Source organism: Taudactylus pleione, unplaced genomic scaffold, assembly GCF_031769625.1.
Source record: "Taudactylus pleione unplaced genomic scaffold, aTauple2 ptg000447l, whole genome shotgun sequence".
NCBI lineage: Eukaryota > Metazoa > Chordata > Amphibia > Anura > Myobatrachidae > Taudactylus > Taudactylus pleione.
In genome coordinates, this window is record NW_028284849.1 from 3,309,782 (window position 1) to 3,453,960 (window position 144,179).

Genomic DNA, 144,179 nt, shown 5'->3' on the forward strand with positions numbered 1-144,179 from the left:
GACATCTCATCGGTAGTGCTTCCTGCTTCACCTCGGACATCTCATCGGTATTGCTGCCTGCTTCACCTCGGACATCTCATCGGTAGTGCTTCCTGCTTCACCTCGGACATCTCATCGGTATTGCTGCCTGCTTCACCTCGGACATCTCATCGGTAGTGCTTCCTGCTTCACCTCGGACATCTCATCGGTAGTGCTTCCTGCTTCACCTCGGACATCTCATCGGTAGTGCTGCCTGCTTCACCTCGGACATTTCATCGGTATTGCTGCCTGCTTCACCTCGGTAAATAGGCGAAGCAGAAAGAGTTATAGCATAAAAATATGCCGCTATAATACATTTACCCCACAGTTCTTTAAGGGGCTATTATTTATTTCCATTTTAATGTATAATTATAATCCTGTTTCTACCACATCCCACCAAATTTACATTTTAGTGTCACATAACCAATTGTATTATTATTTTTTAAATGATTACTATAATTATTTTCTTATATCTGCATCCTCCCTATTCTGCCAGATTCTCCTGCCTATTGCCAGTGGCAGGGGCATTTCTAGAGAGGGGGGGGTCCATGTGCAGTCTCCGACATGGGCCCCCTCCTCTCTGTCTGGCGGCCAGCAGCGCACTCAGCTGTGCGCGGCCAGCGCCGGAGTTATAGACTCTGGGCACTAGAGTGCGCCCAGAGTCTATAGAGTGTGCGCAGTTAACCGGGAAAATGGCCGCGGCGGCCATTTTCCAGTCGTTTTTACAGCGCCGGACCCCCGCACTGACGTGGGACTCCGGAGAGGTAAGTAATACTATGGGTGCAGGGTGTGCGGTGCGGGGCCCCCCTGGACCCAGGGGCCCGTGTGCTCCGCACACCCTGCACCCGTTATAGATACGCCCCTGGCCAGTGGCTTCTACATGCCAATAAGGCTGACAAAAGATCGGCCAGGCATTTAAGGCCTCTTACTGGTTTTATTTTTTTTATATACAATTAACTAGATTTATTATTAGATGTTTTAAAGAGAGAAAAGTAGTTTTATGAGGGCATGCAGGTAATGATCCATAGTATAGTAAAAGGCTAAATTCATATCTGCTTCTGGTTCTACACAATTTATTGTTGATTTAATGATTCGCAGTGACCTTTGCCCTGTAACCTCGTCACTAAGATTAGTGCTGCAGAAATCAGCGCGGGCTGTGTAACGTGCGCCCCAGACAGATGCTGTTACTGTACCAGATCAATATTGAATTGGAAGCTGCTGCTGGATTTTATGATCTGAAAAACTGTGTCTGACATTTCCCAGATTTTTCAATAGGTTTCTGGTAATATCAGGCAAATTTCCTGACGTCACCAGTGATATCTCTGCAACAATGTGGCGAGGGCAGGTACCAGTCAGGAGCATGATGTGGTCCCAGTTCATGCACAACGTGAGGGCAGCCATTTTGTAGCAATGTTCAGTAGGCTGCAGCCTCTGAACTCACTAAAGCCTGTAAAATCACTAAGGCAAGTAGGGGAGCGGCCATATTGTGGTTGCCACCCAATATTTATGAGAAGGCCGACTATTAATAAATTAGGAATTAGTGCCTCATGAATATACCACATGCGCATGGTGTCCATTTAGTGCAGAGGAAGGCTGGGGGACCAGCAGCTGCCAGAGTGTGGGGTTCGCCCCCAGTGTAACAGAAAATTGGGGCTTGACCCCTACACTTTGTACACCAAAGTCGTATCCTAAGGGTGACAAGGTCACAACCTCTTTTGCACGTGCACACAGCTTCCATGTGTGTACAACATCTCGCTACAGCATAATGAAATGTTGGGATGTATGGTCTCAATTATATCACTGGTTCCTAGTGAAGGAATAGCTGCATTCTATGTGATGTCACTGGTTCCAAGTGTATGGATAGGCTGCATTCTCAGTGATGTCACTGGTTCCTAGTGACTGGTTAGCTGCATTCTCAGTGATGTCACTGGTCCCTATTGTATGGATAGGCTGCATTCTCAGTGATGTCAATGGCTCCTAGTGACTGGTTAGGCTGCATTCTCAGTGATGTCACTGGCTCCTAGTGACTGGATAGGCTGCATTCTCAGTGATGTCTGGTTCCTAGTGACTGGATAGGCTGCATTCTCAGTGATGTCAATGGCTCCTAGTGACTGGTAAGGCTGCATTCTCAGTGATGTCACTGGTCCCTATTGTATGGATAGGCTGCATTCTCTATCCCGGCAGCACAAATCCCAACACTAAAAGCCCGACATGGGACTAAAAATAGCGTCGAAATCCTGACGCCTATCATTAACCCCACGACCAAATCCCGACACCCGGCATACCGAACGAAGGTAAGTCGGGTGTCTTAGGTTCTATCCGTGGGGGGTGGTTTAGCTTTAGGAACCCCTAGGGGGACTTAGGGTTAGGCACCCCCTCCGGAAGGGTTAGGCTAGGGGAAGGGGGGAATAGGGTTAGGCACCCCCTCTGGGAGGGTTAGAGTTAGGCTAGGAGAAAGGGGGTTAGGGTTAGGCACCCTCGGAGGGAGGATAGGGTTAGGCACCCCCCCCAGGAGGGTTAGGTTTACGGTGCGGGGAGGGGGGGTTAGGTTTAGGCACCAATGAGGGCAGGTTAGGGTTAGGCACTAAGGGGGAGGTTAGGGTAAGGTACCACTAAGGGAGGGTTAGGGTAGCGTTAGGGTACTTACCACCCCCCGTCGGGATTTCGAACCGTCGGTCTTCCGCTGTCGGTATTTGATCTGGCATTACATACCTTTTCCGATGTAACTGGCTCCGAATGAATGGATAGGGTGCATCTCAGTGATGTCACTGGCTCCTAGTGTATGGATAGGCTGCATTTCTCAGTAATGTCACTGGCTCCTAGTGAATGGATATGCTGCACTATGACTGATGTCACTGTCTCCTAGTGACTGGATAGGCTGCATTTCTCAGTGATGTCACTGGCTCCTAGTGAATGGATAGGCTGCACTATGACTGATGTCACTGGCTCCTAGTGTATGGATAGGCTGCATTTCTCAGTGATGTCACTGGCTCCTAGTGAATGGATAGGCTGCATTTCTCAGTGATGTCACTGGCTCCTAGTGAATGGATAGGCTGGGCTGCATTCTCTGTGATGTCACTGGCTCCTAGTGTATGGATAGGCTGCATTTCTCAGTGATGTCACTGTCTCCTAGTGTATGGATAGGCTGCATTTCTCAGTGATGTCACTGGCTCATAGTGAATGGATAGGCTGCATTTCTCAGTGATGTCACTGTCTCCTAGTGAATGGATAGGCTGCACTCTGACTGATGTCACTGACTCCTAGTGTATGGATAGGCTGCACTATGAGACTGATGTCACTGGCTCCTAGTGTATGGATAGGCTGCATTTCTCAGTGATGTCACTGTCTCCTAGTGAATGGATAGGCTGCACTCTGACTGATGTCACTGGCTCCTAGTGTATGGATATGCTGCATTTCTCAGTGATGTCACTGGCTCCTAGTGAATGGATAGGCTGCATTTCTCAGTGATGTCACTGTCTCCTAGTGAATGGATAGGCTGCACTCTGACTGATGTCACTGACTCCTAGTGTATGGATAGGGCTGCACTATGAGACTGATGTCACTGGCTCCTAGTGTATGGATAGGCTGCATTTCTCAGTGATGTCACTGTCTCCTAGTGAATGGATAGGCTGCACTCTGACTGATGTCACTGGCTCCTAGTGTATGGATAGGCTGCACTATGACTGATGTCACTGGCTCCTAGTGTATGGATAGGCTGCACTCTGACTGATGTCACTGGCTCCTAGTGTATGGATAGGCTGCATTTCTCAGTGATGTCACTGGCTCCTAGTGTATGGATATGCTGCATTTCTCAGTGATGTCACTGGCTCCTAGTGAATGGATAGGCTGCATTTCTCAGTGATGTCACTGTCTCCTAGTGTATGGATAGGCTGCACTCTGACTGATGTCACTGACTCATAGTGTATGGATAGGCTGCACTATGACTGATGTCACTGGCTCCTAGTGTATGGATAGGCTGCACTCTGACTGATGTCACTGACTCCTAGTGTATGGATATGCTGCACTATGAGACTGATGTCACTGGCTCCTAGTGTATGGATAGGCTGCATTTCTCAGTGATGTCACTGTCTCCTAGTGAATGGATAGGCTGCACTATGATTGATGTCACTGGCTCCTAGTGTATGGATAGGCTGCATTTCTCAGTGACGTCACTGGCTTCTAATGTATGGACATGCTGCACTTCTCAGTGATGTCACTGGCTTCAAGTGTATGGATAGGTTGCATTTCTCAGTGATATCACTGACTCCTAAAGTATGGATAGGCTGCATTTCTCAGTGATGTCACTGACTCCTAAAGTATGGATAGGCTGCATCTTCATGGATTTTGGTTCAGCCCACACATTGACTGTCTCATTAGCAGAGCAAAGGTGCATTTTAACATTTATAATTTTGTAGTTTTTATTTCCTTTTATGGAGTGCACCCTTTTGCAGTTGGTTACTAATTAATTGCAGAATAATTGCAGAATAATAATGTGCTAACCTCTCTGGAGCTCTGCAGAACATCACTCTGTCCCAGCTACCCATACCAATTCATATTTTTAATATTGCAGAGCATCTAATACTTAGAAACCAGAAACTGACAAAAAAAAAAGAATATTTTTTGTTTGTACAGTTTAAAGAAATTCTAATATGTACAGAACATCTATTCCAGCCTGATATATTTATATACTGTGCTTAGAACTTGGAATAATATAAGTCACTCTAGTTATTCTTGCACAGTTAGCACGCTCAGTAATACAATAATTGCTACCGACAGGACCTGGCCATCAGCACAGGAGGACGGTGCGCTTTTGTACATAACACACAGGTAAGATGAAATATTCATACACATTTTAAATCTGCAATGCGCTGCAGGCCTCGCTGACTGATTCCGGAGCATGAGAAGAAGTGCATGTGTACATGGTAATGGGCTGTGGACAGTGCGCCAGGCGGCCACGGCGTAGGATAAAATGTCCACTTATTCCGGCTCAGGTTGGCAAAGAACACAACGGCAGATTTTTGCCTCGCTAATGATTTAGTCACTGCAGAACAGTGCTGCATATGCATTTGCTCTCTTAGGGGAATCTAGCACATAACCTGCTGGTGTTTATTACGCTGACATTTCCTTCTGAGGGAGGAGGGATGCTGTCTGCTAATAAGGAACTTGCAACTCTACAGCCATTGGCGAATGATTCGCAGCATTTCACAGGGTTTAGTCCCCCCCCCACCACCACCTTTGGCTGTAAACAAGCTCTGTCCATTACAGCAGCTGCATTTGGTTCTTCCCTGGCATTTGCTTTCTGCACCCGCACAGCTCCCCACCCTGAGGACGGTCTTTGCAGGTGGAGCTGTGCTAAGCAAGACAGAAACAAGGCTCGATGCTTAATAACAGGGTGGACCAGAGCCTCAGTGCTAGGAAGCTTTGCACACGCTCTCTATGCCATGAATCGTAGCCCCCAGATCAAGTACTGAGGAAGACACTGACCTGTGTACACCATCCCCCCCCCCCCATACCAAAATAATAAATGAATCACATGACCACAGAGGTAGGCTGGGTGCAGTCAGAGGCGTACTGTGCCTGCCTCTCCCCAGATACCAATATATTTCCAACTGGGGACCTAGAGGCAAATCTCATTACAGGCGCACACTGCAAAATAATACACTGTGACCGATATGCAAGATCTTCCACAGGTCCAGGGAAATCAGAATATGCATATATTGCATGCCAAGCACGGCTCACTTGTATCACATTGACTTCATTTCTATTTGCCTGGTCATCAAGGCAGGTGTGTGATAAAAAGCTTAGGGGAACACACAAAAAGAACATAGAGTTACAGTACATCACTGTGTCCCAAAGCACTTTAGGGAAGAGAAGGGTGGAGAAAAGCTATCTTGTTGACACTCCAGTGCATCCTCTTCCGTCACCTATGGCTGCAGTGTAAACCAATTATTCACATATGCTGTTTGATAATTGCTATGTTCTACTACTACTAATAATAATAATAATATATAACCCAATCCTAGACAAGTGCACCTAAGAACAACATAAGTAAGGCACAATGTGGACCGAACCAATATTAAGCCATCAGATGATTAGGAACTAATGACTTCATTGAGGTGCGAGGCACAATAGGCCTCATTAGCTCCTACTGTGTTGAAAGACTACACTCATGAGTATTACTGCAACTCACAAAATGACTGTGCATAGGTAATGGTACCCTTTTGTCATTTTCTCACTATACAGGACCATATGTCTAAAGTTGCCATACAAGCAGGTAAATTCATGGAGTCGACACTGCGAATGCGCCAACATCAGCACCAAAACCCCAAAGAGTTTGCCATACTCTTGAAGCAATTGGTATTTATTGAGTGTACAGTTATTGTTTGTATTAAAGTTACTGTTTGCACCAAACTCAGCACAAATACTACTTGATTCACTTCAATGATGGCTCAGAGAAGTGAAATATGGTAGAACACAGGAAGCTTTTCCAATGGCCTCTGGTTAAAAGTGCAAACGGACTGGCCTTGGCGGTATACATTAAACCAGATTTGCGCTCGTGTGCGCTGTGTAATACTGAAAGCTTTCCATTAAGCAGAGAGAGAGCGATTTAAGCTGATATATGACCAAGTTTAATACAACCCACACATGGCCTAGAATTTTTATATATATATATATGATCTTTGACGGATGTTAATTGTTTGAAGCTGCAGAATAATACACATCCTCCCTTGCAAAGAATTAGATGTAATTATAAATGGAATCACTGCTATTACAAACAGTGTGCAGAAATTGGCATTGCTGAGGAAAGAAGGTGCTTTATCACAATGAAAGTATCTCATGATAAAGCAACTTATTTGAGTATTCGTGGGGAGGGCTAGAGTACCATTACTATATGCTGTCATACTGATGCTACCATGTCAAAGTAGATTACAGCAAGGGGCATTGTGACATGCACAGCTTTTCAGGGATAAAGTGGCTTCTGCCGCTAACATATGCCAAAGTACGTAGTAGGGGGATGTACTGACACTCCTTATCGGTTCAAAAAAAGTTTTAGTCAAGCAGAAAAAAAATGAAACAAGTTGCTCACTGGCTGCTACCACATCTCTGTGAAAGCAGGCCCCTCACCCCAAGTCGCTGACTTAAATCAATAAATATAGACTGGCCCGAGTGCAGCAATGCATGTCACTGCAGGCTTTTCTCTTCCCTTTGAATGAATAACTATAACACAACAACAAAAAAGGTAATGATAGCAAATCATGCTGTTATTATACAATATTCTTTCATCGTGGTATATGCAGCATTGTGACACCCACTCTGGCAAATATCATCATGGCTGCCACCGGTCACCACAAAAACCGAGACTGTAGAATAATTTATGCCATTCGGTGTACAACATACGCGCAAATTAAGGGCTCTGACAAGTGGTTTTAAAATAAGGGTTTTTGTGTTTTGTGACTTTAATTGCCCCACACAGAATATTCACTTAAATCCATTCCAAGGCCAACAATCAAAAGGGATAAATAATAATTAAAACCATATTATCCCCTTCAGGGAAAATTAGACCTTAATTATTGAGGGTATCTGTTTCTGCAGCCTTGGTACAGGTGGTGCTGATCTCCCCTCCCCTACTAAATGCATATATATATATACCATCCAGGGTATCCATCAGCAATCCTTTTGAGGTCTGTGTGTTACCCAGGCCATTGCCCCCCATTACATCTCCAGCTATTACCCATTAACCTGCAGCCCACACATGTCAATACAACTCAGCCATGGCCTTACACTGGCAGTGCCAGCCTCAGGTGACAACCACCGATCCTGGCAGGACTGGCCAGGGAACCTGGTTACCACCCCAGGCCAGATCTTGGCCGCAGAGCTGACAATCGCTGGGACAGAGAAGGGTGGCTCTTACCTCCGTCTGAGTAGGTCTCCGTGCCGTAGCCATCCTGCAGCCCGTTCGTCCAGGTGCCCTCGTACTTGGCACCGTTGCCCGTGCACTCCCGGACCCCGTAGCGCCCCTTGAAGCCATTGGTCCACTCCCCCCGGTACAGCCACTTGCCCTTGCTCTCCACCCCGATGCCGTGCCGCTTGCCCTGCGCCCAGGTGCCCTGGTAGGTGTTGCCGCTGGGCCAGGTGTAGACCCCCAGCACCTCGAAGCCGTGTGACCAGGAGCCGGTGTACTCGCCCTGCCCCTTGGGACCCGTGCAGATGCCGTGCCCGTGAGCCTTGCCATCCTGCCAGCCGCCGCAGTAGGACCCCCCGTCATCAAAATTAAATCTTCCCCCACTGGACATGCATGTAACTCGGTGCGGGGGTCCGCTCAGCAGTGCGGGGAGGGGGCTGCGGCAGGGCCGGTGCTAAGGAGGAGGCTCCCCGGCGATCAGGTCACGCTCAGTGGCGGCTGCTGCATCCTGAGTGGCTGTGGGTCACAGGGAGAGAGAGAGACCACGGTCCCGCGTGGAGGTGCCCCTGCAGTGCTCAGCTTCCCGAGTGGGACCCCACGCACCCCAGCATATTTGGGGTGAGCGGAGGATGCTCTGCCTTAGGGTGGGTGTGGGGGCAAGAATGCAGCTGCTGCTTCTACCTGCCTCCTCTATGCCCCCTCTCCTCTGTGCCCCTGCCCCCACCACCTCCTCTATACCCCTGCCTCCTCTATGCCCCCTTTCCTCTATGCCAATGCCTCCTCCCCTCCCTGCATTGGCTGCAGCTTTAAGTCAATGTCTCCTTGGCTGATGGATGAGTCTGTCCCGGCCACCCGGATCTCCCCTAGGTGTGTGTGCTGCTGCCCGGCTCCCGGCCTCCTCTCATGCCCCTCTCCAATCTCTGCTGCTGCTGCTGCTGCTGGCTGCTGGCGTTAAAGGCGCAGGAACTGCGTAATGTTACACGGAGACACCCAGCACACAGCTTCCCAGCGGCTCCTTGGAGACAGGAGGCTAATCTCAGACAGCCAGGCCATAGGGTTAGCATTTAGTGCACAGGATTTCAGTGTCAGCACTGAGGCGGGGACTAGGACAGAGACAGGACACCAATCACTGTGTCTTTCTCTGCTGTGTGTGATAGTCCACTACATGATACCAACAAATAAATACTGTATATCACACTGTATAACTTATGCCAGGCACCATATAGTGCTACTGTATTATAGACCTGTGTGTGATACACACTATATAGAGCATATGTCACTCACCATATATCGCTACTGGATTATAGGTCTGTGTGATACACACTATATAGAGCATATGTCACTCACCATATATCGCTACTGGATTATATGTGTGATACACACTATATAGATCATATGTCACTCACCATATATCGCTACTGTATCATAGACCTGTGTGATACACACTATATAGATCATATGTCACTCACCATATATCACTACTGTATCATAAACCTGTGTGATACACACTATATAGATCATATGTCACTCACCATATATCGCTACTGGATTATATGTGTGATACACACTATATAGATCATATGTCACTCACCATATATCACTACTGTATCATAGACCTGTGTGATACACACTATATAGATCATATGTCACTCACCATATATCGCTACTGGATTATAGACCTGTGTGATACACACTATATAGATCATATGTCACTCACCATATATCGCTACTGGATTATATGTGTGATACACACTATATAGATCATATGTCACTCACCATATATCACTACTGTATCATAGACCTGTGTGATACACACTATATAGATCATATGTCACTCATCATATATCGCTACTGGATTATAGACCTGTGTGATACACACTATATAGATCATATGTCACTCACCATATATCGCTACTGGATTATAGACCTGTGTGATACACACTATATAGATCATATGTCATTCACTATATATCGCTACTGGATTATAGGTCTGTGTGATACACACTATATAAATCATACGTCACTCACAATATAGCGCTACTGTATTATAGGTCTGTGTGATACAAACTTTATAGATCATATGTCACTCACCATATATTGCTACTGTATTATAGGTCTGTGTGATACACACTATATAGAGCATATGTCACTCACCATATATCACTACTGTATCATAGACCTGTGTGATACACACTATATAGATCATATGTCACTCACCATATATCGCTACTGTATTATAGGTCTGTGTGATACACACTATATAGAGCATATGTCACTCACCATATATCGCTACTGTATTATAGGTCTGTGTGATACACACTATATAGATCATATGTCACTCACCATATATCGCTACTGGATTATATGTGTGATACACACTATATAGATCATATGTCACTCACCATATATCACTACTGTATCATAGACCTGTGTGATACACACTATATAGATCATATGTCACTCACCATATATCACTACTGTATCATAGACCTGTGTGATACACACTATATAGATCATATGTCACTCACCATATATCGCTACTGGATTATATGTGTGATACACACTATATAGATCATATGTCACTCACCATATATCACTACTGTATCATAGACCTGTGTGATACACACTATATAGATCATATGTCACTCACCATATATCGCTACTGGATTATAGACCTGTGTGATACACACTATATAGATCATAAGTCACTCACCATATATCGCTACTGGATTATAGACCTGTGTGATACACACTATATAGATCATATGTCATTCACTATATATCGCTACTGGATTATAGGTCTGTGTGATACACACTATATAAATCATACGTCACTCACAATATAGCGCTACTGTATTATAGGTCTGTGTGATACAAACTTTATAGATCATATGTCACTCACCATATATTGCTACTGTATTATAGGTCTGTGTGATACACACTATATAGAGCATATGTCACTCACCATATATCACTACTGTATCATAGACCTGTGTGATACACACTATATAGATCATATGTCACTCACCATATATCGCTACTGTATTATAGGTCTGTGTGATACACACTATATAGAGCATATGTCACTCACCATATATCGCTACTGTATTATAGGTCTGTGTGATACACACTATATAGATCATATGTCACTCACCATATATCGCTACTGGATTATATGTGTGATACACACTATATAGATCATATGTCACTCACCATATATCACTACTGTATCATAGACCTGTGTGATACACACTATATAGATCATATGTCACTCACCATATATCACTACTGTATCATAGACCTGTGTGATACACACTATATAGATCATATGTCACTCACCATATATCGCTACTGGATTATATGTGTGATACACACTATATAGATCATATGTCACTCACCATATATCACTACTGTATCATAGACCTGTGTGATACACACTATATAGATCATATGTCACTCACCATATATCGCTACTGGATTATAGACCTGTGTGATACACACTATATAGATCATATGTCACTCACCATATATCGCTACTGGATTATAGACCTGTGTGATACACACTATATAGATCATATGTCATTCACTATATATCGCTACTGGATTATAGGTCTGTGTGATACACACTATATAAATCATACGTCACTCACAATATAGCGCTACTGTATTATAGGTCTGTGTGATACAAACTTTATAGATCATATGTCACTCACCATATATTGCTACTGTATTATAGGTCTGTGTGATACACACTATATAGAGCATATGTCACTCACCATATATCACTACTGTATCATAGACCTGTGTGATACACACTATATAGATCATATGTCACTCACCATATATCGCTACTGGATTATAGGTCTGTGTGATACACACTATATAGAGCATATGTCACTCACCATATATCGCTACTGGATTATAGACCTGTGTGATACACACTATATAGATCATATGTCATTCACTATATATCGCTACTGGATTATAGGTCTGTGTGATACACACTATATAAATCATACGTCACTCACAATATAGCGCTACTGTATTATAGGTCTGTGTGATACAAACTTTATAGATCATATGTCACTCACCATATATTGCTACTGTATTATAGGTCTGTGTGATACACACTATATAGAGCATATGTCACTCACCATATATCACTACTGTATCATAGACCTGTGTGATACACACTATATAGATCATATGTCACTCACCATATATCGCTACTGTATTATAGGTCTGTGTGATACACACTATATAGAGCATATGTCACTCACCATATATCGCTACTGTATTATAGGTCTGTGTGATACACACTATATAGATCATATGTCACTCACCATATATCGCTACTGGATTATATGTGTGATACACACTATATAGATCATATGTCACTCACCATATATCACTACTGTATCATAGACCTGTGTGATACACACTATATAGATCATATGTCACTCACCATATATCACTACTGTATCATAGACCTGTGTGATACACACTATATAGATCATATGTCACTCACCATATATCGCTACTGGATTATATGTGTGATACACACTATATAGATCATATGTCACTCACCATATATCACTACTGTATCATAGACCTGTGTGATACACACTATATAGATCATATGTCACTCACCATATATCGCTACTGGATTATAGACCTGTGTGATACACACTATATAGATCATATGTCACTCACCATATATCGCTACTGGATTATAGGTCTGTGTGATACACACTATATAGAGCATATGTCACTCACCATATATCGCTACTGTATTATAGGTCTGTGTGATACACACTATGTAGATCATATGTCATTCACCATATATCGCTACTGTATCACAGACCTGTGTGATACACACTATATAGATCATATGTCACTCACCATATATCGCTACTGTATTATAGGTCTGTGTTATACACACTACATAGAGCATATGTCACTCACCATATATCGCTACTGTATCATAGGTCTGTGTGATACACACTACATAAAGCATATGTCACTCACCATATATCGCTACTGTATCCTAGGTCTGTGTGATACACACTATACATATCATATGTCACTCACCATATATCGCTACTGTATTATAGGTCTGTGTGATACACACTATATAGATCATATGTCACTCACCATATATCGCTACTGTATATTATAGGTCTGTGTGATACACACTATATAGATCATATGTCACTCACCATATATCGCTACTGTATTATAGGTCTGTGTGATACACACTATATACATACAGTCAGGTGCATAAATATTTGGACATTGACATAATTTTCATATTTTGGCCTCTATTCACCACCACAATGGCTTTGAAATGAAACAAACGAGATGTGCTTTACCTGCAGACTTTCAGATTTAATTTGAGGGTAATTACATCCAAATCAGGTGAATGGTGTAGGAATTACAACGGTTTCTATATGTGCTTCCCACTTTTTAAGGGGCCAAAAGTAATGGGACTATCAACTCAAAAGCTATTTCATGGACAGGTGTGGGCTATTCCCTCGTTATTTCATTATCAATTTTTTTGTCTATGGAATTTCATTGCCTTTTTAAAATGTATTAACTATCAGGGTTTGGAGGAGAAAGCCGGGCCACCTGCAGGGGAGAAGGACAACAAAATTATACACTAGCGCAGGTGGAAGAGGGGCCGGCACACAGGAGGTGGTTTGGGAAGTGCAGAGTGAGAGATGGCTGCGGGGGCGGGCTGTAGGTGTGTGGGATAGCGGCAGGGTGCCGAGCAGTGGCAGCAGCAGGGCAGTGCACAGGGCCATCAGTGGGCGACAGAGGGCTCACCAGTACTGGGCATGCACCTGAGAAAATAAAATCAATGTCACAGATGCATGGGTGCATTAGTGAGATCCATTGATGCACCTATGTTAAAAATTGAATGTGTAAAATCTAAAAAAGGTGCCCCCTCCCCCCCAAAGAATAACCAGCCCCGGACTTTTGACGGCCAGTCCTGGTTGTGAAAATACAGGGGGCAAAAAGCGTAGGGGTCTCCCGTATCGAGCACAACCAGCACCAGGCTAGTCAGAACCAGCCCTGGTTGCCAAAATATGGGGGACAAACGACGTAGGGGTCCCCTGTACTTTAAGCAACCAGCACTGGATTCTGTTCCGCTCCTGGTTCTGGAAATACAGGGGGAAAAAATTTGTAGGGTCCCCCTGTATTATACAGAACCACCACCAGAATTTTTCTAACAGGGGGGCTAATGTCACAGCCAGGGGAGCCCTTTCACTGGGCCCCCCAGCCGAAGCATTAACCCTGACCGCTAGTCAACCCAGGCCGGGGATCCCTGGGGAGCTGGGGACCCCCTCAATAAAGGGGTCCCATTCTCGAGGGCACCCCATGGCTAGGCTGATAGCCCGGGGCTATCCCCAGCACCCCTGGTCTGTGGGTGCTGGGTTGTGTGAAGTGACCCCCCCCTCATCCCCCTAAACCACAACCAGCCCCGGGCTTTTCACGGCCAGTCCTGGTTGTACTTAAATACGGGGGGACAAACGACATAGGGGTCCCCCGTACTTTGCTCAACCAGCACTGGGCTTTGATCCGGTCCTGGTTCTGGAAATACAGGGGAAAAAAATTTGTAGGGTACCCCTGTATTATTCATAACCAGCACTGGACCTTTTCTAGCGGGGAGCTAGTGCCACAGCCAGGGGAACCCTTTCACCGGGCCCCCCAGCCGAAGCATTAACCCTGACCGCTGGTCAGCCCAGGCTGGGGATCCCTGGGGAGGTGGGGACTCCCCCAAATAAACGGGTCCCCCTCTCCAGGGCACCCCAGGCCTAGGCTGATAGCCCAGGGGTATCCCCAGCACCCCTGGATGGTGGGTGCCAGGTTGATTATGTATAATGTAATGTTATTTTCCTTTGCAGGTGAACCACAAGTCCCAGCAAGCCTCCCCTACATGCTGGTACTTGGAGAACCACAAGTACCAGCATGCAGGGCATTAGGGCCCACTGGCACCTGTAGTCCACCTGTACAAAAAAAAAATATTAAAATAAACACAACACACTTTATTATGTTAAAATGTTATTTTACATGTCTTCACCTGGGGGACAGCGGCCTTTAAGCTCTTTTACGCGGCCGCCGCCACCACTCCAGGGCTTCGGTGTCCGCGCCTGGCAGGCGTCAACCCGCCAGGGCTTTGGCGTCTTCACCTAGTGGGCGGCAGCCTGTCAGCTCTTTTTCGTGGCCGCCGCCCACTAGGACTTCCGGCGTCTTCGCCTGGTGGACGCCAACCTGCCAGGTCTTCGGCGCCTTCACCTAGTGGGGACGGCAGCCTGTGTCAGCTCTTTTTCATGGCCGCCGCCCACTAGGGCCTCAGTCATCTTCACCTGGCGGGGGCGCCTACCTGCCAGGGCTTCGACGTCTTCGCCTGGTGGGCGCCAACCCGCCGGGGCTTCGGTGTCTTCGACCTAGTGGGTGGCAGCTTTTGTCAGCTCTTTTTCGTGGCTGCCGCCCACTAGGACTTCTGGCGTCTTCGCCTGGCGGGTGCCAACCTGCCAGGGCTTTGGCATCTTCACCTAGTGGGCGGCAGCCTGTCAGCTCTTTTTCGTGGCTGTCACCCACTAGGACTTCCGGCGTCTTCGCCTGGTGGACGCCAACCTTCCAGGTCTTCGGCGCCTTCACCTAGTGGGGGCGGCAGCCTGTGTCAGCTCTTTTCGTGGCTGCCGCCCACTAGGGCCTCTGGCGTCTTCACCTGGCGGGCGCCAACCTGCCAGGGCTTCGGGCGTCTTCGCCTGGTGGACGCCAACCCGCCAGGGCTTCGGTGTCTTCGACCTAGTGGGTGGCAGCCTTTGTCAGCTCTTTTTCGTGGCTGCCGCCCACTAGGACTTCTGGCATCTTCGCCTGGCCTGTGCCAACCACAAATACTTATGTCACACATACATTACACTTACCTTGTAGCAGCTGCGGGGATGGGACCTGGCAGGCTGGCACCATGTCATTAGGCTCCTCCCCCTAGAGGCAAAATACAGAGATTGGCGGGTCAATCAAGAGGGGGCGGAGCCAAATGAAGCGATTCTAATCGAATCATGTCAAATTGGCTTCACCTCCTCCTTATTAACCAATTAATTTAGCATTTTGCCATGTAGGGGGCGGGGCTTAATAACATGGTGTTTGCTCTCGAGGCTGTCAAGGGGGGTTTCTGGGTACTCAGAAACCCCCTTGCGTGCGCTACTGCTATGTGCAGAACCTCCATCAGAGTATGGCCTCCAATGTCAGCGATGAAGCTCCTGAGTTTGAAACCAGTTCAGCGACACTCCCATAACACGCCCATAAGACGGTATATCTCAGTGCACCTGCATAGCCACCTCCTAGCCACCATCCAGGAAAGTCCAATACATTTCACACACTGTGCATCTCAATCACTACTGCAACTCTGTGTGCAAACACAGTGTAACAGGGATTTTCACACACGCGCAATCGCAAAACAATGCAGAATCAGGCCATGTATATATCATGTGTGTGATATGCAGCGTACAATGTTACAGTACCATATGTCTAAGTGATACACACCATATACTGTTAGTGTATTTTCTATGCTGTGTGATATCTATATAGTAAAATTGATTGCTGATAAAAATTATGTAATCACATTGACATGTAATGACAGTTGATCTGACCCTTCCCACCTAAGCCACTTCAAGAGAGCTCTGCATACAGTAACACACATCTACAGTCTCCAAATACCTGTTATTTCCCAAACTTACTCATCACATGCCACCTCATGATGAAAACACAGACACTCATAATAAACACCCAATAACAGCATAATAATACCCGCATCAAAAAATGTATATAAATATAAAAGCAAGGAAAAAGGCACACTGAGATGCACAGTCCACATAAAGAAAGAAAAAAAAAACACTCTATACAGGAGAAAAAGGTGATAATTACCCAAAAATATGAGATATGTTTGTTATCTCTATTTCTACGAAGTCCATAGGGTTCCAAGGATACCTTGGGGTATAGGTGATGACATCAGGCATCGGGCACCATAGAGTTAAGTTTTCAGCCTCCCAGGATGCACTAGGGTCCCCCTCCTATACCCCGCCCCCGAGCCGAGGGAACCCAGTTACGTACCAAGCCATAGGCCGGAGGAGGAGAAGGAAGAGAGAAAAAAGATCTGGACACACACAAGAATCACATTCTCACCAGAGGGAGACGGAAAAACCGGTGACCAGAGCAAAGCCCATCTGCAGCACAGGTGCGTCAGGGCGGGAGTCCCGTGGAACCCTATGGACTTCGTAGAAATAGAGATAACAAAGGTAAGTTCTTACTATATCTCATATTTTCTACATCAGGGTCCATAGGGTATCCACAAGATACCTTGGGGAAGTCCCAAAGCAGTATCCTTTAAGGGTGGGGACGCTCCTGTGCTGAAAGGAGAATCCGCCGCCCGAAGGAAGCATCCTGAGAGGCAAAGGTGTCAAACGCGTAATACCTCACAAAGGTATGGACCGAGGACCATGTGGCAGCCTTGCAGATCTGGACTGCAGAGGCACCACGTCGAGCACCCACGAAGGACCCACAGACCTAGTGGAATGAGCCCTCACAGAGGAAGGAACCGGAAGGCCTTCATGAAGATAAGCTTCAGAAATGGCCATACGAATCCAGCCTGCCAAAGTTTGCTTTGAAGCAGGCCAACCCTTTTTACGGAAGCCATAGAAGACAAACAAGGCGTCCGACTTCCTAAACGAAGAAGTGCGGTCAACATAAATCCTTAAGGCCCGCACAACATCCAAAGTGGCCTCACCACTGAAAGATCAGGTGAGTTAAAAGCCGGCACAACAATTTCCTCGTTGATGTGAAAACTGGAAACAACTTTGGGAAGGAAACCAGGACGAGTGTGCAGCACCGCCCTGTTCCTATGAAAAATCAGAAAAGGGGGTCTACATGAGAGAGCCCCTAAGTCAGAAACACATCTGGCCGAAGCAATGGCCAGAAGGAAAATTGTTTTAGCTGTCAGCCATTTGAGGTGCACTGAGCCCAGTGGTTCAAACGGCGGTCCCTGGAGAGACCTCAGGACCACAGCTAAATCCCAAGGTGCCACCGGTGGAACAAAAGGTGGCTGAATTCTGAGAACACCTTGCATAAAGGTGCGCACATCAGGGATTGCAGCAATCCTACGATGGAAACAGACGGATAGGGCAGACACCTGCACCTTCAGAGACGCAAGGCAAAGCCCATAGTCCAGTCCCACCTGTAGGAAAGCTAACACTCTAGACAGACGGAACTCCCGAGGAGCATAACCTCTCGGCCGACACCACTGGAAGAACGTATGCCACACACAATGGTATATCCTTGCAGAGGATGGTTTCCGAGCCCTTAGCATTGTTTGCACTACAGAGCTGGAAAACCCCCTGGACCTTAACATGGCCGTCTCAACAGCCACGCCGTCAAAGACAGCCGAGTCAGGTCCGGGTGAAGACAAGGACTCTGTGACAGGAGGTCCGGGTGTAACGGCAACCGCAGAGGAATGTCCACGGACAGTCCCTGGAGGTCTGTGAACCAGTGCCTCCAGGGCCACGTGGGAGCTATCAACAGGAGCGTCCCTCCTTCCTGTTTGAATTTCCGGATTACCCGTGGAAGGGAAAGCGGAGGAAACAGATAAGCAAACCGGAACGTCCACCGGACGGACAGAGCATCCACCAGAGACGCCTTTTCGTCTCTTGTGCGAGACCCGTACACCGGCAACTTATTGTTGTGCCGTGACGCCATGAGGTCGATCTCTGAAAGACCCCACCTGTCCACCAGAAGTTGAAAGACGTCCTGGTGCAGAGACCATTTCCCCGGATGAACATCCTGGCGACTGAGAAAGTCCACCTCCCTGTTTAGGACTCCCGGGATGAATACTGCTGATATGTCCGGGAGATTGCGCTCCGCCCAAACAAGGATTCGGGACACCTCTACGAGAGCCGCCCGACTTTGGGTTCCTCCTTGCCAATTTATGTAGGCCACGGTGGTAGCGTTGTCCGACTGGACCTGCACTGGGTGACCTTGGAGAACCCGATGTGCCTGCTGGAGAGCATTGAAAACCGCACGGAGCTCCAAGATGTTTATTGGAAGCTCTGCTTCCGCCGGAGTCCACCTGCCCTGGAACAAGTGTGGACCCGTGACTGCTCCCCAGCCCCGAAGACTGGCGTCCGTTGTCAACAGGACCCAATTCGCCACCCAGAATGGACGACCCTTGTTGAGATGGGTCGTCTTCAACCACCAGGCTAGGGACAGGCGAACCTCCGAAGTGAGCACCATCATCTGGGATTTTAGACTCTGAGGCAGTCCATTCCATTTGGACAGGATCAATTGCTGCAGAGGGCTGGAGTGAAACTGGGCATATTCCACCATGTCGAATACTGACACCATGGAGCCCAGTAACCTCATCGCCGAGTGTAGAGATACACGGCGACTCTGCAGACAACTGCGCACCCTCAACTGCAAGGCAGAGATCTTTTCCCCCGTCACAAAGATCCTTTGCTGTCCGAAGTCCAATAAGGCTCCGAGGTGCAGAATCCTCTGAGACGGGATCAGGGTGGACTTCTGCCAGTTTATCAACCAGCCGTGCCATTGCAGTACCGCAATGGTCAGGTCCAAGTGGTGTAGAAGGAGCTCTGGAGATCCTGCCACCAAAAGAAGGTCGTCCAAGTACAGCAACATGCGGACTCCCTGCAGCCGCAGGGAAGCCGCCATGACCGCCATCACCTTGGTGAATACACGTGGTGCTGTCGCCAGCCCAAAAGGTAACGCCCGGAACTGAAAGTGGTCATGTGGATTGCAAACCTGAGGAACTGTTGATGGCGTAAAAGAATAGAGACATGCAGGTAAGCGTCCTGTATGTCCAACGACACCATGTAATCCCCAGGTTCCAGCGCCAGAATGATGGACCATAGGGTCTCCATCCGAAACCTCGGCACCCACAAAGACCTGTTGAGTGCTTTGAGGTTGAGGATCGGACGATGCGACCCATTGGGTTTCTGCACCAAAAACAGATTGGAACAGAAACCCTGGCCCCTCTGGGAGAATGGAACAGGCACTATAACTCCAGCCTGGAGCATAGTGTGCAAAACCTTCCGCAGTTCCAAGGCTTTGTTCCGGTCTGATGGAAGACCCGTGGTGAAGAATTGAGACGGGGGCCTGTGCCGAAAGGAGAGGGCGTACCCGTGAGAAACCACCTCGAGAACCCAAGTGTCTGTCGTGGTAACCGACCAACACTGGGCGGACTGCAGCAGGCGGCCTCCCACTTTGGGATCCCCCAAAGGGAGGCCCGGACCGTCAGGCTGCAGGCTTGTTATCTGGCTTAGGGGCCGGACGTCTGGTACTCCAGGCCTGTTTCCGGGGCTTGGCCGATTTTTTTGGGCCAACCTAATGGGGAAAAGACTGTGCTTTAGGCCTACCCTGGGCCCTGTAAGGCTGAAAGGATGACGTACCTGAACTGGAAGGAACTGCAGCAGACGGGAGACATGCAGATTTGGCTGCCGCCAGCGTGGCTACAATTTTGTCCAGATCCGGACCAAATGGGACTTCTCCATTAAAAGGCAAAGCTTCCAAGCCCTTTTTGGAATCAGCGTCCGCCTTCCAAGATCACAACCATAAGGTGCGACGAGCAGCTACAGCTGCCGAAGAAATCCGAGACACCAGGGTACTGATATCCAAAACCGCTTCATTGATATAAGTGTCCGAATCCCGGAGATTGCCTATCAACTCAGTCTGTTCAGCCGAACAGTCGGAATCGAAAGACGCCTCCAAACTATCAGCCCAGCGCTCCATAGCTCTGGCTACCCAACAAATGGCCATAGCCGGCCTAGCTGCCCCTCCCCCCAAGGGAATAAACGGACTTTAGGCAGATCTCCACCTTACGGACCGTAGCATCCTTCAAGGAAGACATGGAGGGCATGGGGAATGTGGCACTATGAACTAGGCGTGTCACATGAGAATCCACCTGTGGAGGGGATTCCCACTTAGAAAAATAATTATCCGCAAACGGATAAGCCACCGCCAAGCGTCTCTGAGGCTGCTACCGTTTGCCAGGATGTTTCCACGCCTCCTCTAAATGGTCCACTAACTGACCTGAAAGAGGAAACACTGTGGCGTCACCCTTAATATCCTTAAAAAATGCATATTTAGACTTGGACACCGGAGGATCTTCATCCTCAATCACTAAAGCTGTGCGGACTGCCCGAATAAGTCCAGGAATATACACCTTGGACCTAGCGTCCGATTCTTTAGTAGGGAGAGGTTCCTGGTCAGAAAGATCCAGAATCTCCCCATCATCAGACATCACGTCGTCATCCTCATAAGGAGCGGACAGAGATGCCATCAGCCGCTTATGTGGCCTCAACACAGACTCCCCTTGTAACACGTCCGACAAGTGCTGTACAGAACTTGTCAGTGAATTAACCCACACAGGCTCCTGAGAGACCGGGGGAGGGGAAATAGGGAGACTGTGGGGTACCATCAATTGTCTTGGGAAACCCTGCATGGGTGACGACACCACTGATTGCTGGGACAATCCCATCTGTGAGAACGCAGGCTGCGGAGCTAACTGGCCCACGAGGGTTGTAAGCGCTTTGGCGAAACAAGCCCAGGGCGGCTCCTGTACCGTAGCCGTGACAGTAATTGGCCGCGCCAATAAATAACACTGCCGACATAGCCCCTCTGCGTTACCCTCCCCCTCCACTATTGGTACCTTGCATGTAGTACACATAAGCTGGAGAGGAAAGTCACTCTCAGACATGATGATAAGTATGTGACCCCTCTCACTGATACTTGTTAGTACAGTGTGAGACCACCCTGCAATCACCGCACCGCAAGGGCTTTAGCAGAAAAAGATCAGGGACAGTGAAAAGGCTGACAGTAGAAAGTGAAAGTACAGGCAGCAGACGCTAGCAGCAGTCACATACAGTGCAAAGAAATCAATTCCTGCACTATCAGCGCTGATCCTCAACTACGCAGACACAGGGCCTGGTAGGACACAGCGCTGCATACACAGACCTTAATCCAACGGAGGAGAGGTATGCCGAGGGACCCAGACCGCGATGCCACTGATCTTCAGCATCCAACAGCGCTCACCATGCTTCCAGGAAAGATGGCCACCGAGGAGCAGAGAGGAGGCCAGCCTGGGGGAGGAGCGCTGCCACAGGGTCAGTCAGCAGAGCAGAGAGGGCTGTGTGCAGCACGGGAGGCGCCGGCTGTGAGACAGGAAAAGCGCGCTCCCCTGGCATGCAATTAACCCCTGGGACGCCGCAGCGCTTTCGCTCTGCCGCGGTCCGCTGTCCCAGGGGGGTAGTGGAAGCGCAGGTTAGGTACCTGGCTCCACGCTGCAGCCAGTCCCCAGGGAGCCCCCTGCCTGGGGACTCTGGACCTTGTGTCAGCAGGGTCCCACCGCGGGACCCCGCTGCTTACCTGCTGCCCCCTTGGATCCGGCCATGGTCCAAAAACATCTGGGGTCACCGCTAGCTGTGACCCCAGATGCTTACCAGCATCCCCGGATCAGTACTGGCGTTCTGGATCAGTACCGGTGTAGGGAAGACAGCATGGACATCAGTACTGACTGTCCATGCTGTACATCCAGATAAGCAGCCACAGCTGCTTTGAAGAAAACTTCAGGGGCTCTTCTTAGCCCATCTCTAACAGGTGCATCCGACTCCGGCCGGGCACCAAACGAAACTGAGATGCCTTGGCTCGGGGGCGGGGTATAGGAGGGGGACCCTAGTGCATCCTGGGATGCTGAAAACTTAACTCTATGGTGCCCGATGCCTGACGTCATCACCTATACCCCAAGGTATCCTGTGGATACCCTATGGACCCTGATGTAGAAAAGTACAATAGTAAAGATGAAAAGGAAAAAGGTAATGCTAAGAGTAATATCTATACTAAAATCAAGTGTAGATAAAAATTATGTTGTCACGTTGGTGTGCATGTGCACGTCGGGTGCCCACCACTGAATCTTATAAAAAAAAAATCAATGTACAATGAGAACTCCAAAACCCTGCTCCAGATCCAGTGGCGTAAGTAGGGTATTTAGAACCCAGGGCAAGATGAAAAATGGAGCCCCCCCTCACTATGTGCGTGCGCCGAAAAAGTGGACATAGCCACATGCCAGAAGGGGCATGGCCACTGAAAAATCCCTCCAGTAGTGCCCCTTATGCAGTACCCCTTATGTAGTGCCACCTATGCAGTGCCCCTTATGCACTGCCCCCAATAGTGTCCATTATACAGTACCCCCAGGAGTGCCCCTTATGCAGTGCTCCCCAGTAGTGCTCCTTATGCAGTGCCCCCAGTAGTGCCCCTTATACAGTGCCACCAGTAGTGCCTCTTATACAGTACCCCAGTAGTCCCTCTTATACAGTGCACCCACTAGTACCCCTTATGCCCAGTAGTCTCCCTTATGCAGTGCCCCTTATGCATTGCCCCAGTAGTGCCCCTTATGCAGTGCCCCAGTAGTGCTGCTTATGCAGTGCCCCTTATGCAGTGCCCCCAGTATTGCCTCTTATACAGTATCCCAGTAGTGCCTCATACAATGCCCCCACTAGTGCCCCTTATGCCCAGTAGTCTCCCTTATGCAGTGCCCCTTATGCATTGCCCATTATGCAGTGTCCCCAGTTGTGCCCCTTATATAGTGCCCCCAGTAGTGCCCCTTATACAGTGCCCCAAGTAGTGCCTCTTACACAGTGCCCCAGTAGTGCCCCTTATACAGTGCCCCTTATGCCCAGTAGTCTCCCTTATGAAGTGCCCCCTATGCAGTGTCCCCAGTAGTGCCCCTTATACAGTGCCACAAGTAGTGCCCCTTATGCAGTGCCCCAGTAGTGCCCTTTATACAGTGCCCCCAGTAGTGCCTCTTATGCAGTGTCCCCAGTAGTGCCCCTTATACTTTATATCATGTCTGTGTAATACACACCATATACTGCTAACATATACTTCAACTATATATCATGTCTGTGTAATACACACAATATACTGCTAACATACAGTATACTTCAACTATATATCATGTCTGTGTAATACACACAATATACTGCTAACATACTGTATACTTCAACTATATATCATGTCTGTGTAATACACACAATATACTGCTAACATACTGTATACTTCAACTATATATAATGTCTGTGTAATACACACAATATACTGCTACTGTATAATCTGCATGTGTAATACATACCATATACTTCTACTATACAGTATATTATGTCTGTGTAATACACACCATATATTGTTACTATATCATATGCATGTGTAATACACACCATATATTTCTATTATATATCATGCCTGTGTAAATCACACCATCTATTGCTAACATATATTTCAACTACATATAATATTTCTGTGTCATACATGCCATATACTGCTACTGTATCACATGTGTAATACACACCATATACTTCAACTATATATCATATGCATGTGTAATACACATCATATACTGCTACTATATATCATGTCTGTGTAATACACATCATATACTGCTACTATCATATACTGCTACTATATATGTCTGTGTAATACACATCATACACTGCTACTATACATATCTGTATAATACACATCATATACTGCTACTGCTAATATATATATCTGTGTAATACACATCATATATTGCTACTATATATGTCTGTGTAATACACATCATATACTGCTACTATATACTGTATGTCTGTGTAATACATATACTGCTACTGTATATGTCTGTGTAATACACATCATATACTGCTACTATATGTGTCTGTGTAATACACATCATATACTGCTACTATATGTGTCTGTGTAATACACATCATATACTGCTACTATATGTGTCTGTGTAATACACATCATATACTGCTACTGTATATGTCTGTGTTATACATATCAAGGGTGTAATTTTGCAAGAATGGGTTCCAGAATGCACAACAGTAACCAGCATTATTATAAGGAAGTTTTGAAAAAGTTGAGATAAAGAGTCAGAAAGAAACGGCCGCAACTGTGGAAAAATGGTTTCATCCTTCACCAGGACAATGCGCCTGCTCACACAGCACTTTCTGTGACCGACAATCACATTACTACACTTATACATCCTCCATACTCGCCCGATTTAGCACCTGGCGACTTTTATCTTTTCCCAAAAGTTAAATCAGTGCTTAGAGAGCCACATTTTGAATCAGTTGATGCTGTAAAGAAGAAAACGGCAGATATGTTGAAACAACTAACAGAAATTGATTTGCTCCATGACTTCCACCAGTGCAAAACAGGAATACAGCGATGTATTAGTGCAAATGGGGAGTATATTGAAGAGGACAAACATTACACTTGTAATACCAATAAATAAAGATGAGTTATTTAATCAGTCTCATTATTTAATAGACATACCTCGTATGCTGCTACTATATATGTCTGTGTATTACATATCATATGCTGCTACTATATACTGTATGTCTGTGTATTACATATCATATGCTGCTACTATATACTGTATGTCTGTGTATTACATATCAAATGCTGCTTATATATGTCTGTGTATTACATATCATATACTGCTTATATATGTCTGTGTATTACATATCATATACTGCTACTATATATGTCTGTGTATTACATATCATATGCTGCTACTATATACTGTATGTCTGTGTATTACATATCATATGCTGCCACTATATATGTCTGTGTATTACATATCATATACTGCTACTATAGATGTCTGTATATTACATATCATATGCTGCTACTATATACTGTATGTCTGTGTATTACATATCATATGCTGCTACTATATATGTCTGTGTATTACATATCATATGCTGCTACTATATACTGTATGTCTCTGTATTACATATCATATGCTGCTTATATATGTCTGTGTATTACATATCATATGCTGTTACTATATATGTCTGTGTATTACATATCAAATGCTGCTACTATATATGTCTGTGTATTACATATCATATGCTACTACTATATATGTCTGTGTATTACATATCATATGCTGCTACTATATATGTCTGTGTATTACATATCATATACTGCTACTATATACTGTATGTCTGTGTATTACATATCAAATGCTGCTTATATATGTCTGTGTATTACATATCATATACTGCTACTATATATGTCTGTGTATTACATATCATATGCTGCTACTATATACTGTATGTCTGTGTATTACATATCATATGCTACTACTATATATGTCTGTGTATTACATATCATATACTGCTACTATATATGTCTGTGTATTACATATCATATGCTGCTACTATATATGTCTGTGTATTACATATCATATGCTGCTACTATATATGTCTGTGTATTACATATCATATGCTGCTACTATATACTGTATGTCTGTGTATTACATATCAAATGCTGCTTATATATGTCTGTGTATTACATATCATATACTGCTACTATATATGTCTGTGTATTACATATCATATGCTGCTACTATATACTGTATGTCTGTGTATTACATATCATATGCTACTACTATATATGTCTGTGTATTACATATCATATACTGCTACTATATATGTCTGTGTATTACATATCATATGCTGCTACTATATATGTGTATTACATGTCATATGCTGCTACTGTATACTGTATGTCTGTGTATTACATATCATATGCTGCTACTATATATGTCTGTGTATTACATATCATATACTGCTACTATATATGTCTGTGTATTACATATCATATACTGCTACTATATATGTCTGTGTATTACATATCATATGCTGCTTATATATGTCTGTGTATTACATATCATATACTGCTACTATATATGTCTGTGTATTACATATCATATGCTGCTACTATATGTCTGTGTATTACATATATGCTGCTACTATATACTGTATGTCTGTGTATTACATATCATATGTTGCTACTATATATGTCTGTGTATTACATATCATATGCTGCTACTATATACTGTATGTCTGTGTATTACATATCATATGCTGCTACTATATGTCTGTGTATTACATATCATATGCTGCTACTATATACAGTATGTCTGTGTAACACATCATATACTTCTACTATATATCATGTCTGTGTAATACACATCATATATTGCTGCTATATATACTGTATGTCTGTGTAATACACATCATATACTGCTACTATATGTCTGTATCATACACATCATATACTTCAATTATATATCATATGTCTGTGTAATACACACCATATACTGTTACTGTATCATATGTCTGTGTAATACACCCCATATACTGCTACTGTATCATGTCTGTGTGATACACCCTATATACTACTACTACTGTATCTGTGTGATACAAACCATAAATCCCCATGCTTTTATTTGCTAGATACACATACATTTGCAGTGGTAGTGCCAACGACAAGTGTCTGTTTTGTATACATACAGTCAGGTGCATAAATATTGGGACATTGACAGAATTTTTATATTTTGGCCTCTATTCACCACCACAATGGCTTTGAAATGAAACAAACAAGACGTGCTTTACCTGCAGACTTTCAGATTTAATTTGAGGGTAATTACATCCAAATCAGGTGAACGGTGTAGGAATTACAATGGTTTCTATATGTGCCTCCCACTTTTTAAGGGGTCAAAAGTAACGGGACAAACTAAACAATCCTAAATCTAACTTTCACTTTTTCATACTTTGTTGCAAATCCTTTGCAGGCAATTACAGCCTGAAGTCTGGAACGCATAAACATCACCGGACGCTGGGTTTCATCCCTGGTGATGCTCTGCCAGGCCTCTACTGCAAATGTCTTCAGTTCCTGCTTGTTCTTGGGGCATTTTCCCTTCAGTTTTGTCTTCATCAAGTGAAATGCATGCTCAATCGGATTCAGGTCAGGGGATTGACTTGGCCATTGCGTAACATTCCACTTTTTAGCCTTAAAAAACTCTTTGGTTGCTTTTGCAGTATGCTTCGGGTCATTGTCCATCTGCACTGTGAAGCGCTGTCCAATGAGTTCTGAAGCATTTGACTGAATATGAGCATATAATATTGCCCGAAACACTTCAGAATTCATTCTGCTGCTTTTGTCAGCAGTCACATCATCAATAAATACAAGGGAACCAGTTCCATTGGCAGCCATACATGCCCACGCTATGACACTATCACCACCATGCTTCACTGATGAGGTGGTATGTTTTGGGTCATGAGCAGTTCCTTTCCTTCTCTTCTCTTCCCATCACTCTGGTACATGTTGATCTTTGTCTCATCTGTCCATAGGATGTTGTTCCAGAACTGTAATGGCTTTTTTAGATGTTGTTTGGCAAACTCTAATCTGGTCTTCCTGTTTTTGTGGCTCACCAATAGTTTGCATCTTGTGGTGAACCCTCTATATTCACTCTTGTGAAGTCTTCTCTTGATTGTTGACTTTGACACATATACATCTACCTCCTGGAGAGTGTTCTTGATTTGGCCAACTGTTGTGAAGGGGTTTTTCTTCACCAGGGAAATAATTCTTTTGTCATCCACCACAGTTGTTTTCCGTGGTCTTCCGGGTCTTTTGGTGTTGCTGAGCTCTCCGGTGCGTTCTTTCTTTTTAAGAATGTTCCAAACAGTTGCTTTGGCCACACCTAATGTTTTTGCTATCTCTCTGATGGGTTTGTTTTGATTTTTCAGCCTAATGATGGATTGCTTCACTGATAGTGACAGCTCTTTGGATCTCATATTGAGAGTTGACAGCAACTGATTCCAAATGCAAATGTCACACCTAGAATCAACTCCAGACCTTTTACCTGCTTAATTGATAATGAAATAACGAGGGAATAGCCCACACCTGTCCATGAAATAGCTTTTGAGTTGATAGTCCCATTACTTTTGGCCCCTTAAAAAGTGGGAGGCACATATTGAAACTGTTGTAATTCCTACACCGTTCACCCGATTTGGATGTAATTACCCTCAAATTAAATCTGAAAGTCTGTAGTTAAAGCACATCTTGTTTGTTTCATTTCAAAACCATTGTGGTGGTGAATAGAGGCCAAAATCTGAAAATTCTGTCAATGTCCCAATATTTATGGACCTGACTGTATATGGCTTTAATAGTGCCACATAGCTAATACCATATAGAATATGGCTAAAACAGATTGCGGGCATATTTCTCTTCTGTCTTTGCAAATTACCCCAGCTTTACCTTTTGCCCTGAGTTCCTGGCTCTGGGCTCCCTTACAGAGCCCCCATGATGTTGGGGCCCAATATCATGATGCTGCGACTCGGCTCAGTAGAAGTTTTAGTAGTTAAGTCCTAAGTCCTATATTTTGCCAGGGGTGCCCGCTCAAGCTGATGGTCTATTTTTGCTGACTGCTGTCTCCTTTCTGTCTGTTTCCTGAAGAGTAAGGTTGGCGTGACCGCTTACTTTGCCACCTGTGGTGTATAAGGGCAACCGCCTGTTACTGACTCCTATTGTGCCATAAGAAGTTAAGTTGCTGCCCCCACCAAGCTCCTGAACTGGCACCTAGAACAACTTACTTCTGGAATTGTGTGTGGTCACCATGCTGCAACACCTCCTGGCTCCCACAGACCGCTTACTCCAGATCATTTCTGCTTTGCTAGCAAGCTGTTAGAACCTGGAATAAGCACAGCCCCTCATAAATCTACTGAACAGGGCAATTCGACAATTCCCAGACGTCGGGATTGGCGCATTGGTGAAATCCAACATGTTGGATTTCACTGATTTGCCGATTATGATTAAAATATAATCGTAGGAGCCAGAGTACAGACTCAGGAGGAGGACACAGGAGGCAGGAGTCATAATACATAGTCAGGAGGAGGACACAGGAGGCAGGAGCCAGAGTACAGCAGACTCAGGAGGAGGACACAGGAGGCAGGAGCCAGAGTACAGACTCAGGAGGAAGACACAGGAGGCAGGAGCCAGAGTACAGACTCAGGAGAAGGACACAGGAGGCAGGAGCCAGAGTACAGACTCATGAGGAGGACATAGGAGGCAAGAGCCAGAGTACAGACTCAGGAGAAGGACACAGGAGGCAGGAGCCAGAGTACAGACTATGGAGGAGGACACAGGAGCCAGGAGCCAGAGTACAGACCCAGGAGGAGGACACAGGAGGCAGAACCCAGAGTACAGATTCAGGAGGAGGACACAGGAGGCAGAATACAGGCCCAGGAGGAGGACACAGGAGGCATAGAGTCAGGATTAGGGAGCTCCGTCGTGCGCATGCGCCAGACGCGACGAGCGAAGGAAAGTCCTTCGCTCGTTGTGTCTGATCAAAGGGGACGTGCTGTCGATGTTGATTGACAGCACGCCCCCTTTGGTAGGCGTGCCGGGGGCGTGCCTCCCTGACGGGGGCGTTCCCAAGGGAACGCCTACCGTCAGAAGCCGGCCCACTGACATCACTAGTGATGTCAGTGGGATTGATTTTGGCTCTGATAGAGCCAAAATCACTCCGGGCCTTGCGGTTGAAAACCTCAACCGCAGGCTCCGGCTCGCAGTTTCGAAGGTCACGACCATCGCGGCCATCAAACTGCACGCTCGTATAGGCTGTGGGTGGTGACCCACAGCTATACGAGCGTCCAGGAGGACGCTCCATTTTTATGGAGGGCGGCCCTCATTCAGAGCGTGCGCTCTGCTCAGAGCGTACGGCTCTGAATGAGGGCCAGAGAGTGAAGGTTCTCTGTAACTTATTCTTGTATCAAGGGCAATCCACAAAATATGGGTCCTAAGGGGAAAACAAACAAACATGCAGACCATAACCCTAAACTCCCCTCCTCCAATTACCTTTCTTCCACCCTCCAAAGTATTTCATCTGAAAAAGTTATGTACAGAAATCCTTATCTATCCAGAAGATAAAACAAATCACTATTCAACATATACCCTCAGAAAGAAAAGTCTTCCTAGTGTAATGTAACGAGAAGAGGACCGAACGCCAGGGTCAGTGTGGTGATTGGTGGCGGGATGAACCTACGAGGCACCGGGGTGATGATGGTCAGGAGGAATCTGCTACGCAGTGGGGGTGGGGGGTTTGGGACGGGTTCTCACTTTGGGCTTGATGCAAGGTTAGACGACCATTTGTGGACTGTATTGTGCCGCTTAAGTTGGATTGCGCATTATCCGAACATGGGCATACTCAAGTCATGGCAATTTCATTTGCATCTACACGTAATGGTCGGAACTGTGTTGTAATGACATGTTCTTATCTAGGCGTGTTCATGCAAGTGCAGCCTATACAGCGTTGGCGGTAAGAGAAAATACTCTGTAGGCGTATCTTTTGCGCCTAGTATAAGGTTATTTGAGGTGGAAAAGCACCTGCATTTAATGCACCAATTATTACATAAAAAGTTACTTTTATTGGTATAATAAAGAATAGTCTTTGAATATTATATCAATAAGTTAATAAACAGTGAAATCAATATATTAACGCTATAAGGTTTTTTACCGTGAGACCTATTTTGAAAGCTGATCGTAAAAATATGGTTGTGGTATTAAAATAAAGGTCTTACCATGTAGATGTGCCAGTTGAAGAGAAAAATGAGATTGTGCCAACGGTTCGGCTGTGGCGAAGCGGCAAAGTTTCCATGTGAAGTAGTGTGTTATAATGACAACATTCCCACTAGCATGATTAGGGGTCTATTTACTAAGCAGTGTTAGGAGACAGAGAGAAAAGTGATAAGAGAGTGATAAGGTGCCAGCCAATCAGCTCCCAACTGTCATCTCACTGGCTGTGTTTGAAAAATTACAGTTGGGAGCTGATTGGCTGGTACCTTATCACTTTATTATCACTTTTCACCCTGTCTCCTAACACTGCTTAGTAAATAGACCCCTTAGACACACTAGATCACATGACTGTGCATTATTTCCCAACAGCCGCACACTTTCCAGCGTAACCACTCACCTGAACTACTTCCAGTTGTCACATGACCATCTATAAACATCCAACTGTAAACAACAGCATCATTCATGCAGACACTACTCACAGGAAAGTCGCACATGCTGCCTCACTGACAGCAGCACATCCCTGCCTCACTGACAGCAGCACATCCCTGCCTCACTGACAGCGTCACATGACAGCAGCTCATCCCTGCCTCACTGACAGCGTCACATCCCTGCCTCACTGACAGCGTCACATCCCTGCCTCACTGACAGCGTCACATCCCTGCCTCACTGACAGCAGCACTTCCCTGCCTCACTGACAGCAGCACATCCCTGCCTCACTGACAGCAACACATCACTGCCTCACTGACAGCGGCACATCACTGCCTCACTGACAGCGGCACATCCCTGCCTCACTGACAGCGGCACATCCCTGCCTCACTGACAGCGGCACATCCCTGCCTCACTGACAGCGGCACATCCCTGCCTCACTGACAGCGGCACATCCCTGCCTCACTGACAGCGGCACATCCCTGCCTCACTGACAGCAGCACATCCCTGCCTCACTGACAGCAACACATCACTGCCTCACTGACAGCAGCACATCCCTGCCTCACTGACAGCAGCACATCCCTGCCTCACTGACAGCGTCACATCCCTGCCTCACTGACAGCGGCACATCCCTGCCTCACTGACAGCGGCACATCCCTGCCTCACTGACAGCGGCTCATCCCTGCCTCACTGACAGCGTCACATCTCTGCCTCACTGACAGCGGCTCATCCCTGCCTCACTGACAGCGTCACATCTCTGCCTCACTGACAGCGGCTCATCCCTGCCTCACTGACAGCAACACATCCCTGCCTCACTGACAGCAGCACATCACTGCCTCACTGACAGCAGCACATCCCTGCCTCACTGACAGCGTCACATCTCTGCCTCACTGACAGCGGCTCATCCCTGCCTCACTGACAGCAACACATCCCTGCCTCACTGACAGCGGCTCATCCCTGCCTCACTGACAGCAACACATCCCTGCCTCACTGACAGCAGCACATCCCAGCCTCACTGACAGTGGCACATCCCTGCCTCACTGACAGCGTCACATCACTGCCTCACTGACAGCAGCACATTCCAGCCTCACTGACAGCATCACATCCCTGCCTCACTGACAGCAGCACATCCCTGCCTCACTGACAGCGGCACATCCCTGCCTCACTGACAGCAGCACATCCCTGCCTCACTGACAGCAGCACATCCCTGCCTCACTGACAGCAGCACATCCCAGCCTCACTGATAAACACAAAATTCATTGGTCTATTTGTATGTTTCTTTGTCTGGTTATGCATTCAGACACCCCTGCACTGATTGGGATGAAACCAACGCGAGGTGGTCCAGTTGGATCGTGACCAGGTTTTAGGGGGCTTAAGGACCTCCCATTGGTGTACGCTGAGCAGAACTTTGACCCGCAGAGCCTATTTTGAGCCTTCCACTGGATGGATTCTGGCGAAAACTTCACACTTTGGTACTAGGGGGTTGGGGTCCCATCCGGCCCTCACGATGGAGTGTTCCGGGAAACTAATCTCCCCCCCCTAGTGCCTAACCCTCCCCCTAGTGCCTAACCCTAACCCCTCCCCCTAGTGCCTAACCCTTACCCTCCCCCTAGTGCCTAACCCTAACCCTCCCCCTAGTGCCTAACCCTAACCCTCCCCTTAGTGCCTAACCCTCCCCCATAATGTCTAACCCTAACCCTCCCCCTAGTGCCTAACCCTAGTCCTCCCCATAGTGTCTAACCCTAGTCCTCCCCATAGTGTCTAACCCTAACCCTCCCCCTACTGCCTAACCATAACCCTCCCCCATAGTGTCTAACCCTAACCCTCCCCATTAGTGCCTAACCCTCCCCTTAGTGCCTAACCCTCCCCCATAATGTCTAACCCTAGTCCTCCCCATAGTGTCTAACCCTAACCCTCCCCCTAGTGTCTAACCCTAACCCTTCTCCTAGTGCTTAACCGTAACCCTCCCCCTAGTGCCTAACCCTTCCCCTAGTGTCTAACCCTAACCCCTCCCTAGTGCCAAACCCCCCTAGTGCTTAACCCTAATCCTTCCCCTAGTGCCTAACCCTAATCCTTCCCCTAGTGTCTAACCCTAACCCTGTCAATGGTGCCTAACCCTAATTCTCCCCCTAGTGCCTAACCCTAATTCTCACCCTAGTCCTCCCCCTCGTGCCTAACCCTCTCCTAGTGTCTAACCCTAACCCTCCCACTAACTCCAGTACTTACCGTCGGGATGTCGGTGTTTGGATTCTGGTACCTGCATTCTAAGCGTCAGCATCCCGACTGTTGGTATTTTGACAGCATCCCGTATTTTCACCCCTTGCATTGCAACATGGTTTGTCCATTATCTAAAGGCCCCCAAACACCAGGCGACAGATTGCCGGATCCTACGATCGGATCAGAAACGCAGATCCACCGGTCGGAAATGTCTACTGGCGGACATCGGCGTTCCGCGATTCAGAGGATTGGTGAATTTATATATGTTAAATTTCACCGATTTGCAAATCACGATCGTGATCTGCAAATCAGTAAAATCCAACATGTTGGATTTCACCGATCCTCCAACCCGGCATCTCAGGAACGCAGCATCGTGACAATCCATCGCTAATGTATGGGGGCCATTACTCTATTCCCAAATCTGAATCAGGCCCTGGGTGGCCAGTTGTTAGAAATCTGAAACATTAGTGTAGAAAATAACTACATAGTATTAATTATAGCAGCACACCAAATGTATGTACTTTTATAGATGCCAGTGGCAGGGGCGTAACTAGGTAACTACGGAGGCGCCCGCTGATTAGCTGGCGGCTCCTGCAATGACTGGGCACACGTGAGTCCCAGTCATTTGCGCGGAGGAAGGGTATGTCCGCCCTGGTATCAGGATTTCTCAGTTGTTTTTTTTTAACCCCCTGGATGCCTACATGGACTGAAGAGGACATGATCAATGCATAGGAGAGGTGAGTATGGATTTTCTTTTTTTTCAGGTACCTGTGGATGTTACTTGGAGAAGGGGGGACGTGATAGTGAGGCTGAGTGTGCATTTATGTTTAAATAAAATTGTACTTTCACAGTGTGTGTGTCTTGTCGTTTATTTTAATATTTCTTTTGCAGTAGAACTACAGGTACCAGCGGGCCTGTAATGCCCCGAATGCTGGTACTTGTGGTTCTCCAAGTACCAGCATATGGGGGAGGCTTGCTGGGACATGCAGTTCTATTACAAAAACAATATATACACTTCTATCTTATACACCACATATTTACACTATCAACCCGGCACCCACCGGCCAGGGATGCTGGGGATAGCCCAGGGCTATCAGTCCAGGCCTGCGGTGCCCTGGAGAGAGGGACCCCTTTATTGGGGGGGCCCACCTCCCCAGGGATCCCCGGCCTGGGCTGACTAGCGGTCAGGGGTACTGCTTTGGCCTGGGTCCCGGTGAAAGGGTTTCCCTGGCTGTCTCATTACCACTCTAGAAAAAGTTTGGTGCTGGTTATGGAAATTACAGGGGTACTAATTTTATCCCCTGTATTTCCACAACCAGGACCGGATCAGAAAAGCCCTGTGCTGGTATTTAATATACAGGGGCCCCCTACGCATTTTAAAAACCAGGCTGTACACAGCCCGGGGCTGGTTTTACTCATTGGGAGGGGGTGCACGTCATTTGTGTTTTTAACACACAGAAGCCTTCATGGATCTCACTGATCTGTGAAGGCTTCTGTATAACTCGCACCTTTTAATGCTAGTCGCATTAGAAGGTGTTAGTTTACATAGGAAATCCTCGCACAGATTTGCACAGTGTAGCAGCCTCGAGTTCAATAGTTTGCAGGCTATTACATTTGCGAGTCCTGGCACCAACTCGCACCTTAAAAAAATGTGAGAATGTGCGAGTTGGATTTTAACTAAAGCTCGAACCCTATTACACTTGGCCCCAGATGTTAGACAGTCAATACGTCGACTGGGACAAAAGGTCGACAGGCACAAAAGGTTGACATGTAAGAAGGTCGACATGTACAAATGGCCGGCAGAATAAAAAGGTCGTCATGAAAATAGGCCACACAAAAAAAAAAGGGTCGACACGTGATTTTTTTTTTTTTTTAGGGTTAAGGCACTTACTGGAGGGTTAGGGTTAGGCACTTACCCCGATGGTTAGGGTTAGGCACCAGGAGGGAGGGTTAAGGTTAGGCATTAAGGGGAGGGTTAGGATGAAGATTTGGGACAAAAACAAACAAACAAAAAAATAAAGTGTCGACCTTTGGACCATGTCGACCATTTGTACATGTCGGCCTTCTTACATGTCAACCTGTAGTGTGTCTACCCTTTGTCCCTGTCGACCTTTTGTACCAGTCGACATCTGTCTCTGGCCGCAGGTCCCAGCCGGCCTGTGCAGCACGTGTACGGGCGGGCGGCTGACTGCCCGTACACGCAGCACGATGAGCAGATATACCTGCCATAAAGTTCGGCTGCACAGCCGACGCGATGTCGTCTGTACACACTGGCCGACGTGCACATAACATATCGCCATCCAACTAAAGGGCTGATATAACGCCCAGCGTGTACCCAGCATAAACTCGCAGGAGTAGCCCAGTGTTTCCACCAATTCTGTATCAAGCTGAACGAGCACACGTGAGGAGAGACGGTAACGCACAGCCGAAACGCAGGCGCATGGTTCGCTGTAACACTCAAGGCCAGAGGCGCTTTACGAGAGGAGGGGGGCCGGCGTGCAGGATCCGATCGGGCCCCCTCCTCTCCGGCGGTGCAGTAGACTCTGGCAGCTCTCCAGGAACATAGTGCCTTCGCCGCATTCTCTGGACATCGATACTGCGCATGTGCAAATCACCGGGAAAAGAGCCGAGGTGGCCATTTTCCAGGTGATTTCTGTAGCTCTGCAGCTAGCGGGCGGCCTGACAGAGGGGTAAGTATATTTCAAATGGGGGCAGGGTGTTTGCGGAGTGTGGGCCCCCCTGGACCCAGCGGCCCCCCTGCACCACACACCTTGCACCCTTTGTGATTACGCCCCTGGTCAAGGCTCACCTGAGCCAGAGATCAAGACCAATCAGTATTTGCCACTTTGCCGCTATAGGTTTAGCTTGAACTGTCTGACATGTCACCCTCTAATGAATTAAAGACTGTGTATATAATAAGTTTTTATTGTGAAAATTTAATTATTTAAATACATTTAGCAACAGTAAGATTACAATTTCTGATGGTGTATCATACTATATAGGGGCAACCGTATATAAATCAATTAGTGTATATGATAAAGAATTAAATCAATGTGATCATGCTCCTCCTGTATTCCATGAATAAAATGTTGTTAATAATTTTTTAGGTACATAATGTCCACCATAACCCAACCTAACTAAGTGTAATATTTTACCAGTTGATTTTATAATAAAATAAGCATTTGCATTGGCCGGGAATCGAACCCGGGCCTCCCGCGTGGCAGGCGAGAATTCTACCACTGAACCACCAATGCTCCAGCTGTCAGCAGAACTGGGAGCAGCTGTGACATTCCTGAGCACAGATGTCTCTCTCTCTCTCTGCAGTACAAGGCAAAGTACGGAGAATTTGTGGTGTCTCAGCGGTTGTTGTTCTACATACTAGCACCACCCCTACCCGCATTTTTCTTATAGAGCACAATCAGAGCTATAAACACACCTCAGTACACAGACAAGAGGAAAAACAACATAGATCAATAATATAAATCAACATGTAATATATATATGTATCGGTCAGGGGGTAGATGGAACAGAGCAATATCCTGCAGATCTCTAGAGAGGTAATTAATGTAAAAAGCTGCAGAATATAACATTATGGAACTATCAGGGGGCAGATGGGACAGAGCAATGTTCTGCATACACTAGAGAGGTCAGTAATGTAATAATCTGCAGATATATCACTATGTATCAGTCAGGGAGTAGAGGGAGCAGAGCAATGTTCTGCATACACTAGAGAGGTCAGTAATGTAATAATCTGCAGATATATCACTATGTATCAGTCAGGGAGTAGAGGGAGCAGAGCAATGTTCTGCAGATTACTAAAGTGTTCAGTAATGTAATAATCTGCAGAATATCTTACTATGTATCAGGGGGTAGAGGGAGCAGAGTAATGTTCTGCAGATTACTAGAGAGGTCAGTAATGTAATAATCTGCAGAATATATCACTGTATCTGTCAGGGGGTAGAGGGAGCAGAGCAATGTTCTGCAGATCACTAGAGAGGTCAGTAATGTAATAATCTGCAGAATATATCACTATGTATCTGTCAGGGGGTAGATAGAGCAGAGCAATGTTCTGCAGATCACTAGAGAGGTTAGTAATGTAATAATCTGCAGAATAGATCACTATGTGTCTGTCAGGGGTAGAGGGAGCAGAGCAATGTTCTGCAGATCACTAGAGAGGTCAGTAATGTAATGATCTGCAGAATATCTTACTATGTATCTGTCAGGGTTAGAAGGAGCAGAGTAATGTTCTGCAATTGCTGTAACGCAAGGCAGTTACTTTTCGATAAAACATTAATTTAGATGCACAAATCTTCTAAGGGGCATAAAACAGCCCCCGCTTCCAATGTTATTAATAGGACAGAAAGAATGGAGATGGGAAGGGCAGGTTCTGTCTTCACAGGGGAGGAATCAGTAGTATCAGGGTGTTATGTGAATTTATGGATGGCTCTGGAAGGTAACCCTGGATTATATCACATAGAAAGTGTGCCACCAAGTGGACACTGACAAGTATTGCACTGCTAGAGTTCCATATCAGTCTTTCAATCAGCTGGTTTTTTACATATGATCTGCTCATAAATACCGACATAGGAGTGTAAGGTGCTGTTAAGGAAAGCCCCGCACATGTGACTTTGGAGGGTAGTCTGGCATTTCATAGCCCCTCTCACCGCTATGCTCCGTAGAGGGTCAGTCATTTTCTGCCACTTGTTTTGGCCTCTCAAGTGCAGATACTGGGGTATAGACCACTTCCAAATGTTGTTATTGGGCCAAATAATTGATAATGACACAGTTAGTGACAGCTATAGCATGTATCTGTTACAGGGAAAGAGGTAGTCCCTAGTAGTCCCTTCCTGGACTGGTTAAAGACATATCATGAAATTCTGTGCAATACAAGGAAATCACTCATTCCTGATTCGCTCTTTGCAACCAAACCCCCTCCGAATACATGAATAAAGTATGGATTGATGGACTCCACATACTCTGTAATATATATTCAGCGCAGGATGGACATGATTGACAGACGATCAGAAGAAAACCCTTCGCCAGAGACTACAAATGATCAGAGGAGCTTTATAACCGACAGATTCTCTGGAAACCTCTAATCATAATAGAATTATTGTCCGTTTTGCCAATCAGCGAGATTGCATCAGTCTTTTCTCATAAAAGTGGACCTCAATTGTGGCATCAAATGTCATCGCTCTCACACATAATTAATGTGCCATCCAGCACCAGATAATCCTGACACAGACGTAATAGCAGCGAATCAAAGCTTTTAGCATAGAATTTATAGAGGATACAATAAGGAAAAACTAATGCTGGGTACACACACAACGGATTGGTCAGCAGACCGATACGCGTTCCAAGTGGCCAATCGGTAAGCTGTACACACTTAGCCGCACAATATGTCTGGTCTGACATCATAACTGGGCGGCCATTTAAATTTGCCCACTTGAGATGTCAGTGTGGGCGGTCCTGCAGCCAGTGTACGGGCGGTCAGCGGGTCAGCAAGTCGCCCGTACACACACACAGTAATATATCGGCATCGACTGTGCTGCAGGGCCCGCCTGATATGTCTGTGAGCGATGTCGTTCACTGATATATCGAGTGACACACCCACCGATGCACTAGTGATATATCGTTCGTCAATCGCACTAATGATATCTCAACAAGTGTGTACCCTCCATAGTGTTTATATATGTTTGTCGTTAACTAGCATTAGCGACTTTGAAATTTGTGATACAGTTATTACCCATGTGGGGGAAATGTGACAGAGCGTAGCTAGAGTTAGGGAAATAGCTTTGCTTCTGTGTAGAGCCGGCATTGCAGAGTAATAACTACGGTGCAATGAGCTTGGTGTTGTGGTGAAATATCTGTTTTTCTGTATTGTAAGCTGTTTACTAAGATGATTACTGTATTGTTTATTAAATGGTCTCTATATTGTCGAAGTCAAATAATTGGATATGATCGCTTGCAATTATTATCTGATGATCTAGTCGTCTATGGTCTGATGACAAATTGCTTGGACGCTACTCTGCGTCAGCACAATTCCGATACACACAAATATATATTTATATCACTACAGGGTTTGGTCAGAGTGTGGAAGACAGGTTTAATGTGTATGTCTGTGGGTGTTTGCATATGTTTTGAGAGACTCCGCATACTGATACAGTATGCCTGTAACAAATAATTAAAAATATAACACAATCTAAATGCAAGGTTGGGAATCATTGTCGGGAACCTGCAGATCGTTAACAATTGAACACCTTTTTGTTCGGTGCTGTTTTGGTTCATAACTGACACCTATACTCTAAGTAAGCGGAGAGGGGCCTGTCACAAGCTACCAAAGAGGCAACAGCAAACAGCTGGGGGTCTCCCCCTGCTTAGAAATAAACCTTTACTTACAACTTAGAATTTGGTTCAGGCAATGTCTAAATATTAAAATAATGCCAGTCAATAGATAAAGCTAGGGATATATATATATATATATATATATATATATATATAAAAAACCATCACAAATACACTGAATTACATAGCACACACATCTCGTATGTGTAACTATATGCACGCACCTTTGAATGTGCACGCACCCACATATACACACAATGCATACTAGCGAATTTACCAAATTATCTTACACTCACATATGAACGTACTTATAAAAAGGTTCCTTCACAGTAAACGTGATATTAGACTTTTTATTAGTGAATAATTATGTTGTGAAATGTATGTATATATTTAAGGTACAGAACTATTAGACATGTCAGGTTTGGTACCATTCTAAATCTCGGTTTATTTGCAGATCATTTATTCTATGGGCAAGGAAATCGCAGCATACGTTCGCAAGATATGAATTATAGGTTAGAAGAATGTATCTCTGTATGTAGTGTATTTTTTATTAGTTCTTCGGAGGGAAACCTACACAAAGAAGCAGTTGGAAAGCTGATCCATAACTCTGATGACACCATATGAACTAACCAATGAACGGAGTGACCTGAAGCAAGAACCAATGAGCATCTGTTATTCTGTGCAATTGTTGTCTCTGAAACCTGTACCGAATATAGGCTTGTGAGCTGGGGCAGTAGGCAGTAATTTTCTCCATATCCTTGGGTGACGGTGACCGCAGATTCAGGATTGAAATACTGCATACTGGGCCAGTGCACACACGTATGTATCGGTTTGTACCTTTGTATTTACTTGCTTTTTGCGCTAATTGTGCTAGATGAAACCGTGTAACTTTCTTTTATTGCAATATAACTTTTTGTGCATTGGAACCACAATTGGATTGGAAAGCAATTATTTCTTATACAACTTGTATTGCTAAACTGCGACATTTAGGGTGTATAGATTTAGGGGTATTCATAATATTGTACATAGAACATTCTCTATATTGTGAACTAGCAGATGCAGATGTACTGTTTCACCTGGGTAGACATTAGATGGAATGTAGTCAGTATCACGGCTTACGGGATACTGACGGTCTAATTACCGGCACTGGAAACCTGTCGGGTTAAGTTCAGCAGGGAGGGGGAGGTTAGGATTAGGCACTGGGGGAGGTTAGAGTTAGGCCCCGGGGAGGGAGGTTTAGGGGTATGGGTTAGTAGTAGAGAATGTACCTTGTAGTGTTGGTATTCTGACAGCTGGCATCCTATACCCACCTCCATTAGATATTTACTGTTTCCATTTCCATCTCACCACTCCAACAACACATTAATCCTTCAACTCTATCAGGTGTGTACACACATAACGATTTTTCAAACGATTTAACTATAACGACGTCGTTATCGTTCAATCGTTGAAAAAAATCGTTCAGTTTCTGAGTTATAACGATGAACGATTATCGTTCATGTGCGCTCCCGTTTGTAGTTCATTCTGACTGAACAACTGAACGATTTTCATTAAGGGAAGTTACAAAAATTGTTTGTAGTTCAAAAAATCGTTCTTTACACTTTAAAAAATCTGACATAAAATCCTTCATAAAATCGTTGGTAACAATATCGTTGTGTGTGTATGCAGCTATAGTAATGCATCACTGCTGTAGTAAGACATTACCCTCCCTCATCTGTGTACTAACATATTCCACTCCCTCACTAATGTGTACCGAGCTTAAGATGGTCTTTGTATTGTTTATTGTTAAATAGAATGCCCTGAATTTTGTATAGAGGTATTTAGAATGTTCTCTGTATTATACAGAAGTTATTAAAATCTTCTCTGCATTGTATACCGTTCAGTAGAATGCTCTCTGTATCATACAGAGGGCACCAAATGTTCTCTGCATTGTACATCGAGCATTGGAAAGCTTCATATATTGTAAAGACTTTAGAATGCTCTTTGTATTGTTTAGTGGATACTACAATGCTCTTGTTACTGTACAGAGCTCTCTAGAATGCTCTCTGCCTTGTATATTGGTCACTAGAAAGCTCTCTGCATTGTATATTGATCACTAGAATGCTCTCTGCATTAGGAAGGGCTCATTAGAATGCTCCCTGTATTGAATACTAGTCAGATCTGCCCAATTTCATTGGCTATATAAAACCATGCCCCCTTTAGACAAACCACACCCACATCACACCCATGTTTCCACTGCAGCTCACTGTTAGCAGAGCCTGGACCACTAGACCACTGGCTTGTATTTGCCTCACAGGATAAAAGTTTACTGTGCCTTCTGTCTATTACTTACTGGAGACCTCATAATACATTCAAGGTTTTATCCCAACATCTTTGGTATTACCCATTTGTATGCAGAGATAATGCAGGTCACAGCTGACCCTCTATCCTCCCTTCTAAACGCTAACAGGGACAAATACATTCGTAGCGATGTTATCAATGACCCTTTGGAACGGTATGGGAATGCTCGTAGTGGTGCTTTATTACAGCAGCAACATCACTCATCTCACAACCCCATAGGGGTGCGCAGTAAAATATGTCAGGTTGGACTACCATTTGCGTCAGCACATTGTAAGAAAATTAATTGCCCCCCAAGTTGTCAATGCAATACAGGGGCGCTGCGTACAGCCAGCATTGAACTATAAAAAACAGAGAACAATTAGAATAATTTTACTTCCTAATGCTACAGCTCAGGCCAAATGTACATGTAAGTAATACCCCATTCAGTTTGCAAATGGCGGGTCACACCTGGGATTTGTGCACAAGTCCATCCCGCCTGAGACCCCTTTCAGACTGGCGGCCTGACACGGCAATAATCCCGGGTCGATGACGTCACTGCCATCACTTGGAGATCACCTCATCTCCAAGCTTCGGCTCACCCTATGCAGTGAACAGGACCTGGGTCACCTCGACCAGGGTTACCCGTTCACACCGCACCATGAGCCGGGTTGAACTCGAGTTCAACCCTGCTTGTTACCAAGGCCCTTTCACACTGCGCAGTGACCCGGGTTACCTGATGGCAGTGTGAAAGGGGCATCTGTTTATGTGGATTTATTCTGGCCCTTGTACAGCAGTTTCTGGCGTTAAAGCATCTTTTACAACTTTCTCTGAATAATTGCACAATCGACTTAACAAAGTAATACTCACAGCGCGCCAGAGAATGCGGGCCAGATAGGGGTCCTAAACAAGGCAGAATACAGGCGGAGAATCTTACCTCCTCACTAGGGATAAATGCACCAAATTACTACTAATCTCACAAAAGAACAGCAAAATCTACTTAAATCCCTTCTATCATCTGGATTAGAGTTCAGCATACTCAGAGGGACGGTAATATAGTAATATAGGATCTCACTGCTTTACTCTTAAGTATTCTTAATATCATCTGAGAGGAGAAACAAAACGCTTTGCTCTTACACTAAGGGGCTCATTTGACATTTTGGATCCTTTATCATCTACATATTAATACTAACAAAAACTTTGCAAATGAAATATGTAATAAAAAATAGTGGAAAAAGCAGCGTAGTTATGAAATAGATATTTATCCGGAGCGGGTCAGGCAGCTGCACAATAATGTCCAGTATACGGGAGCTGAGGAAGTGGCTGGAAACGCTGGGGGTCAGATTTCAGCCTGGAGATCGCATCCATTATTGGCCTAATGGTCAGAGACAGATTAGTCATTCTGGAAATAGTCACAGACTGTGCTACTTCTGCTTACTAATGAGGGGATCAGTGATTCTAGTTATTGATCCATAAACCTTGTGCTGGTCACATATACACTCCCGGGTACATGCAGGTGGTCTGCAGGATCTTTGCTCACATTATATTTCTAGCTGGGGTTCCTCCACTCCGGTCTCTGACAACAGACACTTACCCTATTTCATAATATACAGGCAGACTTCATAATATACAGGGGTATGTCATAATATACGGACACTCCTTCCCCATGTCATAATATACAGACATTCCTTCCTCGTGTCATACTATACAGACACCCCTTCCCCATGTCATAATATACAGGCGTACGTCATAATATGCAGACACTCCTTCCCTATGTCCTAATATACAGACACCCCTTCCCCATGTCATAATATACAGACACCCCTTCCCCATGTCATAATATACAGGCAGACATCATAATATACAGGCGTACGTCATAATATACAGACATTCCTTCCCTATGTCCTAATATACAGACACCCCTTCCCCATGTCATAATATACAGACACTCCATCCCTATGTCATAATATACAGGCGTACGTCATAATATACAGACACCCCTTCCCCGTGTCATAATATACAGACACCCCTTCCCCGTGTCATAATATACAGACACCCCTTCCCCGTGTCATAATATACGGACACCCCTTCCCCGTGTCATAATATACGGACACCCCTTCCCCGTGTCATAATATACGGACACCCCTTCCCCGTGTCATAATATACAGACACCCCTTCCCCATGTCATAATATACAGGCAGACATCATAATATACAGGCGTACGTCATAATATACAGACATTCCTTCCCTATGTCCTAATATACAGACACCCCTTCCCCATGTCATAATATACAGACACTCCATCCCTATGTCATAATATACAGGCGTACGTCATAATATACAGACACCCCTTCCCCGTGTCATAATATACAGACACCCCTTCCCCGTGTCATAATATACAGACACCCCTTCCCCGTGTCATAATATACGGACACCCCTTCCCCGTGTCATAATATACGGACACCCCTTCCCCGTGTCATAATATACGGACACCCCTTCCCCGTGTCATAATATACGGACACCCCTTCCCCGTGTCATAATATACGGACACCCCTTCCCCGTGTCATAATATACGGACACCCCTTCCCCTTGTCATACTATACGGACACTCCTTCCCCGCGTCATACTATACGGACACTCCTTTCCCGCGTCATACTATACGGACACTCCTTCCCCGCGTCATACTATACGGACACTCCTTCCCCGCGTCATACTATACGGACACTCCTTCCCCGCGTCATACTATACGGACACTCCTTCCCCGTGTCATACTATACGGACACTCCTTCACCGCGTCATACTATACGGGCACTCCTTCACCGCGTCATACTATACGGGCACTCCTTCCCCGCGTCATAATATACGGGCACTCCTTCCCCGCGTCATAATATACGGGCACTCCTTCCCCGCGTCATACTATACGGGCACTCCTTCCCCGCGTCATACTATACGGACACTCCTTCCCCGCGTCATACTATACGGACACTCCTTCCCCGCGTCATAATATACGGACACTCCTTCCCCGCGTCATAATATACGGACACTCCTTCCCCGCGTCCTAATATACGGACACTCCTTCCCCGCGTTATACTATACGGACACTCCTGCCCCGCGTCATACTATACGGACACTCCTTCCCCGTGTCATACTATACGGGCACTCCTTCCCCGCGTCATACTATACGGGCACTCCTTCCCCGCGTCATACTATACGGGCACTCCTTCCCCGCGTCATACTATACGGACACTCCTTCCCCGCGTCCTAATATACGGACACTCCTTCCCCGCGTCATACTATACGGGCACTCCTTCCCCGCGTCATACTATACGGACACTCCTTCCCCGCGTCATACTATACGGGCACTCCTTCCCCGCGTCATACTATACGGGCACTCCTTCCCCGCGTCATACTATACGGGCACTCCTTCCCCGCGTCATACTATACGGGCACTCCTTCCCCGCGTCATACTATACGGACACTCCTTCCCCGCGTCATACTATACGGACACTCCTTCCCCGCGTCATACTATACGGACACTCCTTCCCCGCGTCATACTATACGGACACTCCTTCCCCGCGTCATAATATACGGACACTCCTTCCCCGCGTCATAATATACGGACACTCCTTCCCCGCGTCCTAATATACGGACACTCCTTCCCCGCGTCATACTATACGGACACTCCTTCCCCGCGTCATACTATACGGACACTCCTTCCCCGTGTCATACTATACGGACACTCCTTCCCCGTGTCCTAATATACGGACACTCCTTCCCTGTGTCCTAATATACAGACACTCCTTCCCCTCGTCATACTATACGGACACTCCTTCCCCGTGTCATACTATACGGACACTCCTTCCCCGTGTCATACTATACAGACACTCTTTCCCTATTCCCCATGTTATAATATATGAACGCTTGTTCCATAGATCAAAGTAAATAAACACAGCTTCCATATGTTATAATCCGACTGTATATTTTTTGTCCCCTAAGAGAAAAATATAGATTATTGCAATTATTTGATAACTATCACTGTGTGATATAGTGTTAATGCTGCTTGGAGCCCAGTACTCTTTTCCTATCAGTTCTGGATAAGTGGCACCATACTGTGTCTGGTACCAATCACGATGGATGGTGGGTGCACATACAATGGTTGGGGCAGCCCCACCAGCAGAGTACTGAGCGCCAGCCCGGCGGAGTACGCTGCAGTATCTGGTGGATCAGGATTGCAGGCAGCTACTGTAACTCAGTGAACATGGGATTGTAGGAAATCCTCATTCAGTCTAATCCTTTGATTTGTGAACATGTTTTGTGCTGATCTGGCTACTATGGATTATAGACACATAGGGGCGGGTGCAGGGGCTGTTTCGGAAAAGCGTGCACATTGGAATACATATATGCACTAAGGGGCTAATTCAGCAGAGGACAGAACTGCAACGCTGCACGCAAGCACCTATGTAATTCCATCCTTGCTAATAAACAGATGCAGTAGGAAGTGTAGGCCATCCCCGGCTGCATCTGCGATCCCAGCACTGCAACCAAGGTCGCAGACTGAGATAACCATTGTGACCATTGGTCAGGATGATGGACAGAGCCGGACAGCTGAGTAAACCTCAGCTTACACAGGCTGGTCAGCATGCGAGGCAAGGAAACTGCGTCCGTGGACGCAGCCCCTGGCCTTGTCACTCCCGGAAAATGGGTCTGGCACGCCCCCGTTTTCAGGAACGCCTGTCAATCAGGCAGGGGCATAGCAGGGTCTGCGTGCGATCACGCAGGACCTGTTCTGCACACTCAGATAATGGGGAATCTACGTTCCGCATTACACTTACGTGCAACGCTGAATTAACCCCTAAGGCGCATGTATCTAATTCATGTCTGCAATATGTTTTGTCACTATTTGACCGGAATGTGACTTAAGATGCTAATTTTTCTGTCACACCATAAACGCGCATCAAATAGTTGAGGCCAAAGCGTCTCCACTTACTTTACCAGGAAAATTAAGGTGTATTAAACTGCACGGAACAGGTCATGTGTCTTCCCAAGAACAACGCAGGGCGGTGGTAAGGATTAGGAGCGCATGTGCGTGTACCGCCCAACGCTTTGTCTGAGGAAGTTAGAGGTAAGTTTGCTGAGAGCATATGATAAATACAAAGCAATGAACCCTCAGTCACACGTTAAATATACCCATAAAACAGGTTTGATTGGAGACTCTGGTACACGCCCAGCAGACATTGTGCCTGTGTTCACACTGATAGTGAACCCTCGTACAGTCACCGTGCACCACTGCTGCTCACCAGCTCCATTAGGCAGTCCCGTGCAGGCCAGCTCCATTAGGCAGTCCCGTGCAGGCCAGCTCCATTAGGCAGTCCCGTGCAGGCCAGCTCCATTAGGCAGTCCCGTGCAGGCCAGCTCCATTAGGCAGTCCCGTGCAGGCCAGCTCCATTAGGCAGTCCCGTGCAGGCCAGCTCCATTAGGCAGTCCCGTACAGGCCTGCAGTTTCCGTCTCTGCACTGTCAGTATGCTAACAACTACATTCACTGATTCACTGCAGCTACAGCACCCAGTCTCCGTAATGTCTCTACGCATTAAACAATTACATGTAGCACCTTTCAAAATGATGACTTCCTCAGATATACTATTTACCACTCCTCCCAAACTGGGCAGATGCTGGCCAAATATACATCCAGTGTCGTTCCTCTCAGGCGTCTAACCACAAAGGTTTCTTTAATACAGGGGTCTTCAACTACAGTCCTCAAGTAACCTCAACAGGTCATGTTTTCCGGATTCCTGTATTTGGAAACAGTCAGGCTAATTACTGACCCAGCACAATAGATTAAATCATCTGTGCATTTGTACAGGATTTCTAAAAACATGTCTTGTTGTTTAAAACCCCGGCTTTAATACATTTAAATATCTTCTCAAAATTCCCACACGACCCTTCACCTACCATCGTTGCCCAATACCACTGTCACACAGTATACACACTGGACCTTATTCAGAGTCGGTCGCGAGCGCTGAGCGCTCCGACAATAGGACGGAATCATGCCCTGCTCTGGATATACTGTATAGCAATAGATTAACACTGCTGGCAGATGTTTCTAGAGAGACATGGTGGAGGCCTTATGTCTGGGTACCACTAACTGTATGGCAGGAACGTTATACTGTATATGGGTGCCGCCCACTATGGGATGGGAGAATGCCGTCTAATTATGTGATTATTTATTAATATTTAATCATAGTGCCACCTTACACAGTAGCACTGCACAAGTGGGGGCAAGGACAGTAATCATTTATTAACAGACAAATAAGGGGCCTATCCATTAGCAGATAAAATGAACGATATATCGTTCAATCGTTCATTATATCTGCTAATGGATAGGCCCTGAACGGTGACGGCTGATAAATCGCATCTATCATCTCTCCAACATGTTGGTCAATTATCGCATATAGCGATATATATAGTTTATATGCGGTAAACGACGAAAGATATTTTTTAGAAAGCCACTCCCAGGACGCTCCGAATTTCTTCTTTAATGGATATTCAATCATTTAAAAAAATCCAATCCCTTAATGATGTCATGCAATGTCGTTCATCGTTTGCAAAATCGGTCATGTACATGACCAATATCGTTCAGGGCAGCCACCGGAATTTTCAAGGGATATATTTTGTCTTTTATCGCTCAGAAATACATCTGCTAATGGATAGGCCTCTTAAGATGTAAGAGTGCTGCTCGCAAGATATACTCTGGTTATAGGGAATAGAATTCTGGCCTCAATTGTCATCAACAGATTGGTTTAATGGAACCGGATTGATATCTTTTAGCTGTTGGCAAGTACGGATGACGGAGGAGAGGGAGAGCACCGATAGGTCATTACTTCTCTGCTTGTCACCTCTTCCTGGCCAGTCTGGGATATCACAGCTGATGATATTTGCATGATTGAAATGAAAGTAATTGCAATTTTATAACATACACAAATGGGAATTTCTGAGCCATGCATACACAAACAGAGGGGGCAATTTGTGTACAAGGTGAATGTAGTTTGCACATTAACACGCAAACCCCACGCAAAAATGATTTCTTATAAACCTCATATCCCTAAAGCTGCATACACACACAACGATTTTGTTACCAACGATTTTATGAACGATTTTCTGTCAGATTTTTTAAAGTGTAATGAACGATTTTTTTGAACTACAAACGATTTTTGCATATTAACTTAATGAAAATCGTTGAGTTGACAAGTCTGACTGAAACACAAACTACAAACGTGAACACGCATGAACGATAATCGTTCATCGTTTCACTCAGACAGTGAACGATTTTTTCAAACGATATCGTTTAATGATAATCGTTCAAAAAAAATCGTTGTGTGTGTATGCAGCTTTACTATGTACTTGTGAGCTGGAAATGACATCTGACATGTATTCAGTGGCAGATCCAGAAGTAAAAATTGTCAGACAGGACACCATAATACAAATCCTGTCCTCTACCTGCTCTGCTGCTGACAACCTGTTGTAGCTGGTGCCCTAAGCACTGTTGCTGCTTGTCTGGTTCCTGGAATGTTGTAGCCCTGTTTGGAAAAGAGATGGTTAATAAACAACGCTAGAACCACAGCCCTGACAGTAAGAAAATTAATAGCATTCACAATAGAGAAATAAGGCTCTATGTACCCCACATTCCAATCCCTCGGAAGATATCTTGCACTTGCTTCTGTCATCTCTTCTTACACTGGGCCTGGGGCCTGATTCAGAGCCGGACGCTATTTGCGCTCGCTTGTTCAGAAAAAGGGGCCGGCTATTTAAATTGAGCGCTCGCTCTTTGCGGTCTGTTGACGCCTCTATGTCTGAGCGAGCGAACGAAACATGCGCTCGCTATTTTGTAAAGATGCCCCCTGGCCGCTCGCATCCTACGTCATCTCCGCTATTTATTAGATTAATCGAGTACATCGAAAGGCGTCTGAACTGCTTGCAGTGCTTGTGGTTGGATTTTCCTACCGCAATCATGCGAACAGTTCAGGCTAAGAGACAACCAAGTGACGTGGTCGATGACGCTGCTTCGTTAATTATGCACACCTTTAAAATGCCCGTTTTGACCGTTTGGCACGCCTATGTTCGGATCACCACTCCACGTTTTCAAGCACCTTCCCCTGTTACCACCCACAAACGCCTCATCCTGCCACTCAAATTAGCAGGCACTCGCTATTTTGCGAGCGCTCGATTTCCGACCGCAATGACTGGTTGGCACATGCGCATTACGACCCATACGCATGCGCAGTTGTGCGAACATCGCTCGGAGCGAATGAGCAGCCGCTTACGAGCGGCTCTGAATCAGGCCCCTGATTCAGAGATGTCTGCAATACTGATGTGTTCTGCAATTGGGCGATTATGACTGGTCTCCAACTGCGTCAAGTTACAGTACTGTAGGATTTGGCCGCAGTGTGATTAACAGTCAGGGAGCATTTGGGGGAGGTGACGGGGAGTGGTGGCTCAAACGCAGGTGTGTCTGGATTATTTTGGGGGCGTGTTGCAGACTATGATTGAGATCCCGTACGCAGTGGAAGTTGCTAATGGCCATGGACCATCAATAGTTAGCAATCATCGATGGTTAAGTGTCAATGGACAATGTTTCTTTGCCATCGATGGACAAGTTTGATCCTATAGTAGATGGTAACCATCGATGGCCATCCCTAGTAGAAGTGGCTGCAGTGTCTCAGTTCTGGCGCCCATAGGGTTATTCATAAATTCAATAATCAACTGACCTGCAACCGAGGCTGCATCTCTGCACGCAATTGCTTGCCTAACCTAACACCGGGGGTGCCTATCCCTAACCACCTCTTGCCGCTCTCCAAACCTAATCCTGCTGGGGGGTGTCTGACCCTAATCTCTCCCTGGGGGTGACTAACCCTAACCCTCCCCCCTAGGGGTGCCTAATTCTAATCCCCCCCACCCCAAGTCTAACCCCGCTAGACTCCCTAATCCTAACTCTCCCCTCCATTGCTAATGCTAAGAGCGCCCCGGACATGCCTACGTTAAATCCCTTTCCAGGATTCCGCTGTAGAGATTGAGACCGGCAGCCACCGGTCTCATCACTACATCCTCTTGTATCATACCTCCCAACGGGGGGATTCGCGACTCCACACAAGAAAGGACTTGGCCACACGTCACGCCCCCGATGTACGTCAGATTGGGGGCCTGATCATAGGACATGCCCATGTTTTGCGTCATCTGAGAGCCTTTTCACAGAAGACACGAGCGACGATTTAGCCCAAATTCCAGGGTTATAAATATGGGGGAATTAGATTTTAATTCTAAATCGGAAAGCGTCAAAATCTTAATTTACTAATTTTATGTATTTACAGTACACACGTTAAAGGGCTCTTTAGGCTAAAATTGGGTTTTATAAGTATGCAAGAAGTGCATGTGGATTATGTAGAGTAAATGAATAACAGCATTTCACTAATAGACAAAATGATGAATACAAAGTGGCTAAAATAAGAGAAAATATAAAGTGTCATGTGGAGGTTAGGGTTAGGCTGCGGGATGGGCTGGTTAGGCTGCACGATGGGGAGGATCGGGTTAGGCTGCGGGATGGAGAGGCTAGGGTTAAGCTGCAGGATGGAGGGTTAGGCTGCGGGATGGGGAGGTTAGGGTTAGGCTGTGGGATGGAGAGGTTAGGGTTAGGCTACGGGATGGAAGGTTAGGGTTAGCCTGCGGGATGGGGAGGATAGGGTTAGGCTGCGGGATGGAGAGGTTACGGTTAGGCTGCGGGATGGAGAGGTTATGGTTAGGCTGCGGGATGGAGAGGTTACGGTTAGGCTGCAGGATGGAGAGGTTAGGGTTAGGCTGCGGGATGGAGAGGTTACGGTTAGGCTGCGGGATGGAGAGGTTACGGTTAGGCTGCGGGATGGGGAGGTTACGGTTAGGCTGCGGGATGGGGAAGTTAGGGTTAGGCTGCGGGATGGAGAGGTTAGGGATAGGCTGCAGGATGGGGAGGTTCGGCTGCGGGATGGGGAGGTTAGGGTTAGGCTGCGGGATGGAGAGGTTAGGGTTAGGTTGCAGGTTAGGGATAGTCTGCGGGATGGGGAGGTTAGGCTGCGGGATGGGGAGGTTAGGGTTAGGCTGCGGGATGGGGAGGTTAGGCTGCGGGATGGAGAGGTTAGGGTTAGGCTGCGGGATGGAGAGGTTAGGCTTAGGCTGCGGGATGGAGAGGTTAGGCTGCGGGATGGAGAGGTTAGGGTTAGGCTGCGGGATGGGGAGGTTAGGCTGCGGGATGGGGAGGTTAGGCTGCGGGATGGAGAGGGAAGGGTTAGGCTGCGGGATGGAGAGGTTAGGGTTAGGCTGCGGGATGGAGAGGTTAGGGTTAGGCTGCGGGATGGGGAGGTTAGGGTTAGGCTTTGGGATGGAGAGGTTAGGCTGCGAGATGGAGAGGTTAGGGTTAGGCTGCGGGAATGGGAGGTTAGGATTAGGCTGCGGGATGGGGAGGTTAGGGTTAGGCTGCGAGATGGAGTGGTTAGGGTTAGGCTGCAGGATGGGGAGGTTAGAGTTAGGGTGCGGGATGGAGAGGTTAGGCTGCGGGATGGAGAGGTAAGATCATGCACAGATTTCCAAACATCAGAGTTGTACGTAAACCTACGGTTATGGCAGACCACTGCAAAAAACACCATCCCCCTCACACATCTTAGGAGAGTGGTCTGCCATTGCCGGGCCCCCCTTAACTCCTCGTAGCTTCCACACTCTGACACGGAGGTACCCCAGGGGTACACATACCACAGGTTAGAGATGGCCATCGTAAAGCTGATGGTTGGTAGTCATCGATGTTCACAATTCCATAGAAATTCATTTTTAATTTCATGCAGGGATTGTGAGGGGTTCTGCCATTGCATGCTTGTTTCTGACGGCAGAACACGTCCATTCAGCTGGGGGTGCCCGTAAGCGGTGCCTGGAGCACAGCTCATTTCAACATGAGAACATTTTTGGGTTCTAAACAATCATTGAATGGTTGTCTTGCAATGGTGGCAATGCCACCACTATTCGGTGGGCAGCCTGGGATCTTCACATAGTAGAGGGCTGGAGGCAATTTATGGGTTGAAGCAATATCCATGTACAGTATGCAGCCTGTGACCGGGCGCCTTTCGCCTAGGCCGTCCCTGGTCACGGGTTAGCGCTTTTGGACTCCCACTCACCGTCAGTGACCGCCTTTCACTGACTCCGCCCACTGCGCCGTGGGCGTGTAATGATGCTGCCAACACCAAACTCTACCATCGGCGTTTGGAACCGCTTCTGCTGCGTATGCGTTTGACTAACTGCGGACACACCTCCTGTTTGGTGTCGGCTGTTCCCACCTGATCCCTCGCAATGGACCAGGTCTGCATGGTAGCTTGGCAGAGGGCTTGAACTTGGAGACACGGAGCTCTTACCCAGAACAGCAGGAGAACGGAATAGCGTTTTGCGCAATTCTGTTGGTCGCAGGATACAGATGTAGTACAATTTAAAGGCAAAGGTGTTTATTGCTCTCAGTCTTAAAAAAGACCCTCCCTTCTGTCTGAATGGGAATATCACACAGAAATCAAACAGCAATTCTCCACAAAGGATTTCCAAAGATGTACCACATACAGGAATCTCATCAGCAGCTCTTCTCCTCAAAGAAGTTACAGGGTTGTACACATACAGGGCTCACAGTCCCTCTTTTTATGTCATTCTTACACACAACATCACAGGGGGGCAAATCCACCCTGTGTTCCTTCTAGCCAATCAGGCTATCTCAGAAAACATAAATAAATACGTCTTACATTTCACAGAAATTAAATCAATTTCCTTGATACCACCCAAAAACATTTGGTTTCCTCAGCACAAACTGCTTGTCTTTTACAACTTTGGTTGGTATCGTAGACAGACACACAGGTGTCTCCCTAGCCCGCATTACATAGGAAAGGCTTCTTCAGTCACCACCTAACCCTCCACTGCCAGGCTAGGGTAATTACCATATCCATCCCCACTGCCAGGCTAGGGTAATTACCATATCCATCCCTAGGTGAGGCTGCCAGGCTAGGGTAATTACCATATCCATCCCTAGGTGAGGCTGCCAGGCTATAGGGTAATTACCATATCCATCCCTAGGTGAGGCTGCCAGGCTAGGGTAATTACCATATCCATCCCTAGGTGAGGCTGCCAGGCTAGGGTAATTACCATATCCATCCCTAGGTGAGGCTGCCAGGCTAGGGTAATTACCATATCCATCCCTAGGTGAGGCTGCCAGGCTATAGGGTAATTACCATATCCATCCCTAGGTGAGGATGTCTAACCAGCAGTTGTCTCCAAAGGTCAGGACATGTTACATTTCTATAAGTGCATTTAAACTAGGGATGTGCAGGCTCGGTTCGACTCGGTTCCGTCGTTTTTTTTTCCCGAATCTTATTGGGTTTCAGCTGTCACGAGTTTTGGATAGCCAATAAGATTCGGTAAAAAAAACCGAACGCAACAGAGTAGAACCGAGCCTGCACATCCCTAATTTAAACCCAGTTTACATTTAAAATCATACATTTTAAATACATGTCCTGGCTCAGTGCTGCACATACCATCTTGAATATGTTTTTATGTATAAACAGGGGGTTAACCCTTTCAGCGCCGTGGCAAACATTTTAAACACGTGTGGTCCGGCCACACAGCCTCTTACAAGGAACTAGGGATATCACTGGGGCATGAGGCACTGATCTGGTCTGGGTTGTTCTGGTGCAGTTGATGTAGACTGTGATCTGGAAACTTGACTCGGAGCAATGCCGTCAGCAAACGTGGTAATGATTCCACCACCAAGGTCATTCCCCAGGACCACATCGGTTGGAAGCCCATCTATGACAGCAACATCCCTCAACTCTGGGCCAGCTCCCCAGTCCAGATAGACTCTCGCCACAGGTACCTCACCCTCCATTCCGCCTGCCACGGTCACTTTGGCAGTGCGACCTGGTAGTACTGCAGCAGGATCAATAAGTTGGGAGCTCACGACAGTGATTGAGGCCCCAGAGTCTCTTAATCCTCGTCCCTGCAGGGGCCCCACTTGGACCGTCTGCAGGTGCTGCCACATATTTTGGGGTGGCCCCTTGGCCATGCAGGTGACTCTCTCCGTAGAGTTCACCTGATTCTCCCCACACTCCATTGGACTGTCTGGAGTAGGAACAGTCTCTTTGGGCTCACCTCCCTGGGTCAGGCAAGCAAGCCGGGCTCCAGCACTCGGATTTGGGGCACGATTCTGGGGTGCTTGGGGTGTGGGACAGTTCATCCTCAGATGTCCGATTTTCCCACAGCCATAACACTTCTTGTCCAGTCGGGGCCCCGGTTGTCTCTGATGATTTGCAGGGGCGGGGCGATTGCTGGCCAAGAGCACCCGGGTTGGAGGATGCCCGCTTTGGGGGGTGATGAGCAGGAGAGGGGTGTTCCCCTGGCTGTACAGTCCATTGGGGTCGGCTACTAGTCGGGCGCTTCTGCCCTTGTGGCCGAATTGCCACATACTTGTCCGCTAACTGGGCCGCCATCTTCAAGCTGGGTGGCTCCCGGTCTAGCACCCACTCCTTCACCTCTGGGGCGCACCTGCGATAGAACTGCTCTTGACATAGCAGATCAATCAGTGCGTACCAGGTAGTGGCACCAGATCCCTTCACCCACTTCACCACGTACTGCCTCAGCTGGGTGGCAAACTGCTCATGGGTGCTGGTAGGGTTCTTGGGTAAGTCCTGGAACTCTTTCCTGTAGGACTCAGGAGTGACAAAGAGGGCCCTTACGACTTAATCATAGTCACTGCAGTCCTCGGTGGCCACTCCTCGATAGGCCTCCAGGGCCTCTCCGTGCAGTGTGGGCACCAGGTGTCTGACCCACTCCTGCTTGGGTAAATCATGTAATTTACTAGTCCTTTCAAATACTTGCAAATGTCCATCAATGTCCCCATTGCTGTCTGCAAACTTGGCAAACTCGATATGATCTGATCCCGGTACAGCAGTCTGCAACGGTGCTTGGGGTACCACGGCCCGTGGTGCTCGCTCGTCATGCCACATCCGAACGATGAGCATACGTTCTTGTTCCGTTGCCTTTTCTTCCAATTCCGCTAGCCGATCCGCTAGGGTATCCATTCGGTGGGATCCCTGCCATGCTGGGGAATGCTGAGAAACATAACTGCTGCGAGAGGGGGCGGGACTTGTTGCTCTCACCACGTTCTGAGAGGCGTCCATTGTTACGCTGGCCGCACTTTCCACCTCCGTCTGATGCAACTCCATTCCGCTGTTATCAGTCATCCTGCGCGTTCTCCTGAACTGCAGTTACTCCTCTCCTAAGTAACTCGGCTTCTCTCGTCGGGTGACCGAAAAGCCGCCTGGGATTATCCCACCGCTATGCCACCAGATGTGACCGGGCGCCTTTCGCCTAGGCCGTCCCTGGTCACGGGTTAGCGCTTTTGGACTCCCACTCACCGTCAGTGACCGCCTGTCACTGACTCCGCCCACTGCGCCGTGGGCGTGTAATGATGCTGCCACCACCAAACTCTACCATCGGCGTTTGGAACCGCTTCTGCTGCGTATGCGTTTGACTAACTGCGACAAACCTCCTGTTTGGTGTCGGCTGTTCCCACCTGATCCCTCTCAATGGACCAGGTCTGCACGGTAGCTTGGCAGAGGGCTTGAACTTGGAGACACGGGGCTCTTACCCAGAACAGCAGGAGAACGGAATAGCGTTTTGCGCAATTCTGTTGGTCGCAGGATACAGATGTAGTACAATTTAAAGGCAAAGGTGTTTATTGCTCTCAGTCTTAAAAAAGACCCTCCCTTCCGCCTGAAGGGGAATATCACACAGAAATCAAACAGCAATTTTCCACAAAGGATTTCCAAAGATGTACCACATACAGGAATCTTATCAGCAGCTCTTCTCCTCATAGAAGTTACAGGGTTGTACACATACAGGGCTCACAGTCCCTTTTTTATGTCATTCTTACACACATCATCACAGGGGGGCAAATCCACCCTGTGGGCCTGATTCAGAGCCGAACGCTCTGACCAGAGCGCTCGCTCTGAATCAGGGCCCTCCTCCATGAAAATGGAGCGTCCTCCTGGACGCTCGCATAGCTGTGGGTGACCACCCACAGCTTATGCAAGCGTCCATGATGATGGTCGCGATGGTCAAGACCATCGGGCTTGCGACGGAGACCCTGCGGTAGGGTCTCGCTGCCGCAAGCCCTGGAGTGATTTTGGCTCTATCAGAGCCAAAATCACTTCCACTGACATCACTAGTGATGTCAGTGGGGCCGGCTTCAGACGGTAGGCGTTCCCATGGTAGGCGTTCAACATTGACAGCACGCCCCCTTTGGTGCGAGACCCAAAGCGACGGAGAGCCCGTCGCTATCCGGGTCTCGCGCATGCGCACAATGGAGCTCCCTCCGTTGTACGCATGCGCAGTGGGGCAACATCGACCCACTTGCGAGCGTCCTGCGCTCGCGAGCGGGTCTGAATGACCCCCTGTGTTCCTTCTAGCCAATCAGGCTATATCTGAAAACATAAATAAATACATCTTACATTTCACAGAAATGAAATCAATTTCTGTGATACCACCCAAAAACATTTGGTTTCCTCAGCACAAACTGCTTGTCTTTTACAACTTTGCTTGGTATCGTATACAGACACACAGGAGTCTCCCTAGCCCGCATTACATAGGAAAGGCTTCTTCAGTCACCACCTAACCCTCCACTGCCAGGCTAGGGTAATTACCATATCCATCCCCACTGCCAGGCTATAGGGTAATTACCATATCCCTTCCCACTGCCAGGCTATAGGGTCATTACCATATCCCTCCCCACTGCCAGGCTATAGGGTCATTACCATATCCATCCCCACTGCCAGGCTATAGGGTCATTACCATATCCATCCCCACTGCCAGGCTATAGGGTAATTACCATATCCATCCCCACTGCCAGGCTATAGGGTCATTACCATATCCCTCCCCACTGCCAGGCTATAGGGTCATTACCATATCCCTCCCCACTGCCAGGCTATAGGGTCATTACCATATCCATCCCTAGGTGAGGCTGCCAGGCTATAGGGTCATTACCATATCCCTCCCTAGGTGAGGCTGCCAGGCTATAGGGTCATTACCATATCCCTCCCTAGGTGAGGCTGCCAGGCTATAGGGTCATTACCATATCCCTCCCTAGGTGAGGCTGCCAGGCTATAGGGTCATTACCATATCCCTCCCTAGGTGAGGCTGCCAGGCTATAGGGTCATTACCATATCCCTCCCTAGGTGAGGCTGCCAGGCTATAGGGTCATTACCATATCCCTCCCTAGGTGAGGCTGCCAGGCTATAGGGTCATTACCATATCCCTCCCTAGGTGAGGCTGCCAGGCTATAGGGTCATTACCATATCCCTCCCTAGGTGAGGCTGCCAGGCTATAGGGTCATTACCATATCCCTCCCTAGGTGAGGCTGCCAGGCTATAGGGTCATTACCATATCCCTCCCTAGGTGAGGCTGCCAGGCTATAGGGTCATTACCATATCCCTCCCTAGGTGAGGCTGCCAGGCTATAGGGTCATTACCATATCCCTCCCTAGGTGAGGATGTCTAACCAGCAGTTTGTCTCCAAAGGTCAAGCAAGACATGTTACATTTCTATAAGTGCATTGAAACCCAGTTTACATTTAAAATCATACATTTTAAATACATGTCCTGGCTCAGTGCTGCACATACCATCTTGAATACGTTTTTATGTATAAACACTTGGCGCCTAGCGCCGGTAATACATTTAAACATGGCACCAAGCGCTCTTTGTCTCTTCAAATATGATGCCGCAGCACAGGGGGTTAACCCTTTCAGCGCCGTGGCAAACATTTTAAACACGTGTGGTCAGCCTCCGGCCACACAGCCTCTCACAAGGAACTAGGGATATCACTGGGGCATGAGGCACTGAGATAGAGAATACATTGAGGCACTAAGTATACAGTGAGGTATGAGGCACTAAAATAGTATACATTGCAGGGGCTAGTGTTGGAAACCATAGCTACAGGTCTTCAGAGACATTAGACTGTCACTGGTATACTCATTGCTAATACTTTAGATCACTCCCGAGTCCCGCCCGGCTCTGCTGTGAGCGGCGTCCTAACTGACCAATGAACAACTCAAAGGTTTATATGACGTCACTGGGTGGGCGAAAACCATACGCTGATTGACAGTTGCCCACGGCCATCCACGAAGGCGCTTTCTCCTCTGGCCGTAGTTTACAGAGATCCTGAGATTGACTTCCAGGCTGCCAATCAGGTGCGTCTTCGCCACGGTGTGGGCGGTGCTAGCTCACAAGCTGCCCAATGGCGTGTCTCGGCGCAGCGCGTGGAGGGCGGGGCCGTCAATTGTAACGGTTCTCTCCTGCGCGAGGGGAACGTAACTAACCTCCGAGACCGCGAGCACCGGGGAGACCGGAGGCGGCCGGCAGCCAGGACGACGGTTCCCCGGGAACCACTCGCCTCACTCGGGGTTTGTTGTTGTGTATGTGCCTCGCCCTGATTGTGTGTGAGTGGGAACCGGCCGGGAGGAGCGGGGCTGTGACACCGTGCTCTGGGCGGAGGCCTCTCACCTGGGGTAGACAGGGATTGAAGTCAGAGTAGTTACCAACGCCCGGCTGGAGGCGGAGATTATTGTGACAGGCATTGTATACTAAGCCCCGCCCCCGGGCTGGTATCTGCCCTGCACGTGACACACCCCGGGTGAGAGGATGAAGGCTCATACACACAGATAGTAATGTGTAATAGTTACATAGGGTGAGAGGGGCACCGGGGACAGCCGTGTCCACTATACAGCATATGGGGTGCGTGGGCAGCCGTGTCCACCTCCCAGGGCATGGGGCGCGGGGGCAGCCGTGTCCTCAGAGGGCATGGGGTATCGGGGGCAGCCGTGTCCTCCTCACAGGGCATGGGGTATCGGGGGTAGCCGTGTCCTCCTCACAGGGCATGGGGTATCGGGGGCAGCCGTGTCCTCACATGGCATGGGGTATCGGGGGCAGCCGTGTCCACCTCACAGAGTATGGGTGTGGGGGCAGCCGTGTCCACCTCCCAGGATATGGGGCGCGGGGGCAGCCGTGTCCACCTCCCAGGATATGGGGCGCGGGGGCAGCCGTGTCCACCTCCCAGGATATGGGGCGCGGGGGCAGCCGTGTCCACCTCCCAGGATATGGGACGCGGGGATAGCCGTGTCCACCTCACGGGGTGCCGGGGGCAGCCGTCTGCACCTCACAGGGTACGGGGTGCCGGGGGCAGCCATCTGCACCTCACAGGGTACGGGATGCCGGGGGCAGCCGTCTGCACCTCACAGGGTACGGGTGCCGGGGGCAGCCGTCTGCACCTCACAGGGTATGGGGCAGCCATCTGCACCTCACAGGGTATGGGGCGCCGGGGGCAGCCGTCTGCACCTCACAGGGTACGGGGTGCCGGGGGCAGCCGTCTGCACCTCACAGGGTATGGGGCAGCCATCTGCACCTCACAGGGTACGGGGTGCCGGGGGCAGCCGTCTGCACCTCACAGGGTATGGGGCAGCCGTCTGCACCTCACAGGGTATGGGGCAGCCGTCTGCACCTCACAGGGTATGGGGCGCCGGGGGCAGCCGTCTGCACCTCGCAGGGTATGGGGCGCCGGGGGCAGCCGTGTCCACCTCACAGGGTATGGTGCGTGGGAGGCAGCCGTGTCCACCTCTCAGGGTATGGGGCACGGGGGCAGCCATCTCCCAAGCACAGCGTAAAGGGTGTCCACAGCGAATGGGACGCTGGGGGCAGTCATGTCCACTGTACAGCGTACGGGGTGACGGGCAGCCGAGTCTAGAGTAAAGCATGGGGGGTTCCAAGGGCAGGTGTGTATACAGTACAGCATGGGGATACCAGGGGCAGGTGCGACTAAAGTCCAGCGTGAGGGGCACCCGGGGCAACCGTGTCTGCTGTAAAACTATTTTGTTTCCGTGGGCATCTGTGTCTACTATGCAGAGAGCAAATAGCCATGTCTACTTAATGCATGCAGGGTGCTGCGGGTAGCATTATCTACAGTAGAGCGGGCAGGGTGCTGCGGGTAGCATTATCTACAGTAGAGCGGGCAGGGTGCTGCGGGTAGCATTATCTACAGTAGAGCGGGCAGGGTGCTGCGGGTAGCATTATCTACAGTAGAGCGGGCAGGGTGCTGCGGGTAGCATTATCTACAGTAGAGCGGGCAGGGTGCTGCGGGTAGCATTATCTACAGTAGAGCGGGCAGGGTGCTGCGGGTAGCATTATCTACAGTAGAGCGGGCAGGGTGCTGCGGGTAGCATTATCTACAGTAGAGCGGGCAGGGTGCTGCGGGTAGCATTATCTACAGTAGAGCGGGCAGGGCTCCAGGACTGGACAAATCCAAGGTACACATCTCACGGGGAGCCTTGTGGGCATCAGGACATATCTTGTGTGAAGGAGACGGCTTGGTAATAAAGGATGGGAGTGATATGATGCAGAATGTGGAGGCTATACAGATAAGTGAATCATTGGGGTTAATGATGACTGGATGAGGGGGGTTACTTAAAATATAATTTTAAATGGAAGAGTGATGAGAGGGACGTGCTTAGAGGAGGTGATTGAGCGGGTAGTGTTGATAGGAGGGTAAATGGGTTTGAGGAGTGAGGGAACCATTGTGGGGGATGGGACGGGTTATGATGTGGGTGAAGTTGGTGTCATGTCTATAAGAGGGATAAGCTGTGTGTAAAGGGGGTTGGGGCTTTGTGAATGGGCTGCTAGTTACTAGCTCCATCGGTTAGTGTTGGTTTTAAACCATCGGGCAGAAACCCAACCATACCACTGGGGCAGGGACTGATGTAAAATGACCAAATGTTCTCTGAAAAGCGCTGTGGAATATGCGCTATATAAATAAATGTTACTATGTGACACATTATAGAGGGCGGTCAATATAAACTGATATTTATAGTACAGTCATCCTAGACCAGGTATTACAGAAAGTATTACACAGACATACGAGTACACGCACCTGAGTTATGACATTCTAAACATGGCAATACATAATGAGAATGGCATATGATAGACCAGAAGTGTACACTGATAATTATGGCCCCGATTCAGAGATCTATGCCAACCCGATGGTTTGCGTACATTTCCGATGTCGGGGAGATTGCATAGTGCCCCCAAAGCAGCAGCCTGATTCACGTGCTGTGGCTGTTTGGGGGTGAGGAGGGGGCGGCAATGGGAGCCGTTTCACAAATCGGGGCTGTGCCGCCCCATTTTGTAGGCGTGCCAGGGTCTGCTGATTTTCGTGCCCCGGCTGAGCAGTTTTGTTGCGTATTCTGAGTAAGCTTACTCAGATGGTAGATGACTGCGATGGCATCTTCGGACGCACATTCAGGTCTGCGATGTCATCATACGCCTCCTGCTGCATTAGAATATGTTATCGCTGCTACGTCCAAGGGGAGCTGAATAGGCCCCATAATAGAGTGTAGTGGCTATTGTGCTGTATTATTCTATACATATACTACTGTATGTGTGCTAATTCCGTTATCTAATGTGCAATGTATCTAGTGTACTGTAAACTAAATTCTAATGTACCATGGTGAACTACTAGCCCTGCACTGGGGGAACCATTTCTGACTCCAGGTGGTTCCTGCACTGAATTCAATCGTGTTTTGGGCACAAAAAACTGAATGGCGCCCACTGGAGCAGTTCAATATTTCATGAGTAAGAGCGCGAGCGCTACGTGTTCAGGCCCAGAAGCATCGGGTTTAGCCGCGCAGAGTGGCTAAACCCGTCTAAAGTACTGCTTTGGGTGCCCAAAGTGCCGACTTATCGCACACATCTGCTCACCAGCTCGGGAGGCTGCGAGCAGGAATGTGTGCAGCCGCGGCTATTCACATCCAAACAGAGCAACAATTGAATTGCTCCGTAAGACGCCCAAAAGAAATAGCCGCATTTAAAACAACTGTTTTGAAACTAAAGCTGGGTACACACTGGAGCGATGTTGTGCCGTTACGTAACGACATATCGCCTACATTGCTCATTGTGTATGCATGTCTGTGCGGTATACGTTCAGGAAGCCGGCCGTCGCAATGCCGACAGGAGGCTTCCCAACTACTTAATCCTGGCGAGGGTTAAATGACAGGTGTCTACATCTTGGGGAGGGGGGGGGGGTTAGGGGCTCCCGGGAAGGACTTAGGGTTATGCACCCCCCTTGGGAAGTTAGGGTTAGGCTAGATGGAGGGAGAGTTAGGGTTAGGCAGCCTCAGGGGTAGGTTAGGGTTAGGCACCCCACTGGGGGATTTAGGTTTAGGCGGCGGTGAAGGGGGGGTTAGGCACAGGCAGGGAGGATAGGGTTAGGCACCCTAAAGGAGGGTTAGGGTGTAGAATTATATTAGTTTATACTTTTAGGACAATCAGGATTTCATCCTCTGTTGGGCTGACGTTGCCAGGACCTGAACCGCGGGCTGCATAATCATACCAAATGCGTCTGTGCTTTAGCAACGATCGCCAGGTTTAATGTGCTGCACATCAAGCCTAGCGATATCTCTAGCCAGTGCATTGTTAATGAATGACGTAACGATGAGCGTTACGTTGTTCATTTAAGTCGTCCAGTGTGGACGCACAATCACTGTTGACGGGCATTCGTTCCGATGTCTGAACAAATGCCCGTCGCTCCAGTGTGCACCTAGCTTAAGGATTCCATTGTGTTGGTGTTTATTTCTTATAGTAAGTAGAAATGCATTTCAAGAAAGTGATTTTATTCTTGGATTGTTTGCTTTGCTCTTGTGCATAGTGAGTATACTGTACTGACCGTATTCGCTGGTTCTTTCCGTGATTCACCCACCGCAGTGGGCATTCTGCTCTCCTAATTCTGACATTGTTCTTTGCAAGATTGTGCGTGATTACTAGTTTGTGATATGTCCTAAATGTCACACGATACCGTTCTAGTACCTTAAGATGATGGCTAAGTTTAGGAACGGCGCCCAGGAATTGTGTGACAGCTGTAGGCTGTATGTGTGTCAGCTATATTTAATAAGCACGTACTTGATCATATGTATTAATGATGTGTAAATGTAGAATTGTGCTGAATTTTTCATGTACATGTATAAATAAATGGATTGTCCTTTAATGATTAGAAATGTCTTTGCACTCCTTTTTAGGAGAGCTATGTACACAAATGTGGCATACCTAATCTGCAGCCACATGGAAACACATGCACAGGATTAGTGCCTTCCTATACTCCTGGAAGTCCCAGGTTCCAATGCAAACTCCTGGGGAAGCCTATCTAGAAAGTACAGTTACAAATAGTTTTTAAGGAGCAGACACCACTACATGTTATTTGCATTATATAATCGGGCAATCAGACGTAGCCAGCATGGTACACAAGATATGTATGTGCATTTTCTGGAAACCACAACAGAGCGTTATTACATGATATTCAGTGTGTGCATAAGACGAGAGTAATGCTGTAATAACCTACTGTATAATATAATATATATATGTATAATATACAGCGTAATATAGTTATAGATTTCTATGCAAAATAACGTTATACTTATGAACTATACACAGGATGTATCAGCGTTCCTGTAGATACTGTCCGTATAGATGTCCGCTGTCATAGCTTATCATCAATTGTCTGCATCTGGAACAGTTGTGCATTATAAAGAATAATGTAAATTTGCAGTAATAATATTAGTCACCATTGAGTTTCATAACTGATCTAAAAGTATTTGGCCTTAAGACTCGTCGTTTAGGGATCATGTTACTCTGCGTTCACCTTCTAGTGGATGCAGCACTATGTCAGCGCTTGTCAGAATATTGATTTATTTATCATTATAGCAAGTTCTGCAAGTAGATCCACAGCAACTATTATTTACAGTATACACAAAAAAGTGTCTTGGCGGGAATATATGCAGCAGGCTCCAGTCATGTCTGCACTCGCCATAGTGACCAATAACTGCATTCTCCTTCTGGTATATACACCACTGCCTGTAGTCCCGACCGCCGGCTTTCCGACTATCTAATCCCAGCAAGTGTCTAATGACAGGTGTCGAGATCCCGACGCCTGTCATTAGACCTACGCCAGGAGCCCGATACCCGTCTTATCGATCGAAGGTAAGCCGAGCGCGGACAGCTGCGGGGAGGGGGCGGGGGGAGGGTTAGGTTAAGGCCTCCTGGGGAGGGGGGGACTTAGGGTTAGGCACACCTGCGGAAGGTTAAGCTGGCCACACATCTGAAGATTATCTGTCCAACCAGCCAACTAGTTGATTGGTTGGAATGAAAATCTGGTAACGTATGGGAGTAACTGATGATCAGCAATTTGCTCCTAAATACCAGAAAACAGATGAAAATGGCGTCAGACAAGTTTGTTAATCAGCAATTTGCTCCCAAATCAAACATTTATTTACTTTCATAACTTACCAGGTTTTCATTCCAATCAATCAACTAGCGTTCCCGCTAGGCTGTTTTAGCGGGGCGCGGCGCCCTGCCCTCCTTCTGGAGGGCAAAAAGCGCCCTGCCCTCCTTCTGGAGGGCAAAAAGCGCCCTGCCCTAACAGCCTGCGGGAGCCGTTCTCACCCGCGGGACGCAGTGTCCCGCGGGTGGACAAACATGCGGTGACCCGGTCACCGCCGGAGAATAGACGTCGGGCGCATGCGCCCAGCATCTATTCTCCCTTTCTGCAGCGCTTGGGGGCTGCCCGGCATGTCCGTAAGCGCCAGGCACGCCCCCAAGTATGACGAAAAGGGGACGCGTCTTATAGACACGCCCCCTTTTCATAACCACGCCCCCTTTCGGGCGCGCGCACAAGATTGCCCTCTCTAGCTCCGGCGCCCTGCCTGCCGCCGGAGCTAGAGGGAACACTAATCAACTGGTTGGATGTAAGTTGGTCTAGTGTGTGGCCAGCTTCAGGGGTAGGTTTAGGGGAAGTGGGGGGGGTTAGGGTTCGGCAGCCCTAAGGGAGGGTTAGGGGGTAGAATAGGGTTAGGCAATACTTACCTTTAGACGATCAGGATTTTCACTCCTGCCGGGCCTCGGCTGTCAGGGATTTAAACGATAAATCATACTGATTCCCTGTAGTCATACCCTTATGTGGGCAGGGAAATTTATCTCATGCCCCTTTCACACTACAAGCAGTAACCTAGGTTATTGCACGTGAACGCGCAGCGATCCGCGTTACCGTGCAGTGTTAAAGGGCCATGTCAACCTGGCTTGCGATGCAACGTGAACTGGTAACCCCCCCGGGAGACTTAGGGGTAGGCTGAGGGGAAGGGGGGGTTTAGGCACTTGGGGGGGGGGGGGGGGGGAGGTCAGCGCCCCTCCCTTCCCCTTAATACATCACGGAAGCAAAATGGATTTATTTGTGAGTTCACTGATCAACACAAAATCTCTGTTACTGTAAATAAAAACCTGGTGGTAATGGATTATGTACACATGTATAGTCCTGCAATAGGATGAAGAAACAATGGCAAAGGGGTGAGTATGAAACCGCCATCACGTACATGTCACACATGAGTGTACAGGGCAGATAGTTTAGAAAAATGATGCCACTCCTGCCCACTGGTAGAAACAAGGGTGGCATCTGTGAGTGCTGGAGTACCCCTCCTATATATGTGCTGCTGCCACACACTACATCTCTCCCATTGGTACATCATTTGTAGGAATTGGCTCTCATGGGAGTAGGTATAGATGTATGGAGCCCATACAGTAGGGTTTTAATGGGACTGAGATGTGCAAGCAGCTGCCACCTGGGAGCTTGTCAGCCGGTGATATTGGGTGACCTGGGAGCTTGTCCGCCGGTGATATTGGGTGACCTGGGAGCTTGTCAGCGGGTGATATTGGGTGACCTGGGAGCTTGTCAGCGGGTGACATTGGGTGACCTGGGAGCTTGTCAGCCGGTGATATTGGGTGACCTGGGAGCTTGTCAGCCGGTGATATTGGGTGACCTGGGAGCTTGTCAGCGGGTGATATTGGGTGACCTGGGAGTTGACCAGTGGGGGGACACAGGGTAGTCAGCCAGGGGGTGATAGGGGGTGTGTGCAGGTGACAGGTTTGTTTGGGTGAGAGTGACACCTTGGGATTGGGCGGCAGGTGTGTGTGCGGGTGATAGTGACACCTTGGAGCCGGGCGCTGTGTCACTGTGCCCCGCTCCCGGTGCTCTGGGTTTCTGTGCCCCTCTCTGCGATCCCGGGCGCTGGGTGACTGTGCGGGTGTATGTGCCCCTCTCTTCGCCCCCTGGGCGCTGTGCGGGTGTATGTGCCCCTCTCTTCGCCCCCTGGGCGCTGTGCGGGTGTATGTGCCCCTCTCTTCGCCCCCTGGGCGCTGTGCGGGTGTATGTGCCCCTCTCTTCGCCCCCTGGGCGCTGTGCGGGTGTATGTGCCCCTCTCTTCGCCCCCTGGGCGCTGTGCGGGTGTATGTGCCCCTCTCTTCGCCCCCTGGGCGCTGTGCGGTTGTATGTGCCCCTCTCTCCGCTCCCGGGCGCTCTGTGTGACCGCTTCTTCTCTCTTTTTCCCAGGTGGCAGCTGGGCGGCCCGGAGGATGCTGCAGCAGGCGGCTCGGTGTGCCCGGTCCGGGCCTTGCTGAGATCCCCCCGGAGGGAGGGAGGAGTGGAGGAGGCGGGCAGAGCCAGGCCGGGAGGCGGCGTCTACGTGTATCCCAGCAGCAGGCAGCGGGGATCTGCCGGGTGTGTCCCGTTATCTCCCCCCGGGGCACCATGGTGGAGAAGCAGCGCTGCCCCCTGCAGAGGGACAGCGTGTACCGCTGGTTCTCCGAGCTCACCTCCTCCCGGCGCATCGAGTTCCTGTGCGGCCTGCTGGACCTGTGCATCCCGCTGGAGCTGCGCTTCCTGGGCTCCTGCCTGGAGGACCTGGCCCGCAAGGACTACCACTCGCTGCGGGACTCCGAGATCAAGGCCAACAACCCGGCCGACCTGGCCAGCCTCACCAACCTGACGGACGAGGTGGTGCGGAGCAAGCTGCTGCTGTCCCTGGCCCTGCTGGCCTCCGACAACCGGGAGGCGGCGGGTGTCCTGTGCCGGACCCTCACCCACATCGACTCCATCATCAACAACCTTGGCCTGCAGCTGAACGACGGCCGCACCGGGGACGAGTTCCTGCTGCTCTTCACCATGGCCACCATCCACCCGGCATTCAGCTTCCACCAGAAGCAGCTGCTGAGGAAGGAGCTGTCCCACATCCAGGGCCGGCACCCCAGCAGCAGCCCCCCTAAGGTACCGGCGTCCTCCCTGAGAATACAATGTATCACAGCTGCTCTCCAGGTGTGGGGGAGATGCATCAAACCTTCTATAGAGTGGGGAAGTGGACATGTATGCACTTAATAAATGCTAGATAGAAGCTGATTGGTTGCTATGTGCAACTTCTACACTGGTCCTCTTCACTCTCTTTAGTAGGTTTGATACATCTCCCCCCATTGTCACATGACTCCTGCCTGGCTAACTGTATCCCCCAGCTTTCTCATACACTGTTCCTCATTAGGGGGTGCTGGTGATAAGGTAATAGCTCCTATAGTTACAGCAGGCCTGATTCTGAGGGGGCCGATTCTCACAATGCGTCGCACCATGCATACGCAGCTTCACGGTGAATATGGGAGTGTGAGCGGTCTGCTCTGCCAGTTAAATCGGCAGTTAACACATGACCTGAACAGATGCACATTGCAGGCGCCGTGCCTGACTTCTGTGCCCTCTTGACCTGGGTGGGCATAGGTTGGAGGCGACTGTTTTTAGACTGATCTTTTGCACCCAGCATGGCACGGTGGATGCAGATGCTGGTACTAATGATTGCTGCGGGCAGAGCGATGCATGAAGACACCGGATAGTTGCATTTTAGCATAAGGTAGTAAATCCATCAGCCGCGGACTTGCGCATATACCGGCACTTCGTATCAGAATCAGGTCCAGAAGGTCTATTGCTAGCGGAGGTGTTTTTAATATGACTTAAGTCAGGATGGCGTATTTACACCCACATGTCTTCAAACAGAGGCTGCAGTAATTAATAAATTAATATATTGTCCCCAATTTCATCTGACCCCACGTACAGCGGAGGCAGCCGTAATGTGTGCTGGCCGATATTGGCTCTGTAGGGACTAAAGTCCTCACATCACATCAGCCACCTCCACTGTGTGTAGATAAGTCTCACTAACTCTTACACCGGTCTGTGCATTTCCCTCCTTCCACTTTTATCAATTGGAGACTACTTTAAATGAACCCTCCAGCTTTCTTATCCCTGCCCTGCAATGCGATTGCCAAGCTCTGCCCCCAGCCCCGTGGCCCACGTGACCTTGGTGAAAGAAGAGGTTGTAATGAAAGCAGTACCCTGCTGGAGGTCTGTAAGGAAAATGCCACTGGTTTGGCAGTCAGGCTTTCCCTACTATACATAGCATTGGAGAGTGTGCTACAGGTATGAGTGAAAGCATGTACTCTCTTGTCCTGGTATGTAGAACATCTGCTCCTACTCCCAAGTGACAGCTCCGTCATTTACAGAGTACACAGCACCTATTGCCATTGCAGTAATAGTAGTAAGATCTCACTGATCAAATAGACATATCAGCCTGCGATTCTATGAGGCCCTGTGTCTAATGAGCATTAATGCTTTTTATCTAAAAAGTTATGAGTACTGTCATGCAGTATATAACATTTAAATGTCCCTTCATGCTTATACACATTAACCTTAAGCTGATTCCGCCACTGGATATCATTGTGTGGCCTTGTGCATAGATAGAATAAATGTGTACTCTTAGAGCAATGCCGGCCAGTTAGGGAGATTCGGCTCAGCGCGGGCTCCTGCGATGTGCAGCTGCGCCAAATTCCGGGTACTGCCCTTAGTAATACATTGCTTACTTTCCCAGCAAAAATATAGGGTGTACCTGTTAGTTCCTGCCAGGATCCTGGGGATTACCCGGAGCAGGTGGTCTCTCTGTGATGGAGTTTTATACTGTAATGGCTTCAAAGCACCCTCTTATCATAGATTATGTCCACTTAAGGGGAAGTAGTAATTTCATCGACTGTATGTGCACGGGAGAATGCCGACACTGTTGTAATGTTAGTTAAAGCATTTTAACCATTTCGGCATTATTACTTTAAAGTTATAAATGCTTTAACTAACATTACAACCGTCTGCAATACATTTTGCAACATCACAAATGGCTGCACCTGTGAAACTGTCATATTTAGCGTTTTATTTCCACAAACGACACATACACTTAATATCCTTCTTTTAACCTTCCCTGCTCAAGTCATACAGTGATTGGCAGGACGATGAACATTAATTCATTACCATGTTTACAGCGAAGCAAAGTTGTTTTATTCTGCAAGTTGGCATATTTAGATGGTCATATTGTGTATCTACTCTGTGTCACAGCTGACGCCAAGAACGGAGACCCCCATAAGCAGCGTCGGTAACAGCTTAGCAAATGCACTACACATATCAGCACATTCCATAGAAGATTCGTTACCCAAGCGGCCTTCAGGAAAGCACTCCAAAGGTGAGGAAATCTTCTTTTTCCACCATGTACCCTTTGTACATAGAGATTATCCTGTCTGTTTTCTATGTTCTCAGCACACACCGCACATCAAGGCAGCTCCCAGTCACCAGATGATGAGATTCAGATGTCCACATACTGTATCAGTACGCTGCTTTATAAGTGGTGTCTGACTTTTGTACTTGGTAATCTTAAATTAAACATAATCTGAATTGTATATTGCAGTGACTAACTACTATATCCCAGGGACTATAGAAGAGTTTATGGAGTATTTAAACTCATTGCATTTTGTGTCTGGAAAGTTCCGATCATTTTGACCTGCAAAATGGACAGTAAAAGAGAAGTATTTCATATAATATTAATGTGCCGTTTGTAGACACTACTGTAAATCCCAGTATCCTTTTTTTATCAAAACTTTACAAAATGCAGCTATTGGGGTAAGATGGACCTGCAGAGACATCAGTGTGTTGTGCAGTGATTGTCACAGTAAACTACAACTCTCATCTTCCTGTGGATGCAGCACTAAATCGTATTAGACCTGGTTCTGTGACCAAACTAAAAAGCTGCCTGTAATAAGCTGGCTGCTACAGCCGGTGCCTGGACCCTGCACAGAACTGATAAAGCTAGGTACACACTATGCAATTATCGGGCCGGTTTGGCATTAATCAGATATCGGGACCTTCCAGTTGCAGAAACGTGCCATATGTCGGGTCTACCAAACAAACTCATAGGGCCTGATTCAGACCCGCTCGCAAGCGGGTCGATTGTGGCCCAGTGCGCATGTGCACGACGGAGCTGGCTCCGTCGTGCGCATGCGCGAGACCCGCATAGTGACGGGCAATCCGTCGCTCCGGGTCTCGTACCGAAGGGGGCGTGCAGTCGATGTTGAGTGACAGCACGGGCGGGCCGGGGGTATGGCTGCCCAGACGGAGGCTTTCCCATGGGAACGCCTACCGTCTGGGGCCGGCCCCACTGACATCACAAGTGATGTCAGTGGGAGTGCTCTCGGCTCTGTTAGAGCCGAAAGCACTCTGGGGCTTGCGGCAACGAGACCCTACCACAAGACCATCGCGACCATCTTCCTGGCCGCTCGCTATAGCTGTGGGTGGTCACCCACAGCTATGCGAGCGGCAAGGAGGCCGCTCTGAAAAACAAGAAGGACGGCCCTTATTCAGAGCGAACGTTCTGTCATAGCGTCCGGCTCTGAATCAGGGCCATAGTGTGTAGCTAAGAGAAGGTAACAGACTGGCTGCACAGTATTACCTGCTGCCTTAGAGCAAGCAGGCTGATCAGTGTTACTACACTGGGGGGCCAGGCATTACTAAAAGATAAAGGGGCCTATTTATCATTAAATATTTGTGGCATATTCCCCTGAAACAATCCTCAAATATTTAGTATCACCCCAATGTATGAAGGAGGGACCACAGTATATATATCTCATAAATCTGCTGCGGTACCTCCATTTCCGACAGTACCCTCATAAGCCCCCCCCCCCCATATGTTTCTATGGGGGATGTGATGCTGTCAGAATTCAGCATTTGGCTCACGCAGCTAACACCTTCTGACGATGGCGCTGTGCTGCTGTAGACCATGGGCTACACTTTGTAACGTTAACCCTCCCAGCAATGTCCGCCGTGCATGCATGTCGGCACAGGAGTGAAGAGACGGCTGACTCTGTGCACATCTCAGGGGTCCCTGTCCCTGCGTGTGCTATTAAGTACATCTGGGCAGTATAATGGCATCCTGCAATGCGGTTTCGGACACAATTATTGCACCTTGTTCTCATTGCAGATGCGATTGTTGATAAATGGGTCCCAAAATCACTAGTAAGGAATTCATTGGGTGTTTGCCCGCTTTCAAGAAGCCAACGTATGTGATGGTTTTGAGACCATTTGGTGTAAATACTTTTATGTCTGTCAAAATATCCGTCTAAAACCAATGTCATTTTAAGTAGAGTGCAAAGAGATAAAATGATGCCTGAAGTTTTACTTCCGTCATGACCCCCCGCAGATCCATCTAATGGAGCATAACCGGTGTCCCCTGGTGCACTCTCCTCTCTACGCTCTCCCTGTGCAATGGTAGCAGAGCGAGAGTCACAGCCCCTCCCGGTGTTTAATCAGGTCATCACCACCTGCTCAGGGCCCTGGGTGGACTGGAGTGTGGTGTGGGCCCCCTGCACCCCAGGAATCATTGAATGGGGGGTAGCAGGTAAATACAGGTTCAGGTTTTATTTTGTCACCCAAATCAAATCTTTTAAGTTGGAGTTCTCCTCCTTTATCTGCTCATGGCCCACGTGAAGCCTGTGTTACTCCATGTAAGCAGATTCCAGAGATTAGCTTTACTGGCGGCTTAATTCCACTGTTCCTTTTATTCACCGTGCGCTCACTATTTGTCATGTATGATGGTGTGTAAAGATGCTGACCTTATCCACAGCATACGTAAAATCACATGCCAGCTGTGTAATCTTGGCGTGCTGTGTAGGTACCTGTCAGTGTAGGCATTCATTCCTTCTCATGCCTCCAGTGCCTGGTTAGATTTCCACAGCTGCTCTTTAATTGCCTAGATGATTACACCCTCCTTATCTTTGTTGAACTTTGCATGGCAGAGATTGCCGCTATATCTAGCTTACCATCTACATGTTACAGCACTTTGTGCGACAAGGTTTCACAGTATCTTCTGTGTCACAGCAACCTCAGTGTCTGATAATGTAATAATGACCGGATCAGACCATTCTGGGCTTGATATTGAATGGTTGGAAGATGATGGCTATCTGCCTGCGGTGCAGTAGTCATTTGGCCACTCTTCTCCAGTTGCCTGGTGTGGTTGGACCGGTTTGATGGTGCCATCTCCTGGGCAGTCTGTCACCTGCCAGCGGTTTGTCGCTCGTTTCTGTGCCCCTTAGAACGTGAACACGATATGAATGATTAGATATTTCTGGGTTCATTACTTTGGGCCTGACTCAAAGTTGTACCCAATGGTGATGTTTTTGCTAATCAAGTGGATTTATTTGATTCATTTTTCTGCCATTGCGAATGCGTGAAGGCACATTTTCGTAGTCGCACACTGAGAATCTTATTCGCAGTGTGATTGACATACAGGGAGTGTCTGCTAAAGACGTAGGTGTATCTTGACCGTTTCGGGGGCGTGTCCCATCCTGCTTCTGCGATCCCGTATACTGGAAACATGGCTCTGTCGTCTGTTACGGCAGCCATTCTGAGAGACCATATATCACTCAAGAAGGCAGTGTTTGCATGATCTGTGGCCAATGCTGTGTGTGTGCGCACAGTTGCGGACAGCTGTGGTGGCTCAGGTGGGCGTCTCATTACAAGTCCTGCCCACGGTTGTATTAGCATATTTTCGCACATCCGCAGCTGGGAACATTAGCGCACAGCTCTGAATTGGGCTCTCTGTGCAGGTTTAACAAACTGCAGCAAAGCTTGAGTTATTGCAAGTTACCATGCACTCGAGCAAATAAATTCCCGGGGTCTGAGCCGATGATCGCGCCATTAGATGTAGTATCTCCCGTATGTAACGTGAGTACTTGTGTGGCAATCTCGTGGTTGAATTCCAGGAATAAGACTTTGGTGACTACAGCATATTCTTTGGGGGATCAACAAGATTAACATTCCTCTCAATTTTCCTTCAAATCCACAATATCCCCTCCTAACTGCTTCTTTTTGGGGGGTTCTGCCCCCTCTGGGCTGTTTCTTCTCTCCGAGATGGCAATATGTTTTATTTTTTTCATAATTAAGATGAAATAAGTTGTCTGAGAATTAGCCTATATCTTTAAACCCCTTTGTATCTTCGTGACGGGGACTTCTGCTTTGAGTATAAGGACGGTAAATATGTGTAATGTGTCGGATTGCAGAGTTAAAGCTCCATGTAGCCGCTGTATGCAGGAATTGTTCCCGGTGCCCCTACAGGACCCTCAGGCTGCGAGTGACAGCTGGAAACTGATGACCTCATCTTACAGTGCATCACCTGCATATATGACAATCCTGAACATCCCATTGCAGAAGGGGGCAATGAGAGCAAAGTTTCCCTAAACTACTTGGCTTCAAGAGTCTCCCCGGTACGGTCTATAGTGTAGAATCCTTTTCTCAATCTTCCTTAAAGTTTATCACACATTTAAGTGCCCTATCTACTGTGTATTACACTACCAGTCCTGTTATCTGATCTCCATACTGTGATATGCTATCAGAGATTACATTTCCAGGCTAAGGCACGCTGTCCCAACAGCTGCTTATATCCGGGCTCTCTTAATCTGCTGCATGGATGTGTTAACACTTTCACTGTCGGAGAAGAGAGTGAACTGATAGATGATTTTTGAAGCCCATTTCAAAGCAGAGCAGACAATTTTGGGAATTTCATGTATTTATTTAGTGCCACCAAGTTGTATATAATCGTCTAAGGTCTGTCCCCTCTCCGATATGCGCAGTGGTAGTCGGGGTGCGTAATACCCCCTTCCCTCCAAATGACTCTCACTACAGACCAGCCGGTGAGGACGGAGAGAGCCTGGAGAGGGCAGGACGGGAGCATTGAGCGGAATAAGGTGACTCTGTATTCATTTACTAGTATAGAATATTTATCATTACTACCAGTCCCTCCCCCATTGGCGATTATAACCTAGATTCCAAAAATCCGCACACTCTATAGGGTTTTTATAGTCACCAGCCAATTATCTCCTGTTATATCGGGTACTAGGCTGAACATCCAGTCTGTGCAGTGAAAAGCTGAATAGCGATTGGCCACTTGGTAAAGAAAAATAAAATAAATAAAAATCAACATTTGGTGCCCAAGCCCATAGACCTGCGTCTTGTATTAGATGAGTGCTCGATGATAGACTGATTTCTATTGTACTGTATTTGAACACATCCTTTCCTACCCCGAGTAATACGCACACAGCTTAGTTTGCCAGAAGCCCATTTACCTGCCAATATGTTTTTGGAGTGTGGAAGAACAGCGGATGGGAGGCCCAAGCAAACACTGGGAGATCATATAAACTTCATTTTCCAACGGCACTAATAGGCTTACGTCAATTCATATGTTTTCCCTCCCAAAGCATCGCCCCGCTGGAAACACAGGTGACGATCATAGTGTATACCGTTTACGACATTTTTTTTTATCACTGTAGTGTAGTCTTACCTACAGCCTGCAGTGTTATCAGATAGCAGAGCATGCTGGGATTTGTAGTTCAACAACCTCTGGAGAGCCACAGGTTGTCCAGGGCTGGTTTAGAGAGTGGGCAGATTAAATCGGTAATATGTGGGACCACTCATTCCTGTATACATGTAGAAGTTCTGAGGGCTTATTAATTGTTACACCCCCATAATATCATAGGACTGGCTAAGTGAGCAGTAAACCTCTATGATTTATCGCCATATTGGGAGATGCTACATGGGACCTGTGAAAGCCTAAAATACCAATACCCGAGGACAATACAGAATATTGATGTATAGAAGACAGTATATTTTCCATTCTCTCAATGGAACATACACCGCTGTTACATTAGGCTCTTTTGTGTTGAATGAGTTTATATGGCTCTTGTTGTCCTTCATCACTTGACCTTTTTTTTCTCATACATTACATAAACGGTGTCCGTACAATGCATATAGATTATCTATGTAATGGGTGTATGTGTATTCTGTAGCACTGTGTAAACCTGGCTGCACACAGGCCAATGCTGCACCGAATGACTGGGCAATTGTACAATTGGTCCACACATGTTGATGGCAGAATTGGACAGTCTAGACTCTACCTTGGAGCAAGCGGTCACTTTTGTATCACTGAGGCATATTAGTGCTGTCAGAAGGTGATTGCACATATTAGTCCATAGCTGTCACCTTCCAGCCCCATTTACCTCCATCTCTGATCCGATCAATTTCCATTTGATGATTATTTTACCCTTGTGGTAGATTTTAGGCCAGGGTTGTCTTAACAGCAGTGTGGGCCCTGGGCAAAGCAATGCACTGGGGCCCCTACCCACCCAATTCTATTCTAGCCTGGTGGTATTTATTGCACTTTTTTTTTTTTTTAGTGGGAGTGGAGAATGTAACATCCATTCCCCCTTAGAAAAAAAATAAAACACATCGGCCCCGACAAGAAAAAAGATTGGCCCCCATGGGGAAAAAAAACACACAACAGCCCCCAAAGCGCACACATTGTCCTACACAGCAGAAAATAAGACATTGATTCAATGATTGCCCTCACAGGGAAAACAATAAACAGCACAAACATTGATTCCCTCCAGGCCCTCAGCACCACCCTAAGCCCCTGTAAACTCATAACCATCCTCAGCACCATCCTCTCCCCCTCAGCACCATCCTCTCCCCCTCAGCACCATGCTCTCCCCCTCAGCACCATGCTCTCCCCCTCAGCACCATGCTCTCCCCCTCAGCACCATGCTCTCCCCCTCAGCACCATGCTCTCCCCCTCAGCACCATGCTCTCCCCCTCAGCACCATGCTCTCCCCCTCAGCACCATCCTCTCCCCCTCAGCACCATCCTCTCCCCCTCAGCACCATCCTCTCCCCCTCAGCACCATCCTCTCCCCCTCAGCACCATCCTCTCCCCCTCAGCACCATCCTCAGCCCCTCAGCACCATCCTCAGCCCCTCAGCACCATCCTCAGCCCCTCAGCACCATCCTCAGCCCCTCAGCACCATCCTCAGCACCATCCTCAGCCCCTCAGCACCATCCTCAGCCCCTCAGCACCATCCTCAGCCCCTCAGCACCATCCTCAGCCCCTCAGCACCATCCTCAGCCCCTCAGCACCATCCTCAGCCCCTCAGCACCATCCTCAGCCCCTCAGCACCATCCTCAGCCCCTCAGCACCATCCTCAGCCCCTCAGCACCATCCTCAGCCCCTCAGCACCATCCTCAGCCCCTCAGCACCATCCTCAGCCCCTCAGCACCATCCTCAGCCCCTCAGCACCATCCTCAGCCCCTCAGCACCATCCTCAGCCCCTCAGCACCATCCTCAGCCCCTCAGCACCATCCTCAGCCCCTCAGCACCATCCTCAGCCCCTCAGCACCATCCTCAGCCCCTCAGCACCATCCTCAGCCCCTCAGCACCATCCTCAGCCCCTCAGCACCATCCTCAGCCCCTCAGCACCATCCTCAGCCCCTCAGCACCATCCTCAGCCCCTCAGCACCATCCTCAGCCCCTCAGCACCATCCTCAGCCCCTCAGCACCATCCTCAGCCCCTCAGCACCATCCTCTCCCCCTCAGCACCATCCTCTCCCCCTCAGCACCATCCTCAGCCCCTCAGCACCATCCTCAGCCCCATCCTCACCACCATCCTCAGCCCCTCACCACCATCCTCAGCCCCTCACCACCATCCTCAACCCCTCACCACCATCCTCAGCCCCTCACCACCTTCCACAGCCCCATGTCTCTTAGCCTCTCCATACCTCATCCTCACCATTCCCCAGATTTCCCTAGCCCCCTGTGTATCCAACCCGCCCCCCCGCCCCCCCCTTGACACTAGTCGGACAGGCAGATTTGTTAAAGTTTACTTACTGGCCGGCGCTGGCTCCTGCTCCTCCTTCCGTGTACACCGTGGGCTGCCGGCTACCGCTGCTGTGCGTGCAGGGAAGGCTTGGCTGCACTGCAGACGAAGAGGGTGATGGAGGCGGGCCGCAGATGGACTGGAGGCAGAGCCGTCAGTGGTGACTAACTGCTCCGCAAAGGCTTATGGGAGGAGCTGCTGCGGGTGGGCATGCGCAGCAGCTCCCCCGTCGGCCATTTTTCTTTCACTACAGTACGCTGCTCGATCGGAGCTAAACTCTGATCGCAGCAGCGGCCAGCCAGGCCGGCGGAGAAGAGCAGTGGGGAATGAAGGGCGGCCACACAGGGTGCCCAATCCGCCCCACTAGTACTCGTCACGGAGGGGGGGTTGGGGGGAGTTGGCGGATCGGGACACAGTGCTAAAAAAAAAAAAGAAAAACACTTACCAAGTGGCCATGGCAGCAGGGGGGCAGGCGGGCCCCTTGAAGCTTGGGGCCCTGGGGCAACTGCCATTAAGCCCAATGGAAGAGATGGCCCTGTTTTAGGCCACATGTTGCGTCATCAGGCCAATTGCCCTATATCCCTATATTGGTTGCAGTACAGAAAGCATCTGTTTGGTTTTCTGGTTTTCCTCCTTTTGGTTGGGGGTTTTGGGGGGGGGGGTTTTATTGCTCTCTAGAGATTCTCTTTTTTATTTATTCTGTCCCCTTCCTCTTGTAGGATACATTTCTGAGCGGTGAGTTATATTTTTTTCCTGATGAGCAATTTTCCAAGTTTGAAGTTAAGAGCCAGCACTTCCAATTGAAGAAATGTGCTCTCATCCAATTTCTCTGGAAAATGCTTATTTTTCTATGTTCCTGTGGCTTCCCCTTAGTAAGGTTTGGTTATTTGTCCCTAGATTATGCTGAGTGTGCATTTGTAAAATTCTGTTTTGTGTTCTCAGATCTGTGTTGTTGGGGCTGCGGAATACACTGCGCAGTGTAAACAGGAAGCGTAGCATTGATACTGAACACGCGGTGTTAGAGGCTGTCGACTTCTTCTGGTTGTTATGTAGCTGGAACCAGTCTTGTGAGTTCAGGGACTATATGTGGTGAGAGGTTTGCTGTCGCAGTGAAAGGGCTGATTAACTAAGGAAATATCCATAGCTATGTATTTCCCTTCACCCTCCCACCTGGAGAGTGTTCTTCATCCTAATTGGCCAAATACGCTAAGTAATCCTACATATGGTTAATATTTTATAGCGTATAACATGAGTCATTAAAACGTATTAAACATGCATCGACTCTGATCGGAGAAGCTCTGAAGACGCACCTTAAACACTATTAGATGGTGGTTTTTGTATGCGTTTATTAATCTGTGCATGCAATGCCCAGTAGACCTGTAGGGCGGCGCTCTTCCTTACTGTCATCTCCCTGCTCTCGATACGCTGCCTTGGACACTGGAGCAGAGGGTGCAGTGTTATTACCGGTGTTTATGAAGAACTAACAGTGAACAGAATTCTGTACTATTTCTAGGATTTTGTGACCCCAAATCCTTGTCCACCTCGGTTTCCCCCCAATTGTTTTAATTTGAATGTATAATAATATGTTACCAGGGCCCTGCACATAAACCTACAGTTATCTACATGATATACCAGACTGTCTTGTATGTGGCAGTATATTGAATGCAGGACTGAAACCTCAGTTGTTACGTGGAACTAGACCTTACGATGCCATGCTCACACTGTTACTTGCCTCGATTCTCCTCCGTCTGTAAGATTGGCACCACTTGTGCTTTCAGCCAGTTTTGTGCCACTGACCATAGCTATGAGAAGTATTTGAACAGCTCTCATTGAGCGCACATGGGTCTCTAGTATCTGGATCAGGTGTTTTTTCTCTTTACATGTAACTGTACCTCTTCCCGTGTTAGACGTGTGTCATGTAATCGTGGCACACGTTAGCAGCCTATTATCTTACCTAACACTTTTGTGAAAACATGTATAAAAAGATATCCGCTTTCTTTTTTTCTCTTTCACAATTCGTCTTCCGTGTAATCATTTAGCGGCCCAGTGTTATCCGTTTTATTTGTCTTAAGCCGCGTAACCACTACACGATATAATGAACGATAACGACATCATTATCGTTCAATCGTCCGCAATATCGTGCGGTGTGGATATGCCGTAAGCGACCAGCAATGCGTGCTCCCGCTGGTCGTTGACGCTGTCGCTCATCGCCCGAACCTGCTGTCCAACCTGACAGTATCGCCAGGTTGTGCAGGTTCCGGGATGAGGGAGGGTGTCGGCACTGAGCGATATATATCGTTCAGTGTGGGCTCAATGTCCACTGCACAATATAATGAACGATGTAACGATATCGTTATCGTTCAATCGTTCATTATATTGTGTAGTGAATACGCGGCTTAACTCTTTAAGAATATTTTGGGTTTATATTGTCAATCTTTAATAATAATTAATAGTAATTTTATTTATATAGCGCTTTTCTCCTAAAGGACTCAAAGTGCTTTACATTTACAGTACAAAATACAAAATAAGCTTAAACAAGGGACATTAGTGAAATGCTTGGGTGAATAGGTCTTGAGTCTATTTTTGAAGGATTCTAGAGTGGAGGCCTCTCGAACTGTGCGGGTAAGTGAGTTCCAAAAGGTTGGAGTCACAAATCTGAAAGCTCGACCCCCCAGGCGAATTCCGTGAGATTCTAGGTACTGTTAATAGTCCTTCGTCAACGGATCGCAGTAATCGAGTGGGACAGTAAGGAATCAGAAGCTGCTTCAGGTACCCTGGGCCATGGTCATGAAGGGCTTTGTAAGTTATTAATCCAGTCTTGAAAGCAATTCGCCATCTGACAGGCAGCCAGTGAAGGGAGTAGAGAATGGATGTTATGTGGCTGGAACAGGGCTGGTTGGTTAATAGCCTGGCAGCTGCGTTTGTACCATCTTCTTTTGCTGGGAGACCGAGGTAAAGGGCGTTGCAGTAGTCTAGGCGTGATGATATAAATGCAGGTATGACTTTAGGCAGATCTTCTGAGGGAGCTAAGTGCTTGATTCTGGCTATGTTCCTCCGATGAAAGAATGAGGATTTGATTGTGGCTGATACCTGATGTATAAGTGTCAGATACCACCATCCAGGACACCACCAAGATCCGCACATGTTTAGTGTTTTGTAATTCTGAACCCCCAAGCGTAAGTCCTGTTGGTTGGCTATGCTGTAGCCCTGTCCTGGGACCTATCCTAAGGACCTCTGTTTTATCAGGGTTCAGTCGCAGCCAACTGGCATCATCCACTCCTGAAGCTCAGCTAGGCAGCCATTTAGGGTTGTTATTGGGTCCTTTGTACCTGGAGCAAAGGACAGGTACAGCTGTGTATCATCTGCATAGCAGTGGTCTTTAACATGTTGTTCTGCCCTCTAATCTGCAGCAATCTCCATTTAATTCTTGCTGTATTTGTTGAACGATGCATTAAAGCACTGTATAAATGTTACAGCGTCCGTGCATGGCGAAGTAATGTGCAGATATTAAATACTGCGTAAAGGGCTCTTACAATGTAAAACCGCCATTGTACATTATTGTACAGCTCCATCCATTGTTATTTTACTATAGTGTATAGAAGGAAACCGATATAGGGCTTAACGCAGAGAAGGTGTATTCACAGAAGCAGATATTCTAGTGGCTGCACCCATAGCTAAAGCTGCCTTATGACTTGATGATGTCATTAGTTCCTAGTGACTTGATTGGCCGATGGGTGCTCACATGGTGTGTAGGCATTGCACATGTATCCAGTATAATAATGTATCTTGTGGTGTTGAGGGAGGATCTGGTCTGAATGTCGACATTCAAAAATGTTGACATGGTTAAAGTGTTGCCACTTAACATGCCGACTTACAGCGTTTTGCTTATTATTAGGGCTATGCTAAAATTTGCAAGAAACTGTATGTGGACATTCTGCTGTTGACATTTTTGAATGTCGATATATTGATTTCAACCTAATGTCCATGTCAACAGTCTGAATGTCGACTTATCGTACCAAACCCTGTTGAGGAATGAGTGCTTAAGAGTTTCGATAAGATGAAGATGTTAAGATTTGTAATATAAATTCATGACGGTGACCTTGCTAAAAAGACATGCATGTATCTGTATAACCTAAACCACGCGCAACACTTTCAGGAAAACTGGGTTTTACTGGAGTCTTTATGTTTAAATGATGATATATTAACGGGAAACGCCTTTAACACGTGTTGCGTTCATTCTGCAACGTCATGTGTGTCTCCATGCAGCTGCATGTACACGTATCCCCGATACAAGGTATCTTCCCTCTGGGTATAAGCACAATGCGAATCTAATCATGTGATTTAAGTCCTCCCAGATGGGCTGTAAAGTACAAGAAACAGCTGGAGACCAGATACAAGATGTCCAGCACTGGCCGTGGTGTGTAACTTGTGTTTGTACTAAGCCAAGGTCTTGTTAGTAAATCTGGCTTTTAATGTGTGTTCTTGCCAATAATCTAAACAATAATGTAAGTGAGTGGCCCGGTTGCTGTACGTCCACCGTGACGTAGCCAGTGGGCGCAGTATGCTTTACCCAACGGCACGGAGCATTTGAGAATACGTGTAAGCTCTGCAGCAAATACCGAGCACAATGATTCTCTTCACCCAGATATTCAGGGTCTTGGGTCCCTGGTCAACTCCCACTAATTCTCTCCAGTCCTCTACTGGACCCTGAGCCTAAATCCCGGACCACCACTGAATGACAAAAAATGTGCAGCTGTTGTAAGATGCTTCTTACCATAAGGTCTAGACGATGTTTAAATGAAGTTAATCTGGAGAGCCACATCTGGCATTCTCTGTGACTCACAGCTGGCTCCGATGCGGATGGAAGCGTTCTACTTTCTGCGTTACCGCGGACACCACGTGCCCCCACAAATGTATTTTTCTTTGATCAGCATTCGCTGACGTCAAAGGATTTGTGTAGCTGCTGTGTGTTTGTATTTGCATTGTTCATTACAATCCTTTTTAGTAGTGGTTTCTTTCTTTCTTAAACTAATTCCGAGACCAGAGAAGTAGAATTGTGCCTGTAACGTCTATATTCCATGTCCGTTTTTGCATGAGCCCGTTAAATAGTAAGAAAAATGCTGGATTTTCCCATACCCACGCCCCCCTGCTGTGACTTTCTCTAATCCATCACAACAACAGTGCCCCTAGCGGCTCAAGATTGCCACAACAGCTAATTATTTGGACAATATAACCAGGATTGCTTACAGCAGCGAGCTTTGTTCTGGCACTTGGAAAAGTGAAAGCTGAGTATTCTTTCTGTAGGTAGCAAATGGCAGGACCCAATTTTAATGGTTTCTGGCTATTCTATGGGGTTACAGACTGGTTACACTATATTATTTTGCTTTATGTAGGCTGACATGCGGTCATCTGGGGGCAGGGACTGGTTATATGTAGGGCACAGGCTGGTGTAGTGTGTGGTACAATCGGGGAAAACAAAGCTATATACAGGGAGTAATATATACAGTAACAAAAGGTGATCCGGCCCCGCTAGCGGCATCTCACAAGCTAAAGATCCCTCATGTACACTCAGCACGGTAGGAATTCCCCGAAGTCTGGACTTGGAGAATGGGAAAAGTACTGCAGATTTATTCTGGCCCATGTCTACTCCTATGTGTCTCACAGTAGTGGTGAATGTTTGTGTAGCTTGTTCCATTCATCCTCCGATTCTAGATTAGATTGAGGTCTGATGAATTGTGAACGTGTTATTGTTTGGTGGTGGGGTGTTTTTTTTTTTTTTAGGGTTTTTTTTTTTCAATTGTAACATATTACGCAGTGCTCTACAATGTTTAATAGAGTATGTAAAGATGAGCTTGCCCAAATGAGCTTTCAGCTGCGGGATACACAGGCCTGTGCTAGTTCCTGGCTCTGGACAAATCGTTATTACAGGCACTGTGCTACTTACTGGCTCTGGGCATATGGTGATTACACACCCTGTGCTGGTTCCTGGGAGATAGTGATTACATGCACTGTGCTAGTTCATGGCTTTGTGCAATTGGTGATTATAGGCCCTGTGCTAATTTCCTGACTCTGGGCAGCTGGTGATTATAGGCCCTGTGCTAGGTCCTGGCCCTGGGCATATGGTTATTACCGGCACTGTGCTACTTAATGGCTCTGGGCATATGGTGATTACACACCCTGTGCTGGTTCCTGGGAGATAGTGATTACATGCACTGTGCTAGTTCATGGCTTTGTGCAATTGGTGATTATAGGCCCTGTGCTAATTTCCTGACTCTGGGCAGCTAGTGATTATAGGCCCTGTGCTAGGTCCTGGCCCTGGGCAGTTGGTGATTACAGGCCCTGTGCTAGTTCCTGGCTCTGGGCAGTTGGTGATTACAGGCCCTGTGCTAGTTCCTGGCTCTGGGCAGTTGGTGATTACAGGCCCTGTGCTAGTTCCTGGCTCTGGGCAGTTGGTGATTAAAGGCACTGTGCTAGTTACTGGTTCATTGAATTATTCATGTCAGTGGAACCATTCCAAGTCTTTTATAGCATCTTAGTATTAAACACCACAATGCCCTGGTTTTCCCATCAGCGTGAAACAGCAGGATCCAGCATTTCTCAGGCAGGTAATGTTTTTCCAATTCTCCAGTGTTTCTGTCCCTTAGACCACTGTAACCGCATCATCTTGTGTTTTGCTGATGGGAGTGGAACTCGGCTGGGTCAGACACGGCTATTCTCCAGTGTGTCATACATTCTCGTAAACCTTTTCACCAGCACTGCACTCCGCTCCCGGCTGTCTATTGGTACACCGCTCTGGCCAGCCCCTTTATCAGAAGTGTGTGTTCTCGTTACAGCTGTGTATCCTGTAGTTAGTAGTAGTGATGACAGGCCAGCTCCAGTATCATTGTGATCTGCAAGATTATGTCCAATTATAGATGTTCTAGACTGTGCTGGATACTGACACGCAGTTTATTTCCAATGTCCATTGAGCGTTCCTACACATGTGGCGTTGTGGAGCCCTGTACAGTGTTTTTAGTAGTAAGCTGAGGAAATGTTTAGCATTTATTGTATACATGAGGCAGAACGCTGCACCCTTTTATCAAGATGCCTTTTGTTTGGGCTAGTAAATTCCATCTGTGTTCCATATGGGACTCCGGTAAGGTTCATCTGTACTGGAGCAGCGAGTCCTCTGCACATTATTACTGCTACAGTGGGGCTGTTATTGCTGGGACGTCTGGTGTGCATAGTAATCGCCTCCACCTCTGACACATTTGTATTGATGAGGGCTATCACCTTGCACGTTCATGCGTCCAGCAATGACAGCGGCTAACGGGAAAGGCTCTTCTTACCTCTCGGTTCTGCTGGACAAACCTATAGACCAGTGGTTCCCAAACTGGCTGACGTGGCACCCTGGGCTGCCTCAGTGCACTTGCAGGGGTGCCACGGGTTGGTGGTCTGGAACCAGATAAAATTATTTATGGTCAATGTGATAGCCCAAACCAGTAATAGTGGCTGCCAATCCAAAAATGTGTACAAACAGAATCCCAAGCTTATCCACCACCACATAACTGACCCTTAAGATGACAGATGAGCACAGTTTACTTCAATTACTCTATATATATTTTTAATTTCTCAATAAGAAACGTTTGGCCTAGGGCTGCCGAAAATAAAAATGCTGATACTCTAGGGCGCAGTGATACAAAAAAAGATTGGGAACCGTTCTAGACCGTTGATAAGTGTTCCCTCTACCTTACCCCCATCTGTCCTCCCACCTAGGGAGTCCATGTACAGGAGACTTCAGCTGCTCGAGGATCGCTTGCTCGGCAAATTCCGAATATGTGGTAGTTCCATAGTGAGTGATTGGGTAACGTACTGATTAGAACATCCCCCTTGTACCTGCTTGCCGCCTCTGGTTTGGTAGAGCGTAGACTTGGGAGAAGGGGGTAATTACTGAAGCATGCAACAGACCCTGCGCAAAAGAAGAACTTTCTTCATTGGTGTTTTCCCCTTTTCTCTTCGTAGTGAATGTTGAAAAAATTGAAATGAAAGTACTGACGCACAAGAAGGAGAAGAATGCAGACTGCTGTTTTGAGGTATTGTTACTGAGCACAAGGGTGTGAGTGAGTTACATTCGTCACACAGAGAGACGGGTGCTGTGTGTGTAGTGAGCCCATGTCCCCAGGCATTGGCAGGGGGGGGAGCTCAGTCCTGACAGTGCAGAGGAACAATTATGTGTGACTGGGGATGAAGCTGCTAAAACTATGGGTGGCCAACGCGTCCCCTTCTCCTGCCAAATGGATTCTACTGGTCAAATGTGGGATCCAAGTAAACATAATTTATGGCCATAGTGGGAATTAGTTGAAATACAATAACTTTATTTTTACTTATTACTTAAGCTGCATACACACACAACGATTTGTTAAACGATATCGTTTAACGATAACGTTTGAAAAAATCGTTCCCTTTCTCAGTCAAACGATGAACGATTGTCGTTCATGCGCGTTCATGTTTGTAGTTTGTAGTTCAGTCAGACTTGTCAACTCAACGATTTTCATTAAGTTAATATATAAAAATCGTTTGTAGTTTAAAAAAATCGTTCATTACACCTTTAAAAAATCTGACAGATAATCGTTCATAAAATCGTGGGCAACAAAACCGTTGTGTGTGTATGCAGCTTAAAGATGCGTACACACACAACAATGTAAGTAATGAACGATTTTCGTTGAAAGATTTTCATTCAGTTTTTCCCTTGAAAAAGTGAACGAAAATCGTTCTACAAAGTAGTTGGTTTTACTTTACTTAATAAACAATTTTCTGTGTGTTGAAGGAAAAATGTTGCAACTTCTATTGAAAATCGTTCAGTTGGCCAGTCTGACCGAACTACAATCGACAAACGTGAACGCGCATGAACGATAATCGTTTATCGTTTTACAGTGAACGATTTTTTGAACTGTTGAACGATAACGACGTCGTTATAGTTAAATTGTTCAAAAAATCGTTGTGTGTGTACGCACCTTAAATGTGGACTGTGGATTAGTCTCAATCTGAGTTGATAGCAAATGTCTAAAAATAAAAACACTAAGGGGGAATTCATAACTTCTGAATATAAAAACAGAAAGGGCGATATCCAATTAGCTGCTATTTGATCGCGGCAGGGCTATCCTATTAGCCCCAAAGTGCCGCCTGACGCCGGCACTCATTGTGGATATTTTTTCGGGACCCGATGTGTCCCGAAAAAGAATCCACAATAAGTGCTGTGATTTCACCCCAAAATAGGCGAAAACGCATAGGTTAGCGAGCTTATCACGGACCCCAGTGGCGTAACTAGGGTCTGCGGAGCCCAGGGCAAGTTTCAGATTGGCGACCCCATCCCCACCCCCCCACACACACACACACACACACACTACAAACATCTTCGGCGCGCGCCAAAAATGTAGGTTTGGTCACCTACCAGAAGGGGCGTGGCTACTGAATATGGGGCGTGCCAACATGACACGGCACCCATATTTTGGCACATTCCTTTACATTCCATATGCACCTTACCTCTGCGGTGGTTTCTCACAACGTGGAACCTCTGAAGAAATGTATCCTCCCTGGGACGATGGCGTCTTCAGTCGGTATTCACTATTCATGTAGGTCAAATCGTCCGGAAGATGCCTGTTCGTGTGGGAATAATAACAGTCATCATCATACAACAGCGGTTCAACCAGCCTCGTGCCTCCTGTGGAACTTCCTTTCCCCTGCGTCTCTCAGCCACACCATCATCTCACTGCATCATCCGTCAGCCACACCATAGCCTCCCCCTTGTGTAATCTCTCAGCACACCATCATCTCACCCCTGCCTCATCTCTCAACATACCGTCACCTCCCCTCCCGCGTCATCTCTCAGTCAGGCGATCAGCTCCCTCCCTGCGTCGTCTCTCAGTCACACCATCATCTTCCCCCCGCATTCTCTCTCAGCACAGACACTGACATACACACACACACTGACACATGTATACACACATATATACACACACACACACACACACACACCCACACATATACACACTGACATATATTCACAATGACACACATACACACACACTGACATACACACATACATACACACACATATACACACTGACATATATTCACAATGACACACATACACACACACTGACATACACACTGACATATACACATACATACACACTGACATATACACATACATACACACTGACATATACACATACATACACACTGACATACACACATACATACACACTGACATACACACATACATACACACTGACATATACACATACATACACACTGACATATACACATACAGTACATACTGACACATAAACACACACTCAGGGCCGTAGGGAGGGTGGTGCGGCCGGTGCCTCCGCACAGGGCGGAATCCTCTAGCGGCACCGGCCACGAACTGCCCGACTCCAGAGAGGTCTGCAGAAAGTGACCTGCAGTGCTGCGCGGCGCACACCAGCGATGCCGGCGAAGATCCCCGCCCTCCACCCACCTCCGAGAGGAAAAGGTAAGCGCTCAGGAGGAGGAGGGGGGTGGGGGTGAGCGAGAGGGGCGGAAGTGCAGCACAGAGCGCACAGCCGTCCTGCTTCGGCGCTGCACACACTGACATATACACATACACACACTGACACATATACACACACACTGACATATACACATACATACACACTGACATATACACATACATACACACTGACATATACACATACATACACACTGACATACACATTCAGTACATACTGACACACACACAGACACACACTAACACAGATACGCACACATATACGCTGACACAGACGCATACAGACAAACACTGACACAGATACACACACACACACGCTGACACAGATACACACACACACGCTGACACAGATACACACACACACGCTGACACAGATACACACACACACGCTGACACAGATACACACACACACGCTGACACAGATACACACACACACGCTGACACAGATACACACACACACGCTGACACAGATACACACACACACACACGCTGACACAGATACACACACACACGCTGACACAGATACACACACACACGCTGACACAGATACACACACACACGCTGACACAGATACACACACACACGCTGACACAGATACACACACACACGCTGACACAGATACACACACACACGCTGACACAGATACACACACACACACGCTGACACAGATACACACACACACGCTGACACAGATACACACACACACGCTGACACAGATACACACACGCTGACACAGATACACACACACACGCTGACACAGATACACACACACACGCTGACACAGATACACACACACACGCTGACACAGATACACACACACACACGCTGACACAGATACACACACACACACACGCTGACACAGATACACACACACACACACACGCTGACACAGATACACACACACACACACACGCTGACACAGATACACACACACACACACACGCTGACACAGATACACACACACACACACACGCTGACACAGATACACACACACACACACACGCTGACACAGATACACACACACACACACACGCTGACACAGATACACACACACACACACACGCTGACACAGATACACACACACACACACGCTGACACAGATACACACACACGCTGACACAGATACACACACACGCTGACACAGATACACACACACACACACGCTGACACAGATACACACACACGCTGACACATGTATACACACACGCTGACACATATATACACACGCTGATGCATATACACATATGCTGACATGCTGCTCCCCCCCCCTCAATACACCCGGCGCCGGCAGCAGCTCTCAGCCTCTCAGGATCAGCATGCTGCAGAATACCAGGAGGACTGCCATGGAGGGGCTGCGCGTCTCTGCTGCAGCTCCCCCTACAGTCAGCACCAGCAGCTTGCTGCTGTAGTCACTCACTACAGTAGTAGATTTCGTTAGGGGAAGCGGGGGGGGAGCGGAGAGCGGGCGGTGCGGGGGGGAGAGCGGGCGGTGCGGGTAACAATGCCCTGGCTGCAGGACACCCGTACACTGGCTGCAGGAGCCGCCGACACTGACATCACTACTTGGACGCCCAGTTGTGATGTCTGGCCAGACATATTGAGAGGCCAATTGGTAAGTGTGTATAGTTTCCCGAATCAGTCGCTTGGTGGGCGGGAGGTCGGTTAGGTGTGTGCCCAGCCTTACACCGGAAAGCCTCTGGTGGAGATTAGAGGATGGAGGAGCAGAGACAAAAACAGTGGCTCTCTGTACGCTGTAAGGCCGCTTACCCATCTATGTTTAGGGCCATGCTTTTACTAGTAAGTTATTGTTTGAGGATGGAACCTATAGGTTCCAGTGACCCAATACTTGTGTGATACTGTGTTGCCATCTTTATTTGCTGTGGCTCGTATTGAGTGACTGAGTGGGTCAGTGTATGGTCCCCATTGATTCCTACTGTAAGTGCAAGCACTGGTAAAAGGCACGTGAGACGTCTTTGCGTTTGCCATGTGGTTTAATGGCATTTTCACACTTCAGAAATGTTATATTGCATAATGAATGTTATACATTTTATATTATTTCAGTTACACAAGTACAAGGGAAATAGAAAAGATGTGGTTAGTGAGCCATAATTTAAAAAACAAATGTAAGTGGCAGATTCTTTTAGGTGCTTTCATATGTGTTCGATCTATTGGACAGTCTTCTCCTAGGTAATGTTAGGGATGTAAGACATTGGATGTGTACAGGATGCAGGTGCCTGTGTCTGACCCCGCTGCTTGTATAACACAGCCAGGCTGGGATACTATCCTCTAAGCAGGCTCTAATGCTGTGCCTGGAAATTGCTGCTCTATAATGTCCTCTCTATAAACCCTGCGGAATACTTGGACAGCAGTAAACGATTACACACATTTTTCTCTTTGATGTTGTACTCCGAGTTTTCGGCTTATTCCTTATATGGGAATTCTCTACCCATTCATTAAATAATGTTCTGCTCCCATGTGATCAGCTACACAAGCTATGGTCATTGCTATAAAACCACAAGTCCTTCCAGAGAATCTGACTCCATATTGTTGTAGCCGTACCGATGTAGATTATAAAGTACACCTATTACTGCTTTCTGATGTATTCCACACAATATACACTTGAAACCTCTAGGAAGTTGCTATTGTACCTTATTTTATTTTTTTTAATTACATTTGTTTTCTTTAGGTTTTTTGGTCTGATTCCTCTGTGTCATTAATAACCAAATCTTCTGCTGAAATTACAGAGCTGATTTCTAAGGTAACGGCATAGTTTCTGTACAGGAACGGCCAGTGATATGGCAGGATGTGTGGTTTTATCCTGCTCTGGTATAATGAGCATTCTCCATGTGTCCTTTCAGCTCTCCCATCTGTTCTCTGAAGATTTGGAGAAATGCATTCCTTACCGTGGAGGCGTGGACTCTTATTCCTTGGACAGGAACCACGTGGACCTTGATTTAGATCTCCGGTACGAGCTTTTCCATCCTGGCACTGGCCGCGCTAAAAATACATCACCGCTCCCTGTCTACATCTCTCCTGGTCGCTGAGGGCTATTTGTGGCTGAGCTCTTTGTTTTCTGCTTTTTAGGTGTTTGGCGTCTCTGCCTCCCCTAGTATTAAAGAGTGACCTTATTAAGAAGTTCTTCAGCAATTCAACAAACCACCAACAGCATCAAAACTTGAGTGAGTGTTCCCAGCATGTCCCCTTCTTTGCAGGTGCTGTTCTTGTTAGGCCTGCTCACCCGATTATGTTTCCCACAGGTCTCGGCAATCCATCCCACGTTAAAGTGAACACTCCCGTGGGCCCATCTATACGGTATGTAGGCACCAGCTGCCCAATGCACTGAAACATGGTAATAGGTAGAGATTACACTGTCTGTGTATTTGACCTTCTGCCATTTTCAGCCTTCATTCTATGTTGGTTCTGTTTCACAGGCCGATATGTGGTGTGGCCGGTGTCCAGTCTTCCCACAATAACATGGCATTGCACCACAGCGGGGTCACAATGACCATGTCCCCATGTTCCAGCTCATCCTCCATAACCTACCGGCCCCTAGTGGAGGCCTCTTCCCCTGCTGTGATCTCCTCCAGCGTGCCAAGCCCACAGACCCAAGAGCAACAGGACATACTGGAATGGCTCAGAAAACTACGTCTTCACAAATACTATACAGTGTTCAGTCAGCTGTCCATGAAAAAGGTAACGGCCGCTACGATCGGCTGCATGTTAAATGGTGAAATATGAAAGGTGTATGGAGGAAGTGCGGACTTAATGGGGTTTAATGAAGACACGTGCTCACGTGTAGGTCAGAGCTAGCGCTACAGCTGCTCTGGAACTACAAAACCCAGAATGCCACCAACCTTACTTTCTTCTTCAGGGTTCATACGGCTCCACAGGGAGACAATGGGGTGTAGGTGGGACCTGGAGGTCCAGACGCCAACAGCAAAGCTCAGTTTTGTTGGTGTCCGGCAGGAGCTGGATCACCCTTTTTAACAGTGAGGCTGCTTCAAGCTTATTTTTATGATTTTTATTTCTAGTGTTTTTACTACACTTGAAATCTCTAGGAAGTTGCTATTGTACCTTATTTTTTTTTTAATTACATTTGTTTTCTTTAGGTTTTTTGGTCTGATTCCTCTGTGTCATTAATAACCAAATCTTCTGCTGAAATTACAGAGTTGATTTCTAAGGTAACGGCATAGTAGGTCATAGAAGCAGCCTCACCGTTAAAAAGGGTGATCCAGCTCCTGCCGGACACCAAAGAAACTGAGTTGCCCTCAGGCTGTGGGCGGGGTACAGGGGAAAGGACCAGAGAATTCTGGGATTGAAAAGCTTTGCTGTTGGTGTCTGGTCCTCCCGGTCCCACCTACACCCCATTGTCTCCCTGTGGAGCCGTATGGACCCTGGAGAAGAAAGTAAGGTTGGTGGCATTCTGGGTTTTGTAGTTCCAGATCAGCTGTAGCGCTAGCGCTGACCTACTGTCCCCTTGGACGTCTTTGCTGCAGCTCCATCACCCCTCCGCAGTGCCGTGGCACAAAGGTACTCCCGGCGGAGATCTGAGGGGGACTAGCTAGCATGCTCCCCAGACTGCAGCCCGGAATCCAGGGGACAGGTAAGGCGGACCGCGGCTTGCGGGGACCCACGTCTTTACGCATTCTAGCTTCCAGCCTCAGGAGACAGACCGGAGGCGCTGATGTGGACACTGGTGCGCCCATGACTCCACTAGACCACCGGGGCATTAATATACTGGCAAAGGGCATATTTAGAGGCCAAGGGACAAGGTTAACGTCGGCATGGGGAGAAGGCGCTCTCCCTGCAGCCCCTCCCCCAGATCAGGGCACTATTCCACTGCGGTCTAGCCGTTCCCTGAGCTGCTCCTTCCTCAGCTTCCGCCCCTTCAGAGACGCGCGGCAGCCATTTTCTGCAAGCAGGTCTCCGGAAACGCTAGGTCCAGTCTCCCTGTATACCTCTCCCACGGGGCAGGTTATACAGCGCTGTATCCTACCAGCCACTGCGGTCTGTGTAGTTGATTGTAATGCCCATTGCAGATATATAATGTTTTTTAGGTTTTTTTCTGAGTTTGTATGTAACCTGTGCTAGCGCTAATCTCTACTTTCCATACTGTCAGTTTATACCTTTACCTTTATTTTAATATTCCCTGACATACTAAGGTATAGGTGGTTCATTGTACCTTACATCTCCTATATATTTGTGAGGGCTATCACATACTATATAGCGCAGTTGCACACTACACTGTGCCATATTACACATACTGCAGGGTGCTCACTGCACTGTATCATACTGTGTATTTTATTACTGTTCTGACTATGGCCCGTATTCAATTTGGAGCGTAAAGTCGTTTTTGCGTGTTTTTGGCGAAAACTTTTCGCCGGTGACGTTATTTTCGCCTGGTTGGATTTTACTCCGTATTCCATTTGAAAGACTTTCCGCCTAGGCAGAAAGGCAATGCGATGTAATAGGCGGAAAAGTTTCACCTATGAACAGCAGGCGGAAAAAAGTGCAGAATCGGGGTTTTGGGGTGCAGCGTTGCGGGAACCCCCGTGCAGCCTTCAGACAGGCCCCCAAAGGTAATCTGTGTCAAATGAAAAAAAAAAAAAAGCATAGACACCCCAAAAAAATCACTTTGAATTTGGGGGCGGAAAAAAAATGTTGGGGGACAAAGATAAAAACTAGCGAACTTGACTCTGGGGGGGTCCCCAAGTATGCCCCAGGTGTGTTTTTTTTTTTTTTTTATTGCAGGTGCTTACAGCAGGTGGATTTTTCCAACTTCACTTTAGTAACTTTAAAATATGCTGACCCCCATTTTCAAGTACCCCAAATTTGCTGGGATAAGTTATTTTCTGCAGATAAAACTCCTGAATACTATTCTGCACCACATATAGTAAAACGCTATTGAGCCCTTTTAAAAACACCAAATTCAGCAAGCCAAATCGGGGGGTACCATAGGGAACCCCTATGTCAGAGCATCTTTTGTGGGGTGTCAGGCTGATTTCCCCAAATCTTTCCGCTTGTTTAAGTTTCGCCGGGTGCTGTTTTCGCGTCCTTTCAACTTGATACGGCGAAAAGCGGGCGCACGCGGAAAACAAGAGATATGGTAAGAACTTACCTTTATTATCTCTGTTTCTACGAAGTCCATAGGGTCCACAGGGTTGACCTTGGGGTATAGGTTGGGAACCAAATCCGGGCACCACGCAGTTAAAGCTTTTAGCTCCCAGGATGCACTTGGGTCCACTCTCCCTATAACCCCACCCCCCAGCCAGAGGCACCTCAGTTTGTAAGTAGCCAAAGGCCGGAGGAGGAGAGAAAAAGAGAGAGAAAACTGGAACACTCTAGAACCATACTCACAGAAAAGGAGACGGGAAACCGGTGACCAGTAACACAGCCCATATGAAGCCAGGTGCGTCAGGGCGGGCGCCCTGTGGACCCTATGGACTTCGTAGAAACAGAGATAACAAAGGTAAGTTCTTACCATATCTCTTGTTTTCTACTTCAGGGTCCATAGGGGGTCCACAGGGTTGACCTTGGGGATGTCCCAAAGCAGTTCAACCAAGGGTGGGGACGCTCCTGTGCTGAGAGGAGAATCCGTCGCCAAAAAGGAAGCATCCTGAGAGGCAAAGGAAACCAATGCCTAGAACCTTAAAAAAAGGTTTGGACAGAAGACCACGTGGACACCTAGTAAGGCAAAACAGCCGAGGCGCCACAACGAGCCGCCCACGAGGGTTACATGACCCGAGAAAAAACAAGCCTCAACGACAGAAATGCCTACCTATGGGTAGGCCCCTGAGGAAGACATACGAGGCCATCCAGCCAACATTTCATTATAGGCCGGCCATCGTTTCCTGTGAAAACCAGAAACCGCAGACCACCAATAAGGAGTCCGATTACCATAAGGAACTTGAACGGATCATATAAAGCCAAAGAGGCCGGACCACAGTCAATGAGGCCACACCAGCCGAGAAGACTGGGGACTGAATGGCCGTACCATAAGTTCCAGAATAATATGGAACCTAAAAACCACTCTAAGAAGAAATACAGGGCGAGAGCAACTCACACCCTGACCTGATGCCCTCCAGAAGAGGGAGCCACATGAGAACGCTCCCAATTCAGACACTCTCCTGGTTGATTTAAACACCCTGAGAGAGAGAGAGCTTAAACAATAGACCATGTAATGGCTATCACAACCAGCAGTTCCATTGACTGTCCCCGGACGGAACAAAGAACCACTACTAACTCCCCAGGAGTCCCTAGGGAGGACAAGTGGAGGCATAATCCAGAAAACACTCCAAAGGATGAACTGGATACCAGAGCGGAGCAATTCCATATCTTAACCATACCGACAGTGTAGAGATCCGCACTGTCAGGAAGGCCAGGCCAAGGGTGAAACCCAAGCCAGCCGGAAGGAATGCCAGAATATCTGAAAATCCTGGACACCGGAGGATCGTATCGACAGGTACGATACCATAAGAATTATGTATGCCACAGTCCGTGGCAGATCCCAGCAAAGTCTGGCCTATCTGCTCTAAACATCTCAATGAAGACAGAGCCAGGGAAGCCCTAGGACCACAGTAGGGGCGCAGTCAAAGACAAACGATCCAGGTCCAGGGAAAAACAAGGACCCTGAGACAACAGGTCCAGATAGTGAAGCAGTAGGAACGGAGTATCGATGAGGAGACTCCGAAAATCTCAGTACCAGTGATGTCTGGGACGAACTGGAGCCCCCAGAAGGAAAACCCCTCCGTCTCGAATTAAACTTCCGAAGACCTCGAGGAAGAAGGGAGACCGGAGGACACAGGTACACAAAGTGGAAGGACCACTTCACTGACAAAGAGTCACTGAAGGTAGCTTCAGTACTCCTGGAGCTGGACTGTAACACCGGTAATGTGTGATCAAGTCAGAAGGCCATGAGGATCAATCCCCTCAGGGAGGCCCCCTCTGCTCACCAGGAGTTGAAACCTCTCTTGGAGAAGAGACTAGTCCCCGGGATGCACGTCGCAACAGCTGAGGAAGCCCGCTTCCCAATGGAGAGCTCCGGGAATAAACACTGCAGAGTTGGCCAGGAGAAGACCCTTGGACTATGTCAGAATGGATGACATACCTGACATTGCCACCCAACTACCAGTGTTGCCTAGATGGAAGTCACTGTTGTGACACTGTCGGACTGAACCTATTCAGGTTTACCGTGACATATGGGTTAGGCCAGAGTGAAGGTCCAAGACAGCCTAAAGTATCAACAAGTTAAGTGGCAGGACAGAAACGACAGACGTCCAACTGCCCCGAAACGAATGCGGACCAGACACTGTCTGTAGCAAAGAACACCCTGGACGAGATGGCCATAGCCACCCGGACAGAGACCAACTCGCCTCCGGAGAAAGTATCATCGTTCGAACAGCGATCCGATGGGAAAAACTCGATCCATCTGGAGGGGAGTCAATTATGGCAAGGTCTGGAATGGAACTGAGCACATTCCACCCTACCAAAAGGTAGACACTCTGGTAGACCGCACATCACAAAGAGTAATGACATATGTCGAATGCGTAGATATCCGCACACTCCAAGTTGAAGAGTGGAGATCTTGTCTTACGCCAGAAAAATTCTCAGAGTCTGAGAATCCAGCAGTGCTCCCAGATGAAGAAAACCCTGTGAGGGATGTAGGGAGGACTTTTTCTCCGTTGACTAATTATCTGTGCCGAGAAGAAGCCACGGTTATCCTGACCTGGCGGTAAAGTACCTTGGTGATCCTGCTAAAAGCAGGAGACCGTCCAGAGAAAGGAGCATTCGGATACCCTGAACAGGTGAACTGTCAGAAAATCCATAAGGCTGGTAAACCCCGGTGGAGTTGAGGACAGTCCCAAAAGGCAGAGCCCGAAACTTACAAGTGTTGCTGTGGCACAGCAAACCTGAACCCATGCTGATGAGATGGCTCTGTACGTACCCGTAGGTACGTATCCTGAATACTCAGATATACCCTAAAATCCCCAGGTTCCAAACGTCGGATGATGGAGCATGGACGATTCCACCTGAGTCCAGGCACCGTTGGAATCTGATTCAGGGATTTGAGACAGAGTATAGGCAAATGAGGACCAGTCGGTCACCGCCCCAGAAAGAAAGTAGAACAACCAGTCCCTCACTGAGATAGTGAGGTTGGCCGAAATAGCTCTGCTTACCACAAAGACTGTATAGCTTTCTGGGATTGTAAGGCCCTGATCAGGTCTGAAGAAGGGCCCGTGTAACAATGCCTGTGAGGAGGCTGCCTGAGCAATGAGAGGCCGTTGAGAATCAGTACCTCACTCTGGAAATTCCCCAGATGTAGACCTGTCCCGTCAGGCTGAGGGTATATCCTCAGGTGTAGAAACAGGGTCGTCCGGAAGTCCAGGACTGCTCGGTACTGGATATGGTGGCCCCCATGGAGGCCGACAGCCTAGGAAAAAACAGGCCTTTAGGCTGACCCTGAGGACAAAAAGACTTAACAGAGTTAGTCCGAATGTAGTGGGAGTAGCTAAAGACGGTATCTCCCCATTAGTGATACTGCCAATGATGCAACGATCTTGTCAAGGTCAGGACCAAACAAGATCTTCCCCATGGAAGGAGTGTGCACCTCTGCTTTCCCATAACGCAGCCATAGGGTACTGCGGCGGATACAGACGCCGCCGAAACCCTGAAAGTTAGAAGACCGGCATCCCATGAGGTAATCCCACATATGACCACTGCATATTTTATGTGAGCGGCAAAAGATATTTGAACCTCAGGACGTGTTGGAGGGGAAAAACGTCACAAAAGCATCACCATGCGATGGCCATGGTAGGACGGGCAACAGGCCCTGAAAACGAGTACATTGAATTCAGGCAAAGTTACCACCTACGGATCCGTAAAATCCGTCCAGGCCGGGATGGGAGGCGTATTAATGCCTGTAACCCGATGATTAACATACAAATCCATCCCAGAAGGGGATTTCCATTACTTGTGAGGACCCTCAGGGAATGGGAAACAGGAGGCCTTTGTGACTCCTCGTATCTGGCGACAGCCAGACTCCCGCTATGAGATCCACCCTCTGGGCAGAAAACGGGAGATGTATGATACAGGTGCAGGATCGACATTCTCTATATCCAGAATGAACCTGGCTACCAGCCCCAAAGCAGGGATAATAATACTTGAAATCGGCTCCCCCCATGTGAGAGGGAAAGAGCCGAATATACCATCCAGTTCACGGCAGAGCCACTGGTCAGTAACCACAGGACGTATATCACGCCAATTAGTATTTCTATAAAACAACATCCACCAGGGTGGCCGTTGTGGTAATCCCTGCAAGGGGAATGACAGACCGATGTGGTATCGGAGGTAATTCATGTACTGTGAAAAACCCCGGCGGGGAGCGACAGTCTGTTGCACAGGGGTAAATTGCAAGAAATTGCGAGATACCCCGAGTTCAAAAGGGCAGTATGGTGAAGTAACTCCAAGCGAGTGACGACAATGGGGCCCGCCCGGCGATCCTCAAAGGAGAGGATCCTGAGAAATAAACCGCCCTTTAAGGGGGTCGTGCAAGGGGCCCGGCGCCAGATGGTGCCGCATACATAAACCTTTCTGAGTTAAAATCCTCCGCACTAATTCCTGCAGGCTATGACTTGCAGGATCGCAATAATGGGTGCAGTATCGTGTGCAATCTCCTGGTCAGATATATCTGACTATCTTGACGGAAATATTAAGCAGCGCCATACCGGTCCTGACTGACGCTAAGATTAGCTGCAGGGACCCATTATCAGCGTATGCAACTCACAGTTCCATCTAAAATATGGCAACGTGCAGCACGCAACAGTATGTGACAAACCTCACAGATATTAACAAATATATATATGTGAGGTCTCAGAACCACCCCAGGTACACCTGTATTAGGGCAGATAAAGAAAAGGGATAGATATACACTGACAGGTGAGAGAAAAAGCAGACAGTCAGCACTAGCAAAAGTCACATACAATGCAGAAAAATATATATACATACATAAGCATGACATATAATATACTGCACAATGTCGCTACATTCAACTGCCCAGATTCAGTGTCTGGGAAGGCTATAGCGCTGTGTACACTCACCCAAATGGCCAGGTACGCAGGGGGACTGGGCTCACTGACATCCTAAGAGTTCTGCAGCACCACAGAGAGATAATGGCCGCTGGAGACCTCAGAAGAAGCGTGGCCCGCGGAGGAAGCAGCTCAGCGACGCCAGACTGTATTATTGAAAGGCGCGCTGAGCTGAGGGGAGGAGCCGCTAGACAGGGAAGGCTTCCTCCCCTGGCTAGCAATTAACCCCCCGGGATGCCGGCTCCCGCTGCCGCTATAATCCCTGGTGGGCTGTGGACACGCGGGGTATGCCTCCATGGAGGGGGAGCCCGCCGCCACCGCTAGCGCCTCCGGTCTGTCCCCAGAGACCGGAGGCATAAGGCTGCATATTCACACGTGGATCACCGCAAGCGGTGACCACGCGACTTACCTGTCCCCGTCGATCCGGCAGCAGCCCAGGGATTCCTCCAGAGCCCGGCTAGTACAGACTCTGGGGTCCCGCTGCGATCCCCAGATCTGTACTGGCGTCGCAGCGCCGGCGGGGTGTAGGAGCGGCAGCTCAGACGTCCATTGGACAGTCTGATGCTGCCGCTCTGAAGAGTAGTAAAAAATAATAAAATAAAACTCTTTTAAGCTTAGGGGCTGCTAAGCAGCCCCCCTGCAGTAACGGTGACCCAACTCCGGCCGGGCACCAACTTAAACTGAGGTGCCTCTGGCTGGGGGGTGGGGTTATAGGGAGAGTGGACCCAAGTGCATCCTGGGAGCTAAAAGCTTTAACTGCGTGGTGCCCGGATTTGGTTCCCAACCTATACCCCAAGGTCAACCCTGTGGACCCCCTATGGACCCTGAAGTAGAAAGTGTTTTCTTAAAAAACACACGATGTAGGCGGAAAGTCCGGCAGGTGAAAAGTCCGGGACTTTTCGCCTCAAATTGATTACGGGCCTATGTCTGGCAGAGGAAAGAATAACAAGCAGCCTGATACTGCTCCTCCTACTCTGGTGTCCTGTAAGTCCTGCTCAGCGGCCTTAGCCCCAGAGGACCTCACTCAGGATGGTCTTTGTACTAATTGTTACACAGCCTCAGGCCCCTCAGCTACAGTGTCTCCTCCTCATGACCCATCCTGGGCTGCCTTTTCTCAGGTGCTGGCAAAGATTGCGGACCACTTAGCAGTCCCCGTGGTAGCCCCCCTCCTGTGGGATGACCACAGCAGGTACTCCCTGCAAATCCTTTGCCTCCCCAATTGGTAGACGTACTGTCTACCTCAGTACAGAGGGCCTGATTCAGAGGCGCTCGTAAGCGGCCGCTCGTTCGCTCCGAGCGATGTTCGCACAACTGCGTATGGGTTGTAATACGCATGCGCGAACCAGTCATTGCAGTCGGAAATTGTGTGCTCGCAAAATAGCGAGTGCCTGCTATTTTGAGTGACAGGATGAGGCGTTTGTGGGTGGTAAGAGGGGAAGGTGCTTGAAAACGGGGAGTGGAGATCCGAATGCAGGCGTGCCAAACGGTCAAAACAGGCGTTTTAAGGGTGTGCATAATTAACAAAACAGCGTCATCGACCACATCACTTGGTTGTCTTTTAGCTTGAACTGCTCACATGATTGCGGTATGAAAATCCAACCACAAGCACTGCGAGCAGTTCATACGCCTTTTCGATGTACTCGATTAATCTAATAAATAGCGGAGATGACGTAGGATGCGAGCGGCCAGGGGGCGTTTTATAAAAAATAGCGAGCGCATGTTTCGTTCACTCGTTCAGACATAGAGGCGTCAACAGACCGCAAAGAGCGAGCGCTCTATTTAAATTTCCGCCCACTTTTTCTGAGCGAGCGCAAATAGCGTCCGGCTCTGAATCAGGCCCAGAGTTTGGCTAATACCTTTACAGTTTTTCAGCAAATGCTGCAAAAGGAAAAGCCTTTTCCTACTAAGCCTACTAAATGTGCGGTGTTATCTTCCCAGTCCACCCAGTTATCTGGTTCTGATAGATCATCTGGGGAGGCAGAAGACGCAGATCTCTCTCACTCTCAGGAGACGAGGAGCCACCCTCTAAATTAAATATACCTGGTCTCGTGAAGAGGAAGAACCTGCTCCTAAGAAAAAAACAACCACTTTTTATAAACAACAAAAGGTCGTTTTACCAGAGTTCCCTCGCTCTGACCAGCCCATCACATGAGTGAAGCTTGGAATAGGCCTGGTAAAAAGTTCAAATTCTGAAACATTTAAGTTCCTTTTCCCCTCTTCCGGCTACTGATTGCACTAAATGGGAAGTTCCCCCCGGCAGTGGATTCTCATGTAACACGTCTGGTTAAGAATGCCACCTTGCCCATCCGTACTGCAACCTCCTTGAAGGAGACCACAGATAGACATATAGAAGCTTGTCACAAGTCCATACACTCTTACAGGAGCTATTACTCGTCCTGCTAGGACTATGGCCTGGGTGGCAAAAGCCATTGAGTAATGCCCACAAAGAAAACCAGCTAATACTTAACTTAAACCCCGCGTCCGCTGCCGTCCACGTCCAGTCCGCTCGGCTGCTCATCTGCACTATGGGAGAGACGTCATGACATCTCTCCCAGAGTGCATTGCGTGAGCCGGAGGCCCGGAGCTCATGCATGAGCTCCAGTCTCCGACTACCACTGCGGGAGGTGGAGCCGGGCACCAGCTGGTTGCACTCTCAGCGATCGCCTGGCAAATGGATCCTCCCTCCGGCGCCGGGTTAGGTTACCGGACGAGGCGGAACTGGTTCCGTCTCCTCCGGCCCACTTTAACCCCGATGGGTGTGGGGGGCCCTTCACGTGTGTGGGCCCAGGGATGACCACCACTGTCAACGACATCCCCCCCCCCCCCTTGTTAATCCGGCCCTGGGTACGCGGTCAGGTAGCTCTTAAAGTTATTTCCACAGTGAAAGCAAAGAGATTGTATTGCCCATGCTGACAGCCCGGGAAATATTCCATAACATTTAGCTTTTTCTATATTGTCTCTTATATCGATCTGTTATCTTTATATAATATCAATATTTTATTTTCTCCTCCTTCTTTTAGTTTTTGAGTCTCACCGAGGAAGATTTGAATAAATTTGAATCCCTAACAATGGGAGCGAAGAAGAAGCTGAAGACTCAGCTGGAGTTGGAGAAGTGAGTGTGGTCGTCTGACGCGTTAACCCTTTCCTCCCCCGTACAATTCCATTGTTATGCACATTTGTGGTGGTGACTAAGCCGCGCATCTCGTGGACTAGCTGTTACTTTACATCCATTTGTTGATGTCATTTAGCAGCGACGGGAGAAAGGCCGGCCGGTGGCGGCTCCTGGCAGCCAGAGCAGAACTATAACACTGGGGGGGATGCAAGCGGGAAACCGGCTGAAGCGATCCCGACAGCCGGCTTCCCGACCGCTTTATCCCGGCGTGAGTTCAATGACAGGCGTCCATATCTAGACTCCAGTCATTCTCCCGACGCCGGGAGACAGGCGCCCAGCATCCCGATCGAAGGGTTAGGCACCCCCCCCCCCGGGAGGGCTAGGGTTAGGCTAGGGGAAGGGCGGGTTAGGCTTAGGCACCCCCCCGGGGGACTTAGGGTTAGGCACCCCCCCGGGGGACTTAGGGTTAGGCACCACCCCGGGGGACTTAGGGTTAGGCAGCGGGGAAGGGGGGGGGTTAGGGTTAGGCACTTCCAGGGGGGATTAGGGTTAGGCAGCCCCCCGGGGGACTTAGGGTTAGGCAGCGGGGAAGGGGGGGGTTAGGCACTTCCATGGGGGTTCAGGGTTAGGCACTTGGGGGGGAGAGGTTAGGGTTAGGCACCCCTTAGGGGGGTTAGGTTAGTTATTACTTACCAGAGGACGATCGGGATTTCCAGCGCTGCCTGGCTGCCGCTGCCGGAATCTGTTCATCTGTCGGGCTGCCGCTGCCATGCGGCCGGCGGTATTTCATACCGATTCCCACTGGGGAACAGTCAATCTGTTGCCAGGGATTTAAGAGTCTATTTCGATTTCATTTTGTGCTCCTGATCATGAATATGCCATGCTTATTTTTCAATGGGCTCTAGTTTTTTTGAGATATGCAAATTTATGAAAAATGTAATTAAACAATGTTAAAAATAGTTAGATAATTTTTTTTTTATTCCCGTTAAATTTGAAGCTATGTAGGATTTTCTTTTGTGTTCTTGTTGCGGGCAGTCCCTCTGCAGACTCCTACAGTAATCGGCCATCATGTGCCGATCCCACATTCATTCATATCTTTCTTTCATTACCTGAATATCCTGGTGGAACCATTCACCCTGTTTTTCGCTTTAATCTCCTAGATTGGACGAGAAGTGATCTAAATGGCTGTACAAAAAATCTACTTTAATACTCATGTTGGCAGCTACTTTCTCGAAACATTTTAGCATGTTGTGGACTAATTCATGATAGTTTTCTGCCTTGTGATTGCCTAAAATTTTTTTGAATGACGGACACATAACTCAGCCATGCTTCAGATTCTGTTTCAGTCATAGATGTGGTCAAATTTGGATCCTTCACCAGTTTCCGTATCCGTGGGCCGTCAAAAATTCCTGCCTTTCATTTTTCAATACTAATATACGTGAAACAATCGCCTGACTTGTCCAATGCTTTTACAAATTGTTTCATTAAACCCAGTTTGATATGGAGAGGCGGCAGAATGATTTTTTTTTTCCTGTCAATGAAGGGCTCGTGAATGATGTTGGCTTCTCCTACAGTTATAACTTCTCTTGGAGGCCATACGGTTTGTCAGTGCTGTTGTTTTGCACGACTATCCCATAAGCATTTGTGACAAGGATACTTACTATATCCACTTTGCTGCCCAAGAAGAAAGTTTACCATTTTTAAACAAACAGGACCACTGATGCTGAGAATAAGCAATTTTTTCTAAGACTAACTGGATATTTTCATACTGTTCTTTAAGTTTTGTTGAATGACCGATAGGAATCCAACGCAAATGTATTCCCATTGTGCAGTAATGCGCATTTTAAGCTCCTTTTAGAACTATCCAAAAAGGGTTTATACTCTAACCATGGAGACCAAGGGGTACATTTACTAAATTGAGAGTTTTTAGAAGAGAAGTTGCCCATAGCAACCAATCAGATTCTGCTTAACATTTAACTAGCACCTTCTAGAAAATAATAGCTAGAATCTGAATGGTTGCTATGGGCAACATCTCTTCTAAAACTCTCACTTCTAAAAACTCTCACTTTAGTAACTTTACCCCCAAGTGTTAATGAAATTAGAAGGCTTGTTGGTAGAGTAGGTTAAGAGGTCTCCCATGGAAAGATAGTAACTGCTTTTCTTTTCGATGAATCCAAGTCATGAATTAAATCGTTTAGTTCCTTTTGAGAAAATTTGTTTGGAGTAGAGGAACTTTCTTCAAACTCCCTTTCATGTGTGTTGTCACTTGCACTGGATGAAATTAACATTTCCAAATCATCACATTCAACTTCGCACAAAGAACTGAATGACTGTACAGGTAATTATTCGCTATGTGGTATCGGTTGTTTTGCAGAATTCATACTTGGGTATTCCCATTTGCGTTTCTTCACATATACAGCACAGAAATAGCAGTCACTCAAGTGATCTTTTGGCTCACACCACATCATAGGTGTGCCGAAATTAAGTCCTTTTCGATCCCCTTTAGTCCAATTGCGGAGTGATTCCACACAGGTTTTACAAACTTTGTGAGGCACCCAAAACTTGTCTTGCTGGCTTATGCGACGTCCAAAATAAGCCTGATACGCTTGTTTTACGAATAGTTATATTTTTTACTTCTTTTGCAACACTGTATTTGGGACAAATATAACAAAAAACATCAGGGTTGTTAGTACACCGTGTCCGAGAAGAACTCCTTTTTACAGCAAATATCGTATTGTTTCACACACTCAGTGCTAACTCCCAACAAAAGCCGAGGACGTACTGAACAAAACAAGCCCAAAGGGCAGGACATTGGTTGTGGTGGGGCAGAGAGAGGGGGCGGAACAAGGAACAGGAGGTGCGCTAGGGGCGTCATGCGGTCCTCTCCGTTGCTCCTCTCTGTATGCTGGGAGGAGGCGTGGCTGTGGTCTGAGGATGTCCCAGCAGTGCATTGCTCCTCTCTGTATGCTGGGAGGAGGCGTGGCTGTGGTCTGAGGATGTCCCAGCAGGCTCAGCAGTGCATTGCTCCTCTCTGTATGCTGGGAGGAGGCGTGGCTGTGGTCTGAGGATGTCCCAGCAGTGCATTGCTCCTCTCTGTATGCTGGGAGGAGGCGTGGCTGTGGTCTGAGGATGTCCCAGCAGTGCATTGCTCCTCTCTGTATGCTGGGAGGAGACGTGGCTGTGGTCTGAGGATGTCCCAGCAGTGCATTGCTCCTCTCTGTATGCTGGGAGGAGGCGTGGCTGTGGTGTGAGGATGTCCCAGCAGTGCATTGCTCCTCTCTGTATGCTGGGAGGAGGCGTGGCTGTGGTCTGAGGATGTTCCAGCAGTGCATTGCTCCTCTCTGTATGCTGGGAGGAGGCGTGGCTGTGGTCTGAGGATGTCCAAGCAGTGCATTGCTCCTCTCTGTATGCTGGGAGGAGGCGTGGCTGTGGTCTGAGGATGTCCCATGCTCCTCTCTGTACGCTGGGAGGAGGCGTGGCTGTGGTCTGAGGATGTCCCAGCAGGCTCAGCAGTGCATTGCTCCTCTCTGTATGCTGGGAGGAGGCGTGGCTGTGGTCTGAGGATGTCCCAGCAGTGCATTGCTCCTCTCTGTATGCTGGAAGGAGGCGTGGCTGTGGTCTGAGGATGTCCCAGCAGTGCATTGCTCCTCTCTGTATGCTGGGAGGAGGCGTGGCTGTGGTCTGAGGATGGCCCAGCAGGCTCAGCAGTGCATTGCTCCTCTCTGTATGCTGGGAGGAGGCGTGGCTGTGGTCTGAGGATGTCCCAGCAGTGCACTGTATGCTGGGAGGAGGTGTGGCTGTGGTCTTAGGATGTCCCAGCAGTGCATTGCTCCTCTCTGTATGCTGGGAGGAGGTGTGGCTGTGGTCTTAGGATGTCCCAGCAGGCTCAGCAGTGCATTGCTCCTCTCTGTATGCTGGGAGGAGGCGTGGCTGTGGTCTGAGGATGTCCCAGCAGTGCATTGCTCCTCTCTGTATGCTGGGAGGAGGCGTGGCTGTGGTGTGAGGATGTCCCAGCAGTGCATTGCTCCTCTCTGTATGCTGGGAGGAGGCGTGGCTGTGGTCTGAGGATGGCCCAGCAGGCTCAGCAGTGCATTGCTCCTCTCTGTATGCTGGGAGGAGGCGTGGCTGTGGTCTGAGGATGTCCCAGCAGTGCACTGTATGCTGGGAGGAGGTGTGGCTGTGGTCTTAGGATGTCCCAGCAGTGCATTGCTCCTCTCTGTATGCTGGGAGGAGGTGTGGCTGTGGTCTTAGGATGTCCCAGCAGGCTCAGCAGTGCATTGCTCCTCTCTGTATGCTGGGAGGAGGCGTGGCTGTGGTCTGAGGATGTCCCAGCAGTGCATTGCTCCTCTCTGTATGCTGGGAGGAGGCGTGGCTGTGGTGTGAGGATGTCCCAGCAGTGCATTGCTCCTCTCTGTATGCTGGGAGGAGGCGTGGCTGTGGTCTGAGGATGTCCCAGCAGGCTCAGCAGTGCATTGCTCCTCTCTGTATGCTGGGAGGAGGCGTGGCTGTGGTCTGAGGATGTCCCAGCAGTGCATTGCTCCTCTCTGTATGCTGGGAGGAGGCGTGGCTGTGGTCTGAGGATGTCCCAGCAGTGCATTGCTCCTCTCTGTATGCTGGGAGGAGACGTGGCTGTGGTCTGAGGATGTCCCAGCAGTGCATTGCTCCTCTCTGTATGCTGGGAGGAGGCGTGGCTGTGGTGTGAGGATGTCCCAGCAGTGCATTGCTCCTCTCTGTATGCTGGGAGGAGGCGTGGCTGTGGTCTGAGGATGTTCCAGCAGTGCATTGCTCCTCTCTGTATGCTGGGAGGAGGCGTGGCTGTGGTCTGAGGATGTCCAAGCAGTGCATTGCTCCTCTCTGTATGCTGGGAGGAGGCGTGGCTGTGGTCTGAGGATGTCCCATGCTCCTCTCTGTACGCTGGGAGGAGGCGTGGCTGTGGTCTGAGGATGTCCCAGCAGGCTCAGCAGTGCATTGCTCCTCTCTGTATGCTGGGAGGAGGCGTGGCTGTGGTCTGAGGATGTCCCAGCAGTGCATTGCTCCTCTCTGTATGCTGGAAGGAGGCGTGGCTGTGGTCTGAGGATGTCCCAGCAGTGCATTGCTCCTCTCTGTATGCTGGGAGGAGGCGTGGCTGTGGTCTGAGGATGGCCCAGCAGGCTCAGCAGTGCATTGCTCCTCTCTGTATGCTGGGAGGAGGCGTGGCTGTGGTCTGAGGATGTCCCAGCAGTGCACTGTATGCTGGGAGGAGGTGTGGCTGTGGTCTTAGGATGTCCCAGCAGTGCATTGCTCCTCTCTGTATGCTGGGAGGAGGTGTGGCTGTGGTCTTAGGATGTCCCAGCAGGCTCAGCAGTGCATTGCTCCTCTCTGTATGCTGGGAGGAGGCGTGGCTGTGGTCTGAGGATGTCCCAGCAGTGCATTGCTCCTCTCTGTATGCTGGGAGGAGGCGTGGCTGTGGTGTGAGGATGTCCCAGCAGTGCATTGCTCCTCTCTGTATGCTGGGAGGAGGCGTGGCTGTGGTCTGAGGATGGCCCAGCAGGCTCAGCAGTGCATTGCTCCTCTCTGTATGCTGGGAGGAGGCGTGGCTGTGGTCTGAGGATGTCCCAGCAGTGCACTGTATGCTGGGAGGAGGTGTGGCTGTGGTCTTAGGATGTCCCAGCAGTGCATTGCTCCTCTCTGTATGCTGGGAGGAGGTGTGGCTGTGGTCTTAGGATGTCCCAGCAGGCTCAGCAGTGCATTGCTCCTCTCTGTATGCTGGGAGGAGGCGTGGCTGTGGTCTGAGGATGTCCCAGCAGTGCATTGCTCCTCTCTGTATGCTGGGAGGAGGCGTGGCTGTGGTGTGAGGATGTCCCAGCAGTGCATTGCTCCTCTCTGTATGCTGGGAGGAGGCGTGGCTGTGGTCTGAGGATGTCCCAGCAGTGCAGATCCTCTCTGTATGCTGGGAGGAGGCGTGGCTGTGGTCTGAGGATGTCCCAGCAGTGCATTGCTCCTCTCTGTATGCAGCCACGCCGCCTCCCAGCATTAGTGAGGAGGTATGAATGTGTTATGTGTCTCTCATGTGACCACCAGCTACGTTATCACAATTAAAACTAATTCTTGTTATTGTTGGAAGACGGTAGTTGTTAATAAAGTAAAACTAAGTAGATTCTGTAAAGTAAAGTGGCCTAGACTAGTACTTCAAGTGGAGAAAATAAACGAGTGTTACAATATTTCTACTTCAGGGTCCATAGGGGGTCCACAGGGTTGACCTTGGGTATAGGTTGGGAACCAAATCCGGGCACCACGCAGTTAAAGCTTTTAGCTCCCAGGATGCACTGGGTCCACTCTCCCTATAACCCCACCCCCAAGCCAGAGGCACCTCAGTTTAAGTTGGTGCCCGGCCGGAGTCGGGTCACCGTTAGCGCAGGGGGAGCTGATTAGCAGCCCCTAAGCTTATTTTATTTTTTTAGGGACAAAGTTTTTTCATGGACTTTGGACTCTTCAGAGCGGCAGCGTCGGACTGTCCATAGGACGTCTAAGCTGCCGCTCCGTCACCCCGCTGGCGCTGAGACGCCAGTACAGATCTGGGGATCTCAGCGGGACCCCAGAGTCTGTACTAGCCGGACTCTGCGGGCGCCCAGGACTGCTGCCGGATCCACGGGGAGCAGGTAAGGTCGCGGATCACCGCTTGCGGTGATCCGCGCATTTCAAATGCAGTCATGTGCCTCCGGTCTCAGGGGACAGACCGGAGGCGCCGGCAGTGGCGGCGGGCCCCCCATACCCCGTGTGTCCACTAGACCACCAGGGACTTAACGATCGGAGCAGGGAGCCGGCGTCCCGGGGGTTAATAGCCGGCCAGGGGAGGCAGCCTTCCCTGTTACAGCGGCTCCTCCCCTCAGCTCAGCGCGCCTTTCAGTATCCATAGTCTGGCGTCGCTGAGCTGCTTCCTCCGCGGGCCACGCTTCCTCTGAGGTCTCCAGCGGCCATTTTATCTCTGTGGTGCAGCAGAAATCTCTCAGGATGGCAGTGAGTCCAGTCCCCCTGCGTACCTCACCATCAGGTCAGTGTACACAGCGCTGTAGCCTTCCCAGACACTGAATCTGGGCAGTTGAATGCAGTGTAATAGTGCAGTATATTATATGACATGTTTATGTATATATGTATATATCTGCATTGTATGTGACTTATGCTAGTGCTGACTGTACTTTATTCTCTCACCTGTCAGTGTATATCTATCCCTTTTCTTTATCTGCCCTAATACAGCTGTACTTAGGGTGGTTCTGAGACCTCACATTTATATACTTGTTAATATTTGTGTGGTTTGTCACATACTGTTGCGTGCTGCACGTTGCCATATTTTAGATGGAACTGTGTGTTGCATACGCTGAAAATGGGTCCCTGCAGCTATTTTTGGCATCAGTCAGGACCAGTATAGTGCTGCTTAATATTTCCGCCAAGATGGGTCAGATATGTCTGACCAGGAGATAGAGCGTTATACTGCACCCATTTTTACTATCCTGCAAGTCATGTGCTGCAGGTGTTAGTGCGGAGGATTTGACTCATAAAGGGTTCTGTATGTGGCGTCATCTGGTGCCGGCCTCTTTCACGACCCCCTTGGGCGGTTTGTTTTCTCGGGATCCTCTCAATTGCGGATCGCCGGGCGGGCCCCATTGTTGTACCTCACTTGGGGTTACTTCACCATACTGCCCTTTTCATCTCAGGGTATCTCGCAGCTTCTTGCACTCTTCCCCTGTGACACAGACTACCGCTCCCTGCAGGGGTTTTTCGCAGTATATGAATTCCCCCTGGTGCCACAATAGTCTGTCATTCTCCTTGCAGGGATTACCACAACAGCCACCCTGGGTGGATGTCGTTTTCTACGAAACGCTAATTGGCGTGGTTGACGCCCTGTGGTTACTTCCCAGTTGGCTCTGCCGTGAACTGGGTACTGTTCGGGGCTCTTTCCCTCTTACACGGGGGGAAGCCTATTTCAGGTATTATTATCCCTGCTTTAGGGCTGGTAGCAGGTCCATTCTGGTTAGAGTGAATGTTGACCTGCACCTGTATCATACACCCTCAGTATTGCGTGCCTTCGGGTTACCTGTTGCTGACTAGCGGGTGGATCGCATAGCGGGACTCTGGCTGTTGCCAGATAGGAGGTGTTACAACAGTGTTTGGCCTCCTGTCCCAAATTCCCTGAGGGTCATCACGAGCCCCTCCTGGGGGGGATGGGCGTGTTACTCGTCTGATTACAGACGTTACTACGCCTCCCATTCCTGCGTGGTCGGATTCTTCGGATCCGTAGGTGGTAACTCTGCCTGAAATCAGTATACTTGCTTTCAGGAGTTGTTACCCATCCTACCATGGCTATAGCATGGTTGGTTAATACTATTGCATATTGGGTTGATGCATTTGTAACGTTTTTTCCCCTCCAACACGTCGGGGGTTCAAATGTATTTGGTCGCTCATGTAATATATGCAGTTGTCATAGGTGGACATGCCTATATTGGATACCAGTCTCCTAACTTTCAGAGTTCCGGCTGCGACTGTATCCTCCGTAATACCCTATGGCTGCGCTCTGAGAATGCAGAGGTGCAGATACCATCTTTAGGGTTGATATTGTTTGGTCCTGACCTTGACAAGATTGTAGTAACATTGGCAGTATTACTAACGACAAGTTTACCGCTTTCAGCTATGCACACTACAAGGCCTCAGACTAAGTCTGTTAAGTCTTTTTTGTCCTCTCGGTCAGCCTAAAGGTCTGTTTCTTCGTAGACTGTCGGCATCTACAAGGGCCGACATATCCAGTACCGAGCAGGCCTGGACTGCCAGCCGATCCTGCTTCTGAACCTACGGATATCTCTTCAGTCTGACGGGACAGGCCTACAACTGGGAGATACCGATTTTCTCAGTTCGCCCGGTATTAGTGTCAAGTTGCCGCGGCTACGTGGGTAGGAGGGTACGCCCTCTTTACAAGGGCCTTACAGATCCAGAAAGCTATGCAGTTGTTGCGGTAAGCGGAGCTAATTGGGCCATCCCCACTATCTCAGTGAGGGACTGGTTGTTCTATTTTCTTTCTGGTGCGGTGGCTGAATGGTCCTCTTTGGCCTGTTCTCTGTCTCAATTCCCTGAACCAGTTCCTAAAGCTACCTGGGCTCAGGAGGAAATCCCTATGCTCCATCATACGATGTTTGGAACCTGGGGACTTTAGGGTATCACTGGATATACAGGACGCGTGCCTACGGGTACTTACAGAGACCTTTCCTCAGCATGGGCTGAGGTTTGCTGTATCACAGCAACACTTACAATTTTTCGGGCTCTGCCTGTTGGGACTGTCCTCAGCCCCACAGGGGTTTACCAGCGTTTTGGATTTTCTGACAGTTCTTCTGTTCAGTATATCCCAATGCTCCTGTACCTGGACGGCCTCCTGCTCTTAGCGGGATCACCGGGGTACTTTACGGCCAGGTCAGGATGACTGTGGCTTCTTCAGGGTGCAGACGTTTAATCAACGGGGAAAAAGTCCTCCCTGCATCCCTCTCTGGGTATTCTTCATCTAGGATCCCTGCTGGATTCTCAGAATCTGAGAATTCTTCTGGCGTAAGACGGAATCTCCTCTCTTCCATTAGGAGTACATGGTTGTCTGCGCAGTCGACAGATGTCTTTACACTCTGGGATGCATGGTGGAATGGGCTCAGTTCCATTCCAGGCCTTTCCATAATTGGCTCATCTCCAGATGGAATGAGTTTTTTCTGTCGGATAACTGTTCAAACGATGATGCTCTCTCCGGAGGCAAGTCGGTCCCTGTCCGGGTGGCTATGGCCATCTCGTCCAGGGTTTTCTTTGCTAGGGACAGTGTCTGGACCGAATCCTTTTCAGTGCAGTTGGACGTCTGTCGATTCCACCCTGTCAATTAACTTACTCTGGCATAACTCTTGTTTCCCGGTGAACCTGAAAAGGTTCAGTCCGACAGGGTCAGGACAGTGGCTTCCTTTTTAGCAACACTGTTCGTTGGGTGGCAATGACAGGTATGTCACATATTCGGACATAGTCCGAGGGTCTCCTCCCGACCATCTCGGCAGCGTTCATTTCAGGAGCTCTCCATTGGGAAGCGGGAGTCCTCAGCCGTCACGACGTGCATCCCGGGGACTAGTCTCTTCCCCAAGAGAGGTTTCATCTCCTGGTGAGCAGGGGGGGCCCCCCTGAGGTGACCCTCCTGGCCTTCTGACTTTATCACACTAGGGTGTTACAGTTCAGCTCTGGGGATTCTGAAGCAAACTTCAGCGACTCTTTGTCGGTGAAGTGGTCCTTCCACTTTGTGTACCTGTGTTCTCCGGTCTCCCTTCTTCCTCGAGGTCTTTGGAAGTGTTTTCAATCGAGACGGAGATGCTTTCCTGCTGGTGGCTCCTGATTGCCCCAGATGTCAGGGGTACTTGGATCTTCGGAGTCTCTACATCGATACTCCATCCCTGATGCTTCACTGCCCGGACCTGTTGTCTCAGGGTCCTTGGTTTTGCCTTGGACCTGGGTCGTTTGTCTTTGACTGTGTCCTTACAGTGGTCTTACGGCTTCCCTGGCTTTGTCATCGTTGGAATGATTAGAGCACATGGATCAGCTTTTGCTGGGACCTACCACAAACTGTGGCAGCCATAAATCTTATGGTATTGTACCTGTCGATACAATCCTCCGGTGTCCAGGATTTCCAGATATTCTGGCATTCCTTCCGGCTGGCTTGGGTTTCACACTTGGCCTGGTCTTCCTGACAGTGCGGATCTCTACACTGTCAGTATGGTTAAGATATGGAATTGCTTCACTCTGGTATCCAGTTCATCCTTTGGAGTGTTTTCTTGATTATGCCTCCATTTGTCCTCCCTAGGGACTCCTTGGGAGTAAGTAGTGGTTCTTCGTTACCTCCGGGGACAGTCAATGGAACCGCTGGTTGTGATAGCCATTACATGGTCTATTGCTTAGGCTCTCTCTTTCTCTCAGGGTGTTTATATCAACCAGGAGAGTGTCTGAATTGGGAGCGTTCTCATGTGGCTCCCTCTTCTGGAGGGCATCATGTCAGGGTGGGAGTTGCTCTCGCCCTGTGTTTCTTCTTAGTGGTTTTCAGGTTCCATATTATTCTGGAACTTATGGTACGGCCATTCTGTCCCCAGTCCTCTCGGCTGGTGTGGCCTCATTGACTGTGGTCTGGCCTCTTTGGATTTATGTGATCCGTTCAGGTTCCTTACGGAAATCGGACTCCTTATTGGTGGTCTGAGATTTCTGGTTTTCACAGGAAAGGATGGCCGGCCTATAACCAAATGTTGACTTGGATGGCCTCGTAGGTCTTCCTCAGGGGCCTACCCATGGGTAGGCCTTCCTGTTGTTGATGCTTGTTTTTTCTCGGGCCATGTGACCCTCGTGTGCGGCTCGCTGTGGCGCCTCGGCTGTTTTGCCTTACTAGGTGGCCACGTGGTCTTCTGTCCACACCTTTTTAAGGTTCTAGGCATTGGTTTCCTTTGCCTCTCAGGATGCTTCCTTTTTGGCGACGGATTCTCCTCTCAGCACAGGAGCGTCCCCACCCTTGGTTGAACTGCTTTGGGACATCCCCAAGGTCAACCCTGTGGACCCCCTATGGACCCTGAAGTAGAAAACAAGAGATATGGTAAGAACTTACCTTTGTTATCTCTGTTTCTACGAAGTCCATAGGGTCCACAGGGCGCCCGCCCTGACGCACCTGGCTTCATATGGGCTGTGTGGCTGGTCACCGGTTTTCCGTCTCCCATTTCGGTGAGTATGGTTATTGAGTGTTCCAGTTTTCTCTCTCTTTTTCTCTCCTCCTCCGGCCTTTGGCTACTTACAAACTGAGGTGCCTCTGGCTTGGGGGTGGGGTTATAGGGAGAGTGGACCCAGTGCATCCTGGGAGCTAAAAGCTTTAACTGCGTGGTGCCCGGATTTGGTTCCCAACCTATACCCAAGGTCAACCCTGTGGACCCTATGGACTTCGTAGAAACAGAGATAACAAAGGTAAGTTCTTACCATATCTCTTGTTTTTATTAATTTGAAAAGTGGAGCCAATTCAGCGAAGATCTAATGTGGAAATAGGACCTGCGAGTACTCTCACCCATCTTACATCCTTGGCTAGAATAAAATATATGTTTTGTTCCCCAGTGTAATTGGTTTCCTGGTGCGAGTGACAGGAAATTAGACACCATGAAATGTGAGCAATAAGGAATCGGTGTGCCCCCCCCCCCCCATTAATGTATGTTAGCTGGTTTTGGCCTCTTTGTTGGGGGACATTTAAAGGATCACGGTATAAAAAGTGAGTGAACCCTGATAGATCTCCGGGGACTGTACACTTTGCATGTCTTTATTTCATGACCTCTATATTCTGTTCTGCAGAGAGAAGTCTGAGAAAAGGTGTCTGAACCCAACGCCATGTACTTTCCCTAGCGGCGGCATTGCCAGAGTCCCCCCTACTAGTCATGTGGGTCCTGTCCAAAACGTGCTCTGCAACCACTCTACAGGTAAGCCTAAGCTGCTACACCGAGGAAACCTCTGCCCAGGAAATACATCCTGGCTGCCAACCTCTGCATTCGGACATGCTCAGAAGCTGGTTGCTATTAGCAACTGTAACTTTTATCCCTGTGCACATTGAGCAAGTTTTCCAGCGTGCTCCCCTGTTGTGGTGTAAACTCCCACTTAGTCAGAGCAGCCGTGTCATACCCTGACAGCGCTTCATTCCTCTTGTGTGTGACATTCCGCCATTGCCCATTATAGGCCTGATTCAGAGGCGGCCACCTGTCTGAGACTTTATGCAGATATAAAGTCCTTTCCTGGTGTACATCCCTGCGTCCGAGTGTGCAAGGAATGAGACGCCCACTGCCAGCGTCCGTACACGTAATAATACCTATTGGCGCGTCCTTAAATTGCGCCAACTGACGCATCATCAAAACATGCACCAGCCCTATTGGAGGTGCAGTTGCGCTGTAAGAGTATGGACTCATAAGTGAGCAATAGAGCGTTTGTGCTGACACGCCCATAGGACGGACCGCCTCTGTGCACGCGCTAAGACGCCTTCCTGTAACCGCCCGTTAACACACATTTTCAGTGCGCTTCTCCCTGCGAGTCTGTGTGGGCGCAATCGGATGCATGCCCGCGTCAATTTAAATGCCTGCGCAGTAGCTAATAAAATCACTCCTCTGTGTCTGACATTGGCAGTGCCTCCACCTCTGATCGGGCATTATCCTGCGTGACTTATGACTGGTGAGATCTGTGGTTTGTTTGGGGACTCTGATAAATAGGGCTTATTACAATAGTGATCCGTTCCTCGTGATCCTCTGTAGTGTCATCCAGCTGTTCTATTGACAAATGTCTGATGCTTATTCTAGAACTGTCTGTAGCTGTAGAGCCCAGAACTTCTCAGATGCCCCAAGATGGCAGCTCGCTGTCCGAGTACTCCAGTTCCCCATCCAGTCCGATGGGAATCCAGATGCGAGAAGAGAGCTCTGATAGCGCGGAGGAAATGGATAGACGTAAGAAAACCGTCCTCATGTCGTCATTTAAAAAAAAAAAAAAAAATGTTGTGACCGGTAATTATATGCTTTATATTTTTTTCTAGGTCTCGGAAGACACATGGATTGCTCAGAGAGAGATAAGTCTGTCTTGTTGGTGAATCACTTCACATCGAGTTCAGTTCGTCCAACAGCTCAGGTTTTACCCGTTCAAAACGACAGCGGATCCAGCCCTTCAGGCCACCACCCATTGCCCCTTCACATCATAGCCGGGGGACCCTCTCGCATGTCTCCAATCCACATGGTGAACACCTTGCACAAATCGGACAGAGGCAGCGCCGAGATAAAGCTGCTCCAGTCCTCCGCACACCCACACCTGTCCTCAGAAGAGCGGAGTAAAGCTTCAGCTGGACACAGAGGTGGCATTAAAATAGAGAAGAGTTTTGGCAATGTGCTTCTCGACGTCAAGGCCTCACCGAGTGCGCTACAATCTGGTCCGGTCCTCTCGATAATGCCTGATAGCGGCACCATGCAGCAGACTGTTAGCTTCGGTGTACGAGCCAAAGTAGGAAGCTCTGTAGCGGGGGAGAGGACAATAAAGTCAGCTCAGCAACCAGCGCTTATGGTGGAAAGCAGCACTCCCACCACCATGGCCTCCACTCCAGTCTTCCCCGTGACTCGCACACCTGTAAAACTTCTTGTGTCCTCGGCGGATTCTGCAGCTGTCGGACAAATGACGTGTACTAGTGTCTCCCCGGCAATAATAAACCCCAGGAATGTTATTTATACAGCAAATACCAAAGTTGCCTTTTCTGCTATGAGTGGCATGCCTGTAACCCAACTGCCAGGCAACTTCTGTGCCAACAGCAATGCGTCATCCAGCAACCACGCCTCTACGTCCTATACCAACGTGGCAAATCTCCCCAGTTGCCCGGTGCCCAGTTCAAGCCCTACCATCTCTCCCACCTCTGACAGCAGTTATTACAGCTGCGGCGGTAACACGCCAACAGTGAACATTCAGATTTCCAACCAGACTCCAAGCCACCAGCATATGCACCTCCACCACCACCACCAGCAGCAGTCTGGGTGCACGGTTTGCAGCTCGTGTGGCTGCAGTGGGAGCTGTGGATCAGGTGGCGTGGCTGTCAATTATGGCAACTATTTTCAGCATCACTTTTCCGCTCCCTCGATGTTCCCATTTTCCCTCATGCCCTTTAGCGCAGTGTGCAATAACGGGTACATTAACACCCAGCAATACAACAACAGCGCCACGTTTCCTGTGGTCCACACACCGTACAGTAGCAGCCTGAACTCGGACTCCATGCTTACGGGACAGCCTAGCTTCTCCTTGCCTCCAATGCAGAACTTTATAACTGGCACGGCAGGGGTGTACCAGCCTCAGGGGATAATGGGAACCATTAATGGCACAGCGCACAAAAAGAGTGGGAACATTTCATGTTATAATTGTGGGGTCAGTGGCCACCGAGCTCAGGATTGTAAGCAGCCATCAATGGACTTTAATCAGCAAGGTAAAGTCTTCACAGGTGGGAATTCATTGCCAGTTATAACCTTGCCAGCAGATTTCAGCTTGTGGCCTGTATGAGGCTGTATAAAGTGTTCAGTAAGCAGAGGGGGCCCCCTCACCCCCCGAGTGATGTGAAGTGCTGCATTGTTTGAGTTAGAATCTTTTACCCCCCCTCTTTGGATGGCAAAACGCAACAATTTGTTCTGTATCTGTACCGTGCCAGGCCCCCACCGTGCCAGGCTCCCTAAGGCCAGCTTTCACTTGTGGTTTCCATTCACATTTATATTGAAGTTATACCATAGAACTACGCAATCTTAATGTGAACCTCTTGAAAGCGTGATTTGTGTTTTGTAACTGTATCATATTTCAGCAGGTAATAAAGTGTATTTAGAATAATTGAAGTACAGAAGTTATGAAAGGTTTGCTTTAACATACGCAGAAATAGCATATATGTCAAGATTGCAGGAACACATAGGAGGGAATTCCATTCCATGCGGCCATGCCAGGTTGTGCATATATCAGCCACTTACAGTAGTTCCAACATTGCAAGTTTCCATTCGTACTTCTGAGGGGTGCTAGGGAACATGTTGGACGCAATCTGCCTTTCCGGGATGGCACATCATGCTGAAGCCAATTCATTGAATTATTTCCCCCCCCCCTCCTCGACCTGTGGGTTAGCACAAAAATCACCGTCCTTGGAATGGAAAGCCTTATAGCACCAGCGGATTATGGTTAATGAATTCACTGCACAAGCAGATACATATTTTTTTCCCTTTTTAATTATACACTATTTTGGGACTGCAGTGAAAAATATTTGATATTTATAGATCGAATGCTACAAAAGTGGGATCTGCAACAACCGTTACATGTTTACGCATATAAATGGCATAAGGGCGCGGATTCTTGAACAGTACACAAGTCCATGGAATCACAAATCCATATATCTTAAATAAGGGGGTTACGTGCATACACGCAAACCATAATCATCATGCCTGTTGTATGTATATGGTAGTGGGCTATAGCGCTGCTAAAAGTAAACTAGAGGTCTTTATATCTTGGATAATGTCATTTTTATATTTATTTATTTATTTTTATGAAATTTATTTTTTTTTAATTGCAATATTAGCTCCCCCCAAAGTGATGCCGTTATATGTGAAATCATCGCCGCTGGCATTTTAAACATTTTTTACTACTTTTTCAAAATAATGAAAACTATCCTCTGTTTCTAAATATGTTGTTTTCATCTAAATTTAATGGGGTAGAAACCCCATTGCTGCGCTGCGATATTTCCTTAGGGCTGGGGCAGAAGAAGGTTGTACCTGGTCACATGTCGTCCCAAGAGCAAATGTGAGCCAATCGCATGACGCTATTCATTTTGCGCCGGGGTCACGGTTTTCATGCCATTGTAATTGGCTTCATTCCCCAGTGATGTCAATTTCTCTAATGCATTATTATGTTTAATATTAAAGCGAGTGTAGGCGAAGTGTCTGCTCTAAGTATGTCCCAGACAAATTAAATAAATGGAACAGTTACATCTAATATTTTATATATCTTTAATGTGTCCAGGACAAATGACTTCAACCCTCATATATTGTTTCTCATTTATGCAGGTACTTACCGTCTTAAATACGCTCCGCCTTCGGAAGGCTTGGACTCTGCAGATTGACCCTCCTACCACTTTGATTTATCGAAGATGTGGCCCTGTGTGGTCTCCCAGTGACCGTAATACTACGTCACTTGTAAAGGTGCTTTAGTTTACCCAGGCTGAAGTGACATAATCTTAACGACAATGTTTCTATATTGCCAAATTCTGCTTCAAAGGATATCCTTCTATCTTCTCTACAACATTATGAGCCTGGCCTGAGTAAACATCACATTTTGTAGACCGTAAAGAAAGATTTGTTTTACTGATTTTAGGATTTTTACTTTTTTTTTTTTTTTAATCAATATATAACCCTAAAAGGGCAGCTACAGTAAATGTCATGGTAAAGTAATAATCCTGGGATTCGTGGGCTGAACGCAAAGTGCACTACATGACACGAGAACTTGTCAGGGAGTAATCACTTGGATTCTCAGTAGATTGCACTAGGGAAAACGGATCATATTTTCTGGAAAGTTTTTGTGGGACTTTAATCGACTTTGCATCAAAAACATTGGATAGCTTAGAAATCTACATAACTTGTATCAAGCGTAAGCGCTGCGCATTTTTCTTCGTCCTCCTGCGTTAGACCCTTTTAACACTTCATCTTTGAGGAAATTTGCACTTTAATGTTTGTTTTTATTACTGTTGTGTTTGAGTGGATCTGTGTTACAAATAGGAAAGCCTCTGGAGCGTGTTGCATCTGTTTAAAAATGTTTCTGCACGGAAGATTTTTTGGAAACAGTGTCTCCATAGTGTAACAACGTGCATGAAAGGAAGCCTTTTCACCAAGTTACTGTGCGCACAAGGGAACGGCGCCAGCGCCCTGACATTACAGTATTATTTATGGGGAGGTGGTGAACGTACAACAAAGGGCTCTCGCCTCTCTACGTATTCTAAACACTAAGTGTCAACCATCACTGATGGTTGTCTTCTTATTTTTATTTATTTTTTTCTTTATCATCTTAATATTTCAGGAATCTTACTTCACCTCTTAGGGATGTTTTACGATGGTTAACTGTCTGACAAATTTACTGTCGACGTTTAGGGTAAATTAACCTTGGTACTTTGTATCCTGCATTCTAGGCCCCTCAGTACAAGGTTTTTAGAAGAACCACAAAGTTTTGATAGCCTGACAAAGGCCACAGGCAAACACAATAGCTTGATCTGGTCATTTAGAACTAGAATGTTACACGCTGCAGAGGGTTAAGAGACTGCTCCGGGAACAGTGTCTCCGAACGCCTGTGAAACCAAAGATAAGATTGTTTGGAATATATGTGTGGGGAAAACCCTGAGTTTTCCAAGACTGTTCTTACGCGTATAACTTTTCAGAGCAGAGACTTGATGCTCTTTGCACTCTTTGACCCTGATTTAGATTGTTCTGATACAGTATTATAGGAGAATCTCGGTATACAATCAAGACTTACAAAGCATTTTGGCGCCTACTGTGGGTTCTACGTGGCGAAAATGCTACAGAAATGGTGTTTGTGTGTAGAAAATTGTGCAAACTGAACCGATTGTTTGGAATCATTCACATTTCTCCTCTGTCTAGCTTGCGTTCCATGGGTAATCGTCCTAATGGAGGAAGCTATTGGTATCCCAAGAACTATTTACGGCAAAGGGGATGGTGGGTGAATTGGGGTGACACAACTTTAAAACGTATAGTGAAACTCCTATCTTTGGTTCAGATCTCTACAAATGTGCACTTCAAAACAGAATCCTTTTCAATAACACACAAGTCAGTAAATGTATTATTTTAGCTTAAAACAGCTTCACAAATGTGTTCTGGGACACTGTATGTGCAAGAAGCAATACACAGCCTGCATAAGGTTGTTTGTTATTTCAAAAGGAAGGCACCATATTGTACATCCCTAAGAAATTTTAACAATTGCTTGATAGGTGGTCAAATGTGTCACTGTTCCTTTTCAAGCAACTCCGTATATTGGATCAACCTGATTTGTGCTATAGGAGACACTAAGCCTTAATATATTTTAATAGACACCATGCACTTCGCCGTGTGACTTGCCGGACAATGTAAAAAAAAAAGACTCTTTTTCAATTTTTAGATGTTTACTGTTTTTTAAGATCTTTAATGGCCTTTTGCCATATCCTATTTGTGTGCTGAAAGCCAAACGTTTTTTTTTGTTTTTTTTTGTGTTGTTGTTCAAAATAAGTATTCTAAACTTGAAATGTATTTAATTACATAGGAGTAATATTGTTATGTATATTTTTTTGAGCAGAAGACGTTTCATGTCTTTTTATTCCATTCTGTTGTTTTAATGGCCAGTGCACAAAAAATGTAAAAAAACAACCTTCAGGGGGGTTTTGTAAAAGCTATACTGGCAACGTAGTTTTTTTTTTTTTATTATTATTATTCATATTCCATGCTGCCTGTAACAATAATTTCAAGTGGAAGAATGGTGATCTGCTGCATTATTAGAATGTGTTAGGACCCTAAAAAAAATAGGTAAAAAATAATAATAATAAAAAAATGAAATTACATAAAAAAACTCTTATCTCTATAAAAAATAATTTTTTACTACTATTTACATGCAAGTTATCCAATGGGGAAAAAAAATGTTTGTTCTCTTTAAAAGTAATTTGCACTTTAATACTTGTCCTATATTTTTTTTTTTCCTGTTACTGATAATGAAACAGGGAATATGTATTTGTACACACACTAAATTGCTAGTACTTATTTTTTCCAGCATGCTTTGGCATTGCATCTATTCTATTACCATGGACACTTTATGAATGTTTTATCCAGATGGGAGATTTGCCATCAGAGATCCAGCGAATGTTGAATAACTGCATTAGGTGTCTTCTAATTGGAAGAAAACATTTTTAATATGTTGCCTGCGCTCCTGTAAAAAAAAAAAAAAATGCCAGACCTCTCAGGGACCTGCTGCAAATTACAAATGTGTCCTGTAAAACTCATAGGAACAAGTCAGACTAGTGATTGCAGATTCATGGCCTGGGTTACGATGCGATGTCCTCCATGCTCTTAAATAAACCTTAACGTGTATTAATGGCAAATTTAAATAGGAGAGAGATGTGCTAGAGTAAATAGGGGGCATTACAATATTGTTTTATTGAAAAAAACGTCATTTTATTAGTCTTTCTTCAGCAAAAGAATTACAATTCCTAAAGGATAGGATATAAGTGCAATTTTTCTGTTCAATATAAAGTAACTTTAATAATTTCAATAAGCACTGTGAGGACATTAAGGCATAACAATCATAACAATCCCTTTCACTCCTGCAACAAAAAATTTGCATTGTGGCATTAGATGATCCTTTTCAAAATTGTGTCTACTCCACTCTAATCCGGTTTCTGTTTAACATAGGAAATGTGATCATAAATAATTTGGAGTTAGCTGGCCATAGTCACTTTGAATCATTTCTGGTCCTCCATGGAGTCACATTACACGTGATTTTGTATTTGGCTGACGTCGCAGCGATTGTGTAGCTGAAATGCTAAATCCCATGTCGTCTGCATAAGGGTTTGTGGGGCAAAATATATATATTAGGGAGGATGTGGAATATTCCTCCCCAGAACAAATGTTTAGTAATATTATTGGTTTTATTTGTTCTGATGCATAGATTATATTCCATAATCTTCTTTTTTTTTTATTTAACGCAGCTTCATTCTTTTGTTTGTTTTTTTGTTTGTTTTTTTTCAACAAATAAGCACATGCATTTATCGGAGAGGCTATACTGCACGGTGGAGGGGGGAGAGTCAGAAGCGCATTTACCAAGATACAAAAAAAAAGGAAAAAAAAAATGCCCATCTGCTTTCGTAAACACCATTTTTATTTTGAGCCATTTTACTTTATAGCAAGTTGTTTCAATTACAGTATTACATAATGTGCATGTTAAATGTATTTTTTGTACATATTTAATCCACTCATTGGACTCTGAACTGTAAATTTTTAAGTATTGGTTATTGGATTTTTTCTATGTTTTTCTTATTTTTCCAAGAGTTAAAAATTGTCATTTTTTTTTTCTTTTTTAGAAAGACGTTTTTATCAAAGTAAGTTTAATGTACTGAAGATAAAATATGGTTTATACAAAATGAACAAAAAAAAAAACTAATAAAGAAAAAAACAAAACTTTTCTCCCCCTTCCCAGGCAGTTGTTGTGATTTTATGTTTTTGAGGTACAAAATGGAATTTGCAACCTTTGCACACCCAAAATATAGCTTTCCTGTTATAAAAAAAGAGGTAACATTAACCACATTCAGAAATATATACACAAGACTTGCTGATAAACTCGGTTGCACCCGGGTAAACTTTTTACTATATACTGTTTCCATTACAATCTCACCACTCCAATAACACATTAATCCTTCACCTCTATAGTAACACATCACTGCTATGGTAAGCCATTACCTTCTCTCACCTGTGTACTAACACATTCCACTCCCTCACCTCTGTAGTAACACCTTTCCCTACCCCGCCCATGTTGTAACACATTCCCCTCCCTCTGTAACACATTCGACATTCCCCTCCCTCGCCTCTCTAGAAATATAATCCCTCCTTCACACCTGTAGTAACGTATTTCTTTAGCATCCATCTGGGGGAAGCCATTACTTCTAGGTTATGCATAGTGAGGTGCGGAGTTGGACACTAGCTAATTGAAAACTGGCTCCCACCCCCTATATAACCCCTCCCCTTCCATCCTAAGCTCAGTCTTGTGTTTAGTGCCTTGGAGTAAGGCTCTGGCTAGGTCCTAGCTTTCAGTTAGGTTTTATTTATTTTTTTGATGTTTATCTTGGGTGCTTAGTTCTTGGCAACAGACGATAAGTTACACAGGTTAGAGGTCTGTGTGTAGCCTGTATCCCACTCTAAAGATGGCCCCTGAGAGAGCCACCAAACTACATAGTCCCTGGGTCTCTCTCTATGCCAGACACACATCTGGGGGAGCCGCTGGCAAAAAGAAGGTAAGTTTGTTAAAGAATGTGTAAAGACCTTATTTATTTATCAGTTATTTATATAGCGCACACATTCCGCAGCGCTTTACAGAGAATATTTGTCCATTTACTTCAATCTCTGCCCCAGTGAAGCTTACACTCTATTTTCCCTATCACATGATCACACACATACACACACTAGGGGTCACACCAGTCCCTGCCGCAGTGGAGCTTTCAATCTATATTCCCTACCACATGCTCACACACATACACACTAGGGTTAATTTCTACTTCAGGGTCCATAGGGTATCCACAGGATACTTTGAGGTATAGGTGTGACGTCAGTCATCGGGCACCATAGAGTTAAGCTTTCAGCCTCCCAGGATGCACTAGGGTCCCCCTCTTATACCCCACCCCCGAGCCAAGGCACCTCAGTTTAGTTTGGTGCCCGGCCGGAGTCGGGTGCACCTGTTGGAGTGGGGGCTAAGAAGAGCCCCTGAAGTTTTCCTGCATGCAGCTGTGGCTGCACATCTGGATGTACAGCATGGACAGTCAGTCCTGACGTCCATGCTGTCTTCCCTACACCCCCGCCGGTACCGATCCGGGGATGCTGGTGAGCATCTGGGGTCACAGCTAGCGGTGACCCCAGATGTTCCGGACCATGGCCGGAATCAAGGGGGACAGCAAGGTAAGCAGCGGGGTCCCGCTGTTACATGGTCCAGAGTCCCCAGGCAGGGGGCTCCCTGGGGACTGGCTGCAGCGTGGAGCCAGGTATGTAACCTGCGCTTCCACTACCCCCCTGGGACAGCGGACCGCAGCAGCGTCCCGGGGGTTAAATGCATGCCAGGGGAGCGCGCCTTCGCTGTCTCAGAGCCGGCGCCTCCCCCGATGCACACAGCCCCTCTCTGCACACTGCCGACTGGTCCTGTGGCAGCGCACCTCCCCCAGGCCAGCCTCCTCTCTGCTCCTCGGCGGCCATCTTCCTGAACGCATGGTGAACGCTGCTGGAATCCTGGACGGAGCCATCGTGGTCTGGGTCCCCCCGCATACCTCTCCTCCGCTGTGGTCAGGTCTGTGTATGCAGCGCTGTGTCCTACCAGGCCCTGTGTCTGCGTAGTTGAGTGATCAGCGCTGGTTAGTGCAGGAATTGATTTTCTTTGCATTGTATGTGACTGTGCTAGCGCTGCTGCCTGTATCTTCTATTCTGACTGTCAGCTTTATTACTGTCCCTGTTCTTTCTGCTAAGCTCTTGCGGTGCTGCAGGGTGGTCTCTCGCCTCTTTAAAATACAATTGGTGAGAGGGGTCACATACTTGGTACCATCATGTCTGAAAGTGATTTTCCTCTCCGGCTACAGTGTACTACGTGTAAAGTACCTTTAGCGGAGGGGGAGGGTAGCGCGGAGGGCCTCTGCCGGCAGTGTTTGTCAATGGCGCTGCCTATTACTGTTACAGCACCGGTACAGGAGCCGCCCTGGGCTTGTTTCGCTCAGGCGCTTACAACCTTGGTGGGCCAGTTAGCTCCGCAGCCCGCGTTTACGCAGATGGGTTTGTCCCAGCAGTCAGTGGTGTCGTCACCCATGCAGGGTTTCCCAAGACAATTGGTGGTACCCCGCAGTCTCCCTATTTCCCCTCTCCCGGTTTCTCAGGAGCCGGCGTGGGTTAACTCCCTGACGAGTTCTGTACAGTACTTGTCGGATGTGTTGCAGGGGGGGGAGGCTGTGATGCGGCCACATAAACGGCCGGTGGCGTCTCTGTCGGCTCCTTATGAGGATGACGAAGGGACGTCTGATGATGGGGAGATTCTGGATCCTTACGATCAGGAACCTCTCCATACTAAGGATGCTGACGCTAGGTCCAAGGTGTATATTTCTGGACTTATTCGGGCAGTCCGCACAGCCTTGGTGATTGAGGACGAAGTTCCCCCAGCTGCTAAATCCAAGTATGCCTTTTTTAAGGATGTGAAGGGTGACGCCACAGTCTGTCCTCTTTCGGGTCAGTTGGTGGACCATTTAGAGGAGGCGTGGAAACAACCTGGCAAAAGATACCAGCCGCAGAGACGCCTGGCGGTGGCTTATCCGTTCGCGATAATTATTTTGCTAAGTGGGAATCCCCTCCACAGATGGATTCTCACGTGACCCGTCTTGTCCGTAGTGCCACATTGCCGATGCCATCCATGTCCTCCCTTAAGGATGCTACGGACCGCAAGGTGGAGATCTGCCTGAAGTCCGCTTATTCCCTTGCGGGGGGGCAGCGCGGCCGGCTATGGCCATTTGCTGGGTTGCCAGAGCGATGGAGCGCTGGGCGGATTCATTGGAGGCGTCCTTTGATTCCGACTGTCCGGCCGAACAGACTGAGTTGATTGGTAATCTCCGTGATTCGGCCACTTATATCAACGAGGCGGCCTTAGACATTAGTACCCTGGTGTCTCGAATTTCTTCAGCAGCGGTTGCTGCTCGTCACACCTTGTGGTTGCGATCCTGGAAGGCGGACGCTGATTCCAAAAAGGGTTTGGAGGCGTTGCCCTTTAACGGAGAAGTTCTCTTCGGTCCAGATCTGGACAAGATTGTGGCCACGCTGGCGGCAGCCAAATCTGCAAGTCTCCCGTCGGCCGCTGTTCCTTCTGGTTCAGGACCATCGTCCTTTCGGTCTTATAGGGCCCAGGGCAGGCCCAAACCACAGTCTTTTCCCCGACAGGCTGGTCCCAAGAAATCGGCCAAGCCCCGGAAGCAGGCATGGAGTACCAGACGTCCGGCCCCTAACCCTGATGACAAGCCTGCGGCCTGACGGTCCGGGCCTCCCTTTGGGGGATCCCGAAGTGGGAGGCCGCCTGCTGCAGTTCGCCCGCTGTTGGTCGGTCACCACGACAGACACTTGGGTTCTCGAGGTGGACTCCCACGGGTACGCCCTCTCTTTCCGGCACAGACCCCCGGCTCGATTCTTTACCACGGGTCTACCATCAGACCGGAGCAAGGCCACGGAGCTGCGGAAGGTCTTGCACACTATGCTCCAGGCTGGAGTTATAGTGCCTGTTCCATTCTCCCAGAGGGGCCAGGGTTTCTATTCCAATATTTTTTTGGTGCAGAAACCCAATGGGTCGTATCGTCCGATTCTCAACCTCAAAGCTCTCAACAAGTCTTTGCAGGTGCCGAAGTTTCGGATGGAGACCCTACGGTCCATCATTCTGGCGCTGGAACCTGGGGACTACATGGTGTCATTGGACATACAGGACGCTTACCTGCATGTCCCTATTCTTTTGCGCCATCAACAGTTTGCAATCCGCAGCGACCACTTTCAGTTTCGGGCGTTACCTTTTGGCCTGCCGACAGCACCGCGTGTGTTCACCAAGGTGATGGCGGTCATGGCGGCTTCTCTGCGGCTGCAGGGAGTCCGCATGTTGCCGTACTTGGACGACCTTTTATTAGTGGCAGGATCTCCGGAGCTCCTTCTACGCCACTTGGACCTGACCATTGCGCTACTGCAACGGCACGGCTGGTTAATAAACTGGCAGAAGTCCACTCTAATCCCGTCTCGGCGGATTCTGCACCTCGGAGCCTTATTGGACTCGGGACAGCAAAGGATCTTTGTGACGGGGGAAAAGATCTCTGCTTTACAGTCGAGGGTGCGCAGTTGTCTGCACAGCCGCCGGGTGTCTCTACACTCGGCGATGAGGTTACTGGGCTCCATGGTGTCTGTGTTCGACATGGTGGAATATGCCCAGTTTCACTCCAGACCTCTGCAGCACCTGATCCTGTCCAAGTGGAACAGGCTGCCTCAGTCTCTAAAGTCCCAGACGATAGTGCTCACCCCGGAGGTTCGCCTGTCCCTTGCCTGGTGGTTGCAGACGACCCATCTCAGCAAGGGACGTCCATTCTGGGTACCAAATTGGGTCCTGTTGACAACGGACGCCAGTCTTCGGGGCTGGGGAGCAGTTTCGGGTCCACACTTGTTCCAGGGCAGGTGGACGCCGACAGAAGCGGAGCTTCCAATAAATATCTTGGAACTCTGTGCGGTCTTCAATGCTCTTCAGCAGGCACATCGGGTTCTCCAGGGTCGCCCGATGCAGGTCCAGTCGGACAACGCTACAACCGTGGCCTACATAAACAGGCAAGGAGGAACCCGAAGTCAGGCGGCTCTCGTAGAGGTGTCTCGGATCCTGGTATGGGCGGAGTGCAATCTTCCGGTCATATCAGCGGTCTTCATCCCGGGAGTGCTAAATTGGGAGGCGGACTTTCTAAGTCGCCAGGACGTTCATCCGGGGGAATGGTCCCTGCACCCGGACGTTTTTCAACTGCTGGTGGACAGGTGGGGTCTTCCAGAGATCGACCTCATGGCGTCCCGGCACAACAACAAGTTGCCGGTGTACGGGTCTCGCACAAGAGACGAAGAGGCGTCTCTGGTGGATGCTCTGTCCGTCCGGTGGACGTTCCGGTTCGCATACCTGTTTCCTCCGGTTTCCCTTCTTCCACGGGTAATCCGAAAATTCAAACAGGAAGGAGGGACGCTCCTGTTGATAGCTCCCGCGTGGCCCAGACGGCACTGGTTCTCAGACCTTCAGGGTCTGTCCGTGGACAGTCCTCTGTGGTTGCCGCTACGACCGGACCTTCTGTCGCAGGGTCCTTGTCTTCACCCGGACCTGACTCTGCTGTCTTTGATGGCGTGGCTGTTGAGACGGCCATGTTGAGGTCCAGAGGGTTTTCCAGATCTGTTGTGCGTACCATGTTACGAGCTCGGAAACAGTCTTCCCCAAGAATATACCATCGTGTGTGGCATACGTTCTTCCAGTGGTGTCGACCGAGAGGTTATGCACCGCGGGAGTTTCGTCTGTCTAGGATACTCGCCTTCCCACAAGCGGGACTAGATCATGGGCTTCGCCTTGCTTCTTTGAAGGTACAGGTTTCGGCCCTGTCTGTCTGGTTTCACCGTAGGATTGCTACAATCCCGGATGTGCGCACCTTTATGCAAGGTGTTCTCCGCATTCAGCCGCCCTTTGTTCCACCTGTGGCGCCTTGGGATTTGGCTGTGGTCCTGAGGGCTCTCCAGGGACCGCCGTTTGAACCACTGGGCTCAGTGGATCTTAAATGGCTAACAGCTAAGACTGTTTTCCTTCTGGCCATAGCTTCGGCCAGACGTGTTTCTGATTTAGGGGCTCTTTCTTGTAGACCCCCTTTCTTGATTTTTCATGGGAACAGGGCAGTGCTCCGCACTCGGCCTGAATTTCTTCCCAAAGTTGTTTCCCTAGTTTCATGTTAACGAGGAAATAGTTGTTCCGGCCTTTAACTCACCTGGTCTTTTAGTGGGTGAGGCCACTTTGGATGTTGTGCGGGCCTTAAGGACTTATGTTGACCGCACTTCTTCTTCGTTTAGGAAGTCGGACGCCTTGTTTGTCCTCTATGGCTTCCGTAAAAAGGGTTGGCCTGCTTCAAAGCAAACTTTGGCAGCCTGGATCCGTATGGCTATTTCTGAAGCTTATCTTCATGAAGGCCTACCGGTTCCTCCTTCTCTGAAGGCTCATTCCACTAGGTCTGTGGGTCCTTCGTGGGCAGCTCGACGTGGTGCCTCTGCAGTCCAGATCTGCAAGGCTGCTACGTGGTCCTCTGTCCATACCTTCGTGAGGTATTACAGGTTTTACACCTTCGCCTCTCAGGATGCTTCTTTCGGGTGGTGGATTCTCCTTTCAGCACAGGAGCGTCCCCACCCTTGAAGGATACTGCTTTGGGACATCCCCAAGGTATCCTGTGGATACCCTATGGACCCTGAAGTAGAAAATATGAGATATGGTAAGAACTTACCTTTGTTATCGCTATTTCTACAAAGTCCATAGGGTTCCACAAGACTCCTGCCCTGTCGCACCTGTGCTGCAGATGGGCTTTGGTCTGGTCACCGGTTTTCCCGTCTCCCTCTGGTGAGAGTGTGATTCTTGTGTGTATCCAGATCTTCTTTCTCTCTTCCTTCTCCTCCTCCGGCCTATGGCTTGATAACTAACTGAGGTGCCTTGGCTCGGGGGCGGGGTATAGGAGGGGGACCCTAGTGCTTCCTGGGAGGCTGAAAGCTTAACTCTATGGTGCCCGATGACTGACGTCACACCTATACCCCAAGGTATCCTGTGGAACCCTATGGACTTCGTAGAAATAGAGATAACAAAGGTAAGTTCTTACCATATCTCATATTTTTTGTTGGGAGCCAATGAACCTACCAGTATATTTTGGAGTGTGGGAGCAGGGGTGTATCTAGGGATCCAAGCGCCCCTGGCAAGGTAATGAATTGGCGCCCCCCATAATTTCAGGAAGTGCCCCCCAGTAGTAGTCCCCCCCCTATGCAGTGCCCCCCAGTAGTAGTCCCCCCCCTATGCAGTGCCCCCCAGTAGTAGTCCCCCCCCTATGCAGTGCCCCCCAGTAGTAGTCCTCCCCTATGCAGTGCCCCCCAGTAGTAGTCCCCCCCTATGCAGTGCCCCCCAGTAGTAGTCCCCCCCTATGCAGTGCCCCCCAGTAGTAGTCCCCCCCTATGCAGTGCCCCCCTATGCAGTGCCCCCAGTAGTAGTCCCCCCCTATGCAGTGCCCCCAGTAGTAGTCCCCCCCTATGCAGTGCCCCCAGTAGTAGCCCCCCCTATGCAATGCCCCCAGTAGTAGTCCCCCCCCCCCTATGCAGTGCCCCCAGTGGTAGTCACCCTTATGCATTTCCTCCAGTAGTAGTGCCCCCAATAGTGGCCACTCCCCCATAACATGCCCCCAGTAGCAGCCCCCACAATACAGTGCCCCCTAGTAGCCACACTCCCCCACTGTGCTGTGCCGGAAAAAAAAACAACTTAACTGATCCCCGCTCCTCCGATCCTGCTCTTGCTCTGCACCATGGGATGGCAGAGACATCATGACGTCTCTCCCATCACCCACTGCGGGGGGGAGCCGGAAAGCGGAACTCATGAGTGAGCTCCAGCCAGCTCCATCTATTGATGCAGCAGCCAATGAGTCTGTCTGACTCTGTTTGTTTTAGCAGCCAGCCAATGAGACAGCCGCCATGTGTTTGTATACTGTGTAGGGCAGACCGCTCTCACTGTGGTCTGCCCTACACTTGGGGCACAGGGAACTAGCGGGGCTAGTTCAAGTCCCTGGGGTAGTCCACCCATTGGCTGCTGGTGGCACTGCCGGGTGGCGCCCCCCCTTTGGCCGGCGCCCTTGGCGAGTGCCATCTGGGCCAATGGGAAGATACGCCCCTGTGTGGGAGGAAACCGGATGAAACCCACGCAAGGGTCATTCCATGTCAAATCATCACAAAATAAAGTAACTTTTCAACCTGACTGTCTCAGATTTTTATGAAATTTGGTAGGATGATAGATGACATAAAGTAACTTTCATATGTAAAATTTTAGCCCTCAGTGATACACGGTGTTGATGCTACAGGGTTGCAAACATGACAAAAAATGTAAAACTTATGCTTGCAAGGTCAACTACAATAATTCATAACTTTACTTCTAATTGTGGTAGAACTTTCATGTTGGTCTTGTTTTGAAGCTGTGGGACCATAGCTTTCATAAAAAATTGTTTTACATTTAAATATTGACTTTTACATTTCAAGGTCACATGACCTTTGACCTTGAATATCTAAAAAAAAAAAAAAGTATCTTAACATTTTTTTTGTACACAAAGTATGTTAACCAATTAAATACAATCTCTCTCTTTGGTATAAGTTTGATTATGGGAACAGGAGTAAAAAAATAGGTTGAACCCTTCTTGCACTAACCATGCCACCGGCAAGTTCAGACTTGTCTTGTAGTGTCTCTGTGTTCTAGGGATGGCCATCAGTGGTTTTCCCTCGGTGGTCACCATCGATGGAACCATTGGTGATAACCATTGATGGTACAAAAACAATCTAATGTGAACCATCAATGCTTTGCACCACTCGATGGCCACTGTTGCCGGGTGTATGGCAAGCCGTGGGCTAATCAAAAAAACGGGGCAAGGCTTAGGTGGCGGGGCTTTGCGGACAGCCAGGGGGCGGGGCTTAGCTTTGTCACCAGTAGAGGAAAACATCGGGTAGCACTTTGCCATAGATGGCAGAAAATAATTGTCTCTCTGCCATTGGCATTACCATTGGTGGTAAACCTTCAATATCTGTAAACTTGATGGTCGATGGCCATCCCTACTGTGTTCTCAGTCTGGCTCCTACTTACCAACTTTTGAAAAAGTGCTAAATTTGAGAGGCGTGTTATAAAATTAATTTAAATCCATGTAATGAGCCCCAAAGTAGTTAGCAATATCTATGTGTTGATGAAAACACACTGATACTTTTCAGAAAATTAGTGTAGCCATAGGGATCTTTGAGCCTGATATCCAAAGTAAGGAAATTATACTAATGATCCCATTTGAATGTATATAAGCTTTTTCTTTTATAAAACTGCTTTATAAAGGAGGGTTCAGGGAGTCGGGGAGACTGCTACTATTTGTCAGGGAAACTCCCTGACAATATAAAAAATGGAAAGACAAAGAATTGTATATTGTGGTGCACAAAAGGTAAATTTAAATAAAATATAGCTTTTATTCGCAGCTGACGCTGCGAAGCGTGCGCCGGCTTTTAGAAGCTGTGTGTGGGCTCTACTGTCGTGTCCTTACAAATGTATTAATAGGACTGTAAGTTTGCACCCACACTGATGGTGATTATCACACCTGAGGAGGATTAGATGTGTACACACAGTGTGAAGGGGATGTGATTACAGACAGAGGATAGCTGTCCACTGTTTAATAGCACAGATTGCAATGCTATAATAATTATAAGGAATCTGACATTACAATTACATGAGTGCTGGGTTTTGGCAATGCATTACATATGATATATTATTTGGAGAGTGACCCATTTTTTATTGCAATAATATCCACACCATAATTAATAAAATTGATTTAGTCAGAGATTTGCCATATAAAATCCCATGGTGGTAATTTAATTACCATCCACCTTGACAGTACCTCAGCACTAGTGGATAAAAGGTTATATTGTGTACCTTTTCTGTAACACATGTCATCCCTACTAGAAGGTGTAATATAAATTAGGGATATATTATATAATAGGACTGAACATTGTTCACAGATCGTGCACTGTGAATGAATCAATCAAATCATTAGCATTCACTGACATTAAGAGATTGAGGGCCTGATTGAGAGCCGGACGCTCTGACGAGCGCTTGCTCTCAATCGGCCCTCCTACCTAAAATTGGAGCGGCCTCCTGGCCGCTCGCATAGCTGTGGATGACCACCCACAGCTTATGCGAGCGGCCAAAAAGATGGTCGCAATGGTCAAGACCATCGCGACCATCGGGCTTGCGACGAGACCCTGCGGTAGGGTCTCGCTGCCGCAAGCCCAGGAGTGCTTTTGGCTCTATCAGAGCCAAAAGCACTCCCACTGACATCACTAGTGATGTCAGTGAGGCCGGCCCCAGACGGTAGGCGTTCCCATGGGAACGCCTCCGTCTGGGCAGCAACGTCCCCGGCATGCCCACCAAAGGGGACGTGCTGTCACTCACCATCGACAGCACGTCCCCTTTGGTGCGAGACCCATAGCGACGGCTTGGCCGTCGCTATGCGGGTCTCGCGCATGCGCACGACGGAGCTCCCTCCGTCATGCGCACTAGGGCATCATCAACCCGCTTGTGAGCGGGTCTGAATCAGGCCCTGCGTGACAGAGAGAGATCTGTTATGTATAACCTACACTGGTAATCTAATTTCTATTTACCTTAATATCTCAGCATCAGTGGATAGAAGATTACATTATAAACATCCTCTGTAACATATGTCATCCCTATTAGAAGGCGCTATATTCATCTTAGACACATTAAATAATTATTGGGACGAACAGCGGCATCCCTGCACACAGCATTTTTTAAACCACTATTTCTGTATTTCACATCATTTATTTTTAATATTTCGCAGTCTTTCTTAGATGTTATTTTAATATATATATATATATATATATATATAATAAAAGCTATATTTTTAAATTGACCTTTTGTGCACCACAATATACAATTCTTTCTCTTTCTATTTTTTATATTTGAATTTTTTGTGAGGTGGTAGCACCCCCTTGCCACACATATATATATTTTATTTCCAATAAGAAGGCATTAGGGGCCATATAGATAACGAGATATAATCTATACCTTGTGCGGTTGGTTTTTTCTTTGTGTTACAAGTATGGCTGCAGCTTCTGCATTGAGAACTAGTGATAGAAGGGACTAAGGAGGTCATTCAGACCCGCTCGCTAATATGCATACTCTCGCTGCTGCCGATGGTATGCATTGTGCGTATGCATCGCAGTGCCCATGCGCATACCTTTAGCGAAAATTCACAATGCATCCGCTCGCTGCACATTGACAGCCCAGCAGAGCGAGTGACAGGGGAAGCCGTTTGTAGGTGGTAACGGGCTGGCCATTAAAAACGGGGCAGTGGAGATGCAAACGCAGGCGTGCCTGAGCATCTCAGCGGCGTTTTAGAGGTGTGTATAATTAAACACAGCATCATAGTACATGTCACCTGGCTTGTTTATACACTGACTTGCTCGCAATGCTTGTGGCAGGGTATGGTCTCCCTCAAGCGCTGCGATAGCACCTGATGTTACCCGATGTACCGATGGTTACATACACTTCCTGGACATGACATGCACAAGTGGGCGTCTGCATACACTATGCGATCGCTCTCTAAGAAATACTGGGCAGTCTCCGGGGAGCGCCGAAGGCTAAGATTAATCAGGTGTTATGCCTCCCCCAGGTATTTTACTTTCAGCAGCTCACGCGGCTGCAAAGCCATGCAGCAATCTTATAAGAGCGGCTGAAGTTCTGGGTGGAAGAGCTCACAGCGGATACTGGGGGATGGATGCTAACAAGATAAGCAGTAATAACTAGGATTATTACTTATGTGTATTATCCTGGTATTTTCTGGTCTTATAGGTATATCAGCATCTTTTACTGCACTTTTTCTCAGGAATTTAGGCAGTAACATTCAGTGGTATATAAGATTTGTTTTAACTTTAGTTATTGCAAATAATTTGGACTTTTAAAAGCCGTGGAGTTTTTTTTTTTTTTTGCATTTAACAGATGGGTGAATAGTCTTTATTAGCCTGTCCTTGGTTTTTGCTATTCAATCAGTGCTACACTTTTTCCATTGGAATTTAGGTAGCTATCTGTATTGGTTATACTTGTCTTTCTTTTTGAGTATGGATAAGCCAGACAGGAGTTCTAATAACAGGGCTCAGTCATTGTTTATACTTGTATAAAATGTGAGAAAAATTTGCCAAAAGGTACGGACCCCGGGTCGCTTTGTGCTGCTTGTTCAAAGTGGGTTTCATTACCGGGAGGTTCGGCTGATGCCTGATTGGGCCAGGTATATGGTTGAGACCATAGGTGATTTATGTCACTCTTTGAAAATATGATACCCTGTGCTCAAGTTCCTACTTTTTCTGATCCGTCGGTGGAGCCCAGATGAGCCCAGAATATGGGATGATGTCTCCTCATTGGCTTTTCCGAGAGAAGAGGCTTCAGCAACCTCTTATCAGGAAGAAGGGGAATTGGATTATGACTGGGAAGACACCTCACACTGGAAGGCTGACTTCCATTATGATTCACGAGTTTCTATGTTGATAGATTCGGTCAGGGAGACTTTGCATCTGCAAGAAACAGTTATTCCAGAGACTGGTTACGTTTCTTCCTACGTTTAAAGAAAGACATTGATTTGTTTTCCCAAAATTTTCACATTTTGAGTAAATATTAAAAGAAGCTTGGTTAAAACCTGATTCACAATTTCAGAGTCTGAAAAAATGTAAGTGTCTATATCCCTTTTTGGAAGAGGATACCAAGCTTTGGGATATTCTATCCATGGTGGATGCTCCTATTGCTAGATCGGTTAGGAATACAGTTATTCCCACAACAGTGTAACTCCTAAAGATCCTATTGATAGGAAGAATGAGGCTGTACTTAAAGCTTTATTCACTTTGTCAGGAGTCTCGCGCTCAATTCTGGCCAGAGCATAGGCGATAAAGGCTATCAATCCTTGGATGAACCAGATGATAACAGGTTTTCACAGGGGATGTATCTGAAGCTAATTCTTTAGCTGATCAGATTTTGGAAGCTCTAACCTATATAGGTGACGCTTTAATAGATACTATTCAGGTACAGTCTCATATTTCAGCTTTGAACTTTTCTGCCAGGTGTTCACTCTGGCTCTAATCATGGAAGTCAGACACAGAATTCAAGCATGCTTCAGAGTCATTGCCTTTTGAAGGAAGTTCTTTATTTGGGCCAGATTGTACTAAAATTATTTGTCATGTTACAGGAGGAAAAAGTCCTTACCTTCCTGTAACAATACCAAAACCCCCTAGGTTTTGTTTCTTTTAGACTCAAGGCAGGAAAAGCTTTTAGGCCTTCCGGGTTGGTTGGGGGGGGGTCTAGGGATCCCCGGAGAGGGACCTTCAGGGGACGTGCTGTCCCTGGCACCAGTCGCCCTGCTGCTAAGCCAAGCCAGCAGGTCAGTCCACATGACTGTCACGGGACTGTGACCCGTCCTCGATTCTTGGAAAATTTGATTCAATCCAATCCGGATTTTTGGATTAGTCCAACTAGTAAACTAGTAACCAGGTTACATTTTCTTTTCCACTCCTCTCCCGGTGGATGATTGCAGAAGGGTGCTCTCATACAGGCAATTTCAGTGCTTTCCGTTTCTGGAGTTATTGTTCCGGTACTACAGCAAAGCTTGGAGTTCTATTCCACTCTTTTCTTGGTAGACAAACCAGACTGGTCGTTTCGTTCCATTCTCAACATCAGGAGGTTAAATGCTTTTCTCCATTTAGAAAAATTTGAGATGGAGTCAATAAGGTCAGTCATTTGTTCCATGGAGGTAGAGGAATTTCTGGCCTCCACAGATATCAAGGATGCCTACCTCCCATATTCCTATATGGAGAGGTCATCAGCATCTTCTGTTTGTTTCAGGCTCTGCCATTCGGTTTGGCCACCACTCCCAGAGTCTTTACAAAGGTTATGTCACACATGATCTCCCTACTCAGGAGTGGGGGGATAAATGTGTTGGCTTATCGGGACGATCCTCCAATAGCCCTTTTGCAATAACATCTTCAGATTACCTTAGACATGCTACAGAGATTCGGCTGGATCATCAATTTTCCCAAATCAAATTTAATTCTATCTCAGAGGATGGTATTTTTGGGTCTTCTCTTCGACACCCAGTGTCAGAGTGTTTCTTTCACAGGCAAAGAATCTGGATCTTCAATCCAGAATAAGGATTATTTTACAGATGTCTCATATCATCTGCGTTCTCAGGGCTATGCAGATACTGGGAAAAATGGTGGCTTTATTCAAAGCCGTTCCTTTTGCACTACAAAACCAATTGCTTCATCAATGGGTGAAACCAGATCCTCGATTAAACAGGCAGATGTTTAGATTATCTCTGCAGACCAGGCAGTCTCTCCGGTGGTGGCTAGAGGATGCAAATCTGAACCGGGGTTGCCAATTGTCAGTAATAAATTGGACCATTGTCACCACAGATGCCAACCTAACAGGCTGGTGGGGGGGGGGGGGACGTTTAGACAGACAACAGGGTCTTTGGTCTGTCCAGGCAGCCTCTATTTCCATCAATATACTGGAATTAAGGGCAACTCGATATGCATTGATTCAGGCTCAATGCCATCTAAGGAATTTACCTGTGCGAATCCAATCTGATAATGCCACCGCATTTGCTTACATAAATAATCAACGTGGCACACGCAGCTGGCAAACAATGAGGGAGGTTTCTCACATACTTAATTGGGTACCAGCTATTTCGGCAATTTACATTCCGGGACAACTGGGAGGCGGACCTCTTAAGTCAACACAGTGTGCACCCAGGAGAATGGGAATTACATCAGGAGGCGTTTGCAGATATAGTTGCCAGATGGGGATCTCCAGACATAGATACAATGGCTTCTCGTCTCAACAAGAAGCTTCCAAGGTACGGATCTCCATCCTGGAATCCTCAGGCATGTCTGGTGGATGCCAAGACAGCACCTTTGGGTTCCAGCTGGGATACATCTTTCTTCCTCCTGGTAATGTTACCAAATTAAATTCAGCAGATTTGATCAGTGGCATGGCCAGTCATTCTGGTGGCTCCATACTGGCCATGTCGTCATTGGTATGCAATTCTTCAGACCATGTTGGCAGACGTTCCATATCGTCCACCACTGAGTCCAGATCTGTTGCTTCAGGGTCCATGCCATCACCCCAATTTGCCTCGTTTGGCTTTGATGGCATGGTTCCTGAAACCAATATTTTGATGGCCAAACGGTTTTCAGAATCTGTGGTGAAAACCATGATACAGGCTTGCAAAAACCAGTTACTTCACAGATTTATTTATCATTGGATATAGAAGACCTATATTTCTGGGTGTCAACAATATAAGTTCAAACCTGAAAGGTTCCGAGTATCTTGTCTTTTCTGCAAGAGGGGTTGGTTAATAGTCTTAGATTGGGCCGAAATTTGTCCCTTTAGAGAGGACAATCGATCCTGTTTCAGAGAAAATCGGCCTCCATTTCTTGCAGGGTGTTCTTCGCATACAGCCTCCTTATGTCCCGCCGGTTCCTCCTTTGGGACTTGAATTTTTTTGGAGGCACTTCAAAGGGCATCGTTTGAGCCTTGGAAACTATAGAATTGCGATATCTTTCTTTGAAGGTTATTCTCCTTTTGGCCATTGCTTCGGCCAGACTGGTATCTTAGTTAGCGGCTTTTTCCTGTAAATCTATGCTTCTCATTTTTCATGAGGATAGGGTAGTGTCATGCACTAAACTTTCCTTTCTCCCAAATGTGGTGCAGCTTTCCACATTAACCAGGATATCTGCCTTCCAGCTTTTCGCCAGCATTCAGTGATTTAGTGAAGATTCTTCCTTATAACTATTAGATGTGGTACATGCGTTACGCATTTACTTGGACCCTACTGTGTCTTTGAGGAGTACCGATTCCCTGTTGGTGTTTGATGCACCAAAAAGAAGCTGGCGTGCTTCAAAAGGACCCACCACCAGATGAGTCACTTCTGCCTTATTTGTCTTCGAATGTGATGGCCCCGGCCTCAATTCGGGCCCACTCGACTCATGCTGTCGGGGCTTCTTGGGCTGTACGACATGGTGCCTCGGTAGAGCAGCTGTGCAAAGCAGCTACCTGGCCATCCGTACACACTTTTACAAAACGTTACCGCTTCTGTACATATGGCGCAAGGGATGCCAATGTGGTAATTTCTGATGCTCCATCCCCCCCCCCTCCTTAATTGGCTTGCTTTGGTATATCCCAGAAGTAATGGCATCCCTCAGATGGATGATAAAGGAATTTTGATTTTCCATCTGGGGTATGCCAAGATCCCTCCCTTGTTTTGGTTTCATACTACATACCTGTTGGTCTCTGGTTTCTCAGATCTTCTGTGGGTCTTTCTCCAAACAATACTAAGCTTAGGATGGAAGGGGAGGTGTTATATAGGGGGTGGGAGCCAGTTTTCAATTAGCTAGTGTCCGACTCCACACCTCACTATGCATAACCCAGAAATAAGGGCATCCCCCAGATGGATTCCAAGGAAGAAATTTTACGGTGAGTAAAAATTGAATTTCCGCTCCCTCATCTCTGGAGTAACACATTACCCCCTTCTTACCCCTGTAGTAACACATTCCTTTCGCTCACCTATGTAGTAACACATTACCCACACCTGTAGTAACACATTACCCTCCTTAGCCTGTGTTGTAACACATTCCCTTCCTTCACCCTGTAGTAACACATATGACATTCCCCTCCTCACCTGTGTAGAAACACATTTTCATTTCTCACCTCTGTAGTAACACATTTCCTTCCCTCACTAATCAAATAGGGGAACAACACCAACTGCCAGTGATGTTTGGTAGCACTTGGGGTGACAGTTGTTGTTTAAATATTGAACTGTGCTGCAGCCACAATGAGTCAGTCAGTCAGGACATTGCACAGGGGGAGGAAACATTTTAGCCCTTTTCACCACCTTAGGAGTTGAATTTTGAAAAATCCCAGTGGGCACCCACGTTATGGAAGGTATATACTCCCAGATTTTCATGTTCCTAGGTCCAGGGGAGTTGGGGAGTCAGTGTGTGTGTATGTATGTATGTATATATATATGTGTGTATATATATATATATATATATATACACATATATATATGTGTATATATATATATGTATATATATATATTAGGGGTGAGCGGGTTCGGATTTCTGAAATCCGAGCCCCCCCGATCCGCGTCCAATCCGAGTCAGGCTCTTCTTTTCCCGCCTGACTCTGATCTGAAATCGAGGCAAAACGTCATCATCCCGCCTTCCGAGTCTCGCGGGTTTTGGATCCTATATAAGGTACCCGCGTCGGCGCCATTTTCTCACTCGGCTGTGGACAGTGAAGAGGGAGGGTGGGAGTTAGGGCTGTGTAGTGTAGTGTAGTGCTGCTGTTGTCCACTACTTCAAAGTCCATAGGGGCTGGCTGTGTTGTGCTGTGCTGCTGTTGTTAATAGGGGCTGTGTCCACTACTTCAAAGTCCATAGGGGCTGGCTGGACTGTGTTGTGCAGTCAGTTCTCCATAGGGGCTGTGTCCACTCCAAAGTCCTGTGCAGTGTCCCAGTCCTAAAGGGGTGCTGTAGTGTTGTCCAGGGGGTGCTCTGTCCATCAGGGGTGCTCCCCCCAAGTGCTAAAAAAATAATATATTTTCTGTGTTTGTGAATTGTGTGCGCAGTAGCCGCACGTGCATCAACAAAGTAGTGCCAAGCGTGCGCCTGTGTCATAAGTAAAGGGCCGGCTGGCTTGACCGTTAAAGGGTGCTGTAACCCCCGAAAGTACACTCCAATCCAAACCAAAAAAAAATTATTTTCTGTGTTTGTGAATTGTGTGCGCAGTAGCCGCACGTGCATCAACAAAGTAGTGCCAAGCGTGCGCCTGTGTCATAAGTAAAGGGCCGGCTGGCTTGACCGTTAAGGGTGCTGTAACCCCCGAAAGTACACTCCAGTCCAAACCAAAAAAAAAATTATTTTCTGTGTTTGTGAATTGTGTGCGCAGTAGCCGCACGTGCATCAACAAAGTAGTGCCAAGCGTGCACCTGTGTCATAAGTAAAGGGCCGGCTGGCTTGACCGTTAAGGGTGCTGTAACCCCCGAAAGTACACTCCAGTCCAAACCAAAAAAAAAATTATTTTCTGTGTTTGTGAATTGTGTGCGCAGTAGCCGCACGTGCATCAACAAAGTAGTGCCAAGCGTGCGCCTGTGTCATAAGTAAAGGGCCGGCTGGCTTGACCGTTAAGGGTGCTGTAACCCCCGAAAGTACACTCCAGTCCAAACCAAAAAAAAAATTATTTTCTGTGTTTGTGAATTGTGTGCGCAGTAGCCGCACGTGCATCAACAAAGTAGTGCCAAGCGTGCGCCTGTGTCATAAGTAAAGGGCCGGCTGGCTTGACCGTTAAGGGTGCTGTAACTCCCCGAAAGTACACTCCAGTCCAAACCAAAAAAAAAATTATTTTCTGTGTTTAGCCGCACGTATATATCAAATCGATATAACATAAATGGAGGACCAAACTTTCTCCGATAAAAATAAAATAGAGAAAGATCAAGAACCACTTCCTCCTAGTGCTGAAGCTGCTGCCACTAGTCATGACATAGACGATAACATGCCATCAACGTCGTCTGCCAAGGCCGATGCCCAATGTCATAGTAGAGGGCACATACAATCCCAAATGGCAAAGTTCAGGAAAATGACCTTGAAAAAGACATTTAAATCAGCTGAAGAGAAACGTAAACTTGCCAATATGCCATTTACGACACGGAGTGGCAAGGAACGGCTAAGGTCGATCCCTAGTATGTTCATGACTAGTGGTTCAGCTTCACATGACGATGGAAGCCCTCCTCCCACTAAAAAAATCAAAAGAGTTAAGCTGGCAAAAGCACAGCGAAGAACTGTGCTTTCTAAGAAGATATCACAAATCCCCAAGGAGAGTCCAAGTGTGGTGGTGGTTGCGATGCCTGACCTTCCCAGCACTGGACGGGAAGAGGTGGCTCTTTCCACCATTTGCACGCCCCCTGCAAGTGCTGAAAGGAGCACCCACAGTCCACTTGCTGATATGCAAATTGAAGATGTCACTGTTGAAGTACAACAGGATGAGGATACTGGTGTAGCTGGCGCTGAGGAGGAAGTTGGCGAGGAGGATTCTGATGGTGATGTGGTTTGTTTAAATCAGGCTCCGGGGGAGACAGTTGTTGTCCGTGGGATGAAAAAGCCCATCACGGTCATGCCTGGGCAGAAGACCAAACATTCCACCTCTTTGGTCTGGCAATATTTCTATCCAAACCCGGACAACAACTGTCTTGCCATATGTACCATATGTAAAGGTGAAATAAGTAGGGGTAGGGACGTCAACCACCTAGGAACATCCTCCCTTATACGGCACCTGCAGCGCGTTCATAAAAAGTTACTGTCAAGTTCAGAAACTTTGGCTAAGACCGTAAGCAGTCCAGGGACACCTAAATCCCGTTGTCCTGTTGTATCCAAGCGCCTGCAAACCACACCGTCAACTCCCTCCTCGTCAATTTCCTCCTTAGTCAGGATCGGAAGTAGTCCTGCAGGCCATGTCACTGGCATGACTGACTCTCCTATCCGGGATTCCTCTGGAGGATCCTGCATTGCTACGCCTACTGCTGCCGCTGCTGCTGTTGCTGCTGCTGGGAGTCGTTCATCATCCCAGAGAGGAAGTAGGAACACCACTACTTTTACTAAACAATTGACCCTCCAACAGTCCTTAGCGAGGAGGATGAAGTACGACAGCAGTCATCCTGAAGCAAAACGTATAACTGAGGCCTTGACTGCTATGTTGGTGTTAGACGTGTGTCCGGTATCCGCCATTAGTGCAGTGGGATTTAGACAATTGATGGAGGTAGTGTGTCCCCGGTTCCAAATCCCGTCTAGATTCCACTTCACTAGGCAGGCGATACCGAGACTGTACAGAAATGTCAGAAAAAGTGTCCTCAGTGTCCTGAAAAATGCCGTTGTACACAATGTCCACTTAACCACGGACATGTGGACAAGTGGAACAGGGCAGACTAAGGACTATATGACTGTGACAGCCCACTGGGTAGATGTATCACCTTACGCAGCAACAGCAGCAGCGTCACCAGTAGCAGCATCTCAGAAACGCCAGCTCGTTAC

The 144,179-nt window shown here is 47.8% G+C and overlaps 2 protein-coding genes and 1 non-coding gene across 5 annotated transcripts in view; 1 reads left to right on the forward strand and 2 right to left on the reverse strand.

Annotated features, from left to right (window-relative positions):
* JPH3 (junctophilin 3) overlaps nucleotides 1-8,601 on the reverse strand; it is a 165,061-nt gene extending 156,460 nt beyond the window's left edge. Inside the window, exon 1 of the mRNA XM_088448014.1 lies at nucleotides 7,931-8,601. Within this exon, the coding sequence (XP_088304140.1) occupies nucleotides 7,931-8,312 (382 nt within the window). The 5' untranslated portion in view covers nucleotides 8,313-8,601. The remainder of the gene's footprint in view (nucleotides 1-7,930) is intronic.
* A 28,627-nt stretch (nucleotides 8,602-37,228) lies between these two features.
* On the reverse strand, nucleotides 37,229-37,299 carry TRNAG-GCC (transfer RNA glycine (anticodon GCC)). Its single transcript has one exon. It is a non-coding gene; the product is annotated as a tRNA-Gly (tRNA).
* A 22,777-nt stretch (nucleotides 37,300-60,076) lies between these two features.
* ZCCHC14 (zinc finger CCHC-type containing 14) lies at nucleotides 60,077-120,181 on the forward strand. Of its 3 annotated transcripts, XM_088448018.1 has the most exons (14): nucleotides 60,077-60,216; nucleotides 68,217-68,930; nucleotides 71,076-71,199; nucleotides 86,707-86,777; nucleotides 91,926-91,997; nucleotides 92,098-92,204; nucleotides 92,324-92,418; nucleotides 92,497-92,551; nucleotides 92,671-92,932; nucleotides 103,344-103,435; nucleotides 115,790-115,914; nucleotides 116,779-116,922; nucleotides 117,009-118,430; nucleotides 120,037-120,181. In XM_088448018.1, exons 2-14 carry the CDS (start codon nucleotides 68,415-68,417, stop codon nucleotides 120,090-120,092), a joined length of 3,141 nt encoding a protein of 1,046 aa, XP_088304144.1. In that variant the 5' UTR covers nucleotides 60,077-60,216; nucleotides 68,217-68,414; the 3' UTR covers nucleotides 120,093-120,181. The 3 variants fall into 3 exon arrangements, with proteins under 3 accessions (XP_088304144.1, XP_088304141.1, XP_088304142.1); XM_088448015.1 differs by lacking the exon at nucleotides 120,037-120,181 and having other exon boundaries at nucleotides 117,009-119,032; XM_088448016.1 differs by lacking the exon at nucleotides 120,037-120,181 and having other exon boundaries at nucleotides 60,077-60,204; nucleotides 117,009-119,032.
* Nucleotides 120,182-144,179: the final 23,998 nt, after the last annotated feature.

Excerpts from the sequence above, each read along its gene's own strand:
- ZCCHC14 (XM_088448015.1), top strand. The coding sequence starts at position 68,415 with ATGGTGGAGAAGCAGCGCTGCCCCCTGCAGAGGGACAGCGTGTACCGC. Across the intron at positions 92,419-92,496 it reads CCAACAGCATCAAAACTTGA|GTCTCGGCAATCCATCCCAC; the intron begins GTGAGTGTTCCC and ends TGTTTCCCACAG. Across the intron at positions 116,923-117,008 it reads CGCGGAGGAAATGGATAGAC|GTCTCGGAAGACACATGGAT; the intron begins GTAAGAAAACCG and ends ATTTTTTTCTAG.